Source organism: Grampus griseus (assembly GCF_964374135.1).
Source record: "Grampus griseus genome assembly, chromosome: 7".
Lineage (NCBI taxonomy): Eukaryota > Metazoa > Chordata > Mammalia > Artiodactyla > Delphinidae > Grampus > Grampus griseus.
The window spans coordinates 65,552,825-65,681,063 of NC_139001.1; the positions used below are offsets into that span (position 1 = coordinate 65,552,825).

General features: G+C 35.7%; 1 protein-coding gene across 1 annotated transcript; it reads left to right on the forward strand.

Annotated features, from left to right (window-relative positions):
- Nucleotides 1-19,654: 19,654 nt before the first annotated feature.
- LOC309825378 (sodium channel protein type 1 subunit alpha) lies at nucleotides 19,655-113,509 on the forward strand (the record flags this gene model as incomplete). Its single annotated transcript, XM_082658920.1, has 26 exons — nucleotides 19,655-19,918; nucleotides 33,804-33,955; nucleotides 36,041-36,121; nucleotides 37,642-37,770; nucleotides 39,504-39,595; nucleotides 40,631-40,900; nucleotides 44,349-44,412; nucleotides 44,979-45,120; nucleotides 45,734-45,940; nucleotides 47,478-47,762; nucleotides 56,126-56,506; nucleotides 57,764-57,896; nucleotides 58,699-58,937; nucleotides 60,342-60,515; nucleotides 62,127-62,483; nucleotides 64,013-64,495; nucleotides 85,440-85,560; nucleotides 87,351-87,505; nucleotides 89,254-89,427; nucleotides 93,192-93,314; nucleotides 100,160-100,441; nucleotides 103,151-103,204; nucleotides 104,745-104,886; nucleotides 108,211-108,308; nucleotides 109,879-110,149; nucleotides 112,332-113,509. 26 exons carry the CDS (start codon nucleotides 19,655-19,657, stop codon nucleotides 113,507-113,509), a joined length of 6,051 nt encoding a protein of 2,016 aa, XP_082515046.1.
- Between the last annotated feature and the right edge of the window lie 14,730 nt (nucleotides 113,510-128,239).

The window sequence follows — 128,239 nt, forward strand, 5'->3', positions numbered from 1 at the left end:
AAACATTTACTGAACGCAGTAAATGGCACACATTTTGGTTCTCCCATAAATCAGATAGAATGATTTTGCTTATGCCTCTAGAAGAGGTGGGAGAAAACATAGGATCCAAGAGATTTAGTTCTTATTGGATGTTTGAGCAATATGCCTTTTTCCTTAATGCTGAAGTTGTCTTTTCTGCCTTTCTCTTTGGTGGAAAAAAAGAAAAAACAACAATTGAGCAGTAGCAAAAGGGTCTTGACCTATCTACGCAGCCAACAAGATTTGTCAGGTTATAAAGATGCCCAGAGTGCTGAGGAACGCCTGCACTTATATCAGACCTGTCAACTCCATCCCTACAGCTCAGTTAATGTCCTCTACCAGTGCTGTTGAATCCTTGATGTTTTTATAAACCTGTTTCTAGGCTAGAAATGAAGCTGAAACTAAATAAAGCATACAATAAATTTATCCATTTTTTCCCTTTATTCAAATCAGTAGCATCTAAGTTCTTCTTGTAAGGACCCTCTGCTTTGGTTCCCAGATAGATAAAAGTATTTAAAACTGCTGTGTCTCTAGTTTCTAAAAATTGTCAAACAATTTTCTTTCCTTGTAGGCAGTGTTTAAGGGAATTACTGTTAGATTATTTATGTGGATTCTAAAAAAGAAAGAAAGGAAAAGCAAATCTCTTTTTCATCTCAGCTGAGAGCCAGCAGTGCTGCTCCAGAAAGAAATGATTTTATTTCCAGCCTCTTTGCAGCATCTCTGCACTGCATTACTGCAGTGTTGCAAAGCTGTGCCTTGTATACCTTTCCCTGTCAGCCAGACAGCTGGTTCACTGCGTTTCCCATAAAAGTCATTGTTCAAGAGGGGGCAAAAAACAAAACCCCAATGCAGGATAGACCATTATGTTCCAACATCTGTTTTATGCAGATTGCGGTACAATAACATGCTAGTAATTGAAATAGAATGTAATTGTAGTCTGAATTCGTTTTGGTAAATTGCATTATTTTAAAACACAAATCTTAGGGAAATGAAATTTTAAACTTGGATTATTTGGTTACAAGTAACAAATAGCAGTATGAACAAACCAATAGATAATATAAAATATTAGATTTTGGAATTCAGAATATGGAGGATTTCACTTTAAAATATGTAACTTAATGAACAATTTTTCAATTAATCAAAAAATTTGGAAGGCTGTTAAGTACATATTACTCTTCTGGGTGTTATGGGAAGTGAAAGGGATTTGTAACAATTAAAAGTATAGCATATTAGCTACATTTTATAAGAAAATATCTGTCTTGTGCCCAGTAGGTGGTAAAGACTCTACAGGCTGTGGACTCTGGTGACTGGGGAAGGCTTTATGGCCTAGACTCTTTTTAAGAAGAGCTAAATGTTGCCAAATTCATATTATCCTTTGATTTTTGCTGGGAATGTATTGTCCCACATCTAAGGTAGAAGGGAGTATATAATTGCTTTATCTCTCAAAAGTTTATAGGTTTATGTCTCACGCAAATGTGTAAGAGCATTTTTCTCCTTGTTATTATGGCTGTTCAGGTTTATTGGTTTCATCCTTAGTGATCTGACTATACAGGATGTGAGGAAGCAGATATCATCCACACCAAAAGCTGGGTTTTCAGAACCTTCTATTTGAGAAGTCCACTTAAAATGGAAGCCAGTGTTTTTAATATAACCATCATTATTTACACATATTGAGGCCACAATGAAATTAGTTAACTTGATCTGTCTTGCAATTTGATTTTTATTGCCATCTCTTCACCATTTGTGAAAATCTACTTGCCACTGGTTTTAACATTATTATTAATTAAATAACATTATTGTTAACTATTATCCACTTTTGAAAAATAAATCCCACTACTGATTCCTCTCAGGAGTTAAGCACTGTTTTCAGGAAAAATTCTAGAATAAGTGGGCTTTCTCTGGTACTAGTACTTTATACTCTCAGCCCCAAAATGCTCATCCTTTTATATAGTCTCTCCCTGGCATTTGATAATTCCGTCAGAAAATCCCCACTAAAATTGGTTCATCCATAAGTATACTCCCACTGAAAGTAACAGTATCTGCCCAACCACACACTTGACCTCTTCCCACCAAAAAAAGAATTCCCAGCCCCTCAGTCTGACTGATTGACCCATTTTGATTCAGAGAAATGAGCTAGACATTGAGAAGTAAGCAGTCTCTTTAATTTAATTCACAGTGACATATGAACGACTCATATACTTCACAGAGACATTGGTCTTTTGAAAGAGAATGCTTGTTAACTGACCCAAAAATTTTAATTAATTGAATGTTAGGCAATGTGAAAAGAAGTTTTAGCAGAGAAGACTTTCTTTGGATTTAGGGTTGCCAGATTTAACAAGTAAAAATGTGGGATACCCAGTTACATTTGAATTTCAGATAAGCAATGGATAATTTTTTAGTAGAAGTATGCCCCAAATATTGTATGGGGTATGCTTATACTAAAAAAGAGAATCTGTTGTTTATCTGAGGTTCAGATTTAACTGGGTGTCACATATTCTTTCTGTCAGCCCTATTTAGATTCCTTAAATCATCATGGCGGCTACTAGTATTCACCATGGCTTAAGCTGGCCCTGGCTCTCCCTACCCCCATCTGCCAGCCCAGCCCCAGTGATGAGTTGATCTTTGAACACCATTATGTTTCCTCCACCCAACACTCTACCCAGAAAAGTGAGCAATTTTCTCAACAAGTCAAGCACTCATCTAGACCAACCCTATAACTTTTAAAAAACAATCATACCGTGCCTAGCCCAGGGGCTTTGGGACTTTACTGGGGCTGGGGGTGAAGTAGCAGGTGAAAAGTATTTGGGAATTGAAGCCGAAGGAAAAATAATTTGAGTGTAAGCTTTAGTTGAATATAATAATAATCTTTACATTATTTATAAGGTTTTATTTAACAAAGCATATAATTGAACAACTTCAGCTGCCACCTGCTATGGAGGATAACAAAAAGGGACATTTTTCTCAGCACTTAAATGTTAAAAAATATATTGAGATGCAAGAGCAGAAATGGATCCAAAAAGCATGCTTTTTTCTTTTCTTTAGGAATTTTTGTTTTAACTATCTCTTCACTGACACCTGGATAAAAGGCATTGGCACCACGAAAATGGTTAGGTAGAAAGAATGCAGGACATGCATTGAACTTTGTTTTCTTGTCTCACAGGTTTATTAACATTCAGTTGGATGTACCAAAAATATCCTTACATGAAATGAGTGTTAAAATGAACATCTAGATTAGAGAAAAATCACTCTGGCCTGATAATTTTGTGTGAGACTGTGAATACAGATGGCACAATGGTTGTTCAATTATTAAAACATGGTTTATCGGTAATAATTCAGAACAGCTTTGCAGCTCACTGCCCACACACGCGCACACACACACACACACACACACACACACACACAGAGTCTCTTGACTTGTGGGGTTGGGAGAGATGTCCAGTTTTTACTGCTTCAATGTTCAACATCTGTTTCCCTCCACTCTGGGACTAAAAAAGTGAATTCATTAAGGTCAAAAAAATGCATAATTCTCAGTTCAAGGGCCAAGTGGCCTAAAGTCTATTTAATAAAGTAGCATATAAAGGGAATTTACTTACCTTCCAGTATTCCCAATATTGTTCTTTTCCACTTGCGAACTTATATCCTTCACAGCCCTGCTCAGTGACTTTTACCTGGTATACATTCAATAAACATTTGAAGAATGAACAAAATTCATCGCACATATCATGTGTTGCACAGAGAGACAGGAATAGTCCCGGCTAAGGCTCTGCTGTGACAGATGTTCTGGACATCTGGTCATATCCACTCTATACAAATCTGTGCTAATCATCAGCTGGTGGGCACTCAATCTAGATAAAACTATAGCAATAGCTAGAGGGTCACTTTAACCCAGACCAGTACACTACAGAAGGAATTGTAGTGAGAATGACTGAACTCACACCACAGACTGAAAGGTAAAGCAGCTAACATAAGTATAATTGTATATAAAATAAGTGAATCATAATTGTATGTCACAGATGAGAAATAACATATAAAGAAAATTTAATATAGTGAATCCTTGAATCAGGAAATCATCCCCATCTTTCAAGATCTATTTTCGGTAAATTCTTTCAGCTTACCCTCTACTGGTAGGGTTTTTCTTTGAACAAAGAGTCCATAGTAATAACTGCACATAATGTTATTACTTTGTCTATAAGTGTCCAATGTTCAGATTTTATATAGACAGAATGTCTTTCAACTGAATTTTGGCAGCTCTGATACTCCTGGTCTCGGTTCCTCAAAACACAGGGAGGTTCCCTTTGTCTTCAAGCCGTTTGGAAAAGTGAAGTGTCCATCAGCAGATCCTCCTTCCCCAGGGCCATTCATTTGTGTGCAACACTCTTCTCTCCCTCCTCCGCCATCTTTTTCTCTTTTTCTTCCCCCTGTAGTTCCATCCCACCTCTACCCAGCTGCCCCTCAGTTCTGCGCTATATTTCTCAATATATCTGCTCTGCCCTTGGCAGTTTTGCTTTCTGAAGAGATGGTGCCACACAAATTCTCTGAGCAGGAAGAGTAACTTCAAATTGAGTTCACGCTAAAGAGGAGCCCCCTGGGCAGAATTCCACCCTCCAGCCTACTTCCTGTGTGACATCATTTCCACACCCTTCTGGCTGAAGCAGCTCTGGGACTTCTCTTGAACTATTTCATACCCTGAGCTATCAGGCAACACTCCTAGGAGTAAAGGGTGGAAGTCCTCCCAAAATAAAAATAAACATAACTATGAATTCTTAAGAACACCTAGACATTCAGTAAAGATGCGACCGAAGAGGTGGACTCTATTTCTCTGAGGAACAGAGTCTAATCATGTGTGCTGTGAGTCCTGAAAGTGTTTACATACTGATTGAAAACATTGCATTCTTGGAAAGGGGCTACCAGCTGGATCAACTCCTCTGAGCTGATCCGGTAAAGGTCCCACGAGGAAATGATGTTCCACACAAATCAGGATAATTCAAGGATAAGTCAATGATGAGAACTGGTTATAAAGAAGTGGATACAATGCAGGGAAACCAAAAACAATGGTATTCCAGGGCTAGTAACCGTAGCGCTGCCACTCAGTATCTGATTCCACCCTTTTCTAGCTTCAAGAGTAGTTTGATTTGTAGGGTAGGATTAAATATATACAATCAGATAAGACCCATTCCTTGCTCTCAGGTATCTCATGGTCTGAAGTGTGGGGAGTATAAGAGATAATTACCTACAGACAAATAATTATAAGGCAGTTTGACAAGGGCAATAATAGATGGTCTGTACAAATACATTTATCAGGTATCTGATAGTAATACCTGATATGTTGTTTTTCTATATTATCTTGATAGTTATATTTCATCAAGATACTTCACTAAACAAAGAGCGGTCTTATCCCTAAGAGAAAAACCTTTTGAGAGAGAATATTGTCATTGCTTGAATGGTCTTCAGGAACAGTGGATTTCAGGTTATTCTGATCTTACATCCTTATTAAAAAAGATTTGTATACATCCCCATAAAGTAATATTCATAGTTTATACCCATTCATTGTTGTAGTTCCTTTATGAATATCAGCACAACATACTATATTTTAATAGAAAATAAATAGAAATAAATTTCTACTACTAAAAAAAAAAAAGAAAGAAAACATTGCATTCTTTCACTGAAATAATGATCAAAGTAGATATTTGCAAAGAGGGAATGTAACTATTCCCCCACCCTCCCCACCCCCGACATCTTATGTTAAAATGCTAGAGCCAGCTTCTACTTTCCTTCAAAGGGAATCATACCAAGTTAGCCTGATGTTTTTTTCCTCCCATTATTGTCCCATAGCCATAAAAGGACAAATGCCGACTCTAGCACCATGTCCCCTGGCTGCTACTTACAGCTACAGAACTCCCACTTTGATGAGGGCTGTCAGCACAAATGGCTTGCACTGCCTGAGAGAGCAACAAGAATAATGACATTCATTCTGTCTGTATCTTTGTGGGGTTTATATTAAATTACTTTTTGGTGGTGGTTTTCAAATAAAAATTGAGCGGACTCCTGACATTTCTGCAAAGGAGGGGGAGGGTGGGGAAGATGAGCAACAGAAGTGAGATGGGGGCTGAGGAAAAGGAAGGGGGTGGGGAATCAAGGAGAGTTGGGACGGAAAAGATGAGCAACGAGAAAGGGAAGAGTGAGCAGAGGAACGGGACTGGCGTCTGCACTTCTGCGCTCCAACGAATCCCCTGTGTTCAAAACCTGCTGTGTGTAGCCTGGATTGAGGTATGCCTCCGCCATTCCCAGCTAAGCGGGGCTGGGAGACCCACATTAGGCTCTTAGTGCCCTTCACCTCACAGTCTGTCCAAATCTGTAACCACAGACACAGCTGTGAGCTATGAGTCTTCTACTCTGTATCCACCCAAATCTCTGTGACCAGATCACTCACCCACCAAAATAAGATTACTTCTAACATGGAAATTTTAACTTAAATAATTTGTTCATAATTAGGGCTGTTACTGTATTCTTAATACAAATGAATCAAAGCTGTGCCAAAGAATTCCCTTCAGTTATTCTGAGTAGGATTATCAAAAAGAGAACCTAGGGCTCCCCTGGTGGTGCAGTGGTTGAGAATCCGCCTGCCGATGCAGGGGACACGGGTTCGTGCCCCGGTCCGGGAAGATCCCACATGGCGCGGAGCGGCTGGGCCCGTGAGCCATGGCCGCTGAGCCTGCACATCTGGAGCCTGTGCTCCGCAACGGGAGAGGCCACAGCAGTGAGAGGCCCGCGTACCACAAAAAAAAAAAAAAAGAGAACCTGAATTTCACAAGGTTTATAATCTTGGCTATCTGCCATCTGACTTTTTATAACTGGCATCTCTCAGAGGAAGAAAAAAAAAAAGCATCCTAATGATACTTATGTTCTTCATGACAGAACTACAGGTAGAGCCTGATAGGCTGAATCTAAGTCAAAAGTTGTTTAAGAGATACCATGTTTCTTTATTATTTGTTTAATCAGTTTAGCAATCTGGTCATTGATTAGCGGCTTTCACAGACAGGCTAGTTAACTTTGCTGTGTTAAACAACCCCGAAGTCTCAGTGATTTACAAACTTTTTAGTGGCTGCAGGTTGGCTCTGGCGGTTCTGGGATGTGTCCTCCTATCCCAGGACCCAGGCTGAAGGGGCAGCCCCTGTTTGAGACATGTCAGTCTCGGGGCAGAGGGAAAAGAATAAGAATCTGGGTTGACCACAACATTGCTGTGAAAACTTCTGTTTGATTGAAGGCTGTGTTTTTGTCTCATGTTCCTTTGGCCAAAGCAAGTCACATGATCAAATGGACAATGGGGCAAAGAAGTACATTCCAGGAGCCCCACCTACTAGAAGGGCCTGCAGGCAACATGGCAGCTGGTGGAGATGTATAATCCCCTTACCATAACTGAATACCATCATGGTGCCCAAATCACCCCTTCAAGTTCACAAAATCTGCTACTCTGTGCCATGCTTAGTACAGGAGTTTTTGGTAAGACTAAGAACCTCCCTGCCAAGGATCTAGCCTCCCAGCTGTCCCCTCTGAGATTGTATCACCTGCCTGGGGTGCTGCCATCCCCTTCCCTGTCTAGAGACTCTCACAACTCACCTGTACAACTCTCTCCCCTGTCTCCTCTGCTCTGGAACTTCTAACCTCTTGTCTACAATGCATTTAAGATTTTACCACGAGACTTTAAGATTCTAAGAGCATGGACTTTAAGCAGCTCCTATTTACTGCTCTACTAAAGTTCCTGAGGTAATAAAGACCTCACAGTTCAATTTGCGTGAAATGATAGAGAAAGAAAAATGTATAAACAGAACACACAAACTTATATTTCACTAAACTATGCCATCACATAATGAGTTTTCTAATGGCTAAGGCTCTCAGCCCAAGTCTAGGACACATACGTTTCAGCACTTCATAGTGTTAAAGTATCTTGTTACTCAGGAATGCACTAAGTGCAAGATATGTCTTATACTAGGTAGTGGTTTCTGAAGTTAGGAAACAAATTAATGGTATAAAGCCATAGTCCAGAAATAGCAATTGCTTATAAGACTAGACCCAATAAATTATTTTGCCAAATAAAATTTTCCACTGGGCAAAGAAAGATAGGATTAAAGACAGGATGGTGTCTATTAGAGCTAAATTTGAGTAGGTGAGTTCTCTGTGGGGCAAGAGTATAAGCCTGTGGGCTACAGGAGTATATGCATGGTCAAGCATATTACAGGAACTGACACAAATGAGTCTATGTATTTTTTTTAATTTATCAAATACTGCTTCAAACATATTGCCAAACTGGTATTACATTCAGTTAACTCCAACTGATGTGATATGAGGTCTCGTTTTTTGTATTTCTAAACATTTAATTAAATGTTTAGAATTAAACAATTAATTAAACAATGTTTAATTCAATGTTAATTCAAGGCAAAAGATGCCCAATAATTGCACAATTTTATTAATAAAAAGTGATGGTTATATATTTCTTGATTCCAAACATGCCTAGAATGCAGTGTTTTATTTTAGTTCAACATACAGCATGTGTTAATTGCACTCTTTGTGTTAACTTTGCATTAGCATCTGAAGTAAATATAGAAATATAGAAAATATTAAACACAACAAGAAATGATGTTGTCAGTTTGAACAAAGTAGTTTATTGATATTGGATCAACAAAGGCACTAGGGAATTTACTGAATTTTGTAGCTTGTAGTTCATTTTATTAGGATGCTCTGAAAAGTACTCTTGAAATGAATGAATGTACATGTAGATGTATGTTAGGTATGTGACCTTGTTTTAAATGTAATCTGCATATAGCATGAAAATTTAGGGGTGCTTAATAAAGTTTTGAAAGAATGTAAATGTTTTAAACACGTAGATGAAATATGTTGTGTAGTTAATCCCAGTTGTAATACTAAAAATGGGTCTTATTAAAAACCACATGAAATAAAGACTTTAATTATAAACATACCAAACCCAATTATTTCTAGAAAATAAATTCATAAAACAATATTTCCTAGGCTTGTGAAATTCTATGTAAAAGCAGTTTCTTTCCTGGGTGTTAAGAAATAATGATGTGAGATCACAACCGTAAGAATAACATTTTGCCTAGTTATTTTTATTATTATTGGCAGTAACATTCTCTTGTAAAGTGAGTGGCAGAAACACCACAAAATCAACTGAAACACTTCCTCACGAACTGCCACGTCCAGATGAATTATGTCCCCAGAATAGTAATGGGACGCTGTATGGAGCTGACAGTCATTTTGACAAGCGTCTGTTTGGTTTCTCCTCAGTTCGAGAATCAAACCATTTAAAAGACAGAATTGCAAATATATGAATTTTCCCCACTTCATATTATATAGTATAAGGTGGTCAAGACACATCAACTATGCACATAATGTTGGATAGTTATGTTATAATTTTGGTTCGAAAACCTTTGATTGGGGCTGATGAATTATACAAAGTGATCTGCTCAGTGGTAAATAGAAATAGGTTTAGCAAAACATAAAAATGTTACAGAAGTAAAATATAAATTGACTGTGGAAAGATAATTCATCAAGTTTCAAACCTGCATAATACAATTTCTAAATTTAAATATTATGATCGCCTTTTTTTGGTGTCCCGCGTTTTTCAGATTTTTAAAGACAGCTTCCATTTCTGCCAAAATACTTCATTTACTAGATTTGTTTTGGGTTTTTCCAAGAAATGTAATTCATTGAATGAATACTAATTTAACATGGCTACTTGTATTATATTTGCATACATTTTACTTAAGTTTAAAATCATGTATATACTTGAAAGTTATCTCATAACTATTAGAAATGGGCAGGCACTGGTTTGGGAATCAGGAAATAAACTTCTGAATCCAGTTCATTAATAACCTTGTGACCTGGACAAATCATATATTTATTTTGATAGTAAGAAGCACGCAAAATCTAAACAAAGAAATGTCAATTTTGCTTTGATGCAGTTTGTTTTCTATTAAATGAGAGGGATGGATTAGATGATTTCTAACTTTTCTTTCAACGTTTGCTATTTCTTGATTTTATGATTTACTTATCTTTGATGGTCTTAAAGTAACTTACTTAGCCTTTCAGAAAAGTTCAGGGGTTGAGGCAAACTAATTCTCCTCTGCCTGAAAACCGGACCTGTAAACTCGAGGGACCTCTTCCACATCAACATTAAAATATGATTATATGAAGGATTACATATAGTATGTACACTTGTCTGTCAGTAAAAACTTAAAAGCAACAACCTGAGAAAACATCAGGCTGTATGTTTAGTTTACTCATCAATTAGTCAATTGATTTTTTTCCCCTGTAAATCTCTTCCAGGGTCAGATAAGGCATAAAATAAGAGTAATTATTCTAAGAGATCATAATGGCAGCAGTAGAAATTTGGAGGAAAAGGTGAGAAAATTGTCTTACCACGTTGGGGCGAGGGGGCACAGCAAGTGGAGAGGCGAATTATTTTTAGTCTTTAAAAACAACATGGAATTTAAGGCTGTTGTTGAACCAAAAAAATTCCATGAGAAGTTACCTCATTTATATTATTCCTCACCTAAATCCACAATAGCGTCAGAATGAAAAGCTGTGGAAGTTGGGAATCTTTTAAGGGGGACATTAAATAACATCTCTTTTTCTCACCCAGATTCTGAACCAAAGAGAAAAATTAGCAGAGGACTAAGAAAGATAAGTAATAAAGTATCACCTTATAGCTTCATAGAAGTTCGTTTGGAGGGCAGAGCTGTGTAGTCACGGACAGAGGTGCTCCCCAAAAGAAGTAGCATAGTAAATAACTTATAAAAGGCCAAATTTCCTCAAGTACAAAGCATTGATAAGGTTGCCTTCATGTTTAAGACTTTTATGTGAAATGCCACACTGAAAATGAAAGGCTTGATTTAAGTTATTGTAGATATTTCTCTTTGGGTAGAAAAATTCAGATGCCCAAAGATGTCTGAACTGTGAGATGTCATGAGTTAAGTTTATTTTAATTGAAGCTCCTCTATCTGTACTATGCAGCTAACCAAAACCATATTGGTCACAAGTCCAAGCTACCTCAGGAAAATATGTTGGCTGTGATAAATGCTTACTCAAGTCCAATATGCAATGCACGTGTTATCTTCTAAGGGGAAGAGAGATATGAAGCACCAAGAAGCAAAACCTCATCCAGTAATAAAACTTATTATAATAATATATGTAATGAATTAGGAAAATCTTAGTATAGAATATTATCATCATTAACTCTCTAATCTTACAAAAGCCTCCAAGAATGTGTAATATTTCACTAAAATGTCATTCTAATGCTTTTGATTTAGCTCCCCCTTTTTATATCAGTTTGGAGTCATCAGGATGTATCATTTCTTTCATTTATATTTGTACATTCTAATAAATTTTCCCCTTATTCTTCCTTCACCCACATTAATTAATATCATTTATGCTATTGCTATTACTTGACTATTTCTTTCCACTCACAAATTCTACTTTGCTTTTTTACAACCTTTTTTGTTTCACAGCCTCTGGCTTGCATTTATTTTCTTTTGGCTTTTTCTTATCTTCTTTAGGATTTCTTATCTAATTGGCTTCTACTTTTGTTTTGCTTATCTTCCTAAAGAATTCTTCTTCTTCCATTTTTCTATTGCCTGCTACACTACTTATTACCAACTTAAAAAAAATTCTTTCAGATTTGCTATCTGTTATAATACACTTCCTGTTTTTTTTTGTTCCCAGCTGTGTTTACTTAGTTATTTCGCTCTTTTTCTTTTTTAGTTCTCTTTTTCATTTTGTCTAAATGCATATTCATATTGAAAATATTTATGTCTCTTCAAAGTCTTTTCTCACCAAGAAAGTTATATTGTTTTGTCTCTTTTGAAAGGAGAAAGGGCTCCTCTGTCAACCCAAAGATGTATTTAAATGCTGGTTCTCATGTAAAGAGAAAGGTGTAAGCTAAAACTACAACCACGGATTTTGTGAGTTCCCACCCCCATATCTCATGAGGTATAATTTCATAAATTAGGGCCATTTGAAGTATTCAGTTATAAATGTTTACACTGAAGAGTGAAGTTCCCTTTCAAGGGTAAATGAAAAACTCATGATTTATTTCTCTATTTTTTAGTAAAGTATGTACAGATTCCAAATATGATTTAGAACTTTTTCTATAATGTTACTGATAAAATATTAATATTTAATTATATTTGGCAGTTTTTAGGTATTCCACAAGTAAACTTATGGGATAGATTATAATTTTTAAAATGTCTTTTATTCTTGTAATTAATGTAATATAAAATTTTTTAAGACAATATTTGAATATAAGGTCTACTTAGAGTTGAAGAAACAATTTCATTAACCTCAGCATGATGTCATTATAATATGGGTTAAATTGCTCATATATAAATGTAATTCCAGTGTCTAAACTAATTTGTAATTTTATGTAATGCATTTGAAGTGATCATATTTGTCAGTGTAAAATGCTTTTCTTCTATCTTCCTGGTTGTTTACTTCTCCAGTTAGCACTAACAGCCAGTAATCAGGGAGATTTTCCTGGAGGGCTTTTCTCAAATGGACTATTTCTGGAGAAGAGGAAGGCTTTTAGTCACTGTTTTGTTCTGTCCACACACTTCATGGACAATGATCTCTAATGTGACATTCCCTCTGAAAGGCAATGGTTGTCCAAAATGGTCATATATATTTAAAACACACCTATAGACAAAACCTAAACATATACACATTAAGGAAAGTGTTAAAGCAGTGAAATGGATGAAACCAAATGTATGGGCAAAGACATACCACATGATGTCAGACAAAGATGTCTTCAGAGGGAAAGAAATTAAAGTGAGATGAGGGCTATTTAAGGTAATAAAGGCTGCAATCCACTGCAAAGATTGGATTATAAGCAATGTCTACACATCAAATAATACAGCATTAAAATTCATAGAACAAAAATTACAGGAACTACAAGCAGAATAGAAACACATTAAAAATAGACTTTAATTCACCTTTCACAATTCATAATAGATCAACTAGAACAAAAACATGTGCATATAGAAAGTCTAAATAAGTAAGAACAAAGGTAAACTTAATTGAGATATGTTGAACTCTATAGCTTTAAAACAAAGAATAAGCTTGTTTTCTGTGTTCTTGGTGAAGTCACTTAAAAAATAAACTTTATTACAACAAAAAGGAAATATCATATATTCCAACAGACAGAAATGATACAAGCTACATTATTGGATTATAATGCAATTAAACTAAACACAAATAAACAAATTACTGAAAAAAATCTATCATTTGGAAATTTTAAGCACCTTTATCTGACACAGCTGTCACAGTAAAGAGGAACTTGAAACTGAAGTTCATTTAAGAATTTTCTGGTTATTTTTGTGTGTTTATTTTTCCATATAAATTTTCAAAGAAATTTGTATAATTCTAAAATTTTCTTGTTATTTTTGTGGGGGTTGCATTTACCTTATTAATTTAGATAATTTTTGTATCTTTATTATATAGTATTCCTATCCAAGAATAGGATATGCTTTCCTATCCATTTATATTTCTTTCTAGGTTTATTCAAAGTTTTTAAGAAATTCTTACACCGTACTTAGGAAATTTTCATCAATTGTATTTTCCTCCTTTTAAATAGACTATTTTTTAGGTCCACAGCAAAACTGAGCATGAAGTAGAGTTCCTATATATGCCCAGCTCCCACACAAGCACTGTTCACTAGCAACATCCCACACCAGAGTGGTACAATTGTTACAATTGATGAGCCTACATTGACACATCATTATCGCCCAAAGTCTAGTTTATATTAGGCTTCACTCTTGGTGTTGAAAATTCTATGAGTTTGGACAAATGTATAATGACATTTACCCTATCATTATAATATCATACAGAACAGTTTCACTACCCTAAAAATCCTCTGTGCTCTACCTATTCAACTTTCCTTTCTCTCTAACCCCTGGCAACCACTGAGATTTTTACTGTCTTCATAGTTTTGCCTTTTCCAAATTGCTATACAGTTGGAATCATACAGTATGTAACCTTTTCAGACTGGCTTCTTCCACTTAGTAATATATGCATTTAAGTTTCTTCCATGTTATTTCATGGCTTGATGCTCATTTCTTTTCAGTGCTAAATGATATTCCATCGTCTAGATGTACCACAGTTTATTTATTCGTTCACCTACTGGTTGTGGACATCTTGGTGTGTCCATATTTTGGCAATTATGAATAGAGCTGCTATAAGCAGCCATGTGTAGGTGTTTGTATAGACATAAGATTTCAGTTCATTTGGGTAAACACCAAGGAAGACAACTGCTGGATCATATGTGAAGAGTAAGTTTTGTTTTGTAATAAATTGACAAAATTTCTTCCAAACTGTACAATTTGACATTCCAAATAACAATGACTGAGAGTTCCTGTCGTTCCACATCCTTGCCAGCATTTTGTGTTGTCAGTGTTCTGGATTTTGGCCATTCTAATAGGTAGGTAGTTGTATCTCATCATTGTTTTAATTTGCACTTCTCTGATGATACATGATATGGAGCATCTTTTCATATGCTTATTTGCCATCTGTATTTCTTCTTTGGTGAGGTGTTGGTTAAGGCCTTTGACCTGTTTTTTAATTAAGTTGCTTGTTATTGTTGAGTTTTAAGAGTTCTTTGTATATTGTGGATAACAGTCCTTTATCAGCTTTTGTCTTTTGCAGATATTTTCTCCCAGCCTGTGGCTTGTCTTCTCATTTTCTTGATATTGTCTTTCATAGAGAAGAAGTTTTTAATTCTAATGAAGTACAGCTTATCAATTATTTCTTTCGTAGATCATGCTTTTTGTGTTTATTTAAAAAGTCATTACCTTGCCCAAGATTATCTACTTTTTCTTCTATGTTATCTTCTAGGCATTGTATAGTTTTGCATTTTACATTTAGGTCTGTGATCCATTTTAGGCTAATTTTTGTGAAAGGTATATGGTCTGTGTCTAGATTCATTTTTTTTTTTTTGTATGTGGATGTCCAGTTGTTCCAGCATCATTTGTTGGAAATAATTATCTTTGCTCCATTGTATTGCCTTTGCTCCTTTATCAAAGATCAGTTGACTGTATTCATGTTGGTCTGTTTCTGGGCTTTCTGTTCTGTTCTGTTGATCTATTTGTCTGTTCTTTAACCAATACCACACTTTCTTGATTGCTGTATCTTCTTGAAGTCAGATACTGTCAATTATCCAATATTTTTGTTCTCCTTCACTATTTTATTGTCTATTTTGGGTCTTTTGCTTCTCCATATAAATTTGCGAAACAGTTTGTCAGTATCCACAAAATAATTTGATTGAGATTTCTTTGATCAGTAGATCAATGGACAAATAGAGATCAATTTGGGAAGAATTGACATCTTTATAATATTGAATCTTTCTACTTATGAACAGGAATATCTCCATTTATTTAGTTAGTACTTTGATTTCTTTGACCAGTTTTATAATTTTGCTCATCTAGACCTTGAACGTAATCTGTTAAATTTATACCTAAGTATTTCTTTGAGGGGAGTGCTAATCTGAATGGTTTTGTGTTTTTAATTTCTAATTCCACTTGTTCATTGCTGGTATATAGGAAAGCGATTGACTTTTGTATATTAACCTTCTATCCTGCAACCATGCTATAATTGCTTATTAGTTCTAGGAGTTCTTTTGTTAATTCTTTTGGATTTTTCTATATAGACAATTGTGTGATAATCAAACAAAGACATTTTTATTTCTCTCTTCTCAATCTGTATACCTTTTACTTCCTTTTATTGGCTTATTGCATTAACTAGGACTTCCAGTATGATGTTGAAAAGTGGTGAGAGGGGACATCCTTGCCTTGTTTCTAATCTGAGTGGGAAAGCTTCTAGTTTCTTCCATTGTATTTTTAAACTTGTGTTCTTCCTATAAAGAAAATCTATTGAGTTTTTTATGTTACCTTTGAACTCAGACACCTCAATTTTTTCACCACCTTTAGGAATTTTTCATATGTTTCTATTGATTTTTCTAGGCATACAATCATATAATATGCAAGTAACTGTATTTTACTTCCTTCATCCTTATTAAATAGTATAATTGTTTCTCACATCTAATTGGATTGGTTTGTATAGTGTTGATTTTTTTCTTAACTTTAATGAAAATATATCTAGGGCTTGTAAAGTTTGTTGTTGACTTTGGGGGTTTTTTATATATATATATATATATATATATATAAATAAATATAAATAGTGCATTAGTGGAGAAGTTAGCTTATTCAGTAATTAATGTTGGGACAACTAGAAAAAATGGATCTCTACCTCACTCCAGATAGAAAACAAATTCCAAATAGATCAAAGATTTAAATTTATAAAACTAAGCCATAAAAATGACAAAAATTCAAGAAGAAAACATGATATATGATATGTCCTTCCACACTTCCACAGGGACGTGGATGCTTTCCTGAGCATGACACAAAATCTAGAAACCAAAGAAGAATTAGAGTTTGATCATCACATAACATTAAACATTTTTTAATTAAAATGTTTTTAATCTGTAGCATAAAATACCATAAAGTCAAAATACATACACTGTATGTTTTTTAAAAGCCCCCATATCCCGAAATTAAATGGTTCATGTTGTACTTAAAAGGTGCTATAGATTAAAAAGGAAAAGAAAATGAAAATGAAAACATGGACCGTTATTTAACTAGGCAGTCACAGAAAAGAAAATATAGCTCTTAAACATATGCTCATATAAGTTCATATAAGTTCATCTTTTCTCATTTTAAGACAAATGCAAATTAAAACAATTATATGACCCCATTTTTGCCTCAGTCAGGTTGAACGTATTGAAAGTATGATAACACATTATGTGGTTATCATAACTCCATTATGTGGAGATGAGCAGGCACCGTGTTACATCGTTGTCAGGAGAATCAATTGGTTCAGCCTTCAGAGAGAGTTATTTTGTGATAATATCAAAATTAAAGATTCACTTTTTGCACAAATTCCAACTTTAGAAATTGATACCATAAACATATTCACATATATGTGAAAGTATGTGTTTAAAATATATTAATTGCAGCTTTATTTATAATAACAAAAGACTGAAAACAACCTGAATACCCATAACTAGGTAATTGATTCAATAAATTATAGTATGTACAAAAAATGGAAAACCATGCAGCTGATAAAAAGAGTTGAATCTATAAAAACTGATAAGGAATGAACTCTAATATATATTTTAAGTGAAAAATGCAGGGTGCAGAAAAGTTTGTATAGCAAGATATTCTATGTATGTGTTTTTAAACAGAAAATGTGTGAGCATACATACACCCATGTGATTGGCACATACCTATTACATATCTGGAAAAATATATGTAGACAGATAACTGTGGTTACCGCTGGACCAGGAATTGATTGTTGGAGAACAACATGGAAAGGAAAATTTACACTGTTTTTTTTAAATGTTTTGAATTTATATCATTTACACATGTTTTTTATCAAAAAACTAATTAGTTAAAAATAAAACCATACATACATTGATGTTATAAAACTTCCCTTAGAAAATACACCATGCTTGTTATCCCTAAACTTTTACTTCCAAATAAATAAATGCCAGTATTTTTCTGATGCCTTATGGGAGCAGTAAAATTTTAAGGCAAAATATTCTTTTTCCATTGATTTAAATTTACTGATTTAATTTTTCTATTCTTCCAGGCCCTAAGCTGAATTGCAGGTAGATTGTAATAACCTCTGAAAGTTTCGTTAGTTCACTTAATGGATGGAGAGTACAAATTTAGACTTCCATCCCCCCTTGTTTCTGGTCACCCCCTAAAAAATATGGTCATAAACCTCACAGCAATGGGAATCTCCTTCAGTGAAATTTGAGATCCCTATAAGACCTCTCAAAAGATAGTTATGACAGCAGTTTTATTATTGCAGTTCATATACACCAAAGCTGCAATTAACTGTATCATAGCTTGCTGACTTTATTATTATTATTATTGGCTGCTTTGGGTCTTCATTGCTACGCAGCTTTCTCTAGTGGTGGTGAGTGGGGACTACTCTTCGTTGCAGTGCATGGGCTTCTCATTGCAGTGGCTTCTCACTGCAGTGGCTTCTCTTGTTGCAGAGCACGGCCTCTAGGTGCACAGGCTCAGTAATTGTGGCATGCAGGCTTAGTTGCTCCACAGAACGTGGGATCTTCCCAGACCTGGCATCGAACCCGTGTCCCCTGCATTGGCAGGCGGGTTCTTAACCACTGTGCCACCAGGGAAGTCCCAGCCTCCTGACTTTAATGAGTTAATGCAGTGTCCAAATAAAACGTGTGGCCAAATGATAGCGTAGGCTCTGAGAAGTTTTGGCTCAGTAATATCTGTGAAATTTGAGCTGATATTAAATATGCCTTAAAACAATACATTTGGGATTTGGCCTCGGGCATCAGATCAAGTCTGACTGCTACACAGAGTCGAGTGTTTTGCCTCAGGTCCTCAGATGTTTCTCACTATAGGACTATAGAATCAGCAAGAATATCATTATTGCTTTAGTGAAGGAAAACACCTCAGTTCCTATTTAATTTACGGAACCGTCTTCTTTCCGATTATTTTATTTTCCTGAAATTAGAGAATCCTGCTATCTCCTGCACATACAGCTATCTTCACCCACCTGCAGCCCAATCTAGTAATTTCTTCCCAGCCTCACCTTTCTCTCATTCTTAGTCATCTAAATGGCATCTGTCTAACCTTGGACCATCTCTTTCTGTACGTGTTTAAGTAAGCCAACCCTAGCATGGCTGTTGATGTGACAGGTCACAGTTCCAATTGTCTGTATCTCAGAATAGATGAAGACTCAATCAGGACAGCAGTGGCTATTTGACTGGTCATTAAGTCTGGCCGCAGCAAACTGTTCTGACCGGCTTGGCCAGGAGCCATTTGTGCAGATTAGAGGGTTGGATTTTATATCCTCTCAGAGACAACTCCCTTTCCACTTCAGCCTGTTGATGAGCTAACCATGGTCTCTATGGGGTACATCCTCATCTTCTGGGTGGCTCACAGAGTGAACAGCCCATTTGGGACAGGGTGGTATTTAGCTAATGTACTTTAATTAAGGCTATACTTGAACTACTTTCTTAAGTTATGGCACAGTTCCTGTCTCGGCAAAGCACAAGAATTAATAAACATGGGACATTTAACAAACCCGAGATAGAAAACATGTTTGTTAAGCCAAACTCATAGAGGCAGAAAGTAGAATGGTGTTTGCCAGAAGCTGGGGAAGGGGGAAATGGAGAGTTGCTATTTACTGGGCATAAAGTTTCAGTTATGTAAGATGAATAAATTCTAGAGAGCTGCTGTACGACTTCGTGACTATAGTTGACAATACTGTCTTGCATACTTAAAAATTTGTTAAAAGGGTAATGTTAAAGATCTCAAGTTAAATGTTCTTACTACAGAAAAAGAATTTATATTTAGTAATTCCATTTGGATTTAATTGGAAACGAACATTTCAATCCTCTAGCTCTTATTTCATGACAGGAGTTTGTAGATCTTAAGATCTCTTAATCTCCTTAAAATATCTGTATTCTTTTTTTTTTTTTAGGACTTTCATATGCAGAGTAAATGGTGATTAAAATGTGCAGGATGACAAAATGGAGCAAACAGTGCTTGTACCACCAGGACCTGACAGCTTCAGCTTCTTCACCAGAGAATCTCTTGCAGCTATTGAAAGACGCATTGCAGAAGAAAAGGCTAAGAATCCCAAACCAGACAAGAAAGATGATGACGAACGTGGCCCAAAGCCAAATAGTGACTTGGAAGCTGGAAAGAACCTTCCTTTTATTTATGGAGACATCCCTCCAGGGATGGTGTCAGAGCCGCTGGAGGACCTGGACCCGTACTATATCAATAAAAAAGTGAGTGTGTTTTATCAGGCATATTTTGCTGCTAATTGCCTTACAGTATACTTTGGACTGTTATAGCACCAACACAAGCCAAGTTAGCACAAAGTCTAAGTATCCTTCTGTTTAGGAAATAAAACACATTTGCACATGTTTTATGCATATACATGACAAATAAATTGATTATATCATAACAGATGGAGCTGTCCCAAATGCACAGTAGATACTTAAAAATAAATGTAAGTTGTAGGCAGCTAATTTAACAAATTAAAAACATCTCCCCAAAGATTGTATTTACTATTTATGGGTTTTCTGTACTTGAAAATCTGGAAATTATCACAAATTATAAAGACCTCAAAAATATTGGTATTCATTTCTCATGGAACAAAATTTGATGCCACAAGGGTTTTCAGTTTCTATATTATATATAAATATTATGTTATATATAATATATCAGTTAACTTCCTGAAGACACTTTTTTTCATTGGGAAAAAACATTCCTATACAAACAATAGTTTAAAAAATTATTTAATCTTTTGGTGGAAATATATTGATATTGGTAAGGATGACCAAAAATATAGTATTCTGAAGAACATATAAATGATATTTGAATATCCATGCTTGAAATGAAAATAGTAAGCACCCAGCCTTTCATTATGACCATGATTTCACCAAACCAAGAAGAAAAGTGTAGAAAAAGATAAAATCAAAAAAGATTATTGTATTGATTTTAGATTAAATTTATGACTAGTTAATTTGCAATATTTTATTATCCTTTTCACCTAGAATAATATATTTGTGAACTCTTGGTGGAAAGGTACAGCACAAATATTGTAATTAAGCAAATGAGACCTTTTAGTTGAACATGGGCCTTAAAAATACCCCCAAAACGTTTAGGGATGCTTTTAGTTGCTGGCACAGTTATCGTGTTAGTTTTCATCCAGTGCATAAGTTTGGAATTTTAGTATTTGGATTCGAGACAGTTTTGTAAATACATTCTCATTGACTACTACAACTTTCAGAGGTAAAAACCTCATAATGTTCAGATTTTTAAAAAAACTTTTCAGGATATAGCCAGCTTAAGTGTAACACACTTTTCCTTTTTAAAAACTGATTTGACCATTTTACTGTGAAGGAAGAGACTAATAATTTTTCATAGATTCATTATCTTTTATTTAACTTTGCTTTTTAACATTGTATTATTAAATCTTAGTAGGTAAGCCATGATCTGTTTCATAACTTCCATTTAAATTATGAGAAAAATTGAATTTTGTCATTAAATCACTCCTTTGGAAATTAATTTAATATGATATCTGAAAAGCTAAAACCCAAATTAAGCAGACTACGAGGGGTTTATTTGTATAAAAAAAGTAAAAATGTGGATAATCCAACTATTCATACATATTAACTTATTTAAAATTATTCTATTTTTGAAATAATGACTCTGATGTGTTCTAGCCAGAAATTCATTAACACTAAAGTATGTTACTTTATTTATAGCCATTGGACATAGCCAATCTATTTAGAGCAGCTATTATAGTGGGTTAGTGGGCTCCATGCTCAGCAGGCATTTTGCTACTCCCAGACATCCAGCTCCCACCTCTCCAGTAGTAACCACCATCTAAAAATTATTAAAGCCACCCAGAGTCTACCACTTCATCAAACAGGGCTGAAATCTAGCATCCCATCTCCTGTGCTGTGTCCTTATCTATAAAACAGTAAATGCATACATTGAGAAAGACCAAACTAATGCGTGTTGACAAGGGCAGCTATTCTTCAAGTAGAAACGAGATCATCCAATTAATCTTTTCCTTTAAATTAAAGAGTTTTTAGACTGATAAAAGTTGTCATCTTGAGGGAGTGTCCCCAAACAAAGCCATCCACAATTGGTTTATAATGAATGAGATATAACAAAGGATATAAAGGCAGATGGAAAGCAAAATGATGCAAACCCATCCAAATAGTTAAAAGAAAGGTCTTAAAACTGAGGGTAAAAGACCAATCCTTAAGGAATGACTATTCAGTCAGATTCTTGCGGTGAAGTAACCCTTATAAACTTTGTTAGGTTCACATTCAAACTTGCCTTTAACATCTTCTGTCCTTATCTTCAAATGTACATTGTGTGAGGAAGGAAAGATATTTTGGTATTTTGGAACAAATCAGAGTGCAAGTAGCACAACCTGGTAAGAGAAATATTGTTATCAGGAAGGAGGTTTCCCCAAGGTGAGGCACATCCATTGCTTTCACATTGAGCTGACATCCAGCAAGTCTCCAAATGTAAGTCATTCAACAGAAATACAAGTGAAACTTTTTGCAGTACTGAAATCCTTAAAAACTAACATGGCATGCTTAGAACATGATTGAGCTATGTGTTGGAAATTTCCTTCTTTTGCACTTACATGTTTTATAACTTTCTGTGGTTGTGTGTACACTCTTTCTAGTCTTAAATTTTTGTTCATAATTGGATTATTTCAGTATGGAGGAATAGTCTTAAATTCTGAATTAGCTTCCTCTGATTGAAGCTGGAATCCTTAGAAAAATACTAACCTTTTAAAAATGATGAATATTTCCTTTTTCTACTTGATGACCAATTTCACTTTAGTGACTTGAGTATCTGAGGATGGCAGGGTGATCTTCTTTAAACAATGCAGTAGACATGCACAGTACTCCCAGCATAGATAAAGGGTCTAATGATGGAAATGTCACTGGGGAAAATGCTTCTTAGGATGAAATTTCCCACCATCACTGATATTGGGGATGTGCATTTTATTGCCTGAGTGGATTGTAATATGCAGATATTAATCAGGCTAGTGACTCCCCTAAGTTTAAACTCAAGTACAATACTTAATGTGTCCTTTGTATGTATATCCCAAGTCTCTGGTTTCTTTCTTAAAAATATATAGAATAAACAAAGCAAGCCTATTACAAAAAATGGTTGCAGAATCTATGTTAAGTTTTAGGTTAAAGTACAGTGGTGTGTATATATAAAGAATCTACATGTAAGGAATAGAAAGGACACAAACCCCAGTGAAGCTCTCTGTGATCTTCTACAGTGTCAGTGAGCTTATGAAAATGTCACTGCTGATGGTGTATTTTCAGATGGCATATGCCCACATATTTTTATCTTCTTTGCCCTAGCTTAAAATGTACAAATTATATAATGTTCAAATTTTCTGTTGAAATTGCTAAAATAATTTAATCCATGGTCAGTGATATTGTGGTAGTAACTCGAGAAATAGTAGCAAGTGTCTCATGAACACTCACGGTACATGGAAGCACTTCCAGACCCTCAGATGTTTTAAGCCTTCAGAAGTCCAAGGTAAGAACTAAGGAATAAAATAACAGTGCTATCAGAGGAGAATCACAGAATTTTCCATACCATGTTAGCTCTGGTCCCGTGATCTTCAGAACATGATGCCAGGTTGGGTTCCTTTTGTTTGTTTATTTACTTTAGCATTGTGACAAGGCACATTTTAGCTTGTGAACACACCTTTATTTCCTCATGGGATTTTTTTTTTTTCACAGTTTCGTTTCATAGCTTCGGCTGATTTTGCACCATTTGGCTATACATTCAAATTCTTCACCCACTCTTTATTACAGAAAACTTCTTCCTTCTCATGTTCTCTTAAAATTACAGATGACTCATTAGTACCATGGAAGAAAATATCCTTTTGACAGTGTGACAGGGTACTGGAAATAGAATGAGGTATGTTAGATCTGTAGTGAAAATGCATGTTTGTTAATTCTGGAATGTAGAAATGTATCCATTTAAAAATGTGCTCTTTCCTTGATTGTCTCTTCGATGTTTAAAGACAATTTATTCTCCCTTTTTATCAGCTCTTCTAAAGAGATGCATGCTCCCTCTTTACTGGGGCTGCACGAAGAATCATACAGGAACTTGTGGTTTTAAATTCATGCCTGGTTTGTCATTCCACAGGAGTTTTTAATTGTTACATGGGGTAGGGAGAGTTGTTTGTTTTGTTTTTAATTGGGATTAGGGAGTTTTTCTTGAAAAAGGAGTTTAGGGCTTCCCTGGTAGTGCAGTGGTTGAGAGTCTGCCTGCCGATGCAGGGGACACGGGTTCGTGTCCTGGTCTGGGAGGATCCCACATGCCGCGGAGCGGCTGGGCCCGTGAGCCATGGCCGCTGAGCCTGTGTGTCCGGAGCCTGTGCTCCACAACGGGAGAGGACACAACAGTGAGAGGCCCACGTACCGCAAAAAAAAAAAAAAAAAAAGGAGTTTAAAAGAAAATCAGAAAAGTAGATGGTAAAAGCTCAGGATTCCATGAATTGTCATATTTATGATTTTTCTTTGTATATCATTAGCTCTTCTAGAATTACCAGTCACCCAGGCTCTCCCTTACTTGCAAGGCACTACAGTTCACTTCCAAATCTTTCTTACCCATTCATTATTTCTTCCTTAAGTCCCTTTCTTCTTTGTCACCTCCCTGTCTCTGCCTCAGAAACAATCCCAAAATGATGAGGATGGTAGTAAAATAATGATTGCAGTTATTAAGTACCTGTCATATTAATAAGTTTCCCTTCAAGTGAAAGTGACCGAAAACCAACAGAAAGTAGCTTTTGAAAACAAACTAAGCAACAAACAAATAAATGTATGTGTGGGGTAAATCTCGTCTTAATATCAAAGGATCCAGTACCTAAAACAACATCATCAGGACACAGTCCTTTTCCATTTTTGGTTCTACTTTCACCTATGCTGGCTGCATTCACAGGCTGGCTCTTCCCACAAGACGATAGAAATAGCCACCAGTAGCATGAAACTAACATCCTACAGCCTAGTAACCCCAAGAAAAAGAGCTCTCTTTTTCTTCAAAATTTCTTACACAAGTCCTGAAATTCAGTCTAATTAGGTCACATGGCCTCTTCTGAACCAATCACTGTAACCAAGGGTTTGTGATGCTCTCATTGGCCAGATCAGCATCACATGTTGACCAGTGTTGCCAAGGGGTGGGTCAGCTCCATCCAAGCCACATGGCCAGACAATGAGGCAGAGGTTTTCTCTAAAAGGAAGAGATGGAGACTTTGAAGAAGGTCAGCTAGGCAAGCAGAAACAGTAGCTCTGCCGTATGCACTGTGCATTAGGAAATTTACAGTTCTTATTTAACCGACATGTCCTTCCAAGATAATTCTTCTCTTTGTTTTAAAATGATGAAAGAAGATGTGGTACATATATACAATGGAATATTACTCAGCCATAAAAAGAAACGAAATTGGGTCATTTGTAGAGATGTAGATGCATCTAGAGACTGTCATACAGAGTGAAGTAAGTCAGAAAGAGAAAAACAAATATCGTATGTTAATGCATATATGTGGAACCTAGAAAATGGTACAGATGAACTGGTTTGCAGGGCAGAAATTGAGACACAGATATAGAGAACAAACGTATGGACACCAAGGGGGGAAAGCCGCAGGGGGGTGGGGTTGGTGGTGTGATGAATTGGGCTATTGGGATTGACATGTATATACTGATGTGTATAAAATTGATGACTAAAAAAATAAAATAAAATAAAATAAAATAATGAAACTGAGATAAAGTTAATTTTCCTAAGATCATAAAGCTACTAAGTAACAGAGACTAGATTTAAAACCAGATCCGTCAGCTTCCATGGCTCATCACCATGCTACTCTGGGTTTGCAGTTGTCACACTAATGATACCAGTGGAGAAGAGAAGTCAGTGATAGACTCTAAATAAGCCTGTCACTGCTTTTCCTGCCCCTCCACTCATGCCACTTTGCCATCTGTACTCCTCATCTCTTAGGCTGGCAGTATTTCCCAAACCTGACTTGTTGCTTTACTACTTCTGCTCAATCAGGGGCATCCCCTGCCTTTATAAAAACTAAAATCTTTGAGACTCAGGGGGTCTGGATCAGCTTCTAAAATAGAGAAGTACATTTCCCACCAGATTCTAATAGGGTGATAAGCACCTTTTTTTCAAAGAGGACAGATTCAGGAAACTTAAATTGTATGCCTCTGTAAAGAAATGGCATTTATATTGGGATCTCAAGGGTAGAAAGAAGAAGGGAGAGAAACCTTCCAAGGAAAGGGAATAGCCCATAAGAAGACATGTAATATAGCAGGACTGTAGTAAGTAAAAGGCGAGTAAGATGTGATTGGGGAGGTGGGCCTGGGGCTAGATCAAGGCTCCTTTTAGGACATCTTAAGGGTTCGAAGTCTAAGGGCAAAATGAATTCTCTGAAGACTTTGGGTAGAGAAGTCACAACGTCCATTTCACTTTTTTTTTTTTTTTAATAAATTTATTTATTTATTTTTGGCTGTGTTGGGTCTTCGTTGCTGCACCTGCACTTTCTCTAGTTGCAGTGAGCGGGGGCTACTCTTCATTGAGGTGCATGGACTTCTCATTGCAGTGACTTCTCTTGTTGCGGAGCACGGGCTCTAGGTGCATGGGCTTCGGTAGTTGTGGCACGCGGGCTCAGTAGTTGTGGCACGCGGGCTCAGTAGTTGTGGCACATGGGCTTAGTTGCTCCGCGGCCTGTGGGATCTTCCCAAGCCAGGGCTCGAAGCCGTGTCCCCTGTGTTGGCAGGCAGATTCTTAACCACTGCACCACCAGGCAAGTCCCCATTTCACATTTTTAAAGACCAAATTGGGAGTCTTTATGGAGGCTTGGTCTAGATTTTTGACAATGAAGACAATAATGGATGGGATCGGAATCTATTTTGGAGGTGTAATGCTTATCAGATGGGAACAAATGGATGGCATTGTTTTCTGAATATGAAATTTGGGAGGAAGGAAACTGAACGGCAAAGTTCCAATGTGAGAATTGGCGTTGCTTTCAAGTACACAAGTGTTTGTATGTGTATATATTTGAGAACCAGAGAGACACACATTTTTAATCCTTTAATCCTTAAGTGTATATGGCACTTTGAATTCATTAAGGGGATTCTCATGTTTTATTTCATTTTGTTTCATTTCAGCCTTTAAACAACCCTGAGGTTAGTATTGTTATAATCTTCATTCAGATGTAGAAATTGACATGGAAGAGTTTGCCCAAAGTTCTCACACAGAAAAGTCTGCAATAAAACTGGGCCAATTAGTCCTTTTCTGTCAATGAAAAATTTGCTGAGCATATAATAGTGTACCACACCCATGCTATGGGCTGAAGATAACAGGGATGGGAAATATTTGACCCCCAGATTTTATCATTTCACCCTCTGGCTATAATTTTTTCTCTCTGTCTGAGATAGAGGCAGAGCATCTGCAACCCTGGCTGATAGGAGCCCAGCTGGGGAACTCTCCAGCACTGGCCCCACTGCATCTGTTCTACCCAGCTAAAGCCTAGGGACCAGCAATTTTACAGACTCTTTTCTGGGTACAACTTTTTCTCTTTTGCATGAACTTAAAGCAAAGATAAAAAAACTCTAAGGCCTTGAGCCCCCAGACACATTTTTGTTTGCCTCATGCAATACTGTTTACAATTTTGAATTAGTGTCTGAGATTTATAAATCAGAAGGTTGCACACACACATGTATAATCGTGCATATTTAGGATTTCTCATACTATATCAGATCTAGCATCACTGATTTGCATGCCCAAAATTGGCAGCTCTCTCACACTGCCTAGCCTCTGTGGGGCGTTTTGGTTTGTGATCCCTGGCTACAAGACCCCTGTGCAATTAGATGAGGGATGGATATTAATGCTTGGTGGGCCACAGGAGGCACAAGTCCACAAATTGTTCTTTAGGCTTATTATCCCGCATCTAAGGGGAAAGACAGAATGAGATTGGGAGAGAAAACATTTTTTAAAATATTGCACACTAACTTCAGAGTCAGGTAGAGAACCTGTGAGAAAGCTTTCCATCTCCCAGTGAGCCAGAAAAGGAGGAAAATCTTGGCCTGAATCCACAGGTTATTAAAAAAAAAGATAGGCAAGGAAGTAGGTGAGACCATTTAGAGAGCTCACAGGAAAAAAAAAAAAAAGAATTAGATGCCTTGGAATTGGCCCAGAACAAGAGATGTCCCCAGAGATGTGTACTAATCGGAATCTCTTGTCTATGCAGTTCTTTACACCCAAAGCTCTGCAGCATCCCTCCTCCTGCCATGTGGTCTCATTCTGCCTTTTCCCGATGGAACCTCTTCTCGAGCCAGCAGCTTAGAGCTAGAAAAAGTTGACCGCACTTCTGGCAGAAGATAGAGCCAGGGAATTTCCCTAGTTTGAATGCCAAGGCAACATCGAGGGGAGAGAGGTATACCTTGCAACCCAGCTTAGAAGTCTGTTACCATTTTCAGAGTCACACTTGCTTATACACAGGGATAAAATTTCACATTGTCATTATACAGAATTCTATTTAATTAGGAATTACATAGGTTTTTGAATCTATGTGTAAAAATATATATATATATATGTATCTTCTTTCTTTGGGAAAATATGTTCGAAGTTCCAAACAATTGACCTCCAAACACATTTTTGGATCACAGTGTAAGTACAAGTTGAAAATTGCCTCTTTAAATTTTGAGGCTAAGGCATAAGTGGAATCAACCAATAGTATATTCTGCATTTTTCTCTTGTTCATGATCATTGCTCACCTTCCTCTGTTATTTCTTGCTTTTGCCAGTACATTTAGAGCAGTGAAATTGCAGTAAATTTGGAGTCAATCCTGTGATTTGGCAATTTTTCAATAATGTTTAGATAAACACAAAGCTGAGCATTAGGTTTAAACCATTTAAGGAACAAGACCCCTAGAGTGAAAGAAAAGTTAAGATAATGGACATATTTTTAAAAGGGAACTGGAAAACTATGGCTTGTTAAATTCAGTGTCCATCCTGAGTAAAAAAAAATAAGCAAACACTTTCTAAAAACCCAGAGACAAAAAAAGACTACTAAATAGTAATGGGTACAGATTCATAAATAGCAATCCTACCAAACTATTATAACCTAAGTGTTTCCTTATTGACTATGCAGTTAGATAAAGGGGAAGGATTTTATTCCAGGTACACAACACGAGAACTGTTAATAAAAACAGATTCACAGCTCTCCTATTGCAGACTCACCTGAGTTATTTATTAAAAGTACAGAATACAAGGCATCAGAATCTGACCTACTGAATTGGAATCACAACACCTCTGTGAACTTAGTGTACTTATTCCCATTTTTCAAAAGAGGCAAATAAGTCACAGAAAAGTTAGTAACTTGTCCAGGATCTCAGTGCTGGAAGGCAGCAAGCACAGCCAGATTTTGCGCGAGGCATCCAACTCCAGAGTCTGCACTCAATAAATACGTAAGTTAAAACAAATCCTACTTATGTTTTTCTAATTTGCTTTCCAGACTATTAAGCTTTGATTATCAGGGGTGTTTACCTGTTTGGGTTTTCGTTGTTTCCTTTAAAGCTAGAATTGACTTTTACCTGGCAAGGCTTGCTGAAGAGAGTATGAACTGGCAGTACAATGAATGGTTTACACCTAGGTCTGCGCTGCCCAATTTAGTGGACATTAGTCACGTATGGCTATTGTACTTGAAACGTACTTGAAATGTGGTGAGTTCAGTCTCTGAAGACGTACAGTTGGTATGACAAGCGGATGTAAACTATCTCAATAATTTTTAATACTGACTTCATCCCCAAATGATAATTTATTGGATATATTGGGTTAAAGAAAACATTATTCAAATTAATTTCATCTGCTTCTTTTTCTTTTTCTAAACATGGCTACTATAATATTTAAAATCACATATGTGGCTTAGATTTGTAGTTCATGTAATATTTCTATTGGGCAGCTCCAGTCTACGTAAACCTTCACTTACCCTTCTAGATTTTCTTCCATTAGTATAGATAGTTGAACATTTACTAGTTTTCAAGCTTCTTGGGGTCATAACTTACTATTTACTCCAAACTACTTGAGGGCCTTTGTTTTCCCTATAAACTTTAGCACAGAGCTTTGCAAATATTGTCCTAAACAATTAACACAAATCTTCTGCATTGAAGTCAATTGAATTAACAATTGAGCTGAGAATTAGATCCAGGCTGCTTTCCAGGTGTCCACCACGCTCATACATATTAACAGCTTATCATATAGGGACTTTATAAATGCTACTTGAGTTTGGTAGCTATACATGAAGAGATAAGTGACAAGCCTGATCAATATCTAGTATGTGAAGAGAGTTACATTCCTACAAATGTGTCTTTAAAAGTGATATTTTTATATATAGAATCTCATCTCTAATTCAGTCAAAATGCTGTTTTGAAATTGGTTCTGAGGCACAGTGTTATTCTCAGGTTAAAATGATTTCATGAGTTTCCTACAGCCTTGGGCTGTAAAAAAAATAAAAAGCCTGTTTCAAGCTGGATACTACTATACCAGCCGTTTCTCCTCCACCATCAATATTGAAGTTTTTCTTTTCTACTGAAGTGACGTAATGCAATAAAAATTGTCCTGAGTAGTTATGTTAATGAAATTTGTATTAAACTAATTAGATTTAAAGGATGCTAAAATACTTTCCTCTAATAAGCCATTCAGTACATTCTTTGAAAAAGTCAACACTGAACTTGTACACTTAGAATGGACAAGATGGTAAATTTTATTTTATGTGTATTCTACCACAATAAAAAAAAATGGGGTGGGGGTAATAGTAACATCTTGGCTAGTCTTTTAATTCTTTCCTTTTTGATCCCTTTCTTATCTGTGAAATGAGGAAGGCAAATATCTGTATGTTTGAAAATTCTAGAGTTACTTGACCACTTGTAAGTAAACAGTGTTCCCTTCTGACTCTCTCCTCCCTTCAATACTATCAATACCATTATTTGGGGAAACATGTATTTGAGAGTCTTTAGGGGCAAGTATCCTTTCATTAATCCTCAACACTTAGAAACTAAATGTTTGGCTTCTTCTCTGTGCAAGTAAATATAAGGAGGATGGATACAGGTAGATGAGGAAATAGAAGATCAGTTACAAATAGCAAATTTGAAGTTATAAATGGAACTTATTGACATAAAAATGGTAACAGAGTCAAGATTCTAATATTGGACTGCTCTGTAATTCAGCTGTTTAAAATGAATCCATAAACACTTCAAAGCAACATTTGTGTAGTTTGTATGTAAATATATGTTTCAACCTGGGAACAGCAAAGTCCTCACAGAAGAAACCCTCTGAAATAGTCCCTTAGTGCCGGTGTTATCATCAGCTTCCCAGGAGCTCTATCAAGGATGTCTTATCTATCTATACGGCTTGTGAAAAATTAAAGGAGGACAAATATTGCTGTACAGGAAAATCTCATTAATTCCATTATACATTCTAATTGTAAGCACTTACACACTGTACACATACTTCTTCTAAATATGAAGTTAAAATATATTCTTTGAATTTTTTAAATAAATAAAGAGAATATACCCTAAAAGCAGTAGAAGTTTCCATCTAAGGCTTGAACAATTGGGAATTTTGTCCTTTTGCCTTTCACTTTTGTGTCAAAATATTAATTCTCCTATGTGAAAGGACTTCTAGATTGAGAATTATTTATCAGCATCAGGGTGCCGTGGCTTTCGTTAGCTTTACCCTGCTGAGTTCTGACCCTTTGCCCTGCCTTTTTGGGTTCCTCTTGGTTCAGCTTCTGAGTCTTGCTTCTTTTTCTTCTTGGTCCTTAGGGCAGAATTTCTTTCTCTCTCCAACCCTTTCTTTTGGCCTCTGCAGCTTTGCCTTTGGTTTCATCACCCTCTTCCTCCATCTCTTCTACTTCTTTTTTTGTTAGGTCTGCTCATGGTTTGGGCTGGAGGGTGGCCACAGAGCCGAAGACACAGGTCGTCTCTTCTGCACGTGGTCTCCTCTCCTCAGGATGAGCTGGATTATCATTCTTATCCACTGAGCGACAATCAGTACCATCTTCATCCCCCTCTTCCTCCAGCCCATGATTTAGGTCCCGCATGGACTGTAACTTCTTTTCCAAAATTAGGCTTGTAATGTTATTTGAAATGAGGGAATTCTTATTTTAAAAAGATATATTCTACATTATGTTTTTACTGGGTCTCCCACTCCCAGATCACAATATTTCCATCAGGTTTTACTCAGCATAATTTTGGGGAAAGGAAGCATAGGCAGTTGGTTTACAAGGTGGGCCATATTCGGTCCTGATTTAGCTCACTCAGAGCCTTTCTGTGTCCTTGCATGTGTGTACTCCCTAGGGCAAAGGCATTTGCATTGCAGAAGTCTGTGCACATTTTATGATGATCTCACAATGCCATTTAGGGACAGCGGCACTGAATGAATCAGAGAAAAAGAGCACTAAGTAGACACGGGTGATTGCTCCTCCAATAAGCACAGGTGAAACTCTCCCCTCCTATAAATGGACGTTGTGACACAGTTTTCTTTGTACTCTGGACCCACAGTCCATCAAAGATGAAAGTGGAAATATGGAGTCAAAGTTAGATGTAGAGCAATGCATCTCAAACTCTCTGTTGTGAAGGTGTGGTTGCTATTCTATAAAATACAATAAAATTAATTTCCAGAAAGTTGAAATGAAAAATAGACCTGCAAAATACACCCTGTCTTGTTACTATTACATTCAACAGATGTAAAATTAGTCTGTCAAATTGTCTTACAAGTTTCTAAATACTTACTCTCAAATCTTGTCACAGATCAGGAACAACTTGGAGACCAGCACTGGTTGGGGGACCATTTTCACAGCCCTGATTTAGGGCACTCTGACATATACCAGCGAGGAAGTGCTATTTTCAAACAGCAACTCAGTAAATGTTTTGGAGTAATTACTCTATTTCAATTTAGAAAACCCTGAAGGTAGAGGAGAAAAGAAATGAGAAATCTATAAATGACCTGCAGACTAAATGTAGAGAATAAACCCTTGTCAAAGATTTTTAGTAGAAAGTAAACATAAGGTTAATGCTTGCTATGTCATAATGTGATCTACACAGATATGTGTCCTCAGTCAGAAAAACAGTATTTTTGGAGAATGGGGTTTAAATTTAAAAGATTTGGAGTTCCCTTCTTAATATATGTTCTTCATAGAGAAATAGGTTCCACTCCCCCCAATCTGAATGTACACAAAGATCTTAGGAAACACTGAGTCAGAATCCTTGATACACAATTGTATGTTGCTGCTTTGTTTTTTGTTGTTGTTTGTTTGTTTGTTTTTGTCCACACACTGCTAATTGTGCTCAGATATGTCTAATTTTTAGAATGCCAGTTCCATTCACATCCATGGATCCTAGATTCTGCAGGGGCTTTGAGCTTTTCCTCTAAGAAAGCACTACATGAAATAGGCAGCCAGTTGGGACTAGAATTCAGTGTGTCAGCTAACTCAGAAATCCCAATACAGAGTTTAGCACTCCTGGTCAACAGATACTCTCCAGGGAGCTTGGCCTCCAGAACTCAATTATTGGATTACATCCATTTAACCCAAGACTGGGTTTGATGGTGGCTGTTTTTATTTCCTATTATAAATAGAGTGATAATGTTTATTTTATAAGCAGAAATGGTAAAAGAATATTTATTTCAAAAATATTATTTGTCTTACTGAATGATTTTGCATTCCAGAGCATTAATTTTCAAGATATTTGAAATGGAAAAGCTGAAATCGCTGTAAAAGGAATGTAGTGTCCTAAGATCTGTAGAATGAAATGATACGTGCACCCATTTGAGACTTTTTCCTTTAACTCAGATATTTAAAATATTAAGAAAATAAATAAATTATCTTGGCTAACTGTCTTATATACGATAAACTTGCAGGTAAGTATCAAGTCAAAGGTGAGTTATACCATTGGATGTTGTCTCTAGTTAAGAAGAGATCCAGTAACAGTTTGTCTTCATGGTGCACGTCGGAAGTTGCAACATTGGAATAATTCATTTTGACAAATGATAGAAGGTGGGTAATAGAGTTTAAATGGTTTATACTTTTATACTTCTATGTGTTCCTATCTTACAGACTTTTATAGTATTGAATAAAGGGAAGGCCATCTTCCGGTTCAGTGCCACTTCTGCCCTGTACATTTTAACTCCCTTCAATCCTCTTAGGAAAATAGCTATTAAGATTTTGGTACATTCATATCCTTTTCATGTGATCAATATCAGCTATTAGTACATAATCTATAAATGCTTTGTAGCTAAATATAAAATTAACTTGGGAAATGTCCATATTCTGTGGTTTTATCACCCTCATTTTGTATTTTCTTTGGTCATATAAGCCTTATTCTTAAAATTTATTACATAGATGTCACTGAAACTTACATAGTCTTTAATATTATATATGTACTATATATATATCTTTCAAATATATATTATACATCAAAGTCTTTAACATTATATATATCTTTCTAAAAACATATGTATCAAGTCCTACAAATCTAGTGTAAAATAGCCATATTTATTTTTAAGATATGGTACAAAGTTTCTGATTTTCTAGAATTTGCAGTGAATAATGATATAATAGCAAAAAATTTCCATCCAGAGCCAATATAGAGCTATCTATAATACAAAGCATTTTAGTGTGCCTTAGAATTAACCTTTAAGCATATTTTCCATGGGAGAAGATCAGGGGGCTTTGGCCAATATTTAGCTAGTTTTTGAACTTTCCTAATGAAATCTGTGAGGAAGTACTGGAATATTGGCTTAATTTCAAATTTAAGTCATTGAATTATGACTCTGCTGTGCAAAACTGATTGCTTAGTAAAGGCTTTGGAAGTTAATGAAAGACGCTAAGATTGTATTTCCAAGTGGTCTTTAGGGATTTGGCTTTGAGATTCTCATTGGTGTTAAAAAAGGATTCTGCAACTAAATTCATCTGTTCATATTCATTGGCAAAAACCTTCACTTCTGATTATGTCTCATTTGATAGCTTTGGCAATAATAAATATAGAAATACTATTATAATTATCATAAACTTACACTACCTGATTTTTTGAAAAAAGACTTTAAAACCTAAAAATCCGTTCTATTTCTAAACTGATAGCAAGAGATTTCTTATGGTATAAATACGATATTATTAAAAATCAAAGATTTGAAACACAAAATTTATATGTTCGGGGTTTTTACATTTATGGAGGTTTCATCATCCTAGTTTGTGTTCCTAGTGCCATCATGTGGTCATTTGATGAAAACTTTCTTTTTCACACACGGAAAACTTTTGCTTTGGCAGTAAACTGTAGTGGAAAGAATATTGGATGTGAAAGTAATAAACCTGTGTTTTAGTCTGTGGCCAAGTTATCTAATTTCTTTAGATCTTACGCATTATTTCTCTGATTTCTAAAATACAGGGATTAAACAGTTGTTTTTTAAGGTCCCTTTCAGCTCCATAATTCTGTTATGTCATAGTTAGTCATTGGTTTTAGCTAACACTTAGATCATGTCTACTAATATACAGACCTGTTCCAAGTACTTCACATATATTAACCCATTTAATCTGTACCTCAAACTATGAGTTCCATACCTGATTAGCTCCACTACATAAAATTCAGTAGAGATACAAGAAGCTTCCATGGCACAGAGAGGCTGAGTGACTTGCCCAAGTCATTTTTATGTTGCTAAGATCACCTTTATGTTGAATTTTAATTACATTCACATCATGTTAAGTCATGGCCTTGAAGAATATTCACTTTCAATCTTATCCAGTGCTGCTACACGTTTACAAACTCAGCTGAAATAGAGCAACCCGACCCTTAACACCATGCTGTACTTTAACTACATAAATTTTAATGTATTCAACTATATTGTATCACATGTATTTAAGAAGTTACAATTCTGCAAGGATGTGCCTTCCTCAACAATTTACTATTTTAATCAACTAAATTAGTTCAAGTCAGTGCTCTCTGCTCAAAAGCTGTACCACTCCAAAGTGCCCACGGGTTTCCCCCTAAAGTCTTCTGGGAGGTAAATAGATTGATTTAATAATAGTAGCAAAAGCCGCACTTTATACTTTTATAACGCTTTCTCATACATTATCTCACTTAATCTATACAATTACTCTGTGAGGGTGATATTATTATCCAAATTTTATGGATGATAAAAATGAAATTTAAAGAGATTAGATGACTTGCCCATAGGGTATTTGTCCCTGAGTCCTGGCCAAACTGCAGGTTGAGCTTTTCAATGTTAGTTTTATGTAATATGATACATGGATTTGGGTTTTCTTTTGTGTGTTCCTTAACAATGACCTACATTATTCAGCATGCTAATTATGTGCACTATTTTGACGAACTGTGTGTTTATGACAATGAGTAACCCTCCCGACTGGACAAAGAATGTAGAGTAAGTTCAACTTACGTTTTAAGCGACCTACATGAGTATGTATATGTGTGTGTGTATAGATAAATAGACATACAGACATATATATCTATATCTATATATATATGTATTTAGTATTTAATCTCTCTCCTTCATGTGTACTTGGTGGTTACCAGAAGCCCATCATTCTTGGACACTCGCCACTTTTCCTGTAGGATCTACAGTGACCAAAGCAAATGTTATGAAAGTACTCACAGAAAGGAACCAATATGGTAGACCTTGGTTCCAGTTCATTTCCAGATGAATTCAGTGAGTCTTACACTTGCCCTAAAAGGATAATATTGAGCCTCACAAAGTTTTCACTTCCATCAGACACATCCACTCCATGCCAGGCCTATATCAGTTTCAAACGTGGTCACCAAAAAATTTGCTGAAAAAAAAAAGCCCACAAAATTTGGGATTTTCAAACTTGAAAATTTAATTGAGGGCTAAGCTAACCGAAGTGAAAGTTAGGGTAGGATTTTCAGAAACCAGATGCATTACTAACTGTATTGATGGGCTCTGTTCTGGGATACTTTTGAGGACAGAGAGGCCAGATGTGTGATAAGTGCTGCTGAGTCTGCTTGCGTGGCCGACGTGGTAGCCAGTATTGCTCTGTGCCTGCTGACCCTTAAAACAACCACCACGGGGGTGTTTCCAAGGGCTTTTTCCCTTCCTGGAAACTTCCAGGTTGGACCCAATCAAAAAAGGGATAAAAATTCTGAAGAAAATAAAAAATTTATAAACAAAGGATATCTAAAGTATTAAAGCTACCATGTGAGGCCCACAGGTCTCAAGTTGCCCTAGTTGCCATGATTTCATTCTCCAACTTCCGAGTCGAAGATTAAAACTTTGGAAACATCTAAGTTTCTACTCAGAAATATCTAAATTTCTGCTCATTTAAACTGAGTAGAAGATTTAAATTTTGGGAACATCTAAGTTTCCAGTCTAAGACTCAGTATTTTATTCTAAACTAAATTTTCACCTCTTATGACCTTAATTAAACTTACCCACTTTTGATGTTAACAAAATTCTTTTTTCCAAGTAAGTTAACCTAGCTTATCTTAAAGAAAGAGAAAAACTTGAAACTAATTTGTCAATGTTCCCTCATTCATAAAACCTGGCTGAAATTGAGTTTTTTTACTTTCTAAAGGAAAATCATTTTATGCTTCTGCAATATTGTTGATCAGCTACTCCATCATGTGAATGTACTGGGTAATTCTCAGAGGCTCTCTTCATGTATGTCAATACTAAGACATTTCAGATACACTTTATACAGTGTGTGGTTCTCACCCTACTCTTAGGACAATTTAAAGCCAACTCTTCATGTGTTAGGGAGTTGAATTTAAAGTTACGGCTATGTTTTATTTCCCTGGAAATAATATTAACTTGCTTAGATTCGTTTTATAATATTCATCTGTTCCCCTAATAGAGAGACAATTAATTGAAATTGCTGTGAAAGATAATGATTAGTTTATCCATTCTTTTTGGATACTTGTTTCCAGGTACACTTTCACAGGAATATATACTTTTGAATCACTTATAAAAATTATTGCAAGGGGCTTCTGTTTAGAAGATTTTACCTTCCTTCGGGACCCATGGAACTGGCTCGACTTCACTGTCATTACATTTGCGTAAGTGCCTTTCTTGGAAGCTTCAAAAGAGACTATATTTTGGCTTCTATAAGTGCTCATGCTTTTAAAGAATAAGCTTGCTTTAACTGTAGAATATTTCAGTGTGATTTATATATTTAAGCTCTGGATTTTAATTTAGCGCAACAGAGCTCAAAGTGGCATTACACTTTGGCATAAAGGCTTTGCAGTAATTGAAATTACAATTTTCACATGTAACAAACATCTGTCAGCAAATTTCATACATGCTGCTTTTTCAACAGGTGCGTGCACACACACACACACACACACACACACACACACCCTAATATGAAAGCATAAATGTATTCATAATACATCTGTGAAAATGGCTTTTTAAAATTACAGCCAAAAACAGTTCTGCTGACCCTACAGATTTCAGTTGACCTTACCCACATCACACACTCTCCCCAGCTTCTTTGGTAGAATAATAGAAAATAAACATCAAAACATTCTGACAAATCAAACTAATAGAAAAAATAAGGTAGTTAATATATTATGTATTTAATACTAAATTATTATTTCATCAGTCAATTGATAATTAAGACATATAAACAAAACACGCTCTCTCTGCCTCTTCCTATATCTTACCTGATCCCTTTCCTTTCTTCCTCTCTTCTTTCCCGTTATCATTTTCTTCATCTTTTTCTTTATATTAACCTTCTTATCCTTATTTCCTATCCAGATACACTCAGTATTGTGCACAATTTCTGCAGTCCTGCTTGTTTTTTTTCTTTGTCTAGTAATATACTTCCCCAAGGAAGAAGACACTCAGAAAAGTAACAGAAAGCTACTCAGCAGTAGGTAAAATTAGAGTGTGGAGGAAGGTGGACCAATACAGTTCACTCTCATCCTTCAGGAGCTGACATTCTTGGCCTCTTACAGGTGTAAGGAGGTGGATGGATGGGCAGAGGAGAAATGGTGCTGATATTCTCAGGGCTACGGATGCTGCCTATCTCATCTTAATTCCATATCTAGTCAGGATGGTTCTTCACCATTCCCTCTGGCCACAGCTCAGAAGAAGGCATATTGGGGCTACTGTTTCTTGAGAATAAAATAGCAGTAATGGCAGGAGTAACCGTTGGGCCCCCATAAAATATTGTTCTTAATTTGCCTAGCTTTCACTTAAGAGTTACACTAGGAAATCCTGATCACATACAGATAGGCAATAAGTCAACCTATCTAAATTTCTCTTGGATGATTTCATGATTTTCATGTATTTTTTTTAAACTAATTCCATGAAACTATAGCCAAGAATTATTTTCTTTTTACTTAATTCTCCTAAATTATACATGATATCGACTGTATTGCTTTTTGAAATGGCAACAGGATTGTGTATGTTATGAAGTTTACATCTAGCTAACAGCCTTAAATTATCTGAGTAAAGAAAACCATAGTGATAGACCCAAATTTCTAAATTGTTACTTACAATATTATCATTCAAAATCACCAAGAAGGTCTTTATAAAATACCCAAGCAAATAATATAAATCCTGCTTAAATCTTGAATAACTCTGATTTAATTCTACAGGTATGTAACAGAATTTGTAAGCCTAGGCAATTTTTCAGCTCTTTGGACTTTCAGAGTCTTGAGAGCTTTGAAAACTATTTCTGTAATTCCAGGTAAGAAGTGATCAGTGTAAAGCATAAGGATCCTTGCACCTACAGCTCTTTCTTTGTGTTCTGTTATTGTGTTTGTGTGTGAACTCCCTATTACAGATATGTGACAGAGTTTGTGGACCTGGGCAATGTCTCCGCATTGAGAACATTCAGAGTTCTCCGAGCACTGAAAACAATTTCAGTCATTCCAGGTGAGGGTTAAACACTGAGGCTCACCCGTCATGTTTTTTTCAGCAGCCATCTCTTTTCTTGACATTCAGCATTACAGAAAATCAGGGGTCATAATCATTAAAATCATCAAAATCATAATTATAAAAATTGGGTGTTACTCAGAAAATGACTTATTATTTGAACATAAAATTTTATGTTTTCACATTTTTCATCAGCCTTGGAGCTTAACAATTTCTTGCATGAGACACTGTAATATACAGTCTATGTGACTTGCACTTAGAGATGTCCTGGGTTTTTTCCTCCACATCAGTCATAACAAGGATTTGTTCCATATCAAATGTACCAATCTGTAATTTCTTGTTCATTTTAGGCATTGATGACAATGTATATACAATGTAAATCTTAATATTGCTTAAAAAGAGAAGGGAATAAGATAATAAAGAGTAGCATGGGTCTGCATGGAGGATTATTATTATTATTATCATTTTTGTTTTGGCCATGCCATGCAGCTTGTGGGATCTTAGTTCTCCAACCAAGGATTGAACTCAGGCCACAGCAGTGAAAGCGCCAAGTCCTAACCACTGGACAGCCAGGGAACTCCCCAAGGAGTTATTATCCTAAAGTGCAATTATACTCCAAACCACTTCCAGTTTTATAGCAAAACCTTTCCTACTTATGAATAGGAATTTTAAAATATTTTTCTTCACGTAATTTGTTATAGAACTGGCCCCAATGAAAGAAAGTATGGGGCAAGTTTCATCAGCAAAACAGAGAAATACAAGACCTTAATATAGGCTTTGTGAAGACCATGAACTTCCAGCTATTTTCTCCCAACCTAATGGGATATGGATCTTCATTTCATGGTTTAGATTTTTTTACATTTCCAGAGTTTATTTCCATATGCACTTCAGCCTTCCATGAAGTGTTGCTCTCCCACTAGCACTGCAATCATTTTCACACTTATTCATGGAGTGTATGTTTTCAAGAAAATTGTGTGAAGCTTTTGGTATTTCAGACATTCTAAGTCTTCATAGTAATAACCTTCTTTCTTTCAGGCCTGAAGACCATCGTAGGGGCCCTGATCCAGTCTGTGAAGAAGCTCTCAGATGTCATGATCCTGACTGTGTTCTGTCTGAGCGTGTTTGCACTGATTGGGCTGCAGCTCTTTATGGGCAACCTGCGGAATAAATGTGTACAATGGCCTCCCACCAATGCTTCCCTGGAGGAACATAGCGTAGAGAAGAATATAACTGTGAATTACAATGGCACACTTGTAAACGAAACTCTCATTGAGTTTGACTGGAAATCATATGTTCAAGATTCAAGTAAGAATTACTGTTATGTAGGTTTATTTTTTCATTGTTGATCGTCTTTCCATCTAGGCATGGAAAATTTTTTAAATGATTGCATAACAGGTTGTGATCTCTTAATCACCTTCTAATGGTTTGCACATACATTTAATTATTTTATTGATAACTATAATAACTATTTTATTGATAACCCTATGGGAAGCTGAAAAATTCAGCTTGAAAGAAATTTTCTTAGGATATTGGGTTGCTGTACATTCTTCTCATCACAGTGTACAATGCTGTATATTATCTCATTTGAGACAATCAAATGACATAAAGTATTTGAAAACCCTTTGTAAACTCCAAAGTATTATGTAAATGTAACCCATTAAACACTAATTGCAGAATGTGTTTTATGTACCAGAAAGTGCACAGGATGCTGGGAGAATAATGGTGATGGCACATGATTCCAGGGTGCTTATAGTTTACCAGGTTATTTTTATTGTTGTGTTATGGAAAGCAAGTGAGACCTAAAGGTTAACATTATTCTTACACTTGTAGAATAAGAATTAAAAGTAGTATTACATCAAAGAGAAGGAAATGAGAGTCAACGTTTAAGAGAGAGAAATTAAAAATGTCATAAAACTGTGAAGTTATGAGAATCAGTTTATCTTTATTTCAAGAATTTAGACAAAATAGTCAAACGTTTAAATAGTCTACTCTAAAAGGATGAAAAAATAACTGGCCTGATATCCTCTTTTTAAAGTGACAAAATTAACAATCTTTTTCTATCATATAATTTTAGTATCTGCCAGTAGCAATATTTCAAAAGCAGAAAGAACCTGACTCATGAAAGGGAATGTCCTTTTAAAGGAAAATATGAAATATATAAGACTTAGACTCTAGATGTGCTTAAATATAGCTGTATCTATTATTTTAAGGTGATGATTAATTCTTAGGAAAAAAATCAAAGAAGAAAGAAAGTCTTAGTGACTGGTTATGTGGAAGAAGTAGGATTAGTCATAAAGTTTACTTACTGGTGGTTTGATAATTCTTAAAGTAATGATAGCATAATAAAAGAAAAACTAATCAGTGTCTTTTTATAGTTATAGATCTGGAAAATACCTTGGTTGATACAGATGTACACTTCCATGATGTTAGTGACATGCCAACAAATAATTTGCAAATAATTGTAAATCGCTGGATTAAGAAAAATGCCTTAAGAAAAATACATGTCAGAGGAATACATGAAATGTCCCTTTTTTACTTCACATGATCCTTATAAGCTCACTGCTGTCACCAACTCCCTGAAATCTGTTTTTTTTTGATGTTGTTGTTTTAATCTAAGATCAAGGAACTGATTATGAGGATGTCACTTAGGATTTATTCACTCTAGGGAAAATTTATTGGACTCCATTTTTGTTACATTCAACATAAAAGAAGTCAAGAATATCTGAGGCTATTTTCAGCCCTAAAAATCTGTTTCTTGTCATTTTCTCTAATAATATTCCATTTGTTGAACAAAGATTATTTTAAACCAAATGCAAATATAAATAAAATGGTTTATTTTTGAAAGTAATAGAAAATTAAATTTATTAAAATTAAGGATAAACATTATGACTGAAAGTAATATTTTCTTCAGATTAAACTTCTAGATCAGTGAGTTTAATGGATAAAACTTCACTTATAAATATCTGGTATCAAAACTTTGTCCAAGGCTCCCCTGGTGGTGCAGTAGTTAAGAATCCACCTGCCAATGCAGGGGACACGGGTTCAAGCCCTGGTCTGGGAAGATCCCACATGCCACGGAGCAACTAAGCCCATGTGCCACAACTACTGAGCCTGCGCTCTAGAGCCCCCGAGCCACAAATACTGAAGCCCACACACCTAGAGCCCGTGTTCCGCAACAAGAGAATCCACCGCAATGAGAAGCCTGTGCACCTCAACAAAGTGTAGCCCCCGCTCGCCGCAACTAGAGAAAGCCTGTGCGCAGCAACCAAGACCCAACACAGCCAAAATTAAATAAACTAAAAAAAAATTTATCCAGAAACTGTCATATTCCTTTCACATTGTTTAATTTCATTTAAAAGTTAAGAAATTGTATCTTAATTTCTCATGTTCAGAGAAGTAAAGACATTGAAAATTAAAATAGTTCCATTATATATTTTTGTATCTCTTACAGAACTATACGTAGAGTAAATTTCTCAGAAAATTTAGCATCTAGAAAATATTTTTCCTACAAAATCCAAAATTGTCCTTTTTACAAAATGACTCTTTAATTCCATATGTTTCTCTTTTTGTCATCCCTTTACTTATTAATTCAGTAAACTTTATTGAAAGGCTACTAGGTCCCAAACACTAGTAATATGGAAATAATTAATGATTAGACATTTTTTTCAAGAAGGAACAGTATTTGTAAGCAAATAATCACAATATAAGACAGTGAATGTATAATAATGGCTATACATGTTACTGGTAGCACAGTGAGAGGATTTCTTAATTTTGCCAGTCTTTAAGTGGGAAGAAAGTAGAAGCTATCAAGGAATAATTCACAGAGGAAATGACACTTCAACAGGACGTTGAAAGAATCTAACGAATTTGCCAGAGACAGAAAACTTCGAGATAATGAAATAGTCACCTATAATAATTATTTTAGCTTTAGTACAATATTTTAAATTATTTTTTATTTCACTTGTTTTAGCAGTTGACATGATTTATGCATCTTTTACTAAGCTGCCTATGATATATTCTATAAGTTGGTAGAATGTAAATTATAATTAATTATTAGTCATTTATAAAGTGTTAAAAAATACAGAAGACAGTTCAGAAAAGTTAAAATCCCTTTATTTTGAAATATGTAGCTGTTTTGAGAAAGCAAAGAAATCCCTGTCATTCTTATCTACTTTTACGGAATGAAGTTTTTTTTTTTTTTTTTTTTTTTTTTTTTTTTTTTGTGGTACGCGGGCCTCTCACTGTTGTGGCCTCTCCCGTTGCGGAGCACAGGCTCCGGACGCGCAGGCTCAGCGGCCATGGCTCACGGGCCTAGCCCTTCCGCGGCATGTGGGATCTTCCCGGACCGGGGAACGAACTTGTGTCCCCTGCATCGGCAGGCGGACTCTCAACCACTGCGCCACCAGGGAAGCCCCCAGAATGAAGTTTTTATTTTTCATGAGGAGGGTAAAAAAACACTGATACCTTTTAAAATACTATGTTAGTACCTGTGATTATCACTAATTTTACATTCATAAAGAAAAAATGCTTTGTACTATTAACTAAGTATCCAATCTCCTTAATATAATATCTAATATTTAGAGGGAATAACACTTGTGCCTTTGAATAAATTATATAATGTATTTAAAACTATAATATATTTAAAATTATATTAATGTACTTAAAATTATGAACTTTAAAAGAGCGGCCTGATCTTATTCTCATTTTGCAATGTCATGCAAATATTCATCATGTGACTTTTTTTCCTAAACAGGATATCATTATTTTCTGGAGGGTTTTTCAGATGCACTACTGTGTGGAAATAGCTCAGATGCTGGGTAAGACAATCGTGTGTGTGTGTGTGTGTGTGTGTGTGTGTGTGTGTGTGTGTGTGTGTGTGTGTGTGTATTTTCTCTTTTTTTATACAAACTGACAGATAACAGCCAAGTAACTTTATTCATACTAATTTGCTATAATTAAGCTTATTTATAAGGTGAGGGATTATTTAAATATTAGACAAGCTTTCATGTTTCATAAAACAAGAAGTTATACTTTAGCTCTAATGCTGTTTCCCTTAGATGAGTATATGTGAGCTATGAGACAACTCTGGATTATCCATGGTAGGAAAATGAACTAGACATATGTTAACACACTAATTACCAACAGAAAATAGTTTTGTAAAATATAACTAGAAATGCTATGTAATATTTTAATGATGACATCAAGTGGATAGTAAAATTATGTTAAGTCAAAAGTTGGGAAATGTATTAATTGCTTATTTATCATACTTTTATCCCTTGAAATAGCAAATCTTCCTGGCTAGACAATATCATAAGTATAGCACGCTACCAGAATAAAAAGACAGCAGAATTTCTTACAATACTTTCTTTTGCCACATTTACAGCCAATGTCCAGAAGGATACATGTGTGTGAAAGCTGGTAGAAATCCCAATTATGGCTACACAAGCTTCGATACCTTCAGTTGGGCTTTTTTGTCCCTGTTTCGACTGATGACTCAGGACTTCTGGGAGAATCTTTACCAACTGGTGAGAACCTGAAGAGACACATATTGTGTTTAATTGGAAGTATATAAGAAAACCAGCTTAGTTATGAAATCCAAATCAATTACCCTATTGATTATAACACATATTAAGCATAGCAATGCCAGGAGCAGCAATTCTCTCTCATTTCCCCTTGGCTCAAAACCTATTTCCCACCCTTCCCAGACACAGATCCTCCTAAACAGAAGGCATATATTCCCCTCAACTCTGTTTACCCGCTCAAGTATCATCCTTCAGGTGGCAGGTGATGAAAATGAATAAGCAGATGTAGAAGGATAACTTTGGTCTCTTCCTTAACTTTATTCAAAGCCTCAGCTCTTTGATGGAGCTCTCCATGGTACTTTATTTGACTCTGCTTTATTCCTGATAAATCCAAGAATTCCCTCCTACACATCAGAATGTTGAATGCATGAGTTAGGGGAGAAGGAAGAGGATGATGTTAGAGAAACAGACAGTCAACGAGGTAGGAGGGGCTGTGAACGTCATAATTATTATTCATATCAGAGTCCTATAAGACACACAGTAAGTTGGAGACAGGTAAAGCCACCCGTTAGTGAAATAATATTGAAAAAAATAATTCTGGTCTTCTTATTTTCAGACATTACGTGCTGCTGGAAAAACATACATGATATTTTTTGTGCTGGTCATTTTCTTGGGCTCATTCTATCTAATAAATTTGATCCTGGCTGTGGTAGCCATGGCCTATGAGGAACAGAATCAGGCCACCTTAGAAGAGGCAGAACAGAAAGAGGCTGAATTTCAACAGATGCTTGAACAGCTTAAAAAGCAACAGGAAGCAGCTCAGGTAAATTCACCAAATCAACTCAGGTAAATTCACCAAATCAAATATGTCCTGTCTCATGGTACAAACCTTCTTTATTGTTTTGGTTGTTACAAAAATACTGGAGAGAAAGTGAGAGATAGATAATTGTTTGTACTTAAGAGAAGCTGATAGTATAGGGGATTAGTAAGGATTTCTACATTGTTTTCATCATCTATAAGTCATTTAGTTTAATTATTCTAAGATGTTTATGATATGGACCACAATAGAACTCTCTCATGCTATTTTAATCATCTTAAAATTTTTAGAATACAAGGGAAAATGTGATTTTGGGGTCTTCTCAGGTGAGAAACTTACTGAATGAGTATACTGGCATTAGAAGAAAATCCTAAGAAATCATCTTTTCTTAGAAAAAAGTTTATTGGTTATTATATAAAAAGATGTTCATGTGGTTCTTAGAAGATTGTCTATTACTTTCTTTAACCAAAACTATGTTGTCTTTTAATGTGGTTGCTTAATTGCCTTTCTTACATAAATAAGAAAGCGATTGACTATTGTAATGTTCTCTGATACAGCAGTATCCAATAAGCATATGAAAGTCACCAATTTTTATGGAGATCGGGGAACCTAAGAATTACTTGTTCTTATAGTGAGGTGTCAGTACTCACAGTACAATAAAATGCCCTTCTTATCCCTTCCATCTTTCCTTACTCTTTCCGTTCAGCATCGAAACTCACTGTCTTTACTAAAGAAGAAAGTTGTTTGGGGAATATTAATTTATTTGCAAGAGTCCTTGTATTGAGAGTACTCTTGGAACAATGATAATCATCAAAAAGTGCCAACCTAGGGCTAGTACAAGTTGTGATCAAAAAGCATTGTTTTCATTCCATGACCATGTGGCCAGCAAGAACCAGTGCCGAATTAAAGAAGTTGGGGATGGTCTTTGGAGAACTGAACATCTTGTCTTGCTTAGCCGAAACTTCTGACCCTCCCTTCTCCAGTCTTCTGAATAGAGTATTGTGGAGGGGTAAGGAAGGGATTTTATCACCTTCCATAAATTTTATTGATAATATTGTGAGAGTATTGGACAACCCTGTTTCAATAACTGGAAAGAGGATCTCAGCTCTTTATCTCATTCCTCCTATCTTTGGATTAGACCCCAAGTTACTGATCAGCTTTTCTTCCATGCTCCAGTTTTTTTTCAGTGGAAAAAAAAAAAAAAACAGTGCTAATTAGATACCAATTTTTAGAGTAAATCAAATCCCAAAAGTAATATGAATTTATGTTCTTGTTATTGTCTGATTGATCCTTTTGAATGTGCAGTCTGTAAAACATCATACAAATGTAATCAATGTTAGCACAAAGAAAACCAAATTAACTCTAAAAGCCTTTATTAGATGGAAAGAAAAAATTTTTCTTTTATACTTGCAGAGTTTCTTCGATGTAAGATTAGCTGGAGTCAACTAAATTATTTTTAAAATGCTTTGCAAATACTTTAGCTATTTTTTTAAAGGTAAAGTCTTCTCTAGTTCCATGCTAAGACCATTTCTCCTCAATGTAGCAGGCAGCGGCTGTAACTGCCTCAGTGCATTCCAGAGAACCTAGTGCAGCAGGCGGGCTCTCAGACAGCTCATCTGAAGCCTCCAAGTTGAGTTCCAAGAGTGCAAAGGAAAGAAGAAATCGGAGAAAGAAAAGAAAACAGAAAGAGCAGTCTGGTGGAGAAGAGAAAGATGACGATGAATTCCATAAATCTGAATCTGAAGACAGCATCAGGAGGAAAGGGTTTCGCTTCTCCATAGAAGGGAATCGGTTGACATATGAAAAGAGGTACTCCTCCCCACACCAGGTATGGCACTGCTGAGTTAAATGATGCATGGATGGAAATTAGAATACTGAAGAGAGGAGTAGGAATTAAATACAACTTATGAATTTTTTTTAATCTTTATTGGAGTATAATTGCTTTACAATGGTGTGTTAGTTTCTGCTTTATAACAAAGTGAATCAGTTATATATATACATATGTTCCCATATCTCTTCCCTCTTGCGTCTCCCTCCCTCCCGCCCTCCCTATCCCACCCCTCTAGATGGTCACAAAGCACGGAGCTGATCTCCCTGTGCTATGCGGCTGCTTCCCACTAGCTATCTACCTTATATTTGGTAGTGTATATATGTCCATGCCTCTCTCTCGCTTTGTCACAGCTTACCCTATCCCCTCCCCATATCCTCAAGTCCATTCTCTAGTAGGTCTGTGTCTTTATTCCTGTCTTACCCCTAGGTTCTTCATGACATTTTTTTTTCTTAAATTCCATATATATGTGTTAGCATACGGTATTTGTCTCTCTCTTTCTGACTTGCTTCACTCTGTATGACAGACTCTAGGTCTATCCACCTCATTACAAATAGCTCAATTTCCTTTCTTTTTATGGCTGAGTAATAGTCCATTGTATATATGTGCCACATCTTCTTTATTCATTCATCCAATGATGGACACTTAGGTTGATTCCATCTCCGTGCTACTGTAAATAGAGCTGCAATGAACATTTTGGTACATGACTCTTTTTGCATTATGGTTTTCTCAGGATATATGCCCAGTATTGGGATTGCTGGGTCATATGGTAGTTCTATTTGTAGTTTTTTAAGGAACCTCCGTACTGTTCTCCACAGTGGCTGTATCAATTTACATTCCCACCAACAGTGCAAGAGGGTTCCCTTTTCTCCACACCCTCTCCAGCATTTATTGTTTCTAGATTTTTTGATAATGGCCATTCTGACTGGTGTGAGATGATATCTCATTGGTAGTTTTGATTTGCATTTCTCTAATGATTAATGATGTTGAGCATTCTTTCATGTATTTATTGGCAATCTGTATATCTTCTTTGGAGAAATGTCTATTTAGGTCTTCTGCCCATTTTTGGATTGGGTTGTTTGTTTTTTTGTTATTGAGCTGCATGAGCTGCTTATAAATTTTGGAGATGAATCCTTTGTCAGTTGCTTCGTTTGCAAATATTTTCTCCCATTCTGAGGGTTGTCTTTTGGTCTTGTTTATGGTTTCTTTTGCTGTGCAAAAGCTTTGAAGTTTCATTAGGTCCCATTTGTCTCTTTTTGTTTTTATTTCCATTTCTCTAGGAGGTGGGTCAAAAAGGATCTTGCTGTGATTTATGTCATAGAGTGTTCTGCCTCTGTGTTCCTCTAAGAGTTTGATAGTTTCTGGCCTTACATTTAGGTTTTTAATCCATTTTGAGCTTATTTTTGTGTATGGTGTTAGGGGGTGATCTAATCTCATACTTTTACATGTACCTGTCCAGTTTTCCCAGCACCACTTATTGAAGAGGCTGTCCTTTCTCCACTGTACATTCCTGCCTCCTTTATCAAAGATAAGGTGACCATATGTGCGTGGGTTTATCTCTGGGCTTTCTATTCCTGTTCCATTGATCTACCTTTCTGTTTTTGTGCCAGTACCATACTGTCTTGATTACTTTAGCTTTGTAGTATAGTCTGAAGTCAGGGAGCCTGATCCTTCCAGCTCTGTTTTTCTTTCTCAAGATTGCTTTGTCTATTCGGGGTCTTTTGTGTTTCCATACAAATTGTGAAATTTTTGGTTCTAGTTCTGTGAAAAATACCAGTGGTAGTTTGATAGGGATTGCATTGAATCTGTAGATTGCTTTAGGTAGTAGAGTCATTTTCACAATGTTGATTCTTCCAATCCAAGAACATGGTATATTTCTCCATCTGTTTGTATCATCTTTAATTTCTTTCATCAGTGTCTTATAATTTTCTGCATACAGGTCTTTTGTCTCCTTAGGTAGGTTTATTCCTAGATATTTTATTCTTTTTGTTGCAATGGTAAATGGGAGTGTTATCTTGATTTCACTTTCAGATTTTTCATCATTAGTGTATAGGAATGCCAGAGATTTCTGTGCATTAATTTTGTATCCTGCTACTTTACCAAATGCATTGATTAGCTCTAGTAGTTTTCTGGTAGCATGTTTAGGATTCTGTATGTATAGTATCATGTCATCTGCAAACAGTGACAGCTTTACTTCTTCTTTTCCGATTTGGATTCCTTTTATTTCCTTTTCTTCTCTGATTGCTGTGGCTAAAACTTCCAAAACTATGTTGAATAAGAGTGGTGAGAGTGGGCAACCTTGTCTTGTTCCTGATCTTAGTGGAAATGCTTTCAGTTTTTCACCATTGAGGATGATGTTGGCTGTGGGTTTGTCATATATGGCCTTTATTATATTGAGGAAAGTTCCCTCTATGCCTACTTTCTGCACGGTTTTTATCATAAATGGGTGTTGAATTTTGTCAAAAGCTTTCTCTGCATCTATTGAGATGATCATATGGTTTTTCTCCTTCAGTTTGTTAATATGGTTTATCACATTGTTTGATTTGCATATATTGAAGAATCCTTGCATTCCTGGAATAAACCCCACTTGATCATGGTGTATGATCCTTATAATGTGCTGTTGGATTCTGTTTGCTAGTATTTTGCTGAGGATTTTTGCATCTGTGTTCATCAGTGATACTGGCCTGTAGATTCCTTTCTTTGTGACATCCTTGTCTGGTTTTGGTATCAAGGTGATGGTGGCCTCGTAGAATGAGTTTGGGAGTGTTCCTCCCTCTGCTATATTTTGGAAGTGTTTGAGAAGGATAGGTGTTAGCTCTTCTCTAAATGTTTGATAGATTTGCCTGTGAATCCATCTGGTCCTGGGCTTTTGTTTGTTGGAAGATTTTTAATCACAGTTTCAATTTCAGTGCTTGTGATTGGTCTGTTCATAATTTCTATTTCTTCCTGATTCAGTCTTGGCAGTTTGTGCATTTCTAAGAATTTGTCCATTTCTTCCAGGTTGTCCATTTTATTGGCATAGAGTTGCTTGTAGTAATCTCTCATGATCCTTTGTATTTCTGCAGTGTCAATTGTTACTTCTCCTTTTTCATTTCTAATTCTATTGTGTTGAGTCTTCTCCCTTTTTTCCTTGATGAGTCTGGCTAATGGTTTATCAATTTTGTTTGTCTTCTCAAAGAACCAGCTTTTAGTTTTATTGATCTTTGCTATCATTTCCTTCATTTCTTTTCCATTTATTTCTGATCTGATTTTTATGATTTCTTTCCTTCTGCTAATTCTGGGGGTTTTTTGTTCTTCTTTCTCTAATTGCTTTAGGTGCAAGGTTAGGTTGTTTATTCGAGATGTTTCCTGTTTCTTAAGGTAGGATTGTATTGCTATAAACTTCCCTCTTAGAACTGCTTTTGCTGCATCCCATAGATTTTGGGTCGTCATGTCTCCATTGTCATTTGTTTCTAGGTATTTTTTAATTTCCTCTTTGATTTCTTCACTGATCACTTCATTATTAAGTAATGTATTGTTTAGCCTCCATGTGTTTGTATTTTTTACAGATCTTTTCTGTAATTGATATCTAGTCTCATAGCGTTGTGGTCGGAAAAGATAGTTGAAACAATTTCAATTTTCTTAAATTTACCAAGGCTTGACTTGTGACCCAAGATATGATCTATCCTGGAGAATGTTCCATAAGCACTTAAGAAAAATGTGTATTCTGTTGTTTTTGGATGGAATGTCCTATAAATATCAATTAAGTCCATCTTGTTTAATGTATCATTTAAAGCTTGTGTTTCCTTATTTATTTTCATTTTGGATGATCTGTCCATTGGTGAAAGTGGGGTGTTAAAGTCCCCTACTATGAATGTGTTACTGTAGATTTCCCCTATTATGGCTGTTAGTATTTGCCTTATGTATTGAGGTGCTCCTATGTTGGGTGCACAAATATTTACGATTGTTATATCTTCTTCTTGGATCGATCCCTTGGTCATTATGTAGTGTCCTTCTTTGTCTCTTCTAATAGTCTTTATTTTAAAGTCCATTTTGTCTGATATGAGAATTGCTACTCCAGCTTTCTTTTGGTTTCCATTTGCATGAAATATCTTTTTCCATCCCCTTACTTTCAGTCTGTATGTGTCTCTAGGTCTGAAGTGGGTCTCTTGTAGACAGCAAATATATGGGTCTTGTTTTTGTATCCATTCAGCCAATCTGTGTCTCTTGGTGGGAGCATTTAGTCCATTTACATTTAAGGTAATTATCGATATGTATGTTCATATTCCCATTTTCTTAATTGTTTTGGGTTCATTATTGTAGGTCTTTTCCTTCTCTTGTGTTTCTTGCCTAGAGAAGTTCCTTTAGAAGTTGTTGTAAAGCTGGTTTGGTGGTGCTGAACTCTCTCAGCTTTTGCTTGTCTGTAAAGGTTTTAATTTCTCCATCAAATCTGAATGAGATCCTTGCTGGGTAGAGTAATCTTGATTGCAGGTTTTTCTCCTTCATCACTTTAAATATGTCCTGCCACTCCCTTCTGGCTTGCAGAGTTTCTGCTGAAAGATCACCTTATGGGGATTCCCTTGTGTGTTATTTGTTGTTTTTCCCTTGCTGCTTTTAATATGTTTTCTTTGTATTTAATTTTTGACACTTTGATTAATATGTGTCTTGGCATATTTCTCCTTGGATTTATCCTGTATGGGACTCTCTGTGCTTCCTGGACTTGATTAACTATTTCCTTTCCCATATTAGGGAAGTTTTCAACTATAATCTCTTCAAATATTTTCTCAGTCCCTTTCTTTTTCTCTTTGTCTTCTGGAACCCCTATAATTCGAATGTTGGTGCGTTTAATGTTGTCCCAGAGGTCTCTGAGACTATCCTCAATTCTTTTCATTCTTTTTTCTTTATTCTGCTCTGCAGTAGTTATTTCCACTATTTTATCTTCCAGGTCACTTATCCGTTCTTCTGCCTCAGTTATTCTGCTATTGATCCCATCTAGAGTACTTTTAATTTCATTTATTGTGTTGTTCATCATTGTTTGTTTCATCTTTAGTTCTTCTAGGTCCTTGTTAAATGTTTCTTGCATTTTGTCCATTCTATTTCCAAGATTTTGGATCATCTTTACTATCATTATTCTGAATTCTTTTTCAGGTAGACTGCCTATTTACTCTTCATTTGTTAGGTCTGGTGGGTTTTTATCCTGCTCCTTCATCTGCTGTGTGTTTTTCTGTCTTCTCATTTTGCTTATCTTACTGTCTTAGGGGTCTCCTTTTTGCAGGCTGCAGGTTCGTAGTTCCCGTTGTTTTTGGTGTCTGTCCCCAGTGGCTAAGGTTGGTTCAGTGGGTTGTGTAGGCTTCCTGGTGGAGGGGAGTAGTACCTCTGTTCTGGTGGATGAGGCTGGATCTTGTCTTTCTGATGGGTAGGTCCATGTCTGGTGGTGTGTTTTGGGGTGTCTGTGGCCTTATTATGATTTTAGGCAGCCTCTGTGCTAATGGATGAGGTTGTGTTCCTGTCTTGCTAGTTGTTTGGCATAGGATGTCCAGCACTGTAGCTTGCTGGTCGTTGAGTGAAGCTGGGTGCTGGTGTTGAGATGGAAATCTCTGGGAGATTTTCACCGTTTGATATTATGTGGAGCTGAGGGGTCTCTTGTGGACCAGTGTCCTGAAGTTGGCTCTCCCACCTCATAGGCACAGCACTGACTCCTGGCTGCAGCACCAAGAGCCTTTCATCCACACGGCTAAGAATAAAAGGGAGAAAAAGTGGAAAGAAAGAATTAGTAGAAGTAGAAAGAAAGAAAGAAAGAAAGAAAAGAAAGAAAGAAAGTAGGGAGGGAGGAAGGTGGGAAGGAAGGAGGGAAGGAAGGAAAGAAAGAAAGAAAGAAAAGATAAAGTAAAATAAAATAAAGTAAGATAAAATATAATAAAGTTATTAAAATAAAAAAATAATTATTAAAAAAAGAAAAAATATTAAAAACGAAAAATAAAAGGAAGGATAGAGCCCTTGGGACAAATGGTGGAAGCAAAGCTATTCAGACAAAATCTCACACAGAAGCATACACATACACACTCACAAAAAGAGGAAAAGGGGAAACAATTATAAATCTTGCTCTCAAAGTCCACCTCCTCAATTTGGGATGATTCGTTGTCTATTCATGTATTCCACAGATGCAGGGTACATCAAGTTGATTGTGGAGCTTTAATCCGCTGCTTCTGAGTCTGCTGGGAGAGATTTCCCTTTCTCTTCTTTGTTCTCACAGCTCGCGGGGGCTCAGTTTTGGATTTGGCCCCTCCTCTGCGTGTAGGTCGCCGGAGGGCGTCTGTTCTTCGCTCAGACAGGACGGGGTTAAAGGGGCCGCTGATTCGGGGGCTCTGGCTCACTCAGGCCGGGGATAGGGAGGGGCATGGAGTGCGGCGCGAGCCTGCGGTGGCAGAGGCCAGCGTGACATTGCGCCGGCGTGATGTTGCACCAGCCTGAGGCACGCTGTGCATTCTCCCCGGGAAGTTGACCCTGGATCCCGGGACCCTGGCAGTGGCGGGCTGCACAGGCTCTCGGGAGGGGAGGTGTGAATAGTGACCTGTGCTCGCACACAGGCTTCTTGGTGGCAGCAGCAGCAGCCTTAGCGTCTCATGCCCGTCTTTGGGGTCTGCGCTTTTAGCCGCGGCTCGCGCCCGTCTCTGGAGCTCCTTTAAGCAGCACTCTTAATCCCCTCTCCTCACGCACCAGGAAACAAAGAGGGAAGAAAAAGTCTCTTGCCTCTTCGGCAGGTCCAGACTTTTCCCCGGACTCCCTCCCGGCTAGCCATGGTGCACTAACCCCCTGCAAGCTGTGTTCATGCAGCCAACCCCAGCCCTTTTCCGGCGCTCCGACCGAAGCCGAGCCTCAGCTCCCAGCCCCGCCTGCCCCGGCAGGTGAGCAGACGAGCCTCTCGGGCTGGTGAGTGCCGGTTGGCCCTGATCCTCTGTACGAGAATCTCCCCGCTTTGCCCTCTGCACCCCTGTTGCTGTGCTCTCCTCCGCAGCTCCAAAGCTTCCCCCCTCCGCCACCCGCAGTCTCCGCCCGCGAAGGGGCTTCCTAGTTTGTGGAAACCTTTCCTCCTTCACATCTCCCTCCCACTGGTGCAGGTCCCATCCCTATCCTTTTGTCTCTGTTTATTCTTTTTTCTTTTGCCCTACCCAGGTACGTGGGGGTTTCTTGCCTTTTGGGAGGTTTGAGGTCTTCTGCCAGCGTTCAGTAGGTGTTCTGTAGGAGTTGTTCCACGTGTAGATGTATTTCTGGTGTATCTGTGGGGAGGAAGGTGATCTCCACGTCTTACTCTTCCGCCAGCTTCCCGGAAGCCCAGCCAAAGCAATCTATGTATTATTCTTTTCTGATAATTCTTTCAGTGTATCCCTTCTGGCTTTGTGCAAAGCGATTCTTTGTTTTGTACCTCGCCGCTGCTGAGCTCTACAGATCCCGCTCCTTCCACACAGTTCGCCAATTCCGCGGGCCTTACTCAACTTATGAATTTTTATCAACTGAATTGACTGCTGTGTTTATTATATTTAAACCTATCCTTTCTGTACATAGTTATGAGAAAATCTTAGTTTGCACAGGTAAATCTACAGTGGGGTGTAGTTGAGATAACACTGCATTGAAAGTCAGGGGACCCAGATTCTCACCTGAACCTGTCTGCTGGTACTTGTTGTAACTAATGACATTTCATCTTTCTGGTCTGCAGCCTTTTTAATGAGAAAAAAAATTGTAGATAACTGATCAGTAATCTATAACTCGTTGGTTATTTTATATTGTTTTTTCATCCCTGCTTTATAAACTATCATGCATGCTTCTGAAAATATTAGTCATGGTATACTTTATCAAAAAGCACATCACTCTGAATTTCAGAAGTCTTCAAGTTCCAACAACACTGTGCCTTTTAGCTGAAACAAGAACAATAATTAATTTAAAGTGATTTTAGAAAGATGGACTAAAACAATTTGTGAAAAGTGTTAGAATTTCTTGAAGGGAAAGAGCAACAGAAACAAATGTGCCCCTGTTAAGGTCATGCTACTGATATTTATTGAGTGTTTACCATGTCCATAGTAAGGTACTAAAGATGCTTCCTTTTGAATATGAAATATGGTGGTTCAGGGTTTTGTTTTTCAATATCTTTAAGTTGCGATCTATCTCCCCAGTCATTAATCTCAAGGGCTAGAAATCGTCTCTTAGAAAAGTAATTTCATTTAATCCGAATGCACATAAAACGAGAATGTTAATCAAAAAAGAATGAGTCACATTCTGTTTTGAATGCTGAAGTCCCCTTCAACTTAATCTTGCAAAATAAAAGCACATTCCAAATGGCCATATTAATATTATTTTATTATTATTTGTTTTTGGTTTCAAACTTTTAGTCTTTGTTGAGCATCCGTGGCTCCTTATTTTCTCCAAGGCGAAATAGCAGAACAAGCCTTTTCAGCTTCAGAGGGCGAGCAAAGGATGTGGGATCAGAGAATGACTTTGCTGATGATGAACACAGCACCTTCGAGGATAATGAAAGCCGCAGAGACTCCTTATTTGTGCCCCAACGACATGGAGAGCGACGCAACAGTAACCTGAGTCAGACCAGTAGGTCGTCCCGGATGCTGGCCGTGTTTCCAGCTAATGGGAAGATGCACAGCACTGTGGATTGCAATGGTGTGGTTTCCTTGGTTGGTGGACCTTCAGTTCCTACATCGCCTGTTGGACAGCTTCTACCAGAGGTGATAATAGATAAGCCAGCTACTGATGACAATGTAAGGAAGTTTTAAATAGTTCAGGCATGGCTGGCTCATTATTGCTGCACCAGCCAGTGTTTCTACAGAATGGAACCCCTTGAGAATGATACCTGGTTGGTCAAGCTGTGAATGCACCTGCATCTTTTAATATCTTTAAGAGAGTATCCAACTAAAACTTAAGGCTTCAGCACCTTCTTGCATAACACCTGAATGCATTTACTTATTAAACGTGCTAAGGATTAATTAAACACAATAGTAAATGACTGCTTCCAGTTGGAGGATTTGCTATATACCCATGCTGAACTTAGACAGCAGGACATCCTCTAAAGCTCTGGTGTAAGAGTAAATGAACGATTCTTATGTTTAACTGTAAATGGTGTATAATAAATCTTTCCAACGGATTCTTCAATATAGCTCTGCTTTAGTTTAGAAGATTTTCGAGAACACTGTGCCTGAATAGATAGCTTCAATATTATCTTAAAATTTCTAGTACTCATATTTGTCTTACTAAAAAGAAAATGCTGATATAGGTCTTCTCAAAACTAATCTGAATGAAGAGACACAAATAAAAATATTAATACAGGCAGATAAAAGAATTGTCTGTGTACAAAGTTATGTTATGTGTTTGTGAATGTGTACCCAGATGAGGAATTTCTAAACATATGCTGCCTCTTATTAGACTTGGAAATACATCAGCATGGTGAGGCATGACTAAGTCAGAATTAGATGACTTATTGCTTTGGTACCCTGGATGAAACTGTTGTCCATGCAGCATGTGTTGTTATTTTTTTAACATACAGTTTGTGTTGTCAATGATCATCTATGTCTTGTGTCCAGAAAATGAGATGGCAGCTACGAGTGTTGTAATTATTTGTACTTCTTTAAAAATAAAGGGCTACCTTCTCAACATAAAATGCCTTGATCATTTAGATGTCATTTCAAATCACTACCTTTTACTATTAGTTCAGAAATAAGGAAATTGTTAAATATGTCTCTCACAAATTTATCAATCATATCCAAATTACATTATGTCTCATAAAATTATGAAATCAGAGGGTAAAAAAAAACAACTGTCAGTTTTTGCTGTATGAGTAAATGGTTAACAGTTTGGACATTCCAGGCTAATGATACAATAAGTCAGCAATGTCTGCCATCACCAATTAACTATGAACGTGCATGTCGCATGTGTTTCATGAATTTCACAGCGTCACATTGGTTGTTCACTTATCATATTGCTCAAGTTAATCATTTAATACATTAGCATTTTCTTTACAGGGAACAACCACTGAAACTGACATGAGAAAGAGAAGATCAAGTTCTTTTCATGTTTCCATGGACTTTCTAGAAGATCCTTCTCAAAGGCAAAGAGCAATGAGCATAGCCAGCATTTTAACAAATACAGTAGAAGGTTTGTAACAAATTCCGTTTCCGTTTCAGTTGTTTTCACTGAGCTTATATTGTCTCATTCGAAACGAATGTCTCTGTGAGTTGGAAGCAGTGTATTCTAAAGAGAACGTAACAGGTCTTATTTAAGAGTTATTTGTTATACTTACTCCTGTATTCTAGAAGCTTTAAAAAAAGTTACTTAAATTCCGTGATATTGAAACTAAAGAATGTATCCTGTGTGTGGCAACTCCTTGAAAATGCAGAATAAAGCATTTCTGTTAGGGGTTTCTAATCCCATTAGTCATGGTGTTCCTCTCTTCTGTTCCACTTAGCGTAGGACTTCCTAAATACTCTCAAGATTGGAGGGGAGGAGTGGGTCATTCTCACAAAATAAAAACAAATTAAAAAGATGATTCTTGGCTCTACCCTATCTCTCTGTCCTATGTCTTATAGCCTGAGGATGACACCATAGCCAGACATTAACATAGGATTACACACAGTCTACACTACTCCAACCCATATTCTTATTGAGACTTCATTTAAAAGACCATTCACTTAAGGCAAAGTATGGAACCACAGGATCAATGCATAAGAGAAGAAAACCATTCTTTGCTACCTCTGTTCTATGTTTATGTGTGAAGAAATATTTTGGGCCGTCTAAAGATTAAATTGTATAGTTTTTTTAAATCAAGTATAAAAGAGGTTGACTGTTGCAAATGGAAATGTGTTGGTTACTAAAAAGAAGTCTAGTCGATTTGAAAGGAATATATGTGTGTAAAAATATCTTTTGGTGGTTGGTTTTATTTATTTTTTTTTAAATCTAGAACTTGAAGAATCCAGGCAGAAATGCCCACCCTGTTGGTATAAATTTTCCAACATGTTCTTAATCTGGGACTGCTCGCCACATTGGTTAAAAGTGAAACATATTGTCAACCTGGTTGTGATGGACCCATTTGTTGACCTGGCCATCACCATCTGTATTGTCTTAAATACTCTGTTCATGGCCATGGAACACTATCCCATGACGGACCATTTCAATAATGTGCTTACAGTAGGAAACTTGGTAAGCATATTGGAAGGTAAATGTGTTCAGTCTTCAAACTTTCTGTTTGAGAAACTCTTTACATTTAATAACTTACAGCAGTCTTTCCACCACCCTTTCTACCTCCTGACTCCCAAAAGATGGGAATTATATCTATCTGGATATATCCTACTTTTGCCAAAAATAACAGCCCTTAAGATCAAAGCAGAAACTGGGAAAGAGAGCAATAGGCACAGGCCTACAGTACTACTTGAAAAGTCAATATTGTTATTTATAACTATTTAAAGCTACAGAAGCAGTCCATAGTTTAAGGACACACTTTTTGAAATGATGTTATCACAGTTTCCCTCCCTGTAGAAGGCTAAAATAAAATTACAGACCTTTTTATCTTGCTTAGTCATCATCATTATAAGCAATAGTTTAACAACTCAAAAATGTCTCCAGCTTTTCCACTTCCAGGATCTAGGTAGACCATGTATTGTTTAATCCATCTATTTTAGATCAAATCCATAAACTATTGAAAACGTCCAGTATATTTTGTGTATTATATGATTAACAGTGCCACTTCTGGTGAAGGTTGCCATTAAATTCTTTCTCTTCTGTGCTTAAAAACCATAAATTATTAAAGTGTTTGTCTGTTGACTCAACATAGGAATATTAGCTTTTATTTGCTGAAAGAATGGTCTCTAAAATAATGTATGCATTTTCCATAATATTTGTTTTAGGGTTTAAGGTTTTTGATGGTGGAAAGCAAAACATGTAAAGCATCCTGAATTATAGTATTTCTATTTTTAAAGCTTTAGTATTTATATAAGTTTAACCAAAAAGTTTGTTCGGATTTTTCTGTAAGATGTTACATAAGAGGATTGGCCAACCCAATACTATGGAAGTAAATTAATTTTTTTCATGTGCATAACAAATACTGATAATAGTAATGCACATATTATAATATAGTTACATATGTATAATGACAACTATCTGATTAGAGGGAAATGTGAATAAGCTTATAGATACATAAAACTGTTTATGGGAAAATCTTGTCAGTAGCTGTGCTGTATGAAGTCTGAAGGAAAATGCAGTTTGATGTGATGGAAAGAACACTGGTTAAAAATAGATTTGCTCTCAATCCTAGTTTTGCCGTTTTCTAGTTGATATTCGGCAAATCATTGCACCCATCTGAAGACCTGTTTCCTCATCTGTAAAGTCATGGTTATAATTCCTGCATTATGTGTTTAATAGCGTTTCTGTTGAGGATAAAATGAAATAACTTATATGAGAGCTTTTCATCAACTATAAATTACTATGCAAATGTAAGCTAGTAATATAATCATGACTAGTATAAACATTTTGTTCTAAAAGCAAATATTATGTCATTCCACTTTATCATTATCTGATGGAATTAGAGTAACTTTGTTTTGATCTTAGGTTTTCACTGGGATCTTTACAGCAGAAATGTTTCTGAAAATTATTGCCATGGATCCTTACTATTATTTCCAAGAAGGCTGGAATATCTTTGATGGTTTTATTGTAACGCTTAGCCTGGTAGAACTTGGCCTGGCCAACGTGGAAGGATTATCAGTTCTCCGTTCATTCCGATTGGTAAAACAAAACAAAACAAAACAGCACAAAGACAAAAACCTTTCCAACAAGCATCATAGGTTTTATATCATAGGTTTTACCACACACCATTAACATTTTAAGTTTTTGTGTGACATTTGCATTGTCAAAAACAGTCCCTAAATGGAAAAAAAAATTGTTCCCACTTATTTAGAAAAAACTTTATTGCAAAATCCTAGTCACATAAAGTTTCATATATTGCTCAGTTACCATTCTGACTAATTATTGTTTCTAGATATGACTATAGTTAATATTTCTGGATCTAAGAAAATATTTTAATGAAAATGTATCACATTTTAATAGGGCTTTGAAAATATAAACACCCTTATATAGTGGTGGATGACAATCAGATATAAGATGTGCATGTAGAAACTCTTCCTAATTCTACCTCTGGAAAATATGCTCCTTCCCAAAATCAGACAAGAGAAATCTGTAGGATTACTTGTTATGTCCACTGATTTACATATATGTCCTTGCAAATCAGGGAAAGAATTATAAAGTCATGGGAAGTATTCCAGGTTTTTAAATGCAGGTACATCTAGCTATGTCAGTGCTCCAAAGGAGCATTATGAATAATAAACACTTTTCTCTACTTATAGCAGGGCTCAATGTGATGGTACTTTGCATGCTATTGACAAATGAGTATCTTTGAGCAGAGATCACTGAGATCACATGTTAATATTAGTGTCAGGCCTGGTATGCCTTACAACCACCTTCACAAAACAAATTAAGGACAGTTGGTCCCCAAGTAATCATTAAAAATTCACTCTCAGGGAAATTGATCTCAAGGTTAAAATATAGAAGAATCAGATTCTTCCTAGGGGGAGTCCAAAAATTAGCCATGCACCTGAAAGTCATCAAGGGCAGGGCAGATGTAAGAGAGTCTTTTTGTTTTGGTTTTTTTGTTTGTTTTGTTTTGTTTTTAGATAAGAAGCTCCCAATGGGAAGACCTTTACTTCTTATTTGGTAAAGTGCAACATTTGCTCACAGCTCTCTGTCCTTGATAGATTAGGAAACGTGTCTTGGAGTAAAGATAAACACTGACACAAAGACATCCAGACAGCCTGCTCTCCATGCCTTTTGCTTAGGAGAGTGGTGCTATGACAGTGCAGTGGCACCAGGTCATTTCTAATTGGTTAAGGTCCAGAGGTGGATGGATTTAAAAGTTTGGAAAGCAAAGTGCAAGAATGCAAGGTGGCTCTTGCATATTTCCCCAGTGAAGATTGGTAGATTGTAAGTTCTTCAGTCAGTAGTGGGTAGATTGTAAGTTCTGCAATCAATAGTGGTCCAGGATATCCACTAGCTTTTTTTTTTTTAATCTCTTTTGTTATAGATATATCTTTCTTATTGAGTTATGATTGATATAACATTATATTAGTTTCAGGTATACAACATATGATCCAATATTTGTATATATTACAAAATGATCACTACAGTAAGTCCAGTTAACATCCATCACCATGCTTAGTTATAACATCTGCATAGCAGATGTTGTAAGAAATTCAATTTTAATCACTTCTTAGTAAAGCTCAATATATGTAATGCTTTTAAAGATTGATCATAATAATATACATTATTTTTTTAATTTTCCAGCTCCGAGTTTTCAAGTTGGCAAAATCTTGGCCAACATTAAATATGCTAATAAAGATTATCGGCAATTCAGTGGGGGCTCTGGGAAATCTAACCTTGGTGTTGGCCATCATCGTCTTCATTTTTGCTGTGGTCGGCATGCAACTCTTTGGTAAAAGCTACAAAGATTGTGTCTGCAAGATCTCTAGTGACTGTCAACTCCCACGCTGGCACATGAATGACTTCTTCCACTCCTTCCTGATTGTGTTCCGAGTGCTGTGTGGAGAGTGGATAGAGACCATGTGGGACTGCATGGAGGTCGCCGGTCAAGCCATGTGCCTTACTGTCTTCATGATGGTCATGGTCATTGGAAACCTGGTGGTATGTACCCATTTAAGAAATGTGTTTCAGAAATACACTAAGAGCATAATGAAATGATGACCATTTTGTCCAAAACAAAGACTATGATTATTAATTTTAATATCAAAGTATCAAAGTCTATTACCTTTGACACACTTACAGTCTCACTTTGACAACATAACCATATAGCAGTGACCATACAATATTTATACTCAACTCCATTTTGTCAATCATTTCATGTGAATTCCAATAGAGTATCATATTGAAGACAGGCCTAGTAGGAAATGTTGGGAACATTTCATAAATTCAGATCCAAGGAAGGGAGAAGTCTGAAGAATAAACTTAGAGAAAGCCCAGTCTTACTTGACAGTATAGTACTAAAAAGTGGTGCCTTTAAATGTTCCTAGTTATTTCCCCTTTTCCTTGCCCCTTCATGGTAGTTAGCATTCAGTCACTGTATGTCATATGGCAGATGCGTGAACCAACCTGGATTAACCAATCCTTTAGTGGCTCTATTAACCAAACAAAAGTTGGCTAATGATGCCTGAGATTACCCAAATGGAGTAACTGATCAATCTTCTCTCTTAAGTTTGGAACATTACTGTTATAGTACAGAAATATATAATATACTCCAAAGGATATATACATTAATATTACAGTCTCATGGAAATATTAGCGACTGATTATGAACAGTTGCCTAATTAGTGAACAGTGGAGTATGAGAAATGCAGTAGATCAAGAAAACATGTGTTGATGCCTATGTTAAGCTCATAATTCTCGTTCTGGGTCATAATGGTTATTTTTCAATTAATATCCAATTTAATATCTCTCTTCATCAAAAAAAGAAACTAAAATGCATTTAAAGGCATAATTTTAAACACTAACGAATTTTAAGTTTAGAACTCTTATATAGAACATGTATAAATCTTGTTTCTTATATTCATACAATTTTAAATTTAGTAAAACCATAGGTCAGCTCATTCAGCATCTTCATTTTATAAGTAGGGGAACTTGAGACCAACAGAAATCATGTCTTTGCCCATGGATGAACAGTGAAGTAGCTATTGAACCAGACCACAAATTCAGATCACCCAATTTCTTTTTTTTTTTTAAATTAATTAATTAATTTATTTTGGCTGCGTTGGGTCTTCATTTCTGTGTGCGGGCTTTCTATAGTTGCAGCTAGCGGGGGCTACTCTTTGTTGCAGTGTGTGAGCTTCTCCTTGCAGTGGCTTCTCTTGCTGCAGAGCATGGGCTCTAGGCACACGGGCTTCAGTAGTTGTGGCGCACGGGCTTAGTTGCTCCACGGCATGTGGGATCTTCCCGGACCAGGGATCGAACCCATGTCCCCTGCATTGGCAGGCGGATTCTTAACCACTGTGCCACCAGGGAAGTCCCTAGATCACCCAACTTCTGATCACTGTGCTGTGGTGTTTCTTGTCTAGTTGTTAGAACTTATAGTTTCCTCCACACTTCGAGAAATAAGTGATCTCAATCTGCTCTTCTTCACATTGGGGTGAGATTATAATGATGTTTGTATTATTTTTAAGGTCCTGAACCTCTTTTTGGCCTTGCTCCTGAGCTCATTTAGTGCAGACAACCTTGCAGCCACTGATGATGATAATGAAATGAACAATCTCCAAATTGCTGTGGATAGGATGCACAAGGGAATAGCTTATGTGAAGAGAAAAATATATGAATTTATTCAACAGTCCTTCATTAGAAAACAAAAGATTTTAGATGAAATTAAACCACTTGATGATCTAAACAACAAGAAAGACAGTTGTATGTCCAATCATACAACAGAAATTGGGAAAGATCTTGACTATCTTAAAGATGTAAATGGAACCACAAGTGGAATAGGAACTGGCAGCAGTGTTGAAAAATACATTATCGATGAAAGTGATTACATGTCGTTCATACACAATCCCAGTCTTACTGTGACTGTACCGATTGCTGTAGGAGAGTCTGACTTTGAAAATTTAAACACAGAGGACTTTAGTAGTGAATCAGATCTGGAAGAAAGCAAAGAGGTAAGATTTTATAGATGTGGGTGGGTATAAATGTATATGTGTATACTTGTATTATATTGCCTGTATTTATGATTATATATTCTCCATGTAGAATATTTTTGCCATCATATAAAATATTTTTTCATTGAAGAACCAAAGATTTAAGCTCAGTGAGGTGATTAATAAATTGAAGAATAATATATGTATAAGTTTTCTCATCCTAAGTAATGGATATTTGTTAGATAATGAATGAATGAATGATCCAAGAAATGAACAAGCATCATCAGATTTAATCCTTGTAATAACCTCAAAAGGATGTGTTATTTTTCTAACTTTTCAGATAAGAAAACTAGCTTAGGAAGTTTAAGATCATGTAGCTAATGAGGGAGTATAGCTGAGAATTGAATTCATAATCTTTGTTTATGCATTCTGTATATCTGACACCATACTCATTAGCTCACTTACATGGAAGAGAACTGAGCAACAAGAAATAGTCTATGTCATTCCTCCGATTAAAATTACACTGATCTGCATATTAATCTTCCAGGCTGCCATAACAACGTACCACACACTGGGTGGCTGAAACAATCAAAATGTATTTTCTCACATTTCTGGAGACTGGAAAGTCCAAGGTCAAGGCGCTAGGAGGGTCAGTGTCTGGGGAGAGCTCTCACCTTTGGGTGTGGATAGCTGCCTTCTGTGTCCTCATTTGGCCGTTCCTCAATGCATGGGCATATGGATAAATAGCTCTGGTCTCTCTTCTTCTTATAAGAGCACCAGTGCTGCTGGATTAAGATTGCACCCTTATGACCTCACTTAACCTTTATCACTACTTCACAGGACATATCTCCAAATAGAGTCACATTGGGAGTTAGGGCTTCAAAATATTAATTTTGAGGGAACACAATTCAGTCCATAGTAACTGACTTAGAAATATTAAGCTAAAACTCTAATGGATATAAAAGATAATTCCGAAGAAGTCTAGAACAAACCACCTTCATTTCCCACTTATTGTGTGGAAGTCCCAAAAATGGTAAGGTGCCTTAGGTTACACAGTCCAAATTTTTAAATATTTATTTAAAGACTATTTTTTAGAACAGTTTTACGTTTACATAAAAATTGAAAGGAAGGCAGAAAAATTTCCACATACTCCCTGCCCCCCACACATATATAACCTCCCCCATTATCACCATCCCCTACCAGAGTGGTATATTTGTTACAGTTGCGGAATCTACATTGATGTGTCATTATCACCCGAAGTCCATAGTTTACATTTGGGTTCACTCTTGGTATTGTCCGTTTTATGAGTTTGGACAAACGTATAAAGACATTTATCCACCCTTATAGTATCACACAGAGCAGTTTCATGGATCTAAAAATACTCTGTGCTATGCCTATTCATCCTTCCCTCTACGCTAACCCCTGGCAGTCACTGATCTGTAACTGTTTTTGCCTTTTCCAGAGTATTATATAGTTAGAGTCATATAATATGTAGCCTTTTCACACTGGCTTCCTTTATTTAGTAATACACATTTAAGTTTCTTCTGTGTCTTTTTATGGCTTGATAGTTCATTTCTTTCAGTGCTAAGTAATATTTTGTAGTCTGGATGTTTAGTTGTCCATTCACCCACTGAAGGACATCTCGGTTGCTTCCAAGTTTTGGCAAATGTGAATAAAGCTGCTATAAACATCCATGTGCAGGTTTCTGTGTGGATATAAGTTTTCAGCTCATTTGGTTAAGTACCAGGGATGGCAATTTCTGGATGGTATGCTAAGTGTTTTGTTTTGTAAGAAATTGCCAAACTGTGTTCCAAAGTGGCTGTATGATTTTGCACAGCGACTAGCAATGAATGAGAGCTCCTGTTGCCCCACAGCATTTGGTGTTGTCAGTGTTCTGGATTTTGGCCATTCTAATAGATGTGTAGTGGTACCCCATTGTTTTTTAATTTACATTTTATGATGACATATGATGTGGAGCATCTTTTTATATGCTTCTTTGTCATCTATATGTCTTCTTTGATGAGGTATCTTTTAAGAGCTTTGACCTGTTTTCTGATCAAGTTGTTTGTTTTCTTATTGTTAAGTTTTGAGAATTCTTTGTACATTTTGAATAACAGTCCTTTATCAGCTTTGTTTTTGCAAATATTTTCTCCTAATATGGCTTGTCTTCTTACTCTCTTGACAGTGTCTTTCACAGAGCAGATATTTTTAATTTTAATTAAATCCAGTTTATTAACTCTCTCTGTCATGTATTGTGCTTTTGGTATCGTATCTAAAAAGTCATCACCTTTTCCAAGATCATTATATTTTCTCCTGTTATCTTCTAGGAGATTTATAGCTTTGCATGTTTACATTTAGGTCTGTGATCCATTTTGAGTTAATGTCTGTGAAGGGTATAAGGTCTGTGTCTAGATTCATTTTTTGCCTGTAGATGTCCAGTAGTTCCAGTACCATTTGTTGGAAAAGACTATCTTTGCTCCATAATATTGCCTTTGCTCCTTTACCAAAGATCTGTTGACTAGATTCATGTGGGTGTATTTCTGGGGTTTCTATTCTATTCTGTTTATCTGTTTGTCTATTCTTTCACCCATACCACACTGTCTTGATTACTGTAGCTTTATGTATGTCTTTAAGTCAGGTAGTGGCAATCCTGACTTTTTCCTTTTCCTTTGGTATTGTGTTAGCTACTCTAGGTCTTTTGCCTCTTCATATACACTTTAGAATCAGTTTGTAGATATTGACAAAATAACTTGTTGGGAGTTTGATTGAGATTGCATTGATCAATAGATCAATATAGATCAAGTTGGGAAAAACTGACATCTTGACAATATTGAGTCTTCCTATTCATGAACATAGAATATCTCCCACTTTATTTAGTTCTTTGTTTCTTTCATTAGAATTTTATAGTTTTCCTCATATAGACCTTATACACATTAGATTTATACCTAAGTATTTTATTTTTGCAGTGCTAACATAATGGCATTTTTTCATTTCAAACCCCACTTGTTAAATGTTAGTCCATAGGAAAGTGATGAACTTTTGTGTATTAACTTTGTAATCTGCAACCTTGTTATAATCACTTATTAGTTCCAGGAGGTTTTTGTTTTTGTTTTTGTTTTTTTATGTTTTGTAGATTCTTTGGATTTTCTACATAAACAATAATGTCATCTGCCAACAAAGACAGTTTTACTTCTTGCTTCCTAATCAGTTACGTTTTGTTTCCTTTTCTTGTCTAATTGCATTAGTTATGACTTCCAGTACAGTGTTGAAAAGGAGTGGTGAGAAGGGATATACTTCTCTTGTTCCTGATCTTAGTAGGAAAGCTTTTAGTTTCTCATAATTAAGTACAATGTTAGCTATAGGTTTTTTGTAGATGGTCTTTATCAAGTTAAGAAAGTTTCTCTCTATTCCTAGTTTACTGAGAGATTTTTATCATGAATGGGTGCTATTTGTTGTCAAATGTGTCCTCTGCATCCACTGATATCATCGTGTGATGTTTCTTCTTTAGATTATTGATGTGATAGATTACATTAATTCATATAGTCTAAATATTTTAAAATACTTTAAATACTAAATATTCAGAGGATCAAATACTATCAACGATATTTTATTAGGGATAAAGTTCTACTAGAATATTACCATGTCCAAGGTAATGCATTTTGACAGTTGATCAAGTGAGATATCATAAGCATGTGAATTATTGCCTCTGTCCCTTTAAAGATGTTTCAAGGTTTTATAAGTCTCTGAATAGGCTAAGTCATCCATTACTCTTCAGAATGGAGCTAATATCAGAGCTGGAAGCTGCCGCCTTGACCCCAGCCTGTGGGCTTCCTTAGGTAAATCAGATTTGTGTAATGATAGGGGGAGAGAAAGCATGTAGAGATGTAATTGTGGGTAGATCCTCATTACATTTCACATGTCTATGGAAATGGATTTGGGAGATAAAAATTACAGATCATTTTTGCAAAGCATTGTAAAATTTTTTCAGGATTTTTAATTTGAATATTATTTCAGTTCAAACTTTGTTCATTAAAAACTTGAGTTTTGCTAAAGAATCTGATGGAGGCTGATTTTTTTAGTTGTTACCTTTATATTTAAAAAATTGGTTCTGAAGTTCTGTTAAACTTGGCAGTATTCTTCCTAGTCTGATTTTCTTTGTCTTGAATCTTCATACCTTTATTTAATATTTGATGAAGACTAATAACTACTCCATGCTATCTGTTGCATTAAAACATGTTTTTCTTTTTCTACTGAAATATAGTTGATGGACAATATTATATGTTACAGGTGTACAATGTAATAGTGATTCACAATTGTTAACGGTTATACTACATTTATAGTTATTATAAAATATTGGCTGTATTTCCTGTGTTGTCCAATATTTCCTTATAGCTTATTTTCTGACTAATAGTTTGTACTTCTTACTCCCTTACCCCTATATTGCCCCTCCCCTCTTCCCTCTCCTCGCTGGTAACCACTAGTTTGTTCTTTATATCTGTGAGTCTGCTTCTTTTTCATTTATTCACTAGTTTTTTTGCATTTTTAGATACCACATATAAGTGATATAACACAGTATTTGTCTTTCTCTGTCTGACTTATTTCACTTAGCATAATGCCCTCCAAGTCCATCCATGTTGCTGCAAATGGCAAAATTTCATTCTTTTTTATGACTGAGTAGTGCTCCATTGTATGTATATGCCACATCTTCTTTATCCATTCATCTGTTGACAAACACTTAGGTTGCTTCCATATCTTGGCAATTGTAAATAATGCTGCTATGAACATTGGGGTGCATGTATCTTTTCAAATTAGTTTTTGTTGTTATTGTTGTTTTCAGATATATTCCTGGGAATGGAATTGCTGGGTCATATGGTAGTTCTAATGTTAGTTTTTTGAGGAACCTCCATACCTCCATACCACATGGCTGCACCAATTTATATACCCACCAACAGTGTACAAGGGTTCCCTTTTCTCCACATCCTCACCAACATTTGTTATGTGTATTCTTTTTGATGATAGCCATTCTGACAGATGTGAGGTAATATCTCATTGTGGTTTTGATTTGCATTTCGCTGATGATTTAGTGATGTTGAGCATCTTTTCATGTTCCTATTGGCCATGTGCATTTCCTCTTTGGAAAAATGTCTATTCAGCTCTTCTGCCCATTTTTTAATCTGGTTGGTTTTTTGTTTTTGTATTTTGTATTTTTTGATGTTGAGTTACATGACCTGTTAATATATGTTAGATAGTAACCCCTTATTGGTCATATCATTTGCAAATATTTTCTTCCATTCAGTAGGTTGTCTTTTTATTTTGTTGATGGTCTCCTTTGCTGTGCAAAGGCTTTTAAGTTTAATTAGGTCCCATTTTGTTCACTTTTGCTTTTATTTCCTTTGCTTTAGGAGACAGATCCAAAAACATATTGCTATAATTTATGTCAAAGAGTGTTCTGCCTATGCTTTCCTCTAGGAGTTTTATAGTGTCCGGTCTTACATTCAGCTCTTTAATCCATTTTGAGTTTGTTTTTGTATATGGTGTTAGAGAATCTTCCAATTTCATTCTTTACATGTAGCTGTCCAGTTTTCACAGCATCATTTATTGAAGAGACTGTCTTTTCCCCATTGTATGTTCTTGCCTCCTTTGTCATAGATTAATTGACCATAAGTGTGTGGGTTTATATCTGGGCTCGCTATCCATTGATCTATGTGTCTGTTTTTGTGCCAGTACCATACTTTTTGATTACTGTAGCTTTGTAATATAATCTGAAGTCAGGGAGCATGATTCCTCCAGCTCCATTTTTCTTTCTCAAGATTGTTTTGTCTATTTGGGATCTTTTGGGTTTCCATACAAATTTTAAAATTATTTGTTCTAGTTCTGTGAAAAATGCCATTGGTACTTTGATAGGGATTGCACTGAATCTGTAGGTTGCCTTGTGTAAGATGATCATTTTAATAATATCGATTCTTCCAATCCAAGAACATGGTATATATTTCCATTTGTTTGTGTTATCTTCAATTTCTTTTTCCAAGTACAGTTCTTTTGCCTCCTTAGGTAGATTTATTCCTAAGTATTTTATACTTTTTGATGCAATGGTAAATGGGATTGTTTTCTTAATTTCTCTTCCTGATAGTTTGTTGTTAGTGTATAGGAATGCAACATATTTCTGTATATTAATTTTGTATCCTGAAACTGTACCAAATTCATTGATGAGCTCTAGTAGTTTTCTGGTGGTGTCTTTAGGATTTTCTATGTATTGTATCATGTCATCTGCAAACAATGACAGTTTCACTTCTTTCCAATTTGTATTCTTTTTATTTCTTTTTCTTCTTTGATTGCCATGGTTAGGACTTCCAAAACTGTGTTAAATAAAAGTGGCAAGAGTGGACATTGTTGTCTTGTTCCTGATCTTAAAAGAAATGCTTTCAGCTTTTCACCATTAAGTATGATGTTAGCGGTGGGTTTGTCATATATGGCCTTTATTATGTTGAGATGTGTTAACTCTCTACAAATTGAGTTTATCATAAATAGATGTTGAATTTTATCAAAAGCTTTTTCTGCATCTACTGAGTTGATCATATGGTTTTTACTCTTCAATTTGTTAATGTAGTGCATCACATTGATTGATTTGCAGATATTGAAAAATCCTTGCATCCCTGGGATAAATCCCACTTGATCATGGTGTGTGATCCTTTTAATGTATTGTTAGATTTGGTTTGCTAGTATTTTGTTGAGGATTTTTATATCTATGTTCATCAGTGATATCTTTGTCTGGTTTTGGTAGCAGGGTGATGCTGTCCTCATAGAACGAGTTTGGAAGTGTTCCTTCTTCTGCAATATTTTGGAATAGCTTGAGAAGGATAGATGTAAACTCTCCTCTAAATGTTTGATAGAATTCACCTATGAAGTCATCTGGTCCTGGACTTTTGTTTGTTGTGAGATTTTCATTACTCAAAACTATTTTATTACAAAAACCATCCATAATGAATACTTTTCTGCAAAAATTTGACATAATTTATACTCATACATTTTCATTTGTATTGATCAGGGCTAACAGGAACCCTGATTTCTTTATTAAGCAGTGATCATCCACTGAACCACTGGAGAAAGTTCTATTTCTTCATACTCTGTCATTTTATATCTTCAAACACTGCATTAATTGAAAATTTAAATGTTTAGTAGAAACTTTAGAGATAATTTAATGCACTATTTCTCAAATTGTGAGTCATAACCCAGTAAGAGTTGATAAACCAATTTATTGTACCACTAATTTAAAAATTTTTTTAATTTAATAAAATAATGATATCAGAGCACATTGCACATTTAGGAAGAACTAGTGAGTGACGCTCTTGTTGCCTGTGCTGAACTATAATGCACTGCTTTTCTAATAGAGTACAACCACTAGGTCCATGGGTGTAGGGCCTGAAGTTCAGGAGTTCTTAAGTGTAAGAAATGCTGTTTCAGCTCTTTAAAGGTAGTGATCATGGAGTCTTCCTGACCTAGGCAGAATGTGTGGCTTCGTTTTTGGTTCCCAGAGATATAAGGCACAAAGTGTAGGTAATAAGCAACTCATGCTCTAGGCTCATGCATCTTACAAAGTTATCATATTATTTTATTATAACCACTGATATGCATGTATGTCTCTCCTTTTATGTTGCAACGTATATACGTGTGCATTCTTGGTAAAAAGTAGGCACTCAAATCAAACTTTTCCAGCTCACTTAACTGTTTTTAATAGAAGCAGTTTGAAGGTATTCATCACAGTTACTCTGATGAGAGCATTCTTGAAAATAAAGTTTTATTTCCCATCATCCAGACTCCATTTTTCTCTTGATTCAATCCAATATTGAACTTTGTTGTTTTTATCTTTGTTAAACATTTCACCTTGTCAATTTATATTGGGCTTCAAGGAAAGTAATAGTCCCTTATCTTTTTCCCATGAATTGCTGTTGAAATACAGTTGTTTCTCATCTAGTTGGTATTTTTATATTAAATACTGAAACTTCTATTCATCCCCATTACATTTCAATTTCTTTCATTCATTTTTGAATCTGGCTTTCTATAAATATTCTTTTATAGATTATTGTCCCAATTTTCTTTTACCATGCACTTTTCTTTACCATGTCTTCCTTTTTGGTTAGAAATAAACCCATACAAAATTGTTTCTCTTCATTGCTCCCCTAGTCTTATATAGTACTCGCTTCATCAAAGCAAGGCACAAATCATAAGATGCTCTGCTTTTAGTGGAATTAAACTGAAAATAGATACCCCAGAAGATGAAGATTCTTTATTCTGCATTAGGAATGCAGCCTATAATACGTTAAAGTAGCTTTGCCCTTTTGATTTTTCTGTTTTGGCCTTTACTCTTTTGCCTACCTTAATTTATTCAACAGTTACCATGTGCTAAGAAATGTATTAGATAATGAAGGATACAAATGAGCCATGATTCTGCTTATATATGTACATATATGCATTTAGAAAGATGACTCTCTTCATAATTATATATGTATACAAATACACATATACATGTATCCACACACATACATACATTTGCATTTTAGAAAGATAACTTTCAACCTTTAAATATGCATTTCCATACTGGAACATACCTTATTGACTAAAAATATTACCTGTCGTGACCTCTGTTTGACCTATTCCATTTTAATATATTAATGTTTCCATTCCTGAATTTCAATAACGAGTCTTATCTACAATGGGCATTATTGAAATTATATTAGTGCCTTGGGTTAAAATTACCAGTGCTCATAGTTTATTATCCATTTTTGAAGCATTTGTTTTTAGACATGTGAGGCTAATTATAAAGTTGTTGGTAATGGAGTATTCTCCGAAGCCAAATACTGGGTTATATAATTCTATTTTAGCCACATACTGTGTGACCTTACTTGACTATCCAATCCTCAATTTCCTCATCTCAAAAATGGGGATAAAATCACCTACTTTTGGGGGAATATTATTAAATGAAATAGTAAATGTAAAGGACTTAGCACAGTGTCTAGCAAATTGTAAGTATTCGATAAATTGTTATTATTATTATTTCTAGTAGCATTCCCAACACTCTGTTCCTGGTAAGTTTTCTCTTAAGAACTACTAGTAACATATTCTACTATTTGTCCTTTTTTGCTGTTTGCCTTCTGCCCTCTGTCATAAACTGTTTTACGTTTATCTGGAGAGAGTGATAAATTTTGTATTTTCTGTCTAATTTTTAAACTGTTTTCATTAAATTCTTGATAATGGTTAACATTTAAAATATTTTAAAAAACTATTTTTCTGAAGGGCATTCCAGTAAGAGGGAATAAATGAACAAAAACCTAGAGCTATGAAGCATAGAGTGTGTTTAGAAATAATTAGCAGTTTGCTGTTGCTGGGACATAAAATCTAGATGCAAGTAGAGGCATAAGCAAGGAGCGGATAGTCTGTTTCCAGGAAACCAAGAATAGACTGATATGAAGAAACACTGTAAAATGGAGGCCGGTACTTGTTTTACTTCCTCCATAAGGTACATACTCATGCATCACTGTCCCCCATTCCAGGACAAACTTGAGAGCTATCTTTTCTATATTTTCCCCCTTTTGGTCCCCCAAAGCAGAAAAGGCATAGCGTGGGTCACATTTCCTCACCTTTTTAAGTCCCAATGGACCTCAACCTTCAAAGAACATTCGGATAATCTAAAGTATTGTTTTTATTTTTTATTTTTTGCAGTATGCGGGCCTCTCATAAGCTAATGATGTAACCATAGAAGTGCTTCCTAATTATTTGGAAGATTGTTATAGGTAGAATTAAACTCAGAAGGGTATCTTCCTAAAGCACAACTTTGAGTAACCATAGTTTCTAAGAATAAGCGCTCTGTAATTAGGAGAACTCCACAGGTCAGAAGCAGATCAGTGTAAATTACAGGCCAGCAGAGGAGGGAAAGGTCCCTCCAGGACTGAGGGAGACTGAGATTCTCCTGGCTATACCATTAACCTGTGCCCAGTGATGAGGGCTTGGTAGTCAACACCAACTCTACAGTGGATACCTATTCTTAGGTCTTCAATAAAGTGTCAACGTGGGCTACCAACTCTACAGTGGATACCTATTCTTAGGTCTTCAATGAAGTGTCAACGTGGCCTCTCGCGTTGCAGAGCACAGGCTCCAGACGCACAGTCCCCGGACGCACAGGCTCAGCGGCCATGGCTCACAGGCCCAGCCGCTCCGCGGCATGTGGGTTCTTCCCGGACCGGGGCACGAACCAGTGTCTCCTGCATTGGCAGGCGGACTCTCAACCACTGTGTCACCAGGGAAGCCCTAAAGTATTGTTTTTAAAACCTCAGAAAGTTTCTTGACTCATGGAAATAAATAGCTAGAAATATGGGTTTCTACTGAAAAATAATAGTAAAGAATGGAGGCTTGGACAGATTTTGAGGAGTTTTGAAAGCTGGGCAAAATCGCTGGGACTATGCAAAAGACAAATAAAGTCATATCTCCCCAATTAGAAAGTAAGTTGTTTTGGCAATGAATTGTGTTTTATATAATTTTAATCCTCTGAAGCACCTACTGTAATGTTGGGTGCATAATAAGGACTCAATATCTTTTTGCGTTTGGGCTGATTTTTATGAATACTAGACTAAGAGTCTGGTGGTCTTAACTCTATTATGGGCAATCACTAACTCTATATTATCCAGTTTCCTAATTTATAATAGGAATACATCTGTTCTGTGGTGCTTATAGGAATGTTATGAGGATCTAAAAGCTGTTTAGAAGTTAAAAGGACTCAAAAAACATAAGGTAGTGATAGCTACTGATAGCGAAATTACTACTCTAATCTGTTTAAATAAATACTTTTAAAATGAATTATTAAACTTAGGCCTCTTTGGAATAAAAACATCATATTATTAAAGTAGTTAGGGAAAAGTACGCTTGTTTTTGCAATGAGTGAACTCCAGAGTGAGTAAAAATGTCATTCGAGTCTTTGTATACAGTTCCTGTTAGTAACAGGTATCATTTGTTGGATGCTCACCGTGGACAAAGCACTGTTTATAGGGCTTTACATGTAGTGTTATGTCATTCAGTCTTCACACCGTGAGACAGATACTATTATTCCAAACTTACAGATAAGGAAATTGAACTCAAAGAGTTTAAGTAGCTTGCCAAAGTCACACAAATAGTAAGGATTGATCCTGACCTAGAATCCAGGCTGTCAGTTACAGTCTATGTTCTGAACCATTACATTAAATTTCCTTAACAATGTCTAAAAAGGTACTATCTCTGACCCCTATTTGAAATGAATGACACTTCATTGAAGACCTAAGAATAGGTATCCACTGTAGAGTTGGTGTTGACTACCAAGCCCTCATCACTGGGCACAGGTTAATGGTATAGCCAGGAGAATCTCAGTCTCCCTCAGTCCTGGAGGGACCTTTCCCTCCTCTGCTGGCCTGTAATTTACACTGATCTGCTTCTGACCTGTGGAGTTCTCCTAATTACAGAGCGCTTATTCTTAGAAACTATGGTTACTCAAAATTGTGCTCTAGGGAGATACCCTTCTGAGTTTAATTCTACCTATAAGAATCTTCCAAATAATTAGGAAGCACTTCTATGGTTACATCATTAGCTTATGAAGCCTTTGAGAACAGGGAAAACACCAACCATGTCTTACTCACCTTAAGTCCACAGCACATAAAAAATGTTTATTAAATGAATGAATAAATGCATAATGAACAGTTAATTCTAGATCTCATTTGTCCTCCCAATGATATTACCTGTGTTAAAATAATATTTACTTACTGCTTTGCCGATATTTTCTTATTTAATACTTTTATCTTTACTGTACATGGTATAGATTGAAGAACACATGATAATTTTCAACCTGTTGTACATTACTGAATATCAGCAAATTAAATTTGTGCTACCACATAAAGGTCTACAGTGAATACCTTATGTGAATAATAGTTTTAAAATGTGCATAAGAACAGGAATTAAGCTTATTTCATATCACACAGTATGGCCCACATTCATCACAGTGCCTAGCATATAGTAAGCAAATGTGTGTTAAATAAAGAAATAAGAATAGGAAGTCTTTGATTAATCTTGAATCAAATGGATATATACCAAGACTTTTACAAATATCCAAGTTTACTAACATCATGATAACAATTTTCCCTGTAGAAAAATGTCAGACAACGTATCTGGGGATATTAAGAATCTACTGGGAGATAGGTATATATGCCTCACACTTTTTTATCTATACTGTCTCTTAACCTCATGGTCTCTGATACAGCAGGTTTTGCCTCCATCTTGTATTACAGTTTCTTCTTCTCTCTAAGCCCTTACCACAAGCTTGTTTAAATGGTCAAGACTCTCTCATTCTAAAATAAAATAAAATCATGTAAATTTTAAAAGTTATTCCTTTGATTTTATCCTTTTCTTAAGTTTCTTTTGTAATTTCTTCCTTGAATTCGTTGCTGATCTTCTTTAAAAGATAACGTGCTCACTGTCTCCCATTTCCACTGCTCAGTCATCTTAAAGCATCATCTCTGGTTTCCACCTTTACTTTTCTCTCTCAAAAATCACCAGTGTTCTCTTAATTGCCAAGTTCAGTGGCCCTATTTTACTTGATATCTGCATCATTTCCTAATTCTTTAAGAGTCGTCATTCCCTGGCTTACAAAAGTCCAAGCTACTTTCCTCCCAACCATATGATCTTCTCAAATAGCTTACAAGAAGCCTGAAGTCCTTCTCAACTTCTCTAATTGGAAGCCCCTCATCAAATTTACTGCCAAATCCTGTAGCTTTTATCTCCTAAATCTGTCTCCAATCTTGACCATCCCCCCACTCCTCATCCTATTATTTCACCAGTATCAATAGAATTACCATCTGAAACACATTTCCGTGGTGGGGAGAAGGGCAGTCTTTATCATGAGCAACTTGATTGTCTTGAGATCTATTTCACCAGTCTAATATCTCATGACTTATTTCAGTTCTAATCACATAGTTCCATGAAGTTTATACCTTTTGACTGCATAATTTCTTATTAGAAATTCTCTTCTTATCCCTGTCATTCTCTGCAAAATCTAGCAAAACAAAAAAAGGAACTTTGAGTTGTCTTTCAAGACACTGTCAGTTTATTCACTCAAACATATTGTTGTTTGTTGCTCATGATACCTAGCAATTCTTATTCTGGGCAAGGCTCTGAGACTCCCCTAAGTACAATTACTACCTGCATAACATGAAATGTCTATATTGCACTCTATTTCTCTGTTGTGTATCTGTCTATCCTACTTACTAATCTTGTGAGCAACTTGAGAACAAGACCTGTGGTCATATACACCTTTGTACTTCTAGTAACTAGCACTGTACCTGGCACAAATGAGGTGCTTGATCAATGTTAATTGGCATCGTGTAAGTTAATCTCACTTTTCCTGAATACATTTTTATCAGTTATATTTTTTGCAAGTGTACAGATAGAATAAACTAAGCAAGCCTATTCCTAAGTCAAATTAAGTTAGCAGCTTAATCTTTAATGAAGCTTCTCCTCCCTGGGGAGAGGGCAGGGAGGAAGGAAGGTGGAGGAGAAAAGAAAACAGTCAGAATTTTCGTATCATTGCCTGACAGATGCTCAGGGAACACTTTGTAGAGTCCCATCCGGGTATTGACTGGGGGTGTCCCTTCAGCCCTTGCCTATTTCCTTGTCTTGAGCTATATAGTTCCTCAGGACCATGATTCCTGTGAGATGGCAACTACTCTCCATGAAGAGTACTACCATCTAGCCAACGGATACCCAAACTTCCTCTCCCTTATTACACCTAATTGATCACCAGATACAACCAGTGCTACCTTGTCTTTGTCTACTCTGCATCCCCACCACCTCCACCCAATGTCAGACCTCCATCATCTCTCAGTTTTACTGCTACAGCCTCCAAAAAGGGCTCCCACATTCATATTCTCCTCACTAGTCCAGTTCCCACATAATGATAAGTGGTCTTTCTAAAAGGTAAATCTGGCCATAGCTCTCTCAGCTTTCTAACCTTTCAGGAGCTTCCCATTGCTCCCAGTCTATACTTCTTAACATGGCCTACAAGTCCCTGCAAAAGTGACCATTACTGACCTTTCCAGCTGCATGTAATAGTACTTCCCACCCCTCCCCAGCCAACTACACTGATCTATCGTTTCCTAAAACTCCTCATGCTTTATCAGGTTCTGATCTTCATTCCTGTTCCCTCTATCTGGGATATTCTCTTACCCCATATTTCTTCACCTGACTCACTCCCACCCCAACTCATCCTTCTGGCCCCAAATGTCACTTTTTTCTACCCTGTTCTTCTTAGACTGAGTTAGGTGGTGCTCTCAAAATACCCTATACTTACCCTATCATAGTGTGTAGCAGTTGTTGCTTGTCTTGTCTTATCTTGAGCCCATTAGGTACTGGGCCTATTATATTCACTATTTTATTTTTTCAGGTCCTAATTTTGATGTTTAGCATATACTAATATTTTTTAGCTGAAAAGATCAAATATCAGGAATTACACATATTACAAACTATAACTGTTACAGAAATTGTTGCCATGTATCCAGTAAGCAAATGACATATTCCACGTGTTATCTTGTTCAATCCTTATGACAACCATGTAAAGTAGGGATCATTCTACAAATTAGAAACTTCAACTTATGGAGGTCAAGATAACTGCCTAAAGTCCATAAAACCAGTCGTTGTGATTCAAACCCAAGCTTGTCTGACTCAAAAGAGAACTCTTCACCCTTTCACTGTAGTTATACAGTTCCCCTATCCAGTAGACACTTTAAAAATATTTGTTAAATATGTTATCATTTAACATTAAAAATTAATGTCAAAAGAATATTAGAGATTCTGCACTCATTCAGCAAAATAAATTTAACAATGGAAATTATTTGGTTTACAATTTTGCTTTCTAGCTTGGGAATTATAAATGCAATTTTGCAATTTTTTGCTTCTAATTCATTTGCAATCACAATAATTTTCTCTTGGTCCATTATGTGATGAGAGGTTATAATACCTCCTTTGTTCCTTTATAGCTAATCATCTATATAAAAATTCACTTTTGACATACTTTAAAGCAGAATTCAGAGTATATCAGAGCTGTATTTCTTCACCTTTACCCCTACCTTAGGCAAGTGTTTGAATGACAGTAGATTTCACAATTAATAAGAAAATTTTATATTTATTAAATATGAATAATCCACCAAAGATTGTCGTTCCAATGTAAAGCTCGATGAAGAAATCATCTGAGCTGTAGGGATGATATGGGAATTAATGAGTTAATATTTGACTTTTCTAACTGCTCTGTGGAAATGCTAAATCTCAGTACAGAGTCTGTTCCTTTGATATATTGTTGCCTTGCTGAGAGTTTTTAATAGAAGTCATTTTAATTTTTAATATGCTTAGTGTACACTAGAAATATTTACTAATGCACAGTGTATACAATGAAATATTAATACTAATATTTTTAAGGTTGTTGGCATCTCAACTATGTATGATTTAAGGTATATATCTTAAATATATATGTTAATATATATATATAACAGTAAAATTTCCACCTTTAATATAGTATATGCCTAGCTTTTAAAATATGTATTTTTCAGAAATAAAAAATACATATGTGTATACATATATATACACACACATATTCTGTATTCTTTTGACCCTTAAATTCCAGATTTTTTTTTTTTTTTAGCGGTACACGGGCCTCTCACTACTGTGGCCTCTCCCGTTGCGGAGCACAGGCTCCGGATGCGCAGGCTCAGCGGTCATGGCTCACGGGCCTAGCCGCTCCGCAGCATGTGGGATCTTCTGGGACCGGGGCACGAACCCGTTTCCCCTGCATCGGCAGGCGGACTCTCAACCACTGTGCCACCAGAGAAGCCCCAGATTTATTTTTAACATATTTTTATCACATTATAAATTGAACTTCTAGTAAACCCTATAAATAAGCTCATTGTAACAAACCAAGTCTAAAATAAAAGCATAAACATCCTACGATCGAGTCAGAGAACAACAAAAAAACCCATTTAATCACTTACTCAAAGAAATATTGTGGAGTGTACTATTTGCTTTCCTTTGTTTTGCTTCACCCTCAAGGTCAAAATCATTTACTATAGTACAGAACATTTTTAAAAAGCATGAAATGTTGCATAAATCCGTTGAGGAGGAAAAATGCTCTTCCCATCAGGGTTGCAGTTATTAAGTGGTTATTGAATGCCCTGATGTACAAGGCAAAGTGGATGCTTCAGATACACTGTGGTTCCCGCATTCTCTCTGCTCACTTATTGTCAGCCTGCCAAAAATACATGGACAATATAAGTCCTTACAGAAATTGAGCTATTGAGAGTTACATGTGAAAATATACATATTTTTAAATGAACTAGCTCATTTGGAAATTAGTAAATTAAAGGTTGATTAATGGCTTAATAAACATTAAAATGGATATTTAAATAGTCTATTAATCTCAAAGACCATGAGAACCAATTGCTTTATTATGTGAATGGTGAATTTCAAAATAAAATTAAATTTCAATGTAAGAACAAAAAAAGGAAAAATTAATTGTCCTTACTGGTTTTTACATCAATACAAGTACTTTTTTGAGAATGTTTTAGTTTTGCTGTTGTCCAATTTATTTAGTATTTTATCTGAATTCTTATCTCATGTGCTAATATAGAGATGGAGTCTTTCCATACATCTAAAAATTCTTCCCTTTTTGAGTAATAGTGTTATTACTCCAACCAAATAAAGAACTCAGAACCACATCATCTTTGATTTCAACAATGAGAAATATAAGAATACATTGATAAATGTATATTGGTTATGAGAGTTTTAATACCATTCTTTTAGTCTGTGATGAATCAAAGAAAAATTAAATAAGGACATTGATAATTTGAATAATATAAATAGCAAAAATGTTATAAATGTATGTTATCTCAAAAATTATATGTACAGAGAATTCTTATTTTCAGTGGCCCATGGTATTGATATATTTATACAAATTTCAAAGTAAGTCTCAATAAATTCAAACAAGCAGACATTGTAGGGCTATTATACCAATAAATTCAAGATAGAAGATATCATATAGGGTTTTAATTAGCTAATCACAATGCAGTTAAATGAGAAATTAATAAAAAAATGATAGAAAAAATATAACCACTTGAAAAATTTAAAATGTCCTCCCAAACAGTAAGAACTTTTCCTTCCAAAATCTATGAAATTGGACCAAGCAGTCACTGAATGTCTTACTATTAACAAGGATGATCAAGAAAGGATGAAAGAACATGACAAAGAACTTAGTTTGAGAAATTAGAAAAGGAAAAACAAAACAAAGGGAACATAAAGAGAAATTAATGAATTATCAATGTAGCAGATGATATTAGTATAGCACGTGGTTCTTAGGGAAAAAAAATCAATAAAACACACAAACTTTAGTGTTGTCAGCAGAATCCTAAGATGATGCCAATGACTCAATAAGCTAGAGTTCAGTTTGTTAATTTTTTATGTATTTTAATCTATTTGTTTAATACATTTATTATTTAATTTTACTTATTAATGTTCTTTATTTAGCTCATCAGTCAAAGCCCTTGTTGCCTCCCGTGCATTGCCTGGGCACACTTCAGTTCAGTCACTTCTGTATCTGTTTCATTTTGTGTGTTTTTCTTTTCTTTTTCATACTAATGCTATTTATTTACATTATGTATGGACTTATAGAAAAAAACACTAACTTTTTTCTCTGGTTAGCATAATTTATCTAGAGTATATTAACTGGCCTGAGCCTACTTGCCTGTGGTTTGGTCTTTCTAACATTCACTTGTCATTTTATCTGATGTCAGTATGACAAAGGTGGGGCAAGTTTCCCTCGCTAGTGTGAGAATCAGGGTCTATCAAGGGGGTCAGCGAGGATGTGGTTTACCAGGCTTCTTTTGCAAAATGTTGCTTTAGGGAGTTATTTAAACCAGATATGAATACTAACTTTAAAACTCGAACCTGTAATCATGTCCCATTCCTGAAATGTATACAAACTCCTTCCAATCCCAAACATTAAACTGCTTCATTTTGAAAATTGATACATACTTAAATTAAAATGTGCCTTTGGGCCTCTTGTTCCAGTCTGGGTTCATTGTTTGCGGTTCTGCATCATCACTTTAGCATGAGCCACACCTGTAATTCATCATCTATTAGTCCAGTTTAGGTTTTTCAAAGAGGACAAAGATTTTAAAGAACCTTATAAGGCAACCTGAATTTAGCATCCTTCCAGAAATTTATATCCCAGATACACCCCCCCATTTTTTGGCCACGCCCATGGCATGCGGGATCTTAGCTCCCCAACCAGGGATTGAACCTGTGCCCCCCACTAGACCACGAGGGAAGTCCCAATACCCCCTTTTAAAAATAATTATTCACACCTAATTTTACAATAAGTTTTTTTAATGTGTTTGTATATGTATGAGAGATTTGTCTTTATTTAGTTTATGCAATGATTTCAACTTAGTTTTTATGAATACAATAAATAACTTTGTTTTCAAACTCATTTTATCAAATTATGCAAGAGTAAATTCTGTAATTACATTAATTTACAATAGTACAGGTTGATTTGAACACAAACATAACTTATTTTTGATAAGTACACAACTCACCAGGTGGAAGAAGAGATGTACAGGTGTACTAGAGTGTAGCCCACCTCCTGAGAAAATATCAGCACACCACTGGCATCAGTCATTGTGTTCTACAGAGAAAATGCCAAGCATCGTTAGCTTGGTAAGTCAGTTAGTATGGAGGTGGGCTAAATAAAAAGAAGTACGTGCCGAAAGAATTGTGCCAATAAAGTGTTGAAGATGAGAGCGTAATTATTCTTCTTCCACAATGATGGGCAAAAGCCACTATAAGCAAAAGCCAGAGAACATTAAGAAGTTCACCTTAACTAAAGGACAGCTTCTGTGAAAGATAGATTTGGGAAATTTGGTTAGAAAGCTAAGTTGGAGACAGAAATTTCATTTGGTAGTAATATCTGAAACAGATATTTATTTATTGGGCATGTAGCATAATTCAGGCTTTGTGTTCCACAAAGGTCTAGAATTAGGTGAGGCGAGAATAAGGATGAACTTATTATTTATAGCTGTCCAAAAAAAAGTGACAGTAGTCAACAGAGAGTTCATAAGAATTTGGAAGATGAAACTGAGAGAAGAGTTATTTCAAGGGTAGAATTAAATGACTTTACTGTCAATATTTGAAATAAATAAGACAAGGAGGTTTGAGTCTAGGTGCTGAAAGAATGATATTGCAAAGAATCGGAATCAGGAACTTGGTTTAAAAAGTAGGTTTAGGATAGAAGAAAAGAAAAAAAAGACATCTTTAATGAAGAGCATGCTGAATTTAAGTGACACTAGGCACACTTCTACTTTCCTGCCATAGTCCAGGCAGATCGTGGAATATAATTACATTGCTTAAAATGTGTTTGGAAATTAATTTGTAAACATCTAGAGGATCACTTGTCTATACCTGGGAACTTTCCAGGAGCACATCTTCCAACTGAGTGCTAATAATGGGCATTTAATCATCTTTTATATCCTTTTAAAATTTCTAAAATGTAGATTGATTCCCAACTGTATGCATTAAAGGGAAAATATGCTTAGAAGTAGAGTAACTGGTAACATATTACAAAGTTGGTTTATAAGACAAGAATAGATAATTTTAAGGAATATTCTTAAGAATAAAGTTGGATATATTGGCAACAGCTCTCATCTGGAGAAAGTCTGACCCAGTAAGACCTGGAGTAACTATACATAAAAAAAGGTATCAATTTATTTTATCATCATCTAGGCAAGCCACATCAGGGGAGGATATTTAGGGAGGCAATAAGTAGACATAAATTAATTTTATATTATTTTAGGTTCACATCAGTACTCAGTTGCTAACTGAAAACTGAAATCTGGGTTATCAGTAATATTTAGTAATGGATACAAAGTTTGATAAGGAGCCTGATATCTAGCACTATGTGTGAAGAACTGTGATAAGCAAAAGCTGGATTTGTTCAGAAATTTTAAAGACTTTTCAAGCAGTATTTAAAAAAAAATTTCTCTGTGAGTTAAAGCAATATTATACCAAAATGTTTTATTATTGCTTGTGCTTAAGTTACTATTATGACATTTGCTTTATAACAAGTATATAATTCGTTTGGCATGATTACTGTAAACAAAGATTAAATAGAACTCATGTCTACACATATCCAAAAGTTAGTTTTTTGCATCTGATGAATTAATTTTCATGAAGACACTGAATATATGTATTATGTAAAATTCCATTATTGGTTTATGTTGTAAACAAGGTGCCTTTGTTTTTGTGTTTCACTTCAAGATTGAATGGTAGATTCTCTTCATCTGTTAGACTCATCTTGATAGTTTTTCTATGGATTATTTCCGCTTTTAAATTAATGGAAGAATTATAAGCATGTGAATACACTGTTTCTTTTATTTCAGAAACAGGGTGGTTGCACAGAAGTCAGAGCATGGGCTTTGGGCTCAGCAACAATTCTCTCAAATCTCGGCTTTCTCACTTGTTGGTTATATGACATTAGACAAGTTACTTAACCTGTCTAAACCTTAATTTTATCATTTGTAAAGTGATAATGATTATCACTAACTTCCCCTCTCCCACCCCTCCCTCTGGGGCTTCTCTAATTCATAGGACAGTGGTTTGCTTAGTACATGTTTTTGATGGCCGTTTGAAACTTCATAACATAGCAGTCTGACTTCATACATTGCAAATTATGGTAAAGGAGTTACCATAGATGATTTCCTTATTTCCCCTTCTTATTCATTCTTTCTTTTTAATCTTAAAATCTCTTCATTTCAAGGAGAATCCAGAATCAGTTCATTGTACTAATCCTTCCTTGCTAGGCTATTTCTTAGGTACCAAAATAAAAGGGATTTACTTTTTATGTCCATCTCATGCTCAGAAACTTAATGAAAGCAGTAGCTCATCCGAAGGCAGCACTGTAGACATTGGAGCACCTGCCGAGGAACAGCCTGTAGTGGAACCTGAGGAAACCCTTGAACCTGAAGCCTGTTTCACTGAAGGTAAAGAACATGATCTTCATGTTAATCTTCCCTTTATAGAGTGCATTTTTTTTTAGCTGTTGATCACCCAAAATGGACCACTCAGAATAGAACTTTGTAGTCAATCTATTTCAATTACCTCTTATATGCCAACAGATTTAAAATCTCATGTTATGTTTTGGTTATATCTGCCCATTATGTGTAAGAGACCATGAACATGGAGAAAAGATATTTTAATGTAATCAAAACTAATGACTAATTTATAATATTTCAAATAAAATGGTGATTTCGCAATAAGTTGGCATCTTAAACACTAGTAAAAATTCTCATACACAAAAGTTACTTTAGAAGTAATTTTTTAGCTATTAAAGTCAAATGAGTTGCAAATGCTCAGATGTATTTTTTTAACAAAATCATTACTTTCCAATGCTTGCTGAGTGAAACAGGAAATAAGCACTGCCCAATACCTGATCCCTGCACAGTATCTAGTTTAGCCTGGCACAATATGGACAATAAGTCTAAGAGCTTTGTTTTCTCCATGATTAGTATTTCCCATGGTCTGAGTTTCTTGGGAATTTGAGTTTTGAAGGTATGAATATATTTGCATATTCTCTATTTTGTGATTTTTTTCCTCATAGGCCTGATATATATTTTCTCCCTCTTTTCCTGTATAAATTATACACATCACTCAAAGTCCTCAGAACTACCTTCATCCGACCATGGTGGAAAAAACTTCTTATTCCTCTGAACAGCTATAAATAAAGATATTCTTTAATTCACCTGATAACTAATCATGTATTATCTTATGAGGGTTCTTCTCTTTCTCATTTGAACTGTTATATATATCTTTACTGGCTTTCTTCCTTCCTTCCCTTCTTTCCCTTCCCCTCCTTTCTCCCTTTTCTTCAAGCATACCTGATTTTTTTTTTGACTTGAGGCAGGGTTCTTTTGTTTATATCTGTTCTTAAAAACCAGATTGTAGGTTTCCTGGGGGCAAGTCCACGTTCTGTACCTTTTTACATTTTTTCTCTTTTTCTTTTTTTTTAATATCCTCTATGGTGATTACAAAGGTGCTCACAAATTTCTCTTGATTTAATTATTTTTTTAATTTTATTTTTTATTGGAGTATAGTTGATTTACAATGTTGTGTTAATTTCTGCTGTACAACAAAGTGATTCAGCTTTATATATGTACATTCTTTTTTATATTCTTTTCCATTATGGTTCCTGTTGATTTAATTCTTGTTAGAGTGAGTGAAAGCAGTATAGGGAAGGCAACACCAAATCAAAGCAGGACTAGTCAAATCACATTTTAGTGGACTAAATTAATCTTGAAAATTCTATAAGCTCTTCTAGGAGCACCACAAGAGAACCTAAACAGTAATAAACAGCATTGTTGGGTAAGAACTATATTATTACTCTGCATCCTCTTTAAAAGGGACGTTTTCTGCTTATTATTAATTTCACTTTGAAGTCCTTTCCTAGAGTGACTTCAACAAAGTGCAATAGGATGATATAGTACAAGGCAAAGCTACTTAACATGTACTTGTACTTTACAACGTTCTTTCTTGGACAATAGCAGTTGGGTCAGAAAAAACAGGTATTATCCAGGGAACCGTTTAAAGAGGCTGAATAACTTTCACAACTTCACTCTGCTAATAGATGTGCTCTTACTACTCCAGGCTTAGAGAGTTATCCTAGCAAGATAGAGATGGCAGTAGCAATGAGAAGATGAATCCAGGACACGCCAAAGGGTATCATTGAAGCAGCAGAAGTTATTTACCTACTCCTGTTTGAACATTATACTTGCAGGCTGTGTACAAAGATTCAAATGTTGTCAAATTAGTGTGGAGGAAGGGAGAGGAAAACAATGGTGGAACCTGAGAAGAACGTGTTTCCGAATAGTTGAACATAACTGGTTTGAGACCTTCATTGTTTTCATGATTCTCCTTAGTAGTGGTGCTCTGGTGAGTGAATATTAAGCAAACATGCTATAATGCCAAGTCTTAGAATCACCTAATACTAATGACTTATTAATCCTTTCAGTAGCATTGTTTTATTATCCAATGCATTATTTTTCCTGAACCCTCATTCTACATCCATTTCTGTGGAATCAGCCATCACCTCTGTTTGATAGCCCCCAAACTGTTATCTCCATTTATGACTTCTTCCTTAAACATATGTGTATCGCTATATCCATCCATACATACACCCATCCACCCATATACCCACCCACCCACCCTTCTACCCATCTCCAGTGCATCTTTAATTACCCCACTTCATTCTTACAGACTATATACAATGTATAACTATGCAGTTCTGGACTTACTTTTATTATGTATACATATACTTCTCACAAGCTATTTATTAATTTTTGCTTATTATTAAGTAACCCCCCAAATTTGTCCCTCTAGTTTATTCATTATAACCAAAGAACATGAGTATTTAATTACTCATATTTTAACAAGAAAGTAAGCATGGCAACTACAGTAAAGTCCTGTGATTGGGTATCTATAACTTCTAAGTTCTGATGAATTTTGTTTATGAATGATATTATTATTATCTCTTTATGGACAGTCAAAAAGTCCTTAGGAACCACTTCTCTGTCCATTTTGAATTGGGTCCACTGTTCTTATGCTACTCAGAGAACAATGGATATTAGTAAAAATAAATATTGGACAGTGTGCCTAAGGGATTATTTAAGGACTGGTTTCTCTCCATATAAAAGTGTTCATCAGAATCAATTTATATGAAAATCATTTACAAAAATATAAAGTATAGCATATAGATAGCATTTTAGGAAAATGCTGACACAAATAGACTACTTAAGCCATAAGATAGATGTAGATAGATAGATAGATAGGTTGATAGATAGATAGATAAAGGATGGAAAGATGATAAAACTTGCCTGATTGAAATGCAATTACTTAGGTTTCTTTAACTTAGAAGTGTATAATTCTAACACAGGCCTATATTTTTCTGCATATCTCTCTGATGAAATAAATTTTATCTACATGGCACTTTAGACAAGAAATAGTTTTTCACCATTTAAATGAATATATGCTTAGATATAAAATATCAAGTGAGGTTCATATTAGAAGAAGAATAGATATTAGAGTCTAAATGAGAAGTAAATTCATCTTACCATCCTTGTCACACCATATCTTTGCTGAGAAATATAAACTATCAACAAAATGAAGGGGACAAAGGGAACAAATGAACTCAACTGTATAGTAAAATTAGGCAATGTGATGATCAATTACAATTTCTGCTTTATGAAAAATATAAGCCTTCACTTTTTATTTCTTCAACCTCCTTTCTATGGCAAAAAATAAAAATTAAAAAAGCCAACAGGAGGAAGCAAAAGATATGAAACAAAAGGAATAAATAACTTCAAGTTAGGGTAGCAGCATCAAGATGTGACATCAAGAACTATTTCCTGAACAAGTCAAACTAATTCATTAGAGTTACGCTTTTACTTCTTCCTTCCAGTTATATCAATAGAGAGCATAACTTTTCTCCTGATTCATTAAAAGATCTTTGAGATAAAGAAAAGACAGCGATAGCTACTCTTCCTCTACCCTCCTATTCCAATGAAGTGTCATATATATAAAAGCAGGAAAAGATATTTATATGTGGTCAGAAAAACTAGCTCATAATAGTTGTAATAGTATAATAGTTTCAGAAAGCTAAAATGCATAACTTTTCTTTATAGGCATTTGAGGATATATATATTGATCAGCGAAAGACGATCAAGACAATGTTGGAATATGCTGATAAGGTTTTCACTTACATTTTCATTCTGGAAATGCTTCTAAAATGGGTGGCATATGGCTATCAGACATATTTCACCAATGCCTGGTGTTGGCTAGACTTCTTAATTGTTGATGTAAGTATCCTCCTATCTTTATCTTCCATTCAAGGTAATTTGTTTTATCTATAAACTAATTCTAAAATAGTGAATCTTTGATCACTCTGTTATGCTGACAGGATATGCTACTTAGTAGACACTAAACTAATTCACTGAATAATAGTATAGTTTTTGTAAGAAATAAGCTAATTTAATACTGATTTAGCATGGGGGGATGGGATTTGTGGTGGTTATCTAGAATAAAAAGCTGGGAAAAAACGTATCAGAACTTTGTAGGGAGAGTGGTGAAATAGGGTATGTTGTTTAAATTACTTACGTTGTGAATCAGACAGAATTGAGCTTGAATCCCAGCCCCACCACTGATTGGTTGTGTGCCACTGAGTAACTTACTTGGCTTTTGACTCTGTAAAATGATGATATTAGTGCATACAGAGTTAAAGACATTCAATAAACACTGATGATGGTGGAAGCTAATGTCAATTTTTAAAAATTCTTTTTCATCTTCTCAAAGTTTTTAAAGGATATGTTTAAAGAGTAGATTATATAGATTATAACTCCATTATAGGAAGTAAGATGTACGGGGTGTAGTGAAAAACTCTACTTCATTCTGTGATAAGGAGTTTCCCCAGTGTAACTGTAGATTTGCAGCAAGCCCATAATGTACCAACAGCCCTTCACAGAGTTTGTAAACCTAATGATTAATATTTCATCTACCCAAAACAAGTGGCTGCCTTTGAGATTTGTTAAAGGTAAACATCATGTTATATGTTTTAAGTTTGGCATAATTTCAGTTTTAGAAAAGTGTGTTCAAAATATTACAAACTTCATAGGCCACAGTTTTATTACCCAAAGATGATAATCCAGCAGAACTATGCAGATTTCTTATGGAAAGTATTTCTAGAACTAAGGGTCATGCATATACATCATATCTCTTTAATTCTGAAAAAAGGCAAACCCAGAGCTATTTGAAAAGCTTAACAGTGTTACTATGAAATGAGTGAATTGAAAAAAGCCTCAAAAGAGTGATAAGGGGTTCACATCCAACATATACAAACAGCTCATACAACTCAGCATCAAACCAAACAAGCAGCTAAATTAAAAATGGGCAGAACTGAATAGAAATTGTTCCAAGGAGAAAATGCAGATGGCCAATAGGCACATGAAAATATGCTCAACGTTGCTAATCATCAGGGAAATGCAAATCAAAACCACAATGAGGTATCACCTCACACCTTTCAGAATGGCTGTCTTCAAAAAGACCACAAATAACAAATATTGGCGAGGATGTAGAGAAAAGGGAACCCTTGTACACTGTTGGTGGGAATATAAATTGGTGCAGCCACTATGAAAAACAGTATGGAGGTTTCTAAAAAAGCTAAAAATAGAATTATCATATGATCCAGAAATTCCACTCCTGGATATATATCCGGAGAAAGTGAAAACACTAACTTGAAAAGGTACATGCACCCCAATGTTCACAGCAGTATTATTTATAATAATATAAAGATATGGAAGCAACCTAAGTGTCCATCAGCAGATGAATAGGGGCTTCCCTAGTGGCTCAGTGGTTGAGAATCTGCCTGCTAATGCAGGGGACACGGGTTCGAGCCCTGGTCTGGGAGGATCCCACATGCCGCAGAGCAACTCGACGGTGAGCCACAAATACTGAGCCTGCGCGTCTGGAGGTTGTGCTCCGCAACAAGAGAGGCCGCGATAGTGAGAGGCCTGCACACTGCGATGAAGAGTGGCCCCCGCTTGCCACAACTAGAGAAAGCCCTCGCACAGAAACGAAGATGCAACACAGCAAAAAAAATTAATTAATTAATTAATAAACTCCTACCCGCAACAGCTTCTGTAAAAAAACAAAACAAAACAACAGATGAATGGGTAAAGAAGATATGATAGATATGTGTGTATATATATATATATATATATATATATATATATATATATATACACACAATAGAATGCTACTCAGCCATAGAAAAGAAATTTTCCCATATGCAACAACACAGATGGACCTGAAATAAGTCAGACAGGAAAAGACAAATACTGTATGTTATCACTTATACGTGGAATCTAAGAGTAAAGCAAACTAGTCAATATAACAAAACAGAAACAGACTCACAGATATAGAGAACAAACTAGTGGTTATCAGTGGGGAGAGGGAATGGGGGAGGGGCACAATAGGGGTAGGGGATTAAAAGGTACAAACTACTATGTATGAAATAAATAAGCTACAGGGATGTATTATACAGCACAGGGAATATAGCCAATATTTATAATAACTTTAAATGGAGTATAATCTATAAAAATTTTGAACTACTGTGTTGTACAGCTAAAACTAATATAATATTGTAAATCAAATATACCTCAATAAAAAAAGAAAGAAACCTCAAAAGAATAATTGCTTCAGCATGTCACAAAGAGAAAGTTTCTAATATTTGAGATTTCAAGCATTAGAAGTTATATCATATTTCAACTGCTCATAATTTTTCACACTAGGCTTTAAATCTAAATATAATTTAATCCTTTTGAAAATTCCTGAGCTTTGCTTTTCTCTTTTATGCTTATTCCATGTCTGAATTTTTTAGTGGAAGAATGATGATTTTATTTATTATTACGAGTTTGGTTTTTAATAGCCATTTCCGAAATATTTTAGGAAAATAATTCTGAAGGGAATTTTATAGTTTTGCAATAATAATACTTTTATTTTTCACGGTTCTATTTTAATTACTTCATAAGGATCAGCATAACACTCTAAAAAAAGACAAAAGGAATTATAGCACATCTCAAGTAAACTAAAAAGCATATTAAACATAAACCAACTTAATACACTTAAACATAGAAAATTTTGCAAAAATAGTATCCAGTGTATTTGGAACTATCCAATACCAGCTATTCTCAAACCAAAGAAATTCTAACTCTGGATACAGAGTTTTGGTCTTTATTTAGAGAATTACAGATCTAAAATTTTTATTTCTTAGTTTTAGTTGCATATTTCATGCAGATGAAGTTAGTTTATTTATTTCTTTATTTGGTAAACATTTATTGACTGGCGATTTTGGGCCAAGTACCATGGCAGAAGGTCTAGATTAGTATAAAAATTTTGAGTAAGTTTCATGATGGAATTACTTTTAAGTTACATTATTTACATAGGAATAAACTTTAGATAAGTGAAAACACAAAGTATTAGCAAGACAACAAAAATTCCTCTTCAAAAAATCAACCTCAAAATTAATACGACAGCGCATTAATTTCTGTGGGTATCAATTATAATTAGTTGAAAATACCAACACAGGATAGATATTTCTTGCTTTTTCTGGTACAATAGCAGTTTTTATATTTTATTAGTAACCATTGGCAAAGCCCTAAATTCAGCAGCAACTTAATAAAATAAAGGAAGAATAATAATGACATTTTCCTATACCTGGACTTCTTCCTTTTTAAAATCAATTTTTATTTAGGTTTTCTAACTAACTGAGTAATTACTAAATCACATGACATTTAATTTTTTTATTCAACTAGTTTTTAATTAACATCATGAAAGCTACTTTCTTTGCATGCAACTAAAAATATTTCTTTAAAATTTTTAAAGGTTTACTGAAAATATGTCGCCACTCATCTTCTGAGGAATTATAAACAAAAATTGTAATTACCACAATGTTGTAAATAACTATACTTCAATAAAATAAATTATTTTTAATTGTAATTATTGTATTACATAGTAACTACAAATTGAATGACAATGATTCTATTTATTTACTTTTGTGTGTGTGCAGGTTTCATTGGTCAGTTTAACAGCAAATGCCTTGGGTTACTCAGAACTTGGCGCCATCAAATCTCTCAGGACACTAAGAGCTCTGAGACCTCTAAGAGCCTTATCACGTTTTGAAGGGATGAGGGTAAGGAAAATGAAAGAACCTGAAGTATTGTGTAGAGCCAAAATTATTAAAGTAAATTTAAAAAAGGAAAACTCATGCATGCAAAAGGAATGGCAAATCCTTGCAAATTGCTACTTTTTCCTTTTATCTGTTGCATATTTACTTCTAGGTGATATGCAAGAGAACTTAGGCCTCCCTTGAAATGATATAATATCATTTATCTGCCGTGCTCATTAAAATGACTTTATTTCCTAATCCATTTTGGGAGTTTCCTTACAAACCTGTACACAAAAAAAACAGATGCGCTATTAAAGTACTATGTGTAATGATGATGATAATAATCAACTAAAGTGAATTCTACATCATGTGCTTCTCATTTGTGATGGTCTAAGCTGTACTTAATGAGTTTTATTGAAAACAATATGAATCATACATGTGCCTAAATGTAAGTGTAAAGGAAAAAAATTTTTAATTGTCAAAATTGTGTCTGTACAATGCCAAAGTTTGCGTTATTTGAATGTATTCAAGGGTAGATATTAAATATTAACTGAATTTTAAAAGTTTTTTGTTATGTTAATATAGCTTCAATTTATAACTACATTAATCTTCTTAATTTATATAAATAGCAGTATCACCTTAAAGATTATATATAAATCTACACAATTTTTCATGAAAATGAATTTAAACTTTTATAACATAATAGAAAATATAATTTTGACCCATTACCATAGATGATTCATAAATTAACCATAACTTAACTATCATTTATATGAGTCACAGAAAATTTTATATTACTCCTTTTAAGGAAATATTACAGCATTCCCTATGATTCATAACACGTTAAAAAATTTGTCATTATTGACTTGTTATTTTCCATGCCTTTTTAAAAATATGAAGCATTAATCTATAAGATGTATAACATAAAAATTTAGTTTCTTTGTTTTAATCAAATTTCCTTTTACTAAAACAAAGCTGCTGAACTAAGTGTGATTCCAACAGAAAAATCATTGCTCTTTTGCTGCCTAAGATTTCGTTATGTTTATAGAAACAAAGCTGTATTGCAGACTTGCATTTGCATTTTCTAGTTTGTTGATAGCCTTATGTGTTCTTCTAAAATAAAATTTATTATAAATGTCACCTTTTAAGAACATAAGACTATCTTATGAAATCTTCAATTGAAGACTTCTGCAATTTCCCTAACATATATAAAAAATGTTTACTCACTAGAAACAATTTAGCACAATATAATATGGTCTTATTTTATTTCTCACAGAGATCCTCAAAGCTTACTAAAATGTTATTGGAAATTCTCTTCAGGATATGTGAAAATTAAGTTTATTTTCCAATTAAAATGTCACTTTTGTTTTAGACTGGTAGTTTCAGTTCTGGAGAAAAATATAATTTTTATACGTTCTACTTAAACATTTTTTGATTTTTTTTGAAAACATTTGATTGATTCTGCTGAATCAAAGTAATACGTTCGAAAAGTTTTCGAAATCTGAACAATGCTAAACATTTGGAGCTGTTGTAATTATTTCAAATTTGACCTTTTGGAAGTTTATTAAATCCATGAGTCAAATGACCAGATATTTTCATATTTAACACCTTAGTTCCATAACAGTATTGACCCTGTGGGCCTTTAATTTTTACAGAAATAACCTTATCTATAATTTTGATCAATAATGCTTTTTATATTATAAGGAGAGGCTAATTTTTGAAACTTGGAGTTTTCAAAACAAAATCCTTATAGATGCTGATAGGAGATGAACTAATCGTTTAAATTGTCAGATTTATGAATATGGTCCTTGCCTCTTAATGACAGCATATATACAACCCTAAAATGGCTGATGATTTCAACATGTATTTGGCATTGTAGAGACAAAATAACCTGATTATTGATTCTATTTTTGTTTCTTTGTTTCTGGTATTTGGAATTTTTGACTTTGTAAACAATATAATCATGGATGATGGTGAGGATGGAAATAATAATGATGATTATAATTGGGAAGTTAGCTTTGAATATATTCAGAAACTCTCATTTTATTCTTTTCCCTAGCAGCATAAAATCACAATAGCTATGTGAAAGCGTAAATCAGGCTCATTTTATTTTTGTTTTGTCACTTCTTCAAAGCATGTGCTTTAGTGCAACATTACCAAATAAAGCATGTTGTACAGTGCTTGATAAGAAGTTAGAAAGTAAGAAATAAATTATCATCACTCTGCCCTTTATGTTTTGCATGTTCTATGCACATTTCTGGCTGACAGCTTTGAAACATTTATTGTATTTCAAATTTCCAGTCCAAATTTTCAACTTGTAAAATTGAACTGAGTGAATTGATGTCATGGATAACTTAAGTAAAATAAATTTTGTATTTTTAATTTCCTTGTCTAGGAAATCTTAAATACCTTCTTTTTCAAAAGAACTCAAGCCTTGATTGATAGGTAAACAGACAGAGAGCATCATATACAAAAAGTAACACCAAATGTTCTGTCATATCAGATTTCTAACTAATAACAAACTATATATTTCTATTTTATATAGGATAATCTTGCTCCAACTTGGATGGGGTGGAGCGCTGGTTCCGCCCCTCAGCCCTTTATTATGGGTACTGTATTACCCCTTTTGCTTCCTTTCATCCTTTCACTGTGACTTTGTGTTAGTGGGATGAGGGAGGGCTTGGGAAGGGTACTATCACACCACAGTAAGGAAAATACAGTATTTACATTCTAATCCCCTATTTTCAATTGTCTTAAATTTTCTTTTGAGAAAAATACCTTTTGTGAATTTACGCTCTGTGGATTTGAACCTCAACTGCTGATATCTTTATTAAGTTTCACTCAATATGATTTAGATGTGTGTATACTGAGTTATCCATTTATGGGGAGATTATCTGATTGGTGAGGGTGGGGGACCCTGGTTTAGAATGGTTGCGTGAAGTTTTTAACTTATCAAGATGATGATGCTGTTTGAGGCATTTAAAAGAACACTTGCTATTTTCTACTTTGGTCCGGGGCCTGAAAATTGACATCAAGATACCGGCAGTGGCTTCCTTGCCTGTTGACATGTGTGAGCAGATGCTAGGGTGCAGTATTCCAGGTTTCATAAAACTGGTATTGATTGTGTGATCATTCTCATGCTTTATTAAGTGTAAGTTTATAGGGGTTATTTTTCAAATGTAACAAAGCAAAAATATATTAAGATAGAGTTGAGTAAGCACATGTGATTTGTGTTTTAAATAAAGTAAATATGAAAGGACCCACTTATTTGAATTGTACAGACTACAACACCCACCTAGAAATAAAACATCTTATTATGTGTATTAAGATAGAATTTAATGCATAAACTTACTTCGTAGACTACGTCACTCCCAACTAACCTTTTAGTATCTTAGAAAATATCATAGTGAAAACATAAATAAAAATGAATCTACATTTTGTTTATTCTTAAAGTTTGGGAATAATGTGCAAGGAGGACAGTTTTTATTTTTGAGGGAGAGAAAAAGTTGGAATTTTTGTTTGGATAATTAATGTAACATATCTTTCAAAAATAATTACCGTAATTAAATCCCATAACACAAATGCAGACATTAGATTTAGAGAAGATGCTATTACTCTTCTTCATACTTTAAAATGTGTGATTTCTACTTTGCCTACTTTTGATTTTTATTCACATAGTTTTTCAGTATTTTGATTAAAGAAACATTGCAATCCATGAGTAGTATTGATTTGAAGTTCAAAGACAGTTCATTCAGACAAGAGGACATTTCTGCATGTATCAAAATTCCCAACATTAATTTGCATATTTAATTGTCAATCCCTCATTTCATGTTGATTTACTTAAAAAGCAGATAATGAACCAGAAACAGAAAGAGTTTCTGTAGGAGTGAGTTGTGTGCTAGAATACAGAAATTCTATTTTGATGATGTTTTGCAAAACATTTGTGAGAAGCAACCTCTAGTATTAATTCATTAAGATAGTTCCTTTCTTAGAACCTCCTTTTATGCAGCCTGAAACTTCAATTTGTTCTTTCCAACTTGTTTAGTCCAGTTCTGTCTAGTGCCTTCACCACCTGGGAACCAATTACTGCAGTTCCCTAGAGCCAGAAGGAGTTAATACCCCTCCCTCTGTGCTGAACCAAGGAAGGGCTTGGGGCTCTTGGGAAAAGACAATCCTTTCTCTCATCCTTCATTGCCTAATTTAATGAGATTTTAAATATGAATGGACCTTTGTATAGTAAATCCTTTTATCTTCATAAAAATAAACGTTTTCTCTGGGCCAAATGTATGCCAACCATTGTAAATGTTCCTTGAAAGGCACTGCTGCTTATATCATGAATTACATAGAGTTAATTTTAGTGCAAATCCAATCCCCAGTTTCAAAAGAAACCCCTCAGACTTATTAGCTAACGCCAAATTATTTTGTGTTCAGCTCTTTATTCTCATCCCATATCCAGAAATAGCATTTAAAAATTATATTTTGATCAGTAAATGCTAAGCTAACCTTTACTTCATTCATTCATTCAATCACCATTTTTGTAGTCCTGTATTCAAAGCACCTGCTATATTCCTGTATTCAAGGCACTCAAAGCCTTGGAGAATTCACAAATATATTTTTTCATCTTAAATTAAAAAAAAAAAAGGCTACCATCTGTCAAGATTATGGGAATGCCATTCATTAACTCTAACACAGAGCAATCTGGGTACCGGATAAGTACGAGTGACTCTAAGGAAAATTAGTGAGGTCGAGTAGAAGAAGCACTAGATGCCATTTCTAGTCTACATTCTGAACTTAACCTAGCTTAGCTCATTCTTCTCATTTGCCAAATGAGAATGCAGTAGTAAAGTATCTCTATAGTCCTGTCCAGTGCTGGAATTCTGATTTTTGAATTCAAAAGAGGAAACACTCATCTCTCTTTTGGAGGCTAAACTGAGAGGTGAAGTGAGGCTCCATGACAGAAGTGCTGCTTGAACTACAGCTTGTGAGGAGAGTGTTTCAGAAGGGGAGGTAGTGGACACGGAATTTCAAAGGAAAGGGCATCTCAGTTCTCTGGTAATGTTATTAGCACATGGTAATTACATTAGTTGGATTGGCGTGAAGGCTAGGTGGCTAGGGAAGTTAAAACTAGAAATGCAGATTGAGAAGTGATTTGAACATCAAGGTAAGGAAGATGTTTGATAATCAGTGGGAAGCCATTAAATAATTTTAAATGAGAGTCGGAGATGAATTCATCTTATATGAATGAAAGGAAGGAGGAAATTGGAAGACTCTGAAAATGGTACAAGTATGTACTAACAGATGTCAGAACTAGGGTGGCGATCATGAAAATGGAGAAGTGATAGAGGTGAGAAAGGTTTGGAAGAAAAAAGTGTGAGACCTACAGATTGATGGGAAAAGAATTCAAGAAATAGGTGTAGGTAGCCAGTGTTCTGCTCATGGGCTAAATTGGGTGTTGTAGGTAAAAAAAAACAAACAAAAAAAATATGCATTTTAACATGTGCTTTGTGTATACACAGTAGAAAAAGCTTTTTAATCTGGCTGGTAGGCAAAATGTTTGGAAAAGGAGGGAAATAAATAATAACTTGATTTCAGCTTTCATATCTTGAATCCAAAGAAATCTAAGTGTATCCACACATTTAAAGTGAAGTATAAAATAAAGACTTATTCATTCAGTTGTCTTAATGCAGACGGCCACATGAGATAAAGGTGAGGTACCATGTGTCAGCTTGGTAGGCTGCATAGCTCACATCATCTGGATCTGCCTAGATAATTCAACTGACTTCACTTTTTCATTCTCATTCCCCTCTTTGTCATTAATGGTTTTATTATTGCCTTTGGCCCACTTTCAGATCGACAAGAATCATAGAGGTACACAGGTAGAATTCAACTTAGCTATGAATGTTCAAGTCTGAGGCATCATCTGCCACTTAGGAGCATTTTAGGGCCTGTGTTTATCTCTCTCTTAGCTACTCATGTGCATCTCCAATGGGAACTGTAGAGAAGGAAGCAAGGACAGTCCTCCCTACAGTGTTGCTAAAAACTCAGAGTTTTAATTTGTGGTCCAGGAATAAAGATAAGAGGGGCAAAAATGCTTCCATTAAAAAAAAAAGTAGCTAATTATTTAGCACAGAACTTAATATAATCACATCAGATTTAGGAGCTATCATCCCAAAAATGGCATCCCTCCTTTTCTTATTTTCCTAAGAAACTGATTTCTACTATGTTTCATTTAAAATAAGTTTATCAAATTAAACTCAGTAAATGAAACAACTGATATGACTGGAGCTTGAAATAAACGATGTGATGATCTAATGAAATACATAATGCTAAATTGTCTTGCTTCTTATGCAAAAATTATTATTAGTCATAGCAATGCATGAATAATTAAGGACAAAATATATTAGGTATTTAATAATTTTTTATATTTATACATCTGAATTTTTAGTTTAGTAAAATATATCAATCAAATCAACTCTTGTCCCAACATTTTAGTTTCATTCTTTAATATACTGCCTTTTTTAATGAGTTAATTTTCTCTGTTAGGAATTCTTACTTTTTCTAATAAAAACTTTTCTGACTTCATCCGACAGCAAATTCCTCTGATTTTGTTTTCCCTTTAACTTTTCAGTACTTCTCCTCTCTTTTTAAAATCTTTTTTATCTTTGATATATTATCTAAATTCATTTCCCTAAATGTATTGCTTATGAAAGAATGTATTTCATTTTAAGACATTTTTACTTTGCTTTTAAATATCTTAGAATAATCTTGATAGTAAAAAAAAAAAAGAATGACTAAAGATTACTAGGGGAATGTCTTTTCTTTTAACCAACAAGAATTCTGACTTTTCTTTTTTTCCATTTGTGTATTAGGTGGTTGTGAATGCCCTTTTAGGAGCAATTCCATCCATCATGAATGTGCTTCTGGTTTGTCTTATATTCTGGCTAATTTTCAGCATCATGGGCGTAAATTTGTTTGCTGGCAAATTCTACCACTGTGTTAACACCACAACTGGTGACATGTTTGACATCAGCGAAGTGAATAATCATTCTGATTGCCTAATACTAATAGAAAGAAATGAGACTGCCCGATGGAAAAATGTGAAAGTAAACTTTGATAATGTAGGATTTGGGTATCTCTCTTTGCTTCAAGTTGTAAGTGAACACTCTTTTCTCTGAAATGTGTTTATTGTTTGGAATAATAACAAAGTAATGATATACAGCTATTATTTAGTTACTAAGAAGAAATTTTATAACGTATTTCCTTTTTTCTAATTTTGGTTTATTAGTACAAGTTCATGAGCCCAGATGGGTGGAAGTGTCAGTATATTTAAACAGTGCAGACGTAGTTGATAGTGGCCAGGTATTTTAGTTGATAGTGGCCAGGTATTTTAGTTCTTTCCAAAGGTCTTTTTTTCTTCTCATATTACTCTCTCTTCCCATGTGAACAAGTTGATTAATAAATCAATAAATTTGCTATTATTTTTCCTATTGCAATTGGAAAGCTTGTTTCACTGATGGATCACCCCCTTCCCGCAAACATACACCCTTAACACACCTGATTGGATTGTAACAAATTGGTGGGAATTAAATTAACTGCTACTGAATTGTATCATTTGGATTGAAGATTGGGGAATGATATTTAGGTTTTAGGTTTAGATCCTCATAGCAAAATGAAATAATACCAGGTAACACTCAGACACAGAAATCAAACACAAGCAGCTGTTGTCTCACCCCAAATGTCCTTCAGTACAATTACTTAAGTCTTTTTTTTTTTTCTCTAAATATTGATGTTTTCACTACTGGGTCTTTAAGCCTGAAACATAGTTCACAATTTATAAAAATGTAAAAGATGGTGGCCTCTTAAACATTTTCATTTGATGCTGCTTCTGACTGCAGCTGCATCGCAAGAGAGCAGTGGGTAAAAACAGTCTAGGTCGTTTGAAAAACATTGTAAAAATACTGTTCTATTTTGGCCACTGAAAACTCATCTTAAAAAAAAAAAAACTGCGTAAGTTCTTTCCTGTGGTTCTGCAGAGTCTTTAGGGAAGAAATCTATTTTGTTTCACCAGGGTTGTGTTTTCAGTTGTTCAGCCAGGAGATTAAGCAAACAAACCTGGACTGGTCAAAATCCTCGTGCATCTCTTTCAGAGGTGTCAGTACTGTGATTATTTTACAAGTTCTTTCCACCTTCTTGTTAGAAATTCTTATTTCTCTTGTAGATGTTTCTGACTTACTCTGAACGCTTATGCAATTAAAATAGAGATTTTTATAATCTGGCAAGTATGATTTTTTAAATATTAGCGTAGACACATGATGATATTTCCTTGGGCCCTTATCCTAACGCTTAACTAATAACCACACTTGTAAATATCACTAATTTATATCACTTCCTCCATAAAATTGAGAAAGAAAAATTGAAAATTTCAAGCAGTCCCTTAAAATGCTAAACAAGGGGTAAAGATCCTGTATGAAGCCATTAAATAAATTCTGCTACTGAAGTACTGATTTATTCTTGGCTTTATACAGAATCATCTCTCTGTTGATTAGCAATTCATTGAAATGGTTCCTTGAATCACTTTTTTCTGTTCCTGTACCTAGTGTGTGATGAACTTGTTCTATCATTGACCTCAGCCATTGACACATTCAACATTTCCCTCTTTGATACACAAATAAGTTCTATTTTCTAACTAAGAAACTTTACTTTCTCTTCACTGCCATCACAACCACCCTTACTTGGCTTTCTTCCCATGACATCTACCACTTCACAAGTGTTAGTGTTATAAAAACAAAGATGTGTTGAGATACAGATGCTGAAAGCTTTTTGCTAGATTTGCTCACTAAGGAATAATCCTCTCAGGCCCGTAGGGCTCAAAATTCATGTCCTAGGGCAAGTAACAAATTACTGTAAGCTATTACACTTGGAATACCAAGTGTACTATTTTTCACTTTTCTTACCCAAATTAACTCACTCTCATCAAAAATTACAAAGAGGGACTCCCTGGCGGTCCAGTGGTTAAGACTCCGCGCTTCCAACACAGGTGGCGAGGGTTCAATCCCTGGTTGGGGAACTAATATCCCACATGCCATGTGGCATGGCCAAAAAAAAAACCCCAAAAACAAAACAAAACAAACGAACAGAAAAAAAAAAAAAAAAAGGAGTATTATTTTAAAAAGTTACAGAGAAGAAAGTGGAATATAGGATTATTTCTAGATGTTATGCTTTAAAATTCTCAAAATGTTAGTTGCAACTGACTTTTTGTATACCTGTATGATCCTTAGAGTGTTACAATCAAGAGAAATCATAAACTTTCAGTCGCTTTGTCACCTTGTAGATAGATTTTAGTGGATGATCGTCAGGTCTAAGTTGTAGTTGTTTTGCTGCTACAAACATTGCCAAATGTGTTGGCATTTGTAAAGCTTTCTAAAAGTATTCCGCCAAATCTTGATAGCACTTTATATTGCATGATTGGAAGGGAGGGAGACGCAAGAGGGAAGAGATATGGGAACATATGTATATGTATAACTTATTCACTTTGTTATAAAGCAGAAACTAACACACCATTGTAAAGCAATTATACACCAATAAAGATGTTAAAAAATAATAAAAAAAAAGAACTGAGAAGTATTTGTGAGTTGGTTATCAAGCAGGAAGATATATCAAATGACCATTCTGTTTATTATATGGTCTAGAAATGAAGAGACTTACTGAGATATTGTTGGTCCAAAATCCATGTAAAATTTGTTTCGAGATGTCTTTTAAAAATGTTCCTTTTAAAGAAATATATCAGGAAGAATATTTATTAAACATCAGGTCTGAATTATTTTTACTCCAAAGTAAAACATGCATGTCCTTTTTAATAGGCCACATTTAAGGGATGGATGGATATAATGTATGCAGCAGTTGATTCCAGAAATGTAAGTATTCTTTACATCCTAAGTCTTTTCACAGTATTGATTAGGCACTAAAATTAACAGAGCATATCAGCTAAATGGAATGATTCTACAATGAATTTTTAAAAAGGGAAAAGTATGACTCAAGTTAATACTCAAATATTTATCAGAAAGATCTTAGTAAGATATATCAAAATGGAAGTCAAACTAATGTAACACATGAGTATATTTAATAACTAACAAATATCCATCTATTAACTATTTTTCTATTTTGTTTCCTTTTTATCTACCAATTATATAATCAATAATAATATTGGCATGCTGGAGCAAATGTGAAGAAATACATGGTTACCATCAGTAGTTTACCCTCCACATTAGACAAGTTAGGGATGTTGTCTAGGCAGAATTAGATTTCTGTAATAGTCACTTTAAAATCCATTCTTTTATATGATTATAGCATCCATAAATTTACTGGAGCCTTTACAGAGACTGTTATCATTTCTGTGATCAACAGTTTCCTTTAAGTTTCTATCACCTAAGACCTACTTTTTTGATTTATCCTACAATAGTCTTTTTCAGGCTTCAAGAAGAGAACTGAAATCCATGCTCATTCCAACTCTGCTCTTCAATATTTATAAAATTTAGTATTTTCTCTTTATCTTTCCATTCTGAAGTCCCATCTTCTATAATCATGAAGAATGAACTTTACCCCTGGAATCTTTAAACTGATCTGATAAGCACACTTTTATCTTTCTTGATGTGCATTTCCCATAAGTGGCTTTAGTTTTATGTTGAGTACTTTCTTGATATCCTCCAGAGATGAGTTATTTCACTTTGTTACTTATTGTGTTTGTTTTGTGCGTTTGGTTGGTTTTTAACTCTGTTATCTTTAGGAGGACATGAATCTGTTAGGGCACTATCTATAGTGACTCCTTTACCTCTTTACTAAGTGCTAAGTAAAAGCTCAAATGCTTATTTATTATGAGTACAATCTAGAGATTAAATTATCAGTTGAGGATTTAGCAGATAGCATGTCCAATTATGTCTACTCAATCTGAAAAATTCAATGAATGTTATAATGTTATAGGCAGGATGCCAAACATCAAAATAAGTAACTCAATTCTTATTTGCTAAATAAATTCATGCATCAGGAATGATTATTTCTAAAATAATCATTGAAATAGTCTATGCATATTTACTGATGTAAAATTTTTTTCGCTATTAATTTTTAAATTATTAAAATGCAATACCTTAAAAATTCCCAAATTTAGTACACTACTGTCCAAATGGCAAGATATTAGTTGTATTTATAGTTAGAAAAAAATACATTTCAAAATCATCATACTGTATTTTTCACATGAGAACACTCTGTTTTTCACATAAAAAATTATCCTAAAGGCTAATTTCAGAGATTTATTTTTTAGAGGTAGCTGATTTAGAGGAAATAAAGAAAAGTACTGCTTAAGTGTTACTAGAAATTTTCTTTTCTATTCTCATGAAAAACACCAGTGACTACCAGCATCAAATGTATTGTAATATCTTACAAAATATTCTCCTTTTGTAGGTGGAACTCCAGCCTAAGTATGAGGAAAGTCTATACATGTATCTTTACTTTGTTATTTTCATCATCTTTGGGTCCTTCTTCACCTTGAACCTGTTTATTGGTGTCATCATAGATAATTTCAACCAGCAAAAGAAGAAGATAAGTATTTCTAATATTTTCTCTCCCACTGAGGTAATAAATTATTTGAAGGGTTTTCAACACCAAATGAGTACTTTAACTCAGAAACCAAATGGGATTATATATTAAAATCTATTTTTGCATCCTCCCCCTCTGCCATTCACTGCCCATGTCTTTCGTGGTATAAAAAGCCAAGAAGGAGTGTATTCCATTCTCCTGTGCATAGGTTCACAAAATCTCTCTCCTCTTTAAAGAAAAAATACTCAGGTACCACATTTTTTCTTTTGAAAAAGAATAATTAAAAAAAAGAACTAGAAGAGAACCCAGGCATACACCTGTTTCCCAGAGTCAACCTGTTGTTTTATCTTTACAACTTACCTCCTTGAAATATATTTTCCAGCAAAAACGTTTAAAATCTTTGCAGTAAATTAGGCATGAGAGGTAAGCTTCTTCTAGTGTTTCTTTTCACATTTTTTAATTCTTTTATGGCTCGTTTTATGTATTCCCACTTCATTCTCCCTGATGTTAATTACAAACTATCAGTTCCAGCCTTGAATTGAACAGTTCTTTATTAATTATTATCACTTATGAAGCCCATCTTATCATCCCAGTTATATATGCATATTGTCAAAAACACAGAAAGTGAAGAAATATCATTACTCAGGAGTAACCACTATTCACATTTTATGTTTTTCTGTTCAAACTTTTTCTACACATATCCTTGTTATTGGAATTATTTGGTCTATAATTATAAATTTTTTTGAGTTAACATAAGTATTTTCCCATTTTGTTAAGTCTTCATATACATATTAACATAATTTTCTTAACCATTTTCCAATAGATTGATGATTTAGGTTGTTTCTAATCTTTAATAATTTAAGTAGTGCCTGGTCAAAAGTCTTTGTGCTGAAAAAATTTGAGCGTTTAATGATTTCTTTAAGATAAATTCCAAGAGTAAAGTGTTTTGCTTTCCCCAGGTAACATGCCCACTCATACTCCCAATAAGTGGTGCTGGGAAAACTGGACAGGTACATGTAAAAGTATGAAATTAGAATCCTCCCTAACACCATACACAAAAATAAACTCAAAATGGATTAAAGACCTAAATGTAAGGCCAGACACTATCAAACTCTTAGAGGAAAACATAGGCAGAACAGTACGACAGAAATCACAGCAAGATCCTTTTTGACCCACCTCCTAGAGAAATGGAAATAAAAACAAAAAGAAACAAATGGGACCTAATGAAACTTAAAAGCTTTTGCACAGCAGAGGAAACCATAAACAAGACCAAAAGACAACCCTCAGAATGAGAGAAAATATTTGCAAATGTAGCAACTGACAAAGGATTAATCTCCAAAATTTACAAACAGCTCATGCAGCTCAATATCAAAAAAACAAACAACCCAATCCAAAAATGGGCAGAAGATCTAAATAGACATTTCTCCAAAGAAGATATACAGATTGCCAACGAGAACATGAAAGAATGCTCAACATCATTAATCATTAGAGAAATGCAAATCCAAACTACAATGAGATATCATCTCACACCAGTCAGAATGGCCATCATCAAAAAATCTAGAAACAATAAATGCTGGAGAGGGTGTGGAGAAAAGGGAACACTCTTGCAGTGTTGGTGGGAATGTAAATTGATACAGCCACTGTGGAGAACAGTATGGAGCTTCCTTAAAAAACTAAAAATAGAACTACCATACGACCCAGCAATCCCACTACTGGGCATATACCCTGAGAAAACCATAATTCCAGAAGAGTCATGTACCACAATGTTCACTGCAGCATTATTTACAATAGCCAGGACATGGAATCAACCTAAGTGTCCATCATCAGATGAATGGATAAAGAAGATGTGACACATATATACAATGGAATATTATTCAGCCATAAAAAGAAACGAAATTGAGTTATTTTTAGTGAGGTGGATGGACCTAGAGTCTGTTGTACAGAGTGAAGTAAGTCAGAAAGAGAAAAACAAATACAGTATGCTAACACATATATATGGAATCTAAGGAAAAAAACAGGGTCATGAAGAACCTAGGGGTAAGACGGGAATAAAGACACACACCTACTAGAGAATGGACTTGAGGATATGGGGGGGGGAAGGGTAATCTGTGACAAAGTGAGAGAGTGGCATGGACATATGTACACTACCCAACGTAAAATAGATAGCTAGTGGGAAGCAGCCGCATAGCACAGGGTGATCAGCTCGGTGCTTTGTGACCACCTAGAGGGGTGGGATAGGGAGGGTGGGAGGGAGACGCAAGAGGGAAGAGATATGGGAACATATGTATATGTATAACTGATTCACTTTGTTATAAAGCAGAAATCAACACACCATTGTAAAGCAATTATACTCCAGTATAGATGTTAAAAAAAAAGAAAAAGCGTATAGATGTGCTCAGGTCACTGCTGTTTCACTGGCATCAAACATTCTCTCTGTTTTTTGGTACTTGATATTTGAAAAATGAAAATTGTATTTAATTTTCATGTCTTTTATGACTAGTGGGTTTGAATATGTTTTTGAGGCCTTTATTTTTGCCATTTATTTTTCTTCCTTTGTGTACTGATCCTTCATCTCACTTGCTCAGTCTGTTTTCTTATTATATGAGTGCTTTCATTGGATGAGACTCTTTCACTTATGGATCATTTCTGTCCCTTAGCCCCCTTTATTATTACTGATATTACTCCGTTGTCATTACCAAGCTATTTCGTTTCACTTATTAGCCTGAGGTCTAATCCTCTGTACCTACTGGCCTATCATATCACATACCTGCCATACGTATGACCTCTGACTTTTCCCCTAAGTCATCTACTGACTTGGCCAGTTTCCTTTCCATCCTTTTGCTCCAGTTCTTGGCAGAGTGAAAGTGGCTTTTTGTGAGTAACTCTAAACCATCATGCAATATACCTACTCTAACTCTTTGCTACATATGAATAAGAAAATCGTTGTCTTTACCTTCTGAAAGGCAGTGTGTGTGGTGAAAGGAACCATGTATTTAGTGTCTCAGTGAATCAAATTGTACTACTTCCTGAGTTTACGGTCTTGGGTAAAATACTTAACCTCTCAGATTCTGGGAATTTTTCCTCCATAAAATATTAGTGAAAACAATAAAGTCAATTTTGGATGATTGTGGGCAATAAATAAGATTATAGTATCTAAAAATTAGTTTTAATTTTTCAAATTTAAAATCCCAGGTATAATTATGCTAATTGGTTGAATTTTGCATTTCCTTTTTTAACTGTCCCTTTCCTATTTTAAGTTTAATATTAAAAAACTATGTACAAAGGGACACAGTTTTAACCAGTTTTGATTTTTCTTTTCTATACTTTGGAGGTCAAGACATCTTTATGACAGAAGAACAGAAGAAATACTATAATGCAATGAAAAAATTAGGATCAAAAAAGCCTCAAAAGCCTATACCTCGACCAGGGGTAAGAAATATCAAATGATATGGGGGGAAAAAATATAAAAACAAAACTAGCATGGGTTTTCTCACAGAAGAGATAGCAGCTAACGTTTCGAGCAGCAAAGATTTCTCCCACTTTTAGAGCATCATTAATTCATACCTTTTACGGTAATGGTAAAAATTATTTTTTAAAGGGAGAGACCAAAAGGAAAAAGAAGAAACAGAAAATGCACCCTTATCTTCAAGCCATTTAGAATTATACAACTAGAATCCAAACAAAATGGAAAAGCAAAAAAAAAAAATGGCAAAGGACACACAGGCAGTGTGATATGCACAAGGAATTTGATCATATAACTCAAGAATGTTAGAAGAGTAATCTTGGATGGGGTTAAAAAACATGCAGTTTTCTGATAGATTAACAAGTTGATGAATTGTTGAGTGAAATAACACCTTACTTCCATTTTATTTTTCATTAGAGGTACCAGTTGTTTTGGAGAAGGAAAGACTTCTAGTATCTAACATTCATATATAAGGCTATAAAGTTAGAAATTACTAATGTCTACAGAAGTCAGAGTCAATAAGTACAATTCATGATGATAAATAACCCAATGTCATGTTTCCATGATGAACCAATGAGACAACTGCCATGAAATGGAGGAGCCTTATCCCACATTGTACTGATTTTTATGATGATGACCTGTGAGGTTAAAACAACTCCTGGGGTGCTTTAGGGAATAAAATGCTAGTGAATATTCATATTGTGCTAGCCAACACTTGCCTTCTTGAGAATGATGAAAAACATATACTGTCCTCTGTTAAGCCTTAACACTGGAAGTGAAAATGAGTCAACTATGTGTAGGAAAAATGTAAGATAGACGATGTCCTCAAAGTTCCTCAGTGGCCTAGGGAAATGGGCCGGACAATGGCCTGTAGTGAATGACAGTGGCAGAACCAGGGAGCAGAACCATAGATCAGTGACAAGGGACATGAATTTGTGACATCAAAGCATAAGGAATGTCATTCTGGCCTGATTATCCCTGTGTACACTCAGCATTCTGTGTGTGACAATGTCAGCAAAGACTGGTTGGTGGAAGAGCATCAGTATTGCCACACATGGACTTTAAATGCATAATGTTATAGGTGTGTCATGAAAATGACAAGTTCCCTCTAACAATTCTTTGAGAATAAGGCAAGTGGAATGTTATTAGATACTATATTTTGAAACTGCTTCATGGTCCAACTGATCATGGGAAATTCTGGTATAACAAAATTAAGCAGGTTTCTTAACTTCTCGTAATTTTAATACATCAATATGCATTTTGTGCCTCTCAGAGAAGCGTATAGTATGCAGTGTTTCTTATCAAAAATCCCCTTTTGACAAGGGATTGTTATTCTGTGGAATACATTTTGGTAAATAGCAATTTAGGTAACTAAATTAAAGAACAATGTGCTATAAACCATCTTTTACAAAATTCAGGGCCAGTGGTTCCTAGGTATAATACTAGACAGTCAGTTAGTGCAGAAAATACTTATGTAGAAGCTAATGTGTACAGGAAAACACCTCTGTTGCTAAAAGCATTTCTGATTCTCTACAGAACAAATTTCAAGGAATGGTCTTTGACTTCGTAACCAGACAAGTTTTTGACATAAGCATCATGATTCTCATCTGTCTCAACATGGTCACAATGATGGTGGAAACTGACGATCAGAGTGAATATGTGACTAGCATTTTGTCACGTATCAACCTGGTGTTCATTGTGCTGTTCACTGGAGAATGTGTGCTGAAGCTCATCTCCCTCCGCCATTATTATTTTACCATAGGCTGGAATATTTTTGATTTTGTGGTTGTCATTCTCTCCATTGTAGGTAAGAATTATTTCAGGTCTCTTAAGTTCAGCTCAATAAGAGTAAAAGTTAGACTAATCAAGTTTAAATTAGAGGTTATCTGATCACTCAGAGAAAACCACTGTGAAAATTTTGATGTATGTCATACTGGTGTGTTTCTCTTTCTTACAAAATGAGGCTCCTGCTATGCATAGAGTATTGTATCCTATTCTGTGCATCTTAGACTAGGTATATTATTTGTCAATATACCAAAGTCTCATTGATTTGAACTAGAAATCTGCTGTTAACTAAGATTGAAATGTTTTTGACTTGTTGAGATTGAATAGTCTATACAATATCTAAATGGCTCTGTTGAAGAGAGGACTAGAAATTTAGTCTGGTACTCAGGAGAGACAGTGCATCAGAGACATAGACACAGAGTCATTAGCATGTATACAGGAGTGGAAGCTGGTGGCAAATAAGGAAGAGCATAGAGTGAAAAGAGAATAAAGCTAAGAACAAAATGTCAGCAATTGCAGATGGTAAGTTCTTTAATGCAGGGTATGGGATATTTTGTAGATTACCTTGAAATTTATAGTAATGATGCACAAAAGAAGTGATGTGGCATGGAACATCATTTCATCAGTCATACACTTCAAAGCCTGGAATGTTAAGTCACGTGACCCATAGCTCATCTCATTCAAGATACAACTCTAGCTCCAGTGAAGTGAAGAAGTCTGCCTGTGGGCCTGAAGTATTCATTCTTTCCTAAACCAGATAATAATATGATTGGGTCATTATTTTACCATCCAATAGGGGGTGCCTCCGTTAGGCAGAATTTTATGCCATTCCTCCCTCTGAAGAAGTTGATTTTCTATCCAACTCATATGTTGTATGTAGCCTTTGATTCCCACAGTAATCTGTGGTATAATTAGTTGTGGATAGGGTACTTAGTTGTATTCACCTCTCTTTCTCACTCTCTTTCCCTCTCTCTCACTCATACACACACACACACACACACACACACACACACACACACACACACACACACACATGCTTACTTACTCTTTACAGAATGAGGTAGTGTAACTCAAAGGTACTTAATTTCTTGAGATCCTTTTCAGCTCAATCACTATTTCATTATTTTAAAGGCAAATGGAGAAAGAAGCTTTAAGGAAGAGAGCTGAGAGACCAGTGTCAGACACAGGAAACCAGAAACAGCATCAGCTCAAACTCTTTTAGAAATGCACCAGACCATATATATACATATATATATGTATTTTTTATATATATATATATATATATATATATATATGAATATTATAGTAGAAGTTTAGGGAAGCATCAAGTTCATGGAGAGATGAAATCAGCATTAAAAACTGCAGATACTTTTAGATGGGGAAGGACTGAATAGAGGGTATATATGATTTGGCATTTTCAGAAAAAAATCATTGAATTCTTATAAACGTGTACATATACTGTTGGCTACTGCTCTTAAGATGGACTTGAGAATTTTTAATTTGTTTTTTTAGATTCAGTCTTGGGATTTTGTATAAGCTAAAACTAGTCTATAGATATCCCTCAAAGACAAAAGGTACTATAAAATCCTTATTCAATTGAATATTGTCATAGTCACCTTGGACTGCCGTAATAATTACCACAGACTGGGTGGCTTAAACAAGAGAAACTTATTTTCTCAGAGTTCTGGAGGCCACAAGTCCAAGTCAAGGTGCCAACATGATGGGTTTCTGGTGAGAGGTCTCTTCCAGGTTGGTAGATGGCCGTCTTCTCACTGTGTCCTCAGGTGGCAGGGAGAAAGAGAGAGCAAGCTCTCTATTGTCTTTTCTCATAAGGGCACTAATCCTATCATGAGGGCTCCAACCTCATGGCCTCATCTAAATTTAATTATCTCCCAAAGGCCCTATCTCCAAATACCACCACCTTGGGGGGTTAGGGCTGTAATGTATGAATTTGGTGGTAGGGTGGGTGGGGGGTGGGGGTGGACAGAATTTAGTCCACAGCAAATACTGAGTTGAATTTAACGCTGAATGCCGAAATTAAGGTTTATCTATAATATATGTATGTGTTGTCTGTATATAAAATTGAAGATTAAATAACTGAATTTCAGTACTCTGAACTTTACCTGGGAGCCTTAACAGAAATTTAAGTATTATTTTAATGGATAACTTCTTCACTGGTTGATACTCTGATCTTTTATCCATAGGTATGTTTCTGGCTGAGCTGATAGAGAAATATTTTGTGTCCCCTACCCTGTTCCGAGTGATCCGTCTTGCCAGGATTGGCCGAATCCTGCGTCTGATCAAAGGGGCCAAGGGAATCCGCACGCTGCTCTTTGCTTTGATGATGTCCCTTCCTGCGTTGTTTAACATCGGCCTCCTGCTCTTCCTGGTCATGTTCATCTACGCCATCTTTGGGATGTCCAACTTCGCCTATGTTAAGAGGGAGGTTGGCATTGATGACATGTTCAACTTCGAGACCTTTGGCAACAGCATGATCTGCCTGTTCCAGATTACCACCTCTGCTGGCTGGGATGGATTGCTAGCACCTATTCTCAACAGTAAACCACCCGATTGTGACCCTAATAAAGTTAACCCTGGCAGCTCAGTTAAGGGAGACTGTGGGAACCCATCTGTGGGGATCTTCTTTTTTGTCAGTTACATCATCATATCATTTCTGGTCGTGGTGAACATGTACATCGCTGTCATCCTGGAGAACTTCAGTGTTGCTACTGAAGAAAGTGCAGAGCCCCTGAGCGAGGATGACTTTGAGATGTTCTACGAGGTTTGGGAGAAGTTTGATCCCAATGCCACCCAGTTCATGGAATTTGAAAAACTCTCGCAGTTTGCAGCTGCTCTTGAACCTCCGCTCAATTTGCCACAACCGAACAAAGTCCAGCTCATTGCCATGGATCTGCCTATGGTCAGTGGGGACCGGATCCACTGTCTTGACATCTTATTTGCTTTTACGAAGCGGGTTCTGGGGGAGAGTGGAGAGATGGATGCTCTCCGAATACAGATGGAAGAGCGATTCATGGCTTCCAACCCATCTAAGGTTTCCTATCAGCCAATAACTACGACTTTAAGACGAAAACAAGAGGAGGTGTCTGCTGTTATTATTCAGCGTGCATACAGGCGCCACCTTTTAAAGCGAACTGTAAAGCAAGCTTCATTTACATATAACAAAAATAAAATCAAAAGTGGGGCTAATCTTCTTATAAAAGAAGACATGGTAATTGACAGAATAAATGAAAACTCAATTACAGAAAAGACTGATCTGACCATGTCCACAGCAGCTTGTCCGCCCTCCTACGATCGGGTAACAAAGCCAATCGTGGAAAAACACGAGCAAGAAGGCAAAGATGAGAAAGCCAAAGGGAAATAAACAAAAATAAATCAAAATCACTGGGTGACAAATTGTTTACAGCCTGTGAAGGTGATGTATTCTGGTCAACAGGACTCCTTTAGGAGGTCAATGCCAAACTGACTGTTTTTACACAAATCTACTTAAGGTCAGTGCCTACAATCAGACAGTGACCCCTTGTCGGAAAACTGTGACTCTGAAAAGGGAAGATGACCTCGACAGGAGGTTACTGTTCTCACTACCAGCTGACACTGCTGAAGACAAGAGACAAAATGGCTACTCAGACTGTAGGGACCAGTTCAAAGGGGTGCAAACCTATAATTCGGGGGTTGTTTAACATGAAACACTTTAGTGTAGTAATTGTATCCACTCTTTGCATTTCGACTGCCACATTTGTCACATTTTTACAAAATCTGTTAGTGGATTCATCTTTTTTTTAGTCCATATGTTGTTTATTATATGTGACTATTTTTGTAAACGGGGTTTCTGCTGGGAAATAGACTAAAGGACCTCTCTAACAGGTATGCCACCAGGGGTTATGGTAATTGCATGGCCTCCCATCTGCACAGAGATGTGGTTTGCATGAGGGCATGCTACACTCAGAGATCATGCATGAAAAAAGTCACGAGGAAAACAATGAGTTCTTAAATTCCATCCATGTTTCTGGGAGGGGTAATTAGGTGAAAATTGGAGGTGCTTTGCTGACCTTGTCAAATCCAGCCCCTAGACCAACTGTATCATTTTGGGGGGGATAGCCCATGAAATCTAAGCAGGTGAAAACTTCACTCAAATGTCTGGAGTCATAAGTGTTATGTTTCTGTTTCTTGTATTTAAAAACCTGAATAAGTATTGCTTCCCCCCTAAAGACGGAATTGACAAAAAGAACGCTTTATAAATTTCTGCTTAATCCTGCACTTTGTTTAGCCATCTTCAGCGCAGCAAGGTTGACAATGTATATGTTAATGAAATGCTATTTATTATGTAAATAGTCATTTTACCCGGTGGTGCACGTTTGAGCAAAGAAATAATGACCTAAGCACAGTATTTATTGCATCAAATATGTACCACAAGAAATGTAGAGTGCAAGCTTTACACAGGTAACATAATGTATTCTGTACCATTATAGATAGCTTGGATGCTATGAATGCATGTTTCTAATTACCATGCTGCTGTATCTGGTTTCTCGCACTGCTCAGAATCTCATTTATGAGAAACCATATGTCACTGGTAAAGTCAAAGAAATTGCTCAACAGATCTCATTTCTTTAAGTCATTAAGCAATAGTTTGCAGCACTTTAACAGCTTTTTGGTTATTTTTAAATTTTAAGTGGATCCCATATGTTGTATAGCCTGACTGTACAGACATGTTTTAAAAAAAAGCACCGCTTAACCTGTTAAAATGTGTTTAGAGTTTTATAAGCAAATATAAGTACTGTAAAAAGTCATTTTATTTTATTTTTCAGCATTATGTACATAAATATGAAGAGGAAATTATCTTAAGGTTGATATCACAATCACTTTCTTACTTTCTGTCCACCGTACTTTTTCAGGGAAGAAATTTGCTAAATAAGAAATGAAAACAAGACGGGGTAGTTGTAGATTTCTGCTTTTTTATTACATTTGCTACTTTTAGATTATTTCATAATTTTAAAGGGCAAAAATAGGTTCACAACTCACATCCAAATTATGCTTTGCAATTGGAAAAAGGTATAAATTTTTATTTACATTTTTGGTAGTTCCTACACTAACTGATTGAAGATAGTGCTTATTTTTCATTTTTGTCCTTTTTTTCTAACTTCTGTTTATGTTTTCATTTCTTTGGAGTCATGCCGCTCTAGATTGCTCTAAATATAATGCGGGTTTCACAACTTTTTTTTTTCCTGGAAGAACAGAGAGTAGTGAACTTACGTAGTCAGTTATATCAGGACATTTTGTGTTTCTTACAGAAGCAAACTATAGGCACTTTTTCTTAAAACTACTTAAACTGTATTCGTGAACTGCATGCTGGAAAATGCTACTATTACCCTAAGTGATGCTAACCAACATTAAAAATGTGCAAAACTAATAAAGATTACATTTTTTATTTCATTGTTTGCCCAGTTACTTTTAGTTAACGGTGTTGTGTAACAAGATGAAGATGTTTTTATTGTACAAATTGGGGGAGAAGGGGAGCTAAACACACACACACACACACACACACACACACACACACACACACACAGGTATACCCGGGCTGACAGCAAGAAAACCTGGGGTAGGAATGGGGCTGGGGAAGTGACATACCAGGGGCTACAAGCAGTAGGATGTGGTCTCTGTTAGGAGAAAGGACTGAAGCTAGAGCATAAGCTGGTGGCTCCAGAAGGAAAAGAAGGATATGGGAACCAGAGCTATGGTGGATGGCCACTTGAGGTACAAAGAGAATCCCTCAGAAGTGTATTAAAATAGTAAAAGTTGCAATGTGTGAGTCGGGTATTTTGTTTGCTCCTCCAGAACCACTTTTCATGCTCCTCCAGGTTGACTTTCTCAGCAAAAGAAGTAAGTACAAATTACAGAATATATAGAGGAACGAATGAGTAACTCTACAGGCGGATTCAGGGACAATTATAACTGTAAACTCTGATCTGGGTTTGAAGAATGAGAGGGATAGGGCAGTCCAAACAGCAGAAGTATTACAGAAAAGTGGTCAAAAGTATAGATTCTGCAGCCAGATTGCCTGGATTCAAACATCAGCTATACTGCTTACTAGCTGAACAACTTTGAAAGTTTGAAAAGTTTCTTAGCCCCTCTTTGCCTCAATTTTGTCATCTGTAAAATGGTAATAATAATTTGTATGAGGATTAAATGAGTTAATACAAGTAGAGCTTTCAGATCAACAGTTCCAAGCCTATGGTAATTACTATATAAGTATTTGCCCTGATGATGATGAAGACCAAAGACACACATGAAAATCAGAAACAGGATGGCATGTTTAGAGCAGTCACAATAGTTCAATATGGCTACAGTGAACAATGGGTATTGATACTGACGGAGGGGCAAGCAGGGGCCAGATAATAAAGGGCCCTAAGTGCATGTTGGCGCTTTGGCTTTAACATATGACATAACAACATAATGGTGACGAAGAACCATTAAGACATTTGTAAAAGAAGTAAAGGTAGAAGTGAAGTTGCTAGAGTAGATTCTGACTTTAAGGAAAAGGAAACAGAAAGCAGGGTCATAATTTGAGAAGTTACTGGAAGAATACAGGCAAGCAACGATGAGACATGAGCCTTGACTACTTCCTCATCTATCTTTCTACCTCTGAAATCAAACCCATCCTTCAGGATTCAGTGACATTTTTCTTATGTCTTATTACTGGAAGAGAATTTTCTCTCCTGTGAACTTCTGTGGGACTTTGATGTATATGTTCACACCCAGACCGTTTTGAGAGTGAAGGAGGAGACTATTAATAATTATAATAAAGCAATAGGCATACATGAGGACTCTCCTAGGCAAAGCAGGACATAGGGTCACCACTGTGTTCCATTTGTATGGCACTTAGCCATGAAGCAGTGGTTTAAAATACAGTTTTCTTCCTCTCATCACCCTCCTCCTCCAATTTTTGCCACAAGAACACACACACCAGAAAGTGTATGATTGGCAGAAACTGGCCTTAAATACTTCTGTATCCTCTATAGTACTTTGTACAGAGAAGGTGTTTTCTAGGTATTTAGTAAAAGGTCAGATTAATTAATTTTTAGCATTGCTCTAAATACTTCTATTTTTAAAAGAGTCATTTATCCCTCTAAGATATTTTGCCCTTTGCTTATATACTCTAACAGAGGGCTATCATTATATGCGAGATATATAAAAGAATAAAACATCAGAAAAGTTACAAATGAAAATTGACCTTGGTATATTAAAGTAATATTGGATATATGTAATAAATATTTAAATGGACATATATTACATCCATAAGAGCAAACATACTACCTCTCTGTTACCTATAAAGAGACATAGATGTAAGTGTGGGTATATGTATAATTATGTACATACATAAATATTTCCAAGGTATAAGGTCCATAAATAGATTTTTGACTCTTTAGAACTTAAAGATTATATAATACTCACCTCATTCTTTGCTGTGATGGAACTACTGAGCTTGCCATTTAAAATTTATTCCTCTAAAAGGAATTAGGGATTCTGGACCTTGTTTTCTCTTCAATATCACTTGGCCTGATTCTCGTCTGCATTATTAATGTCCATCGTTCATCAAGGTTGGTAAAGAAACGTTTTGTTCAGCAGTATTTCTTGCAGTCACAGAAAACACACATTTCTAAAGGCAAACAGATTGTGCCTTTGGTCAACCTTAGTCATAAGTGCAGCCATTCTCCCTACCTCAGGAAAAATGTCTATTGAGTTATGCTGACGGATATTGTCAGTAGGTGCAACACTAGAGCAAAATATAGTAACTATAAGATTGTGATCTTATAAATATGCAAGGAGGTGGATAATAGGATTTATGGAGAATGGTTAAAGTATGTAGACATATTTCTTTCAGAGACAACGATAGGAGGAAGGACTTCATTCAAATGCAGCAGAGGTTTCCAATTTGTAATATGTTATGATTTGCTAAAATAAAACTCATCAGGCAGTTAACTGCATGAAATTTAGTCTGAAATTAGCCAGGTACGTCTTAGAATTTTATGAGAATTTTATGATACCATTCCTCTTTCCCCACCCCAAAATCTTGGCATTTCCATGGCATTCTCTCTGGACTATGCCTTAAATGTCCAACTCAATCCAAAGATAACTTCAATGTGGTGAGCTCCAAGTCTCTGGGCTTATTAGATAACCTCTCTTACCTTCCAATCTTAGAGCATTAAAAACAAAACAACAGCAATCACAAAAACTCATCTAATTCTAAAAGCCTACAAGGGCAATAGTTATAAATACAGTTCCAAGTCTCATCTCAAATTAAATCAGAATCACCATAAAAGGGCCTAAAATGTCTAATGAGTTGTATTGTTAGAATGAGGTAGAAGAAAGCTATAGCAAGCTCCCTAGGAGGGTCTTATAATCAGCAAGTCTGGGAAAGCCTGGCTTAGTGGTTGGTAGCCTGGTAAGTTTCAAGGCCTTCAGGAACTAATCATTAGTTGATTATAATAATTAATAAAATACTCAAAAGTCAGAATGGGCACATCACCAAGTATCATCCCTGAGTTACAGAGTTTGATTCAGTATGATACTGTTATGTAACCAAAGACTTCCCAGCAATATGGGCTGAATAAAGAGAATAAAACAGCTTATCCTTCAGCCTACATGATTTAGATATACTAAAAGAAAATGAGTTCTAACATCAGGGACTTAATTAGCTCATATAGACCTTTGTAAAAATTAGGGAAAAGTCCCCTTTTCTCCTCTGGGGAAAACAGCTCTGTGCTGGGACAAAGGATACAGTAAATGGATTTCAATTGGCACTTTTGTGCAGAACAACCTGAACAACTGGTTGTCATTATTGATCTAAACTACCAACACCAAGAGAGATCACAGAGCAAAAGATTAACTTCTAGGCCAAAAACCATTCTAATAGTTCAAGGCTGTGGAATGCTTTTATCCACCCCAATGGCATATTATGATTCACATGAGGATTAAGAAGTTATGATAGGGAATGGGACAAGTACCCATAGGTCTTTGCAAACTTCATTGAAGTTTGCTGTTGCTTTTTGGTTAGACTGTAAAAATATTACCTATTATTTAAGGAGAAAAAACTAACATAGTACAGAAAGGTATAAAATACTATTATCCCACTCTCCTCTCAGAACAGTTTCCTGAATAACTGTCCAGGCATTGTTTCTTTTGTTTCTGTTTTTTAAAATTTATTGTTTATTTATTTATTTATGGCTGCGTTGGGTCTTCACTGCTGCGCGAGAGCTTTCTCTAGTTGCGGAGAGCGGGGACTACTCTCCCTTGTGGTGTGCAGGCTTCTCATTGTGGTGGCTTCTCTTGTTGTGGAGTACAGGCTCTAGGTGTGCGGGCTTCAGTAGTTGTGGCACGCAGGCTCAGTAGTTGTGGCTTGCCGGCTCTAGAGCGCAGGCTCAGTAGTTGTGGCACACGGGCTTAGTTGCTCTGCGTCATGTGGGATCTTTCCAGACCAGGGCTTGAACCCTTGTCCCTTGAATTGGCAGGTGGATTCTTAACTACTGCACCACCAGGGAAGTCCCCAGGCATTGTTTTATACATATGCAAACATATTGTTTGTTATTATAAATAATGAAATGTTTTTACATCATTCTACACTTGACCTTACAATTAATATAGCTTAGATATATTTCCATTTGGCACATATAAATCTACTTCATTCTTTGAAAATAATGTGTAGCATTCCATTCTATAGATTTATTAAACACTTATTGATGGACACTTAGATTTTTCTAGTTTTGCTCTATAGCTAGCAAGGCTGTAATGAATATCTTTCTTCCAGTATTTTTGTGAAATCTATGAATATTTCTGTTGGATAAATTCTTGAACCTGGATTTTCTAGGTCTAAAGTATTTACATTTTCCATGTTTATTTTAGACAGCTGGATTAAGTGTAGGTGCTTCTCCTTGCAGCAGGGGCCATCATACGATCCTCTTTAATTTTTCATCTCCCAACATATCTTCTAGGCCAAATAATTCTACAACCATAACAACTGTAAGGGGAGGAACCACGACCATCTTACGTGGTATAGAACAGTGCCTGCACTGCACTTTTTAATAAGTTGAATAAATGAATAGAATAACCTGCCAACTTGAAGAGAGATTGCAAACTGCACTGAAAACATCCTTCACAATATCTTGAAATTTAGGACCAACCACATAAAGCCAATAAGGCTTTTTTTTTTTTTTTTTTTTGCAGTGAACGCAACACAATCAGCATGTACAGCAATGTCATATTTCAAATGGTGGGAGCTGCATGACATCATATTAGTATTCAAAAACAATGACTACTTGAGAATGAAAATGAGGAGGTATAGCAAATACTATCAGCACATCTGATGCTGTTCAACTGGTACGTATCCTATGAATGAGAAATGAAGAATGTAATTTAAATTATCTTTGAACAATTATACTTAAAAGAAACTATCTCATTCAGCAATAAAGTTTTTATTTTAAAATACTGAAGGAGACTGGAACATTTATTTCTAAGATAGGAATTATCTACATTTTTTATTACAATAGCAAAACATGGTTATCATAATAAAGTCAAGACTACAAAATTTACACAGTAGAAAATAAGAAGCCCAAAGACAACTGTTGCTAAAACTTGATTTATATTTTCTCATGAGTTATTACTACATGTAACATTAGAGCAAAAACATTTACTTAACCTTTCAAACTTCCTAAGCTGCTGTTTCTTAATTGATCTTCCAGAAGACCAGAAATACTATTGTTATAAAAACTATAATACCTGAAGCTCATCATTTAACTTTCCTGAACACTGGATTCTTATTGACATAATGAAGTGTTTGGAAGACATGAATTTTCAAGGTCCATTCTAGTATCAAAACACTATTTTTCTGAGAATAAAACCAATTTCTGGTGGCATAAAACAATAAACTATCATAATTAACATGGTGAATCTAGTAAACCTCACATTAGTTTTCTAGGCTTTTAAGACAATATACAGAGGATTTCTCATAAGAAGGGATAGCTGCTGTCTACACATTGATTTTGGTATAACAACTGTCTGGGGGGAAGAGATGTCCACATTACAGAAGGTCACCTGGTTCTTAGGAATCTGTGGAAGATGATTTTCTTTCTGCTCTGTGAGGCTGTATTTCATCAGGCAGCCCACGTCCCAGCCTGTAACGCAACTCTAAAATAAAACCTAACTCTGAATTACCCTGACAAATCTAGTCTCCTTGGTATTACCTGAAATACAATTTGGAAATGAATTGCTGAATTTTAGGTCCTTTTATAGCCAGGTACAGTTTTCGAGAGCATCTCCTAAATCAATAGTTTAGGGATCAAGCTCTGCCTAGACCTAAGCTGTGTCTCAGAAGCCATTTAGTTTTTTGGTCTTAAACTTCATTGCTGATCCCCTTCCGCCATGTATATATATAGAAGGATGAACGTCAACTAGATAGGAACTATGACTTTCTGAAGTGCTGTTACTATTGACACCTTAAAATCACATATAACCTTTTTCTATGCTAGACTAAGGCCAACTATTAGTACAGCATGCAGATTTTTCTCTGTGTCCATTATAATATCCTAATGATGAAGGAAGTTTGGTCAATAAACAGTTTTAATATCATATTTTAAAATTGTTATTAAAGCAGTGGTTTTCAAAGCATGGTCCCCAGACCAACAGCATCAGTGTCACTTGGGAATGTGTTGGAAATTCATATTTTTGCCTCCCCGTCCTTATTGAACTCGAACCTCTGCAGGTGGCAGCCTAGGAATCTGTGCTTTAACAAGTCCCTCGGGTGATTCTGACATGTGCTCAAGTTCAAGAACCACTGCTCCAAAGCATTCCTTGTCTTATGCATAGGGCAACAATGTTCCCCAGTGGCCAAAAACATATACACTATTTTTTAAAAATTATATATACATATTGTGTATATATATGTATATATATATATACTATATGTAATATGTATACTATATTTTTTCACAATTTTCGCTCTTTTTTAAGTGGGCTTGGAACTCAATCCCAAAATTCACATATGCAACAAATTTCTACCTCTTCTTCTTTTAAATCTAATAAAATCCAAAGTTGAGCACTAGTCTCACTGGATCGCCAGGAAATTAAATCTCACTCAGTATTACAACCTTCTCTCCCAGGATTCAACCAGAACCCAAGAGGCTCATGTGGTGTCCAGAAAATAGGAAGTCCATCATAGCCTCTGATGGCATCCTTATTTTCCAAACTACTGTGGATCCCTGAGGCCAGTATTCCAGATTCAGCTCTGCTGGGCACACCATGCAACCATTTTCCTGAAGTTTTGCCTCCTTCTGGGTGCACTGTCACAGATTAGGGGGTGGAGCCCTGGAAATCACAGGACCCTATTGCACTTGGTCCCTGTCCCAGTTTCTGAAAAGGGCTCCTCCTTCTCTTGCCTCAGAGGCACTTCTCTGGCTCCTTCTACCCGCCAAGAAACCAACTCATTTCTTTAGTAAGCTTAGTCCTTTACAAAAGACCCCAAAGCTTAAACTGCTTTAAAATAGAATTTCCTGAAATGATGCAAATGTCCTCTATCCGTCCTGTCCAATCCAGGAACCACTAGCCACAGTGGCTCCTGAGCATTTGAAATGTGGCTAGTGCAACTGATGTATCTAATTTTTAATTTTAATTAACCTTAATGTAAACAGCCTCATGTGGCTAGCGCTGCCTTTCTAAAGGCTTTTGCTTCCACCCTGCGGCAAAAATACTAATGGCCTAGCCATCCTCATGAACCTGGCCAATGCAAAATATGGAGAGCAATACGATACAGCATCTCAAGAAAGTTCTCTGGTGGTGAGTAGAGGGGTGTTCGTTGCGTTGTTCAAATTTGCTGCATGTTTGAAAATTCTCAAAATAAAAATTTGTGGAAAAAAATATCCTGCCGTAAAAGCCCATTTGTAAAGCCCAGTTACAAATGGATTATGCGCAGGGATCGTGAGGGATGAGCTCCAGCTGTTTTTAATTCAGCCGATTCAGACAAGTGGTAGGACTGATGAGGAAGGCCCAGTGCCTGAGAAATCAGGAGATGGATGTGAAGACAGAGAAAACCTGGGTACTTTGACGTGAGAACAACAAGAAAGTCTCAGCCGAAGCAGAATCTCCAGGCTCTCCTCCGAATGGGAGGCTTCTCTTCCCAAGGGAGACGGAGGCTGTACCTTCGGGGTGGAGGGACCGTCAGTGAGTCAGTGTGGGTTGGTGCTCTGGTGAGCTTCTGGCCTAATTTGTTACAGATAACAAGGCTGGGCTTCCCTGGTGGCGCAGTGGTTGAGAGTCCACCTGCCGATACAGGGGATGCGGGTTCGTGCCCCGGTCCGGGAAGATCCCACATGCCGCGGAAAGGCTGGGCCCGTGAGCCATGGCCGCTGAGCCTGCGCGTCCGGAGCCTGTGCTCCGCAACGGAAGAGGCCACAGCAGTGAGAGGCCCGCGTACTGCAAAAAAAAAAGAAGTCAGGCTGGCGGAGTGGGACGTAATTAGGGCAAGCAAGTCGGAACCAGAAGCTAGGAAGAGGCAACCTGGTGGAGTAGAGGCATCTACACAGCGGCTGTTAACACACAGATGCTGAAACGGATGCAGGGAGGGGAGAGACGAAGGGAAAAAGGAGAGAAAGGAAGATGAGTGAGAAGAATTGCATTTGAGGTACCCAAAGAAGATCCTGCTATAGAGCATAACATTCAGCGGCAACCGAGCCTGCCGGGCAGGCGCGAAGTCGCTGTTGGCTCCTTTCTTTTTACAGACTGAGCACTTGACATTAGCATGTATTGACCCCAAGGAACGTTGTGACTGCTTGGAAGCACTGCCATAAACACAGTTTCCAGAATCAGACACCTAGAAAGCTAAGGCCTGATTCTTCTCCACCTTAAGATAAAAATTAGAACAGAGCTCTGGTTATCTCACATCCAGAAATAACAGTGTCTAGGAAGATGTGCAGTGTGAATTTGATGTCAGGGAAGATTTTTCAGATGTGAGCTTGGACCTAAGTGAGTAAAATCTAAAGCAATGTACTGTCTACCTCAATGTCACACCAGGCAGAGGGGGAGTGATCACTATTTGTTCTTACTCTATCGACCAGAGAAAGATTCTTTAAAGGAGTAGAAGGAAAGACAGATGGCATCTTGACAAGATATTCAGTATATCACAGTTGTAAACATTTAAATAATTCATTGTTTCTATTTCAAAATACCAGACTCTTTTTGAAATCTATTTTTCTGTGTTTTCTGTCTCCTACTTTTGCATAGATGAAATGTCAAGATATAGTCAAGAACATCAAGAAAAAAATAACTCCTGGTAAGTCTCTGTCATGGTGTTTAAGTAGAAACATTTGTTACATCTGCTAGTTCAGGTAAGCAAGAAGCAAATTTCCTGTTACCAGAAGTTCTTAGCCATCAGATACCTGAGCTGCTCAGGTATTTTTAAAGAAAAACAAAGTATCATTCAGTGGTCTAAAAGAAGTTAATTGTAGGAATTGAGTGGAAGGATTCCCTGGACTGCAACAAGTTAATGTGAGTTTCACTTCATTATTGATATATTAATCCTTAAGACTGGGCAAAGGCCACACAGTTTAGTCTGTTTATTGCACTTACTAAAACAGCTATTAAAGCTGTCACTACTTGTCATTTATTCATTTCCTTTTGTGAATATCTCTTCAATGTCTGTCTCCTTTTACTAGACTTTAAATTCTGGGAGGAGAAGACAAGAATTTTATTCTCTGCCATCAGCACTCATTAAACGTTTGGTGAATAAATGAATGATTAAGTAACACATGGTTAGAACTTTGATCACTTCCTCAACTTTCTCCATAGTATCATTTAGCAAAACAAAATGTGAAAGGTAAGTGACTGACCATTATCATTGTCTCCCTAATTTACTTAAATGAATAAAATTGGAGAATTTTAAAGGGATGAGTTATGACAACCATCTTATTTTTTGCATCAGCAGACACCATGCTTCATGCACAATTCAAAAGAATGGTACGTTTGTGCTGTGTTATTTGGAGAAGAAAAGAGCACTAGATAGCATACGGAAGGCTGGATGATAATGTCAGGGAGGTAAGATGTCTTGCCCCATAGTCAGCTCATTTAGGTAAGAAGCTTTCCTATAACTGTGGTATGAACTTTTATGAGGTGGTTTTCAATTTTTGAAATATTTTCACATAGTCTCATTTAGTCTATACACTAACAAAACAAATATTACAATCCTAGTCCCAACTGCCCACTGTAAATGTATAAACTAAAGCAGAGAAAAGTTAACAACTTTGCCCAAAGTTGCAAAGTTATTAAGGGATAGAGCCTTAACTTAGATCCAGCAATTTTGACTTCAGTTAACTTCTAACTTCTCCATGGTATCACCTGTGAGACTAAACTCTGTGCCAATTTATTTGGATTTCATACATATTTACTCTCATTTACTGCTTCAACTTTATAGTAAAATAGCCTTAAGAAGAAAAGACAAACACCTCATCTCTTTATTATTCATAACTGCTTTGAAGGCTAGATTGGGAGTAGAAAACTGTGAGACCTTGGGTAGATTATTTCATATCTTTGGGCTTCATTTGTAAAATAGAGATTGGACAATTGTTTCTAAAGTTCTTTCCAGCTCCCAAATTTAATGAGGTCATAGATTTATCTCTGTTTTATTTTCTGTGTACTTACTTTTACTTTTGTGTTCACCAGAACCACCTATTTTTCTTAAGGGTTTCCTTTAACTTCTCGAATAAATGATAAAATAATATATATACAAGTGAATCGGTGTAAGAATTGGGGGGAAGAAAGCCAAACAGAGGCACAATTGAAGGGCTTCAATAGTCCTATAAGATTTACTAAATGCTGATGGAATCAATACTGTGCTCTGTGTTCAGAGTAGTTGGGAGTACAAATAATTATAGGTTAAAGTTATTCAATGCCTACCATATATCTAACACTGCTGTGTTCAGTAAATGAACACAGTGACTCATTTAATCTTCTTAACAGCTTTCTGAGGTATTAGTCCCACTTTACAGCTGAAGCACAGAGATGTTAAGTAGTTTTTCTAAGTAAACAACTTGGAAATGGTGGTGTCAGGATTTGACTACAGATGGCCTAGCTCCAGGGACCAAGCTGTTACCCACCTCACTATATTGGGTGGCTTTAATGTACTCCTCATTTAGTAGAAAAGATTAAACGAACAAAAAATACACCATAGCTATAATGCAAAAAATATAAAGGTGTGTTAAGTCTTACAGAGCACTATGTGTTTCATGGAAATTAATGGTTATGTCTGTTATGTGTTAGGAACTTTTCGTATGTGGTTAGGTGTTTAATTTCTTTAGTAAATGGAAAATTAAGCTCAGGAAATTACTTGCCCGAGTCACAAAGATAATAGCGTGCCAGGAGTTCCATCTCACGTCTGAGAGACCATATTCTTCCTACTGCACCAGGCAATCTCACACATCCAATCGGTTATGGCCATCCCTAAAGGCTTCATACACAATGAGATTTGAGATGAACTCTGAAAACAAGAGTAGGTTTCTTTTTTCAGATGGAGAAAGAGCTCAGAGCAATGTAAGGGAAGGCACCCAGAAGAAGGAATGGTTGTCCCATTTGCCTGGAATATAAGGTTCTATGAATGGAGAAGTAGGAGATAAGGCTTCAAAGACGATGAAAGGTCTTAGATGGCAGACTGAAACGTTAGTAGGTAAAAGTGAGCCAGTAGAAATGCTTGAGCTAAAGAACACCTCAGTTTTTCAGGGAAGACAGAGTTTTTCCTGGCCTGAGATCCAAAAGAAACTACTCACGTGAGTCCTTATGCAGGGAACAAGTTTACCAAGAGTGTCAAAGCAAATTCCCAAAGTAGTTTTAATCCAACAAACACTCATGGAGTGCCAGGCATGGGGTTTTGTGCTAAATACTTTAACCTTAGAACAAAATTCAACGAAGGAAATTTTATAAAGGGCTAAATTAATAAGGCCCAAGTGTACAGTCTTCCAGTAGTCTGACAGCCCAAGTTTAGACTTTAAAGATCTCAGAAAGGTAGCTTGATCATCTCTTCCTTTAACTATGATCCTCAGAAACTTTCTTCTGGATGAACTCTTCACTTGAAACCCAAAGCATACAGGTTAAGATTATATACTCAGATGAGCATCTTAGTTTCTGATATTCTCTGCTGCATACCAAGTGCAGATTAATCCACAGGCTTTGAAAATCAGACCAACAGGTATTACCAGCTGTCCATTATCACAAACATTTAGCTTGACTATGAATGATGGAAACAAACAAAAGCAATCTCATGAAAATAATATGTGCCTCTCTGGGTAGAATGCACTTTTAAGGGAAACCAGAGAGAAATATTGCCTAGCACTGAAGTCTGTAGTCATACTCACCCTTTCCCTCAAGATTGTCTTTACCTAACCTACTGGCATGGAGAAAAGGTTAATGTTCGTTGACTGCTTAACAAACTTAAAATCTGATTAAGGCAACTATGAATCACATCAACTAAAGTAAGATACTTAGAACTAGGATTGAAATTTGGGATCCATGTAAAAGATTTCACAAAGATTACTTAAACCTCAAATCTTATTTTAAAAATATCTTTAAGCAGAAATCGGAAATCTCTTTGTTCATTCTATTTCAATTCAATTCACTAAATAACTGAAGAAATCTACGAGCAACTAACAGTTGCGTGATCGGTGCAAACATAAACGTTTGCGTAGGGATTAATTTTATTCTCAGTTTAAAATCAGCAGTGTTATTATTTTTTTTAACTGAAAAAATAGGTTTACTTCATTGGTTCCTCCCATTATCAGGGCTGGTAAAAAGAAAAAAAAGACTAATTTAACGTGCTTTCTAACAAAACACACGGGATTGCAGCACTGCCTGCAAAGATGGGCGCAAGAAGCTCATCCCTTTCTGTTAAGAACTTGTGATTTTTCTGCTCCACCTTGTGGCCGTAATGCAACCACTACATGTGAAAGTTCAAGGCTTTTCTCTGAGCTGGTCAGGCCTTCTAAATAGCCGCATTGCGGGAAGCCGCCTCTACACAAACGTGTAGAAAATGGTGTCTTGCTTTGTAGCCGGAGATTGGAAACAAACT